Here is a 144,179-nt window from a genome sequence, read left to right on the forward strand (position 1 = left end):
TTTGCTTTAATGGAATAAATTAAGCAGCATATATTTCATATAGGTTTTTAAAATCATATTTCTATTTCCAGATACGTGTTGCAGCAAATATGACCTTCAAAGAGGGATCCCCCACTTTTCTCAGTACAGACTGAATGCTGTATTTGTGGCAGTGCTTGCCGTCTGCACCTTTTGGAGTAAAGTTAATTGTAAAAAATCAAAATCTGCAGCCTGATTAGTTATAATGCACTCTTTTACCCATCTAATTGCTAGTGGTGGTAGCAAGCACTAGCAAATCACAGTTGACTTATTTTGAGGTTTTCAAGGCAAGAGACAGTGTTTTTGCCATTACCTGCCTCTGTGTCATGGCCCTGGTATTCTCGCCAGGACTGACCCTGCTTATCTGGATGTGATGAGATCAGGCTAGCCTGGGTTATCCAGGTCAGGGCATATCTAATTGATAAATGGTTTCAATATCACATTCCTAATTTTCATGTATAGTGCTAATGTAATTTGTACATATCTTGGATTTTATGATGATATAAAATTTAATGACAATGTAAAATGTGCACTTAGTCCATGTTCAGTTTTCCTGGAAGTATTTAGGGTCTGACCCTAATTATTGATTTGTGATAGCAAATCCCATTTAATTCTGTTACGCTTATTCCAAGGAGACAGTTTGGTGTAGTGGCTAAGAGCGGTATCCTCTAATCTGGAGAGCCAAGTTTGATTCCCCACTCCCCACATGCAGCCAGTTGGGTGATCCAGGGCTAGTCACAGTCCTGTTAGGGCTATTCTCACAGAGCAGTTCTGTCAGAACTTTCTCAGCCCCACCTACCTCAGGACATATCTCCTGTAGGTAGAGGAAGACAGAGCAAGTATGAGTCATTTTGAGAGGTGGAATATAAAAAAACAACTCTCCGCCTCAGAAAGTAACTCATTACTGTTTTTTTTTTTAATTCTCTTGCGGGAATGAAACTCCTTACTGCAGGTTTATTTATTCTCTTGCAGGAATGGCAGGATTAAAAACGTGCTAGAGGAAAAACTACACCGAGGACTCTTAGGGAACCGATGAGTCTGCTGCTTTTAGAACAGGAACAATCTTAACCAGACAAACCTTGGAAGATCCCAAAAAAAGAAGCAAACGCAGCAATGTTTATTTTCCTTCTCGGGTTTAGAGCCGGAGAGGGCTTCCCGCTATTTGCCCGAGAACGAGGACATTTCCCATTACGTTGCGCCCCTCCACACGAACTGCTGCCAATTTAACACCCTGTCCGCTTGACAAAAGCGCTGCACCAGCGCGGAGAGAATGCGCCCATCTGCAGCCTTTCTTCCTCTTTAGGGTTCCTTCCTCTCGGGCGCTTCTCTGATAACCCCGTCCCTGAGGGGAAGGGCGGGGGGAGAGAGAGAGACACACACACACACCCCGGCTCCAAAAACACAGCAAAGCGCCGCCGTCCTCCCACTCCGGCCCCCCGCAGCGGCGGCATCACGTGCTCGGCAGAGGACCCCAGCCCTTTGCAGCGCCTCTCCTCACGTGACCGCCTTGTGTGTCTCTCCTGTCTCTACCTCGGCCGGCTCCAGCTGCCTCCCATTCTGGGCTGCGAAAGCGGCGCGCGCCGGCGCCCCGCCCCGCCCCTTCGGCTGGGCCCTGGCGCGCGCTCGCTCTGCTTTCCGTCTCGCGCCGGCTCCGGCGAGCCTGGGGAAGGACTGCGGCGGGAAGGGCGCGAAGGGTGGTAAGTGGGGCTGCTGCTCTTCCTCCCCCCCCTTCCTCCTTTTCCACCGCAGGGGCTGGGAGGTCGGGGGAGTAACCCCGTTGCTTCCTTCAGTTGCTCCAGGGATTAAAAGCAGTTGTGCCCCCCCCCTTTCCCCTTTTATCTGTTGCAAACAATGCAGGACGGCTTTAGAGCGTTTTCTCTTTCCATCACGGCGGCGGGGAAGTCTCCAAGGAAACTGGAGGGCGGTGGAGCCCCGGAGGGGGAATCTTAAGGGGGGGGGGCTGCACGCGAAGGGTTAAACCAGGCGCTCTCCCGATTTTCCGCCACGCATAAGCCGCGGCGAGGAGCTTGGAAACACAGTTGCTATTCTGGGCCCGCGGGAAGGACGCGGACGGGAGACGAGGCAGGCGGAACAGCTGGTTCCTATTCGGCCCTCATTGTTCTGCAAGGCGGAGGTCGGGGTGCCTCTTGCAGCCCGCTCTTAGGCACGCTGAGCCCGCCGGCTGGCCTCTGCAGCGTGCCGAGGGGCTCGGTTGCATGCAGCCCTGGCGGCGGCATCTTGGCCCCTGAAGCCCCCGTCGCCCTCCCTTGTGCCGGGCGCCCGGCCTCCTTTGCCCTTGGGGCTGGGACTTGGCCTCGGCTGGAAGCGCAGCACAAAAAACCGCGGGCCGGTCAGGAAGCCGAACGGGGCGCATCTGGCCGGCCTGTGGGAACGGAGCCGAGGAAGTGTTGATGCGCTCCGGGCCCGGTCCGCTGGATCCAGCAAGCCGGGGAAGGCGCCTTTGACCGCCCGCTGGCTTCTCTCCTCGGACTGTGGCCACTGTCAACAGAGCTGTCTACGTGGAGGTCAAACGTGCAGGGGGAAAACGAAGCAGATGACCTTGTTTTAGGCTCCAGCCGTTCATGCTTGAAAGGAGGCCTTTAAGCCCAGAAAAGGGGTAGTCCAACTGCGGCCCTCCAGATGTCCGTGGACTACAATACCCACGAGCCCCTGCCAGCGAACGCTGGCAGGGGCTCATGGGAATTGTAGTCCACGGTCATCTGGAGGCCCGCAGTTGGACTACCCCTGGCCCAGAAGGACGGAGAAGAGGGCAACGAAGAAACATCCAGGAGGGTGGGAAAGCCTTTGAAATGAATGAGCTAAGCTATTAGGGTCGCTTCAGAAGCTCTCAGTCTATTCTGAGGAGTCAGGTTGCTGTCTTAAGAGGGGTGTGCGGGTGTATGTGTACGTGTGGAAGGGCTGCAAGGTAACAAGCGCAACACCCTCTTGCAAGCAGACGCTTCTCAAAGCAAGCTGCCCCAGATTTAGTGCACATGCTGTGGGAAAGCTGCTACCTTTTGACTCCAGCAGCTTTACATGGTTACTGCCTAGGTGTGGCTTCCGACTCTCCTTGGACTGTCCTTGCAAGGCCGTTAGTGGAAAAATTCCCTGACTGGAGGTGGAAGCCACAGGCTGTGGTGGCTTGCCGTCCTTCCCTAGGCACAACTCAAGATGCTGTTCTGTTCACCTCGAGGGCAGCCTTAAAGTTCTGAACTTACTGTGCCTTAAGGGGCCGTTTGGAGCAAGACCTGGAAAATGTGAGATGTAACCTGTCAGTCTGAGCTAGGCCAGGAAGTTTCACCTGAGCTACAGTTGTCTATTGCATGCTCGCCAGCTGTTGCTGGTGTTTTGGTTTGGCTTGTTTTCCTGTTACATTGTGCCAGTATGGAGCAGTATAAATAGGTCCTGAAAAGCTGTCTCCTTCCATATCGCTCATTGTGATCTTTAGACTAGTTTGCTTAAAGATGTCGACTGTCTGCCAAGGTTGTGCAACAACAGCCTGTGGTAGAGTATACAGCCAACAGCTAGAGAAAGGTTCCCAAGGAGCAAAGCCCTAAAAAGCCTCTTAAGGGAAGCCTACCTTTTAAGTGAAATGTTACAAGACTTCATTTTGAGCAGGGTTCAAGGGGGTTGGGGAAAAGGAGTGACTAGAGTGCTTTTACATTCACTGTAGTAGCTATGAGCATTTTACAGATGTTTCTCTGTAGGTCACTTGAGAGCCTGGCTGTCAGGATGGCTTGGGGAGAGGGGCTGCTTGGCATGCAGAAGGTCTCAGGTTCAATCCCTGGCATCTCCAGTTAAAAGGAGTAAGCAGTAGTTGATGTGACACATCTCTGTCTGACACAACTGCCCATCTGACAGGGACTCATGGGAATTGTAGTCCATGGACATCTGGAGGGCCTCAATTTGACTACCCCTGGAATAGAGGATACTGACCTAGATGTTCCAGTGATCTGATTCACTATGGCAACTTCATGTATCTGAATTCAAAACTGGAATAACTTCCAAATGTCATCACCGTGTGTATTTGTGAGACACACAGAAAATCGGCTTACATGTGAATGCATGAAGAAGAGCTGGAGTTTTTTTTTTAATATCCCAATTTTCACTACCCAAAGGAGTCACAAAGTGGCTTACCAACATCTTTCCCTTCTTCTCCCTACAGCAGACATCCTGTAAGGTAGGTGGGGCTGAGAGAGCTCTGTGAGAACAGCTTTAACAGGACTGTGACTTGCCCAGAGTCACCCAGCTGGCTGCATGTGGAGGAGTTTGGAACCAGCTGTTTCCAGTTAGAGTCTGCCACTCTTAACCACTACCCTACACTGGTCTCAAGCTGCATTATACAAAGTCAGGCCTATCTGAGACAGTATTGCCTGTTCTAACTTGCAGCAGTTCTCCAGGGTCTCAGGTGGAGGTCTTTCACAGCACCTACTTTAAAATCTTTTTAGCTGGAGGTGCTGGGGATTAAAAATGGGACCTTTTCTATGCAAAGCAGACAAGTTTCCACCTTAGCCTCTGCCTCCCCGCCAATTGTTAGTCTTTCCCATAAAATTCTTTTCTGTGTTCTTCCAACATTCTTATTGGATATTAATCAACATTTGTCTAGTGCTTAAAGTGGATGTTTGCTGTTGCTGTGAACAGAAATTGTATGCTTCTTAGCGCTACAACTTCCATTAAAAAAAAAGTACTCGGAAGATTCATATAAATAAGTTTGAGCACCTGATAAAGAGTTAAATTTTAAAGTGGAAAAAAAATTCTCCAAAAATGTGCCACACTCAAGGGCAAAACAGAAGACACCAAGTCACCGGTGAGATTAGAAATGAAACACTGGAGTTTTGACCTCCAGCTTCGAGCTCCAGCAGCTAATGGAGGCAGTAGCTTGCTGGCAGATCCCTTAATATGTGACTGGGTGGTGACCACATGCCGCTTTAATGAAATGTTTGAGAGTCTGCAGAAAGGAACGGTGGAAGCTGTTTCAATGAATGAACTTGACTCCAGATGGAGTCTGATAAGGCCCTGCCTTCCAATCATGTGTGTCTGGTGCAAATTATGCATAGCGGTGCTCTCAGCAAGCAGCCAATCGGAACTTGCTAATGAATGGGGATTCCAGCTACTTGGGTTTCCTGCAGACGTGGTAATGCCTGAGAATGCCGGGAGGGGGGCTGGGAATGTGATTGATTCCTTTCAGGGCACGCTTTCATCTAATGACAGTCTCTTTAAAGTGTGTTGGGGGGAGATAAATGGTTCTGTTTCTTTGGGAGGGAGTAGTCTTGCATGTTCTGAATTGTCGAGTACGTGGCAAGAGTCTGCCTGTGTGTTTGTGTTTCTATATATGGCGCTTGCTATAGAAACTCCACAAGTTGGAAACTGTGAACTTGTGCGTCACGCTGGGGAAGGAATTTTAAAATGCCACCGCTGCATTTCTTTTGCACTTATAACTTTTTAAAAGATGTGTTAGCTAAACATTAGAAAGCAGTAAGGCGAGGTTGTATTGGTGCAGATTAGGGAGAGCAAAACTTCCCCTTTTGAATATGATTGATAACTGCTCAAATTCAGTGATAACGCCCATCAATGCTGGTAAGGAACGTTTAGGATCTGACAGAAAAACCATTGTGCTGTCTGCAAAATAGGGGTGTGCATTCAGCCTCATACATTTTGGGTATTATTTCAGCAGATTACAGATCAAAGAATCTGTTCATTAGCCGCTATAGCTGAGCCTGAATAGAGCAGATTTTTTTTTTGGGGGGGGGGTGTTCAGGGATATTCAGCTATAACAGAGATCAACTGTAGCTGGATCCTCTTTTTATTTTTATTATTATTAGTATTATTAGTATTATTAGTATTATTAGTATTATTAGTATTATTAGTATTATTAGTATTATTAGTATTATTCGATTTATTGCCCGCCACTCCCTTGCGGCTCTCTTGCAGCTTGGTTTAAATAATAGAGGAGATGGTCAGTAAGGTCTCTTCCACATCCACGTTGGTTATAATGGTTGATGTTCAGGTTTATATTTGGTGCAGGACATTTCTAGAGTCAGTAAAGAAAGGGGATCTTTGCTTCAGTGAACATTCCCAGGAATGCTCACAGGCAGGGGTAGTCGGGCTCATGGGAATTGTAGTCCATGAACATCTGGATGACCACAGGTTGACTACCCCTGCTCACAGGCATTGTAAAGTTCCATCAAACTATAAAGCAGCGCAGTTACAGAATTTGCAAACAATTGTATGAAATAAATTGTTGAAGGCTTTCACAACTGGAGTCCACTGGTTGTTGTGGGTATGTTATGAGAGCCAGTTTGGTGTAGTGGTTAAGAGTGGTGGCCTCTAATCTGGAGAGCTGTGTTTGATTCCCCACTCCTCCACATGCAGCCCACTGGGTGACCTTGGGCTAGTCACAGTCCTGTTAGAGCTGTTCTCACAGAACATCTTCTCTCACAGCTCTCTCAGCCTCAACTGCGTCACAGGGTATCTGTTGTGGGAAGAAGAAAGGAAGGTGATTGTAAGCTGCTTTGAGTCTCCTTTGGGTAGTGAAATCCTTTAGGAAGATCAATTATTTCTTTAAGGCAATCATTGAAGAGGAAAATGTTAATTTGATCTGGGCCCGATTTCAGTTGACCCAGCCTTCTAGCTTGTCTTAAGAGTCTTCTTTGCTAGCAAAGTTTCATAGACGAAAGATTATAACCCTTGAATGGATTGCTATTTCCCGGATCTGACACAAGGACCTCTGAGCTCTATAGCAAGTTCATAATCTTCTGGCAGGGACAAGCGGCCTCTAAAATAGATTGGACAGAGGCTACTATGTCTGCCTCTTCTTAGTGTTCTCTGACCCCACACCGGGCAAATATCATTCTGACAGTTTCTACTTTTACGTCTAAGAGTCAGGAATTTAAAGCTGTTACCTCAGGTTGAAGTTGGATGGAAGCAGGCATAGAAACAGAAATTAGTCTTCTAGGTCTCAGATCATTGCTCTCAGCTGCATCATTCAGCTGCCTGCTTCTGAAGAGATTTCAGCTCAGTGAATTCAGATCTCATTAGGATTCTAGAATTCTGGAATCACGAGAAAGAATTAAAGCATAGCATACATATTCATGTGTCATATCAAGCGGCACAGAAATGACATAAACTAGGATTCTACTTACAAAAAGCTAAACACAGCAATAAAGACCACAGTCCTTAGTAATTTGTGTTAATCTGCTGTAGCCAACAAAATAGTCCTGTGACAACAAACTTACTGTGGCATTAGTCTTTGTGAGTCAGAGCTTGCTTTGTCAGTTGTATGAAGAAACAGACTCTGGCTGAGGAAAGCTTATTGCGTAAAAAAAAGGCATTTGAGAAGAAGAGCTAGTTTTTTGTATCCCATTTTTCACTACCCGAAGGAGTCCCATAGTGGCCTATAAACACCTTTCCCTTCCTCTCCCCACAACAGACACCCTATAAGGAAGTGAGGTTGAGAGAGCTCTGAGAGAACTGTGACTGACCCAAGGTCACCCTGCTGGCTGCATGTGGAGGAGTGGGGAATCACACCTGGTTCTCTGTCTTAGAGGTTGCCGCCCTTAACTACTACACAAAGCTGCCCTTTGTCCACATAATTCCACATATGAATGTATTTTATTTGTCTTTTAACTGTACAAGAGCCAGCTTGGTGTAATGGACAGTGTTGGCCCAGGATCATGAGAGAGCCAAGTTTGAATCTCCACTCTACCATGAAAATTTTCTGGGTGGCTTTGGCTAGTCACACTCTCTCAGCGCTGGACTAATTAACAGGGTTGTTAAAAAGATAAAATATAGGAGAGGAGAATGATGTAAATGGCCATACACAATTTGTGTTATTTTCTTATTACCTGCGTGTCTGTCCTTTACAGTTGAAGGCTGCAGTGTACTTCGTAATCTTATCTTTGTTTTCATGTGATTTTGTAAATGGGCCGCTGGTTTTAACCTGATTGTCGGTAATAGGAACATCCAGTTCCCATTGACAATGGTGGCAGAATACTCTAGCAAAGCACTACATCAGAATATTTTGAAATGTTACTGGGTGATAACAGGGGCATACTTGAATATGGGAGGACAATAGCAGAACTCCACTAGCGGACACCTACAGCTCTCAGCTCAAAACAGTTCATTGCATCGTCAGCAACTTTAGCAACCTCTACTGAATAATGACAGTTCTCTTTCACAAGTACTGCGGGGCAAACCTTTCCTTGCTGTCAGTCAACCTCCTGATCTCAAACTCCTTCTCACCCACAATAATATCTAATTTGAACATGGACATTGGTGCCAGAGCTTGCAATAAACTTAGATGCCAGTTTTGTTGCTACATACTCCCAGATGACCCTGTCACCACACCATCTCATGCTCATTCACTTGCTTATCTTCTAACCTTGTGTGTACCATTAAGTGCTAACAATGCCCTTCTGTTCTCTGCGTAGGGCAAACAGGTCAAAGCCAGCTTGGTGTAGTGGTTAGGAGTGTGGACTTCTAATCTGGCAACTGGGTTTGATTCGGTGCTCCCCCACATGCAGCCAGCTGGGTGACCTAGGGCTTGCCACAGCACTGATAAAGCTGTTCTGACCGAGCAGTAATCTCAGGGCTCTCTCAGCCTCATCCACCCCACAGGATGTCTGTTGAGGGGATAGGAAAGGGAAGGCGAATGTAAACCGCTTTGAGGCTCCTTTGGGTAGAGAAAAGTGGCATATAGGAACCAACTCCTCTTCTTCTTTCTACTGGATAAATGGACACAAATCTGACACCAAGGATCACAAAACTGAGAGACCTGTAGGAGAACATTTCATCCTCCCAAAGTACTCAGTAGGGGACCCCAAAGTAGCTGTTTTATTGCAAAGGAATTTCAGAAACAGTCTGGAACAGGAAATTGTTGAATTACAAGTTATTACAATACTCAGGACAGTGGAACCCCCCTGGGGTTCACAAAGATATCGGTTTCTTATCTCATTGCACAGGCTAAATCACTCAGTTCTCACTTATATCCAGAAACTGAACTTGTTGTCTTTTTCGGGTGGGAGGGGGGACCAATGGACTCAAACTAAGTCCTCACATCTGTTGTTTATTCCTTTATCACTTGCATGCCAATTTGCTGCTACTTGTATGTCTTACCAAATCTTAGCTGTGTTTATTGCGTGGTTACTTATGCACCTCTGCTCTAATTAGCTCCTGCTGGCAACTAATCCCTCCCATCTATATGTAGCATTTAATGAAAGCTGTTTTAATGTAACTGAAGAAGCATGCACCTGCACATGGGTCATGTCCCATTTCCTGCTGGTATCCAGAGTTGAACTTTGTTGAATTCAGGGCTGCCACTGAATTCAAACTTCTTCTCGTGTCTGTTTGTTGACTGCTATATTGGTATGCTTATTTATGGCCTTTCACAGATCTCTATAACTACCTTTATCCATCCAATCTCAGCAATAATTGCCCAGTTTTTTTATGCATCTTGACACTAGCTGACTCTTCCTAGCAATTATCCTCCCCTGCCTATATGTAATGGCTGAAGATATTATGTTTCACTGCATCTGACACAAGGTTGCGTGCACATAAAAGCTTATACTGTGAATAAAGTCTTAAAGGCGCCACTGGACTCATGGGAGAGTTTGTCAGTATGACAGTTCTGTATGAGTTACAGTGGTTAATCTATTTATTTTTGCCTTTTGTGTTCATCTGAAGGAAAAAGAGTACTTTTAAACATAGGGTGCTGAGATCTTCACCTCCTAAAAGTTCCATTGGAATCAGAAGATTCAAATAAATCTTTGTGGGGAGAGTTAGTGAACAAATATGAGAACTAGTTTGAGTCCAGTCCATAATGGGTAAATAGAGTAAATTGAATCTAGGTACTGTGCATTACTTAAAAATAACTTGTCCTGCAAGTATTTTGATAATACTGAAAGTCTAAAAACATGGCCCAGTGTTTGTTATTTACAAAGGAAAGATGATGGAGTTGATCAAACTATTTTGAAATCTGACCAGTCTTCTCCCAGTCATATAGTTTGGATTGTGTGAAAATTTAATCACAAAATACCAAACCATTTATTGTTCTAGTTGTTGGAGGATTTTACTCCATTATATTTTCCAGCCTTTTAAAAAAAGGCACAGTTTAGTTTATTTGAGCAAAAGTGTTCTTCCTTCACAAAGTAATAATTACAACTATTAGTGCTAAATACATTACATTCATTTATACTTCTCTTCTTAGTTGAAACCCAAAGTAGCTTAGAATATAGTCTTCCCTCTGTTTTTCTCATAACAACACAGCGAGGTAGGCCAGACTGAGAGTATGTGATAGGCCCAAGGTCACCCAGGGACCTTCTGTGATCAAAGTGGAGGATTCTAACCTGGGTCTCCCAAGATCCTAGTCAAACACTATCCATTATGCCAGTGGTCCCCAACCTTTATTAGGCTGGGGACCGGCAGGGCATTGGGCCGCGCCCACAGGGACCGCGCAGGCCACGCCCACGCTTCCGGCCGCGCCCGCGAGCCGCGCCCGGCCGCGCCCCGGGCCGCACCCGCGGATCGGGCCGCGCCCGGCCGCACCCGCGGGCCGCACCCGCGGATCGGGCCGCGCCCACGAGCCGCGCCCGGCCGCGCCCGCGGGCCGCACCCCGGCCCTGATTCCCTCTCCCCGCCCTCCCGCAGTAAGTAGCTTCCCGGGCTGCAAGCTTGCGGCCTGGGAAGTTTTTTACTGCGGGGGGGGAGGGGCGGGGAAGGGGAGCCGCGGCCCGGCGCCATGGCCTTCGGGCCGCGGCCCGCAGGTTGGGGACCACTGCATTATGCCACACTGAAGTAAACACTTTTTTCTCTCTGACAATGGGGAGCGGGAGAGACTGCTCACAAATTGTAAATGCTATTCTGAAACTGAAATGTGGTACATGAGACAAGCTTAAGAAAGATTTGAGACAGTGTTCAAGCTGTGAACTTCAGTGCAATTTAGGCAATATTTGTTCCGTCCAGCTGCTAGCATGCCATTACATTTGCTGGTCTGCCCAAGTTTTATAAACACAGTGGCCTTAACATAAGCAGTGCCTGCCAACATCTTAGCTATTTCTTAAGAGCTCTGTCCTGACCACCTCATGCTTCCTTAGCTTTGGCCTGCCCATGATTTTCTCTCCTTTCTCTCCCTTTCAGTTTTTCCAAGTTAGATTTGCAAAGTCTCGAATTTGATAAACAGGATTCTGGTCTCGTTTCTTACACAGCAGGACCGTGCAGCTTTCTGAGGGGGTGACCTGGACCTCCAAGCAACATGGCGGGCCTCTTGCGCACTGTTGTCACCAGCTGCTCCAGCCCTCTCTTCAACAACGCGATGTGTCACAAGGTGAAGACGGTCAAGACCCCGTGCATACGAACATTCCGCACCCACCAGATCCTCTGGTGCCAAGCCCCCGTGAAATCAGGTATGCATGCAGCTGCAATAAAGATGCATCAGTTCAGGCTCAGAGGACTGCTGCCCTCTCACCTGAAAGCAAGTCCCAGCAGTCCCAGGAAGAAATCTAGATTAGGGTGATGCAAACAAGATCGGGTTTGTCCTGGAGTTACCAGAAGACAGCAGAAAGCTTTGCAATACAGTCCTACAGTGCTTGCAATACTTCCTTGTGACTGTACAAATGACAGCACCCTTATTCTCCATTTGGGCGGCAAAGGCTTAAATGCATGGAGCCCCTCCCCTTCCCACTCCATCCAGGCCCATCATTGGCCATTGTGGGAGTAGAGTGGGGGGCAGGCTAACATGACAGGATTAGGCAGGGAGTTCTCTAGAGATCAGATGTTGATACTTATTGGTCCTCTTCCCTTCTTTGCACCTACTCAGCTTTTCTCACCTAGCTCCCTTTTTGTTCTTCCCTTGTCTCTCCTGACATCTCCATTTTTGTCCTTGGGGTTCTACCAAAGCTGGCCAGGCACAGCAGTTCCCCTCTTTTTTTTTGAGTCTGGTTTCTCTTTTAACCTCTTCCTTGCCTTACCAAGTCTCAGCTGATTTTGCAGAGGGCTCCCCTGTCCCCCCCTCCCTGCTTTCCCCCCTCCCTGCCCCTAGTTGCTGCCCTAGATTGGCAAACCACCTGTTTCTGCTGCTACTGTCTGGTGGGAGGGAGACTGCCCTACAGGTTGTGCACCCATATTCCTGCTGGGCCTATCAGGCTGATTTTCTCTCCTCACAAGGTGCCCTGCCTTGTCCTGGAGCAGCTGTGGCCTTTTGCCTTGTAGGTGGGGCCTCTTTTGGCCTCCACTTCTGTATTTATTTATTTATATTTGTACTTGTTGACCGCCACTCTCGGGTCTATCTGGCTCGTGGTGGTTTACATACAAATCTAAAAACTCCACATAAAACAATACATGACAATCCAAGATGGTGGCAAGAATCCTGATCTTCAGGACATTCCCCCTCCCTCTCCCCCAAACCCCTATTCATATAGCCTTCCAGGAGGGCAATTTCAAGCGATAACTGGCCGAACAGGCCTTATCAGGCCTGTATGGGTGGGAGCTTCTCTTTCTAGCCCAGCCTTAACCCAACACCTGGTGGAAGATCTCAGTTCTACAGGCCCTGTGGAACTCTGACAACTCCATCAGGGCCCTCCACTCTTCTGGGAGCTACCTCCCCCTGTGCATCTCGCCTACTCTTTGTCAATATGACTTTTGTCCTACTGTCAGTTTTGATTGTCTATAAGGGTACAAAGTCCTCCGGGCGCACACTTCTTTGGCTTATACAGCTCATGTACAGTTAATGCACAGTGTGTTATAGTGTTATCTGGTCAAATGCTAGTGTGTTCAAGGTATACTAGAGCAAATTCTCCCAATTTGGGTGGCTGGGCACGTAATTACAGGGCTCATGCTGATGTTTAGAATCATAGAATAATAGAGTTGGAAGGGACCTCATGGGTCATCTAACGCAGTGGTCCCCAACCTTTTTATCACAGGGGACCGGTTAGCACTTGACAATATTACTGAGGCCTGGGGGGGGGGTAGTCTTTTACCAAGGGACGTCACTGCCACCGCCTGCTCCACTTGCTTTCCCGCCAGCGCCCCTGACTTCCCACCGCCCACTGGGGGGCACTGCCAGCAGCAGCTGTGCAGTGTCACGCCGAGGGGGAGCCCCAGCCATGCTGGCCATTGGAGAGCACTAAAGGTGAGCCGGCGGCAGAGTGGTAGGGCAGCCCCCGAGGCAGCAGCCGGGGAGGAGGACGAGGAGGAGCTGTGGCCCGGTACCGACTGATCTATGGACCGCTATCGGTCCCTGGACTGTGGGGGTTGGGGACCACTGATCTAGTCCAACCCCCTGCACTGTGCAGGACACGCACATCCCTATCTCTCATCTACTGTAACCTGCTTCAAAAAGGAGAGTCATGGTAGCCTTGATGAAAAAATAAAAAGGCTTCTTGTGACGCCTTGAAGACAATGTTTATTGAAGCACTGTTGCATTTAGGAATACAATGGGCGCTAAATTGGGGTGGGTGGAGTAGAAGAACTCTGTGGATTTCTTCTCCCTCCAGGACCTGGAAAGGGTACAGGCTGGAGGCCCCGGGGTTGGGAACTCACCATCAGAGACAGCTCTCATGCAGCAGGGATCTGCAGCCTCTGAGCCAAGGAGGGAGGGGTAGTCAGGGGGGGGGGGACAGAAGGTTGGGGCTGGCTGCTGGACAGATAAGCATGCTTGGTTGGAGGAGGAGACACCTGGGGGTGGGACAGCTGGTCTGAGTGGGTGTTAATAGCTGAGTGGTACTTAAGCCATGAGACACACTCCTCCTGCAAGGCCTTACCAGAAATATATTATGTGGAACAGACAGGCTTTTGTGGACTGGAGCCTGCTGCATAAGATGCATGAAATGAAACCCTAGGCAACAGAAATCTATACACAGCGGTGGGTAGAATTTGTGAGAAGTGAGCCCAGCAGCTGTAAAGCAGAAGAGGTATAGCTTCCCACAGTTCTGTGTACAAGCATGCAAGATAAAATTGCCATGTATTCTCCTCCGTATGTCTTTCCCTCTGCTGAATATATATTTATTCTTATTGAGGTTTCATTTTATCTGCCTGACACATCTGACAACATAGTGTAGCGAACTCTAATCTGGAGAATCAGGCTTGATCTCCCTCTCCTCCATATGAAGAAGAGCTTTTATACCCCACTTTTCACTACCCAAAGTAGTCCCAAAGTAGCTTACAATTGCCTTCCCTTCCTTTTCCCACAACAAACCCCATGTGAGGTAGGTGAGGTTCTGGGAATTGTGACTGGTCCAAGGTCACCCAGCTGGCTACAGGTGGAGGAGAAGCGGGGAATCTACCCAGTTCTCCAGATTACAGGCTACAGCTCTTAACCACTATACCATGCTGAAGCCTGCTGGGTGAGCTTACGCTTGTCACAGTTCTCTCTGAACTCTCTCAGTTCCACCCACCTCAAAAGATACCTGTTGTGGGGAGAGGGAGGGAAGGCGATTATAAGCTGCTTTTGGACTCTTTAGGGTAGAGATAAGTGAGATATAATAACCAGCTCTTCTCCATAAAGGCTCCTATGTCAACAAAACTGCTAATCTTTAAAGTGCCACAAGATTTTTCTGTGTTTTCTTCCTAACCAGAGAGCACTTCAATTGGAGTAAGTATTGGGAGCTTCTGGGGAGCAGTGTGTGTGAACAAAATTTCGGGGTACTTGCAGATTGTAAGCCAAATATGAGGAGAAGGTGTGATGTGGCGGTAAAGTGGGCTGTAGCAACAGAGGCATCACATCAAAATCGCAAGATGTCATAGCCCCATCTCTTGAGTAGAGCATTCCGCCACTAGCTATACAAGCTTCCTGCTTTTGGTTGTAATTCACAAGGTATAACCTGAAGGTGTCTGGTTCCGGCCCAGAGCACTTACATTTTTGTATTTTACTGGTGTGCTGTTGCAGGAGCTTTGCCCCTTAAGAGCTTGCCAGACCTCAGCTGGAGAGCAGCGCTCTAAAACTGGGAAAGTTTCTTGGCTGCTACAGCTACACCAGCTGACTGTTTGCTTTTTCCATGACGGAACAAGATTATAACTCAATAAAAACATGAAGGGCAAACATTTTGAACAAGGGGATGACAACTCTCCTCGGCGGTTTCCATTGCTTTTCCTCCACTTGTTCTAGCTTTGGGTATCTTAAAGTAAAGTAAGCTGAAAAATTGATTTCATTTTAAATAATGCTCTGCACACACACTAATTTTTGCTGTTTTATGTACAAAGCATCAAAAAAGTTTTCTGGGTTTTAAATGCCTTTTAATTGGCTTGTGGTAGGCAAACAATGACCTTCCAGTTGTCCATAGACTACAATTCCCATGATTCCCTGTGAGCATGTGTTCATAGGGGCTCATGGGAATTGTAGTCCATAGACATCTGGAGGACCACAAGTTGGCCACCCCCTGCTCTAATCAGTGGCTTGAATGTTTCCTCTGGTTGCAGTGATGCCATACCTCATTTTGGGCTGCCTGCCCAATTTTTGTCATGATAGACTTTTCCCCATTCTTTCCTTACTTGCCAAAGTCAAATCCTGGCTCAGTGAAGTGAACCCAGAAAAGAGGAAGAAAGAAAAATGTTTCCTTGAGCGCATGTCACCTGACTCTCATCCCTGGGGAAACTGCTTCCAGACATGTAGTGCTTGCGGCATTGGTTTCCACATGGTTTTGCATGCTCAAGATTATACCAGCAAACTGTTACGAAGTCGTAGCCAAGCATATAATCTGCATTCATTGCTGTGCCCGGATCTGTACTTGCTGCAGCATGAGATGATGAAAAGAACCGTATGAATTTAGACCGCTGGCAAAGGATGGCTTTTTTGGTTCCATGATTTGGTTCCAACATACTTCCCCTAAGTCCTCTTTGATAGGGGATTATAGGATATAAAATTCCCTGCTGATAGAACAGGGATTCCCAGCCAGGGTTCTGCAGAGCCCCAGGGGTCCCCAAGAGTTCTGGAGGGGATCCATAGGGTGCCTTAATGCAGTGGTCCCCAACCTTTTTATCACCAGGGACTGGTCAACGCTTGACAATTTTACTGAGGCCCGGGGGGGGGGGAGTCTTTTGCCGAGGGACGTCGATGCCGCCTGAGCCCCTGCTCCACTTGCTTTCCCGCTGGTGCTCCTGACTTCCCGCCGCCCGCTTGGGGGTGCTGCCAGCAGCAGCTTCGCAGTGCCATGCTGAGGGGGAGCCCCAGCCATGGCAGCCGCCGGAGAGCACCAAAGGTGAGCCGGCGGCAGAGTGGCAGGGCAGCCCCCGAGGCAGCAGTCAGGGAGGAGGACGAGCCGCAGCCCAATACCGGCTGATCTACGGATCGGTATCGGTCCCCGGACTGGGGGTTGGAGACCACTGCCTTAATGGACTTGGCCACAAACTAGGGAACTAGCTACTTCCATTCTCTCCCCCCCCCCCCCGCCTTCCTGAGCGGGAGTTCTCTCATGGTTCCTGTACCTAGGAGGGGCGGAGCCTGCATGCCTACTTTTTCTGCCTCCTGTCCCCCATCCTCCCTGAGCCTGCCTGTTAACGTCACATCACGTCCAGTGACATGTCATTTCTGGGGCCGTGGCAGAGAGGCATTGTCAACATATCACTTCTAGGGTTCCCCGAAGACTGAACAATCATTTCAGGGGTTCCTCCATAGTCAAAAGGTTGAAAAAAAGCCACAGTAGATAAATAGTGCACAAAGAGGCTCATTTTTTCCACTTTCTTCTAGCAAGTGTTTGTTTTAACGGTGGGGAGGAGAATTGAATAAAACAATATCTTTTCAGCAGTATGATGTTGCAGAGCACTCTAAAACCTCACGTTTACATCCATGCATAGTTTGCATTTTGCAGTAGGGTGAAGTTTTTGTAGCTATAGTAATAGCTTGTGTTGTGGGAGGCCCTCTGCTCTGTTCAGGAAATTGTGTTTTTTTCCCTTAAAGGGCCCTGAAGTCCCAACAGCCTGAGCAAAATAGGCAAGATTTTTCTGTGTTGAATCATGGCAAGGCATGTTTATACTTGTGCTGGGTATGTTTGCCGACAGCTTGGCACACAGGCAAGTGACAGAAGGGTGCCTCGGCATGACTAAGGTTTAGCTCAGTGAAAAGTCTGGATGAAATAGATTGTAGGCAGAAATTGGTGGCAGAGTAAATCTACTCAGGTAAGATTTCAAATCAAGATTGCTCTTGACTCGATTGCTCTTGACTCCACAAGAAAAGTTTGGTTAAAAAAATAAACCTTTCCTGAATTACTAGTGACACGTGATTTGGTTAATGTAGCCACCAAAAAATGTTTTACTTAGAACAGAATAGTGTAAATGATTTACTTAAATGGCACATACTTTGCTTAATAGACCCTTTTTTTGCGATTGGCTGGTTGACGGTTTTCTTCTGCAGGGATCTATGGCAATAAAACTGCATCCTCTATAAGCTTGTCCTCCTGATCTTAATTCTAGACTTGTTTCTGTTTCATTTTTCCCCCTTTGCTCCTTGTCCTGTGTTGCATAATCTCCCAGCCTTAACCCAGTTTCTCTCCTGTGCTGGCAACACAAAGAACCTGACTATCCAAAATATTTGCTTACTACAGTCCCTGTGTGTTTGCATGTTCATCTTTATTTAATAACCCGCCGCCAGAACTTTATAAGAGGAAGGGCTGGGAAGCTACAGGCAGGATTGCCAACTCTGGGTTGGGAAATACCTGGTGACTTTGGGGGTGGAGCTGGGAGTGGGAGGGATTTGGGGCAGGGAGGGGCCTCGGTGGAGTATAATGCGATGGAGTCCACCCTCCAAATCAGCCAGAGGAACTGATCTCTTTAGTCTGGAGACGAGCTATAATTCCAGGGGATTTCCAGCCCCATCTGGGAGCTGCTGTCCTTAGCTACAGCCGAAGATGAGTAGACAAGAAAAGTTAGTTTTCAAGCTGGCGATGGCAGAAACTTTATTAGAATCATAGAATCATAGAGTTGGAAGGGGCCATACAGGCCATCTAGTCCAACCGCCTGCTCAATGCAGGATCAGCCCAAAGCATCCTATTCAAACAATATGGACTGTTATAGGCAGAGCAAGTTCCTAGGTATAACAACCTTGTTTTTGTTTTTACTGCAACCTTAGCTACAGGGCAGAGCAGTTTATTTGTGTAAGATATTTTTAGTTTCTCCACTAAACTGCCAAGCATAAAAATAGAATACCGTTCTCTCAGCCGCACCTACCCCACAGGGTGTCTGTTGTGGGAAGAGGAAGGAAAGGTGGTTGGAAGCTGCTTTGAGATTTCCTCCTCCTCCTCTTCTTCCTTTAGAGGGAGGGGCCTGGTTCAGTGGAAGAGCCTCTGCTTTGTATACAGAGGGTTCTCGGTTCAATTCCTGGCATTTCCAGTTGGAAGTACTGGGTGCAACAAAATCAGAGTCCCGTGGCACCTTTAAGACCAATAAAGATTTATTCAAGTGAGCTTTCAAGTGCATGCTCTCTTCCGCAGACTAATGAACTTCCATCATTACAATGGAAATATAAAGCAAAAGCTAATTCTGTTAAATTAGTAAACTGTCACAACATCCAAATTCAGCCGTATGATGCCATATGATAACATTAATACTACTAGCTGATGATTGTAACAGTGGTAACAGTACAACAATACAAACAGGTCCAGGAGCAGAACGCATTGATGGATTTCACTACACCACACTGGGTCAGTGTGTCTAGTAATAGTTGAGACTGTGTGCTCACTGGCAGAGCACGTGTGTGCCATGCTCCAGACTGGCACTGCCTTTCCTTGTGAACATGTTCTTGCTTGCTTCTGGAGTTCATTCAGGGATTCACCTGCTGGGTGGGAATGCTGAAAGCACCTGGGGAATGTAGTATTCGTCCTCCCCACGAAGAGAATTGTGTGCCTCAGGTTTTATCTGGGATGGATATGTTGGCTTTGAAAGAGTAGAGCAAATGAGAACGTTCTTAGCAGCGCTAAGAAGGGAGAAGGTTTGGCCACAGCCATGACTTTACTGTACTGCTAACCTGAGTGGAAGATGGGAACCATTCAGAGTGATGTGGCCTGATTGTATGTTGTCTTCAAGACTTGCTTACCCTTGCGAACCACTGCTGACCCTTCTTCGGTAGAAGAAAGGCCGTTACCTGAGCCATCTTCTCTTGTACCTTTATGCAGGCAGAGAATGAGGAATGTTGCATAGCCATTAGTAGATAATCTCGCAGCATGGAAGGCCTGAAACCTGCCTCTTTGGAAGGTAGCTGTATGCCCCTGAACGCAAGTTTCTAGGGAAGAGTTCACAAACTACTATGTTTGTCAGTGCAGTTACGGTTATACGAATGTATCCAGACTTCCAGCCCAAACTCATGCATGGTTGCTCAGGAAGTAATTCAGCGATGGTTACACGCAAGTAAAGATTGGACACTTTAGGGGGATACTTTATTTTTTTAATTAATTTTTATTAATTTTTGTTCATTACTTGGTTGCACGCAAGTAAAGTTGGGTGGATTGGACACTTTAGGGAAATACTTCATTTTTTAATTAATTTTTAAACAAATTTTATATATAGATATAGAAAGAAACAAGGAAAGAAAACCTTTGTTTACAATATCACTCTTCCCTCTACCCTCCAAAGTACCCATTTGCTTGACGTTTCATTTTGCCGAATACTCCAGATAAAGATTCCACTGTTCTTAACATTCTTCAATTGGTTTTCTGCTGCCTGTGGATGTCAGTGTTACCTTTTTAAATAGTTCAACAATTTTAACTAATACTTCACCACATAAGAAAAACAGAACAACAAAAACGACTTTAACATGGCATTCACATTAAAAAATTGCCTCTGTTAGAAGAAGGGTTGATTTTTATACCCTGGTTTTCACTACCTGAAGGAGTCTCCAAGTGGCTTACAATCATCTTCCCTTCCTCTACTCACCATGGACACCCTGTGAGGTAGGCTGAGAGAGCTCTGGCAGAACTGGCCTGTGTAAATATCTCTATCAAGAATATGGCTAGCCCAAGATCACCTAGCTGGCTGCATGTGAAGGAGCGGGGAATCAAACCCTGCTCTCCAGATTAGAAACTAGCTCCTGTTGAAACCTGAGATGCAAGCCCCTTCTAACGTTTCCAGAAGGGCTCCATTCCAGAGGAGGTCATCACTTTTGGTGGAACATTTGAAGTAAGAATGAGACACAAATAATTGCCACCTGCTTCTCTCTGTTTACAGGCATCCCATACAAGCAGCTGACGGTGGGCGTTCCCAAGGAGATCTTCCAGAACGAGAAGAGAGTTGCCCTGTCACCTGCAGGAGTTCAGGCACTGGTTAAGCAAGGCTTTAACGTGGCCGTGGAATCGAGCGCAGGCGAAGAGTCCAAGTTCTCTGATGACCATTACAGAGACGCAGGGGCTCAGATCCAAGGGACCAAGCAAGTGCTGGCTTCCGATTTAGTTCTCAAAGTAATTATTATTCTTTTTATCCCACCAATATTGAACCCTGCTGGGTGACTGTAGCTTTTCAATAGAAGTGCTTTATGGTGCTCTCCCTTTCTCATTTAATAAAGATAAAGATAACTGTTATCCAAGGAGCCTCTGATGGGGCACCTGCTTTGCATATAGAAGGTCACAGGTTCAATCACATTTGGATCTGGTAATAGGAGATGTCAAAGACCTGTGCCCAAGACCCTGGCACAGGGGTGTGCAAACTGTGGCCCTCTAGATGTCCATGGACTACAATTCCCATGAGCCCCTGCCAGCATTCACATGGACATCTAGAGGGCCACAGTTTGCCCACCCCTGCCCTGGAGGGCTGATTGTAGATAGTACTCAGACAGCCTGTGTAGACAGTCATGTGGATTAGTGGCCCAATTTGAAGTAAGGCATCCTGAAGCCTTTTCTCTACAAATTCAGGACATTTTGTAACCTGAACAGCGTTCCTTTGGGCTTTGGTTTTTGGACCTAGAGCAACGGAAGAGGAAGACTAGTGTTTGCAATACGATCTCAGTTTTTAAAGAGAAAGTTTATTACTCCTCAAAAAGAGATCATTTCCTACCAGGCAACCAGGTTCTCAGGGTAGATAGTACACAGGAGGGCCTGTCGTGTGCAAGGATTAAGTCACGACAACATTAAAACTAGCAAATCAACTCACCTTGCAAGCAGGGATACAGAGAGATTTTTAGATTGGCCACGTTGAGCCAAAGCAAGATCCTAGAAAACGAAATACATCTAAGGCATTCTATTAGCTCTGTAATGTACAAAAGTGTGCAAGTTTTTGAATTCTCCAGAACTCTTCACCAGGCTGGTTGCATTAAAAAGAAGTGGTGGTGAAGAACAGCCAATGTTTCGGGTTCTGGGCTTTAGGTGTCTTCTTTGCATCCGACATAGAATACCAGGCAGTTCGTTGTAACTCAGTCGTTTGCCCTCCTTACCTCTTTAACACTGGACTGCTGGGCTGGCCTAAGGTAAACTCACTAGTCCATGCATTGTGGCTGCTTTATATCCCGGGAGCTGCATTATTTAGGGTGACTTGTCATGTTCCTTACCAGCACCTTATGGAGGGTTTCTCTGCACACGGGTCCTCATTCTGTAGCCATTCCTGTGTCTGTGACCATTGCAACCCCTATAGACCATCTCGAGTCTCCATATACTTTCCCCAAGAGGTGTGTGTCTATTTCTCTCAAATATTATTTGGTCAGCGGTTAGATACTCTTGTGTTCCCTCATAACAAAACTTGAGTCAGTTTTGCGAGCTGCATCCTATTAACTGATAGAATTTTGGGACAGAAAATAATATTGTTCGAACACAAGCAATGCTATAAATACTAAAGAGAGAGAGAGAGAGAGAGACAGAGAGAGAGAGAGACAGAGACAGACATGGTTTCTTTGACTCCAGGGCTGCAAAATGGAGCTCCTCCCCCAAACTTCAGGTCAAGGCCAATGAGTCAACTCCACCAACCAGAGCCCCCAAAGGACCCTCTCCCCTCCAGCTGCACCCTGCAGATGAAGTGCTGAACCACTCTGCAGTTAACAGCTACACATTTGTAAAGTTATAATGCTCAACTATCAAATATTATTCTACTATTAAAGGTTCCGCTGTTTACAAGTTCCACCATTAGAAATGTTATATATTAACAATCTTACTGCTTCCTTGTACTGTGCCGCGGATTTTCATTTAAAACCACCCTGAACCACAAGGGAGAGCGATATATATAAATATTTTCTTTTTTATCGTCAAGTTTGTTGTAATGTAAGGGTTTTTTAAATGGGGTATTGTGTTTTTTATGTGGGGTTTTAACGATGTGACCTGCCATGAGATGGCTTGCTGTGGGTGGCAGGATATAAATTGAATAATAATAATAATAATAATAATAATAATAAGAATAATAATAATAATAATTAATAATAATTAATAATAAATAATAAATAATAAATGTAACTTTTTAAATAATATGAATTTTTTTCTAATGCAAGAGCCTAGGAAGACAGTAAAAGCACAGCTGCTGGGCTGAAGTCCTTCTTTTCCGTCCAATCCTTTCCTTGTTCTAAACCAGGAAATGCACCAAATGGCAAACTTACTGCATGGGCAAGAACTCGGTTGGACATGATATAGCTTTACACCGCCCTAGAGCTCAGGGCAGTTTATCATAAGAACACATGGCATTTAATTTTCCTTGGCTTGCATATTTAATGATTACAGCCTTTAACTCCAGCATCTTGAAAAGTCCTCCTCTGACTAAGTAGAGCTTATTCATGGGGTGTCTGCTTTTATGCTCTGTTTTCAGGTGCGGGCCCCTATGTTTAATGCTGCACTTGGCATGCATGAAGCCGACCTCTTCAAGCCATCTGCCACCCTGATCAGCTTCATCTACCCAGCTCAAAACCCGGACCTTCTGAGCAAGCTGGCAGAAAGAAAGACGACTGTCTTGGCCATGGATCAGGTTCCGCGAGTGACCATCGCTCAGGGATACGATGCTCTCAGCTCCATGGCCAACATCGCTGGGTATGAAGCCACAAAAAAAATATTAAACAAATATTTTACTGCTCTTGCTTAATGCTCAGTGAGCAGCTTGGTAAGAAACAGAATGTGTACCCCCCTGAAAGTGTGCATTGTGTCTGTTTCCCTGAGTCAAATAGATTGTGATCTTGCTTTACTTTGGCACGATAGTTATGTGGTACCCTTTCATCTTCCTCTAAGCAAATCATGGTTGAAAATATCAGACTTTCCCCTATTTTATGCTCACAACAACCTTGGGAGGTAGGTTAGGCCGAGCCAAAGTGACTTGCCCCAAGATCATTCAGCCAGCTTTCATGGTTGAGTGGGAATTTGAACCTGGGTCTCCTGAGACCAAGTTTGGTGTGGTGGTTAGGAGTGCGGACTTCTAATCTGGCATGCCAGGTTCGATTCTGCACTCCCCCACATGCAACCAGCTGGGTGACCTTGGGCTCGCCACGGCACTGATAAAACTGTTCTGACCGAGCAGTGATATCAGCGTTCTCTCAGTCTCACCCACCCCACAGGGTGTCTGTTGTGGGGAGAGGAATGGGAAGGCGACTGTAAGCCGCTTTGAGTCTCCTTCGGGTAGGGAAAAGCGGCATATAAGAAACAACTCTTCTTCTTCTTCAAGACTGAGGCTGTAACTGCTATGCTAAACTGTAATCAAGGCCAGCTGCAATTTACAGGCAGTCTATTCAGGGAAGTTCCTGATAAGCCACGCCTATCAAATGATGGTCTTTCGGTATCTAAAGCCCAGTTGGCCCTTTCTAGAAGGGCAAAGGGAACTAAAGAAGCAACTCTTCTTCTTCTTCTTCTAAAGCACTCAAAAGAATCCAGGAGCCTTGTAGTAACAGTGAAATTCAGAACCCAGGGAAGCTGTGTTGGTCCTGACACTTCTGTTCTCTTTCCTCTCTTAGCTACAAGGCGGTTGTGCTAGCGGCCAATCATTTTGGCCGCTTTTTCACGGGTCAGATCACAGCAGCCGGCAAAGTCCCTCCCGCTAAGGTAAGGGGGAAGAATGTGGGATGACGGCAGTAAGTTGGCAGGTGCTATTGCTGGCTAATGAAATGTGTCTGAATGTTCTTTTGTGGCTTTTTCTAATTGCAATAGTGATTTGACTGGGTTACTGGCCTGCAAAGTTAGGGGCTGTCAGGTAGCCAAATGTAACTTTTTCTGATGGCCTCCTCAGGAGCACAAGTGATGCCAAGGGCCTTACTAACATCTAACAGGATGAACCTTTAGGTCATAAAATTGCAGACTTTCTTACAAAATTTGGCTCATTGCTCCATTATGCGGTGCATGTGAAGTGTTGGGCATGTGTTCACAACCGGCGTGTTGTACTCCGTGATCTTTGTGGCTCAGATCTTGCCCTCATGGGAAACATGGATCCAGACGGCTAGGATGTGCATGGCAATTGCATAAAATCTGGAACTGTGGATACTCTGGGCTACCCAGTCATTCTGGACCATGGAAAGCTGAACTGCATGACAATGTAAACATATCCAAGTAAAGCCAGCTTGCATATGTTTCCTCTGTTGGCATTGTTAATTCTGCTGCTTCTGGACCTGATGATGAAGAACAATCCTGTTGGGCTCTCCCTACACCTGCAAAGGTCTTAGTTAGCCTTGTGCCTGCTGGAAACCTGTTGCAAGTCTCTCTAAAGAAAGTTGGATTGCTAAGATACTCTATTTTATATCTGGTCATCCTGTAATGAATCACAGGAATTGATAGTCCTGCACATGAGAGGCGGTCATTTGTGGTCTCTGACCTTGTATTCTTTGGCAGAGTCCCTGATCCTCAATTTTAGCTGTCTCAGGGCCAAACCATGCAATACATATATTTTCAGTGCTGTGTCCAGGTTGGAGCTGCATATGGAGCACTCCCAGGACATGCAACTTCAAAGTTATGCAGGTAACTTCCCACTTGGGCTGATTTGCCTCTGGAACATGGTGAGGGTGGCAGGGAACCCTCCTCGTCCTGTGCTGTGGCTACAAGCTGAATTGGGTTCCCATGGGCTTTAAAAATGATTTTTCTGCAGCTGACTTGTGGCTATTGGGGAAAAAATCAGCCTGTTTTTTTGGCCCGTAGTGCCTTCAGATCCCAAAGGCACTTGTCTGTTTCCCTTTGTGATTTCCTTTCTTTCTGGTTTCCCCCACTCTCTGTGAAGGATTATAAGCAGGGGCCTACTTAGTTTTGCCCAAGTATCTCTGCAAGGTACCACTTTTCCTGGTGGAACTCTGAAAACAAGCCCAACTATCATCATTTATTATTTATTATCACCATTTATTGCTTTAGGATGCTTAGGGCTGATCCTGTGTAGAGCAGGGGGTTGGACTAGATGGCCTGTATGGCCCCTTCCAACTCTATGATTCTATGACCATCTCCACTTCCAGAAGTCCACAGGTGGGTCAAAACGCACAGCCTTGTGCACACCATAGGCTATACGGGCTGTGTGCCTCTTAGCTTTCTGCATCCCTCCAGAGAAAGGCTTGCCGTCATCTGATGATGAAGGACAGTTGGTAAAGATTCCAGAAATAGCAGATGGACAACACAGAGGCTAAACTAGTGCTGTCACCGGCTTGGATCTCTGATCTCAGTTTTTTACATGGTTTTGGGTCACAGCTACAGTCAACAGCTGATCCCTTTGGGAACACATTAAAAAATTTTTTTTGGAAAGGGTTTTCTCTTGGGCCTTCTTTCTGCATATCTGGGGATTCTCCCAAGCATTCAAAGACCCCTGTACCTTGTTTGTTCAACTTTTGTTATCCAGACTGTGTCCCGTTTACTATTGGTTTTGCCAACAATACTAGGAGCTGGCTGAAAGTTCAAGGGAGTGGAATGTAACCATATGCAGAACAAAACAGTCCTGGAATTTCATTCCACAGCAGTGCACAGGTCAGAGGGAAATGGCACTGTCATGGGTCTGGGTTGTTTCTCTAGAATGCAGGTCCCATGGAGAGAGAGTAAAGATGAAAAATATTAGGTTGGGCCCTTTGGAAGAGGAAACTTCCTTTTTTGCTTGTCCGAGTAGCAAAATCTTCTGACGCAATGAACTCAGCTTGATAAAACAGCTTTCTTGCTTGCCCTGTGAATGGAACAAGCCAACTACCAGTACACAGCATCAGCCAGTAACAAATAGAATGTCATGTCAATATTAAATTGGTGTTTTTTTACCTTAAATACTTTGTTCGTCTCCCACGTTAGTTCAACCAAGCCTGCATTTTTCAGTAAGGAAGAGTTGTTAATGCCTTGGGAATTCCTTTAGACATGTTGTTATCATAGAATCATAGAATCATAGAGTTGGAAGGGGCCATACAGGCCATCTAGTCCAACCCCCTGCTCAACGCAGGATTAGCCCTAAGCATCCTAAAGCATCCAAGAAAAGTGTGTATCCAACCTTTGCTTGAAGACTTCCAGTGAGGGGGCACTCACCACCTCCTTAGGCAGCCTATTCCACTGCTGAACGACTCTGACTGAGAAAAACTTTTTCCTGATATCTAGCCTATATCGTTGTACTTGAAGTTTAAACCCATTACTGCGTGTCCTTTCCTCTGCAGCCAGCAGAAACAGCATCCTGCCCTCCTCCAAGTGACAACCTTTCAAATACTTAAAGAGGGCTATCATGTCCCCTCTCAACCTCCTTTTCTCCAGGCTGAACATTCCCAAGTCCCTCAACCTATCTTCATAGGGCTTGGTCCCTTGGCCCCAGATCATCTTCGTCGCTCTCCTCTGTACCCTTTCAATTTTATCGATGTCCTTCTTGAAGTGAGGCCTCCAGAACTGCACACAGTACTCCAGGTGTGGTCTGACCAGTGCCGTATACAATGGGACTATGACATCTTGTGATTTTGATGTGATGCCTCTGTTGATACAGCCCAAAATGGCATTTGCCTTTTTTACCGCTGCATCACACTGCCTGCTCATGTTTAGTTTACAATCCACAAGTACCCCAAGGTCTCGTTCACACATGTATTTCCCATAGCTTACTTTAGAATCCCTATAGGGGAGATCTCAGGGAGGACAAAAATGAGAAAAAATATGGGTTCACCCCATTGATTGCTAATAGAAGAAAGGGAATTCAGGGATCCGTTTCTGCTTCAGGTGTGTGTGTGTCTAGTGTATTTTTCTGCCTCTTCCTTCAATGCCTGTTTCTTTCTAGATTGTGTGTTTTAATTTTTTTTCCAGGGAAGCACTTCTGTGTAGAACAGATTTAGATGTGCAAGCACACTTGACTGTAAAGATTGCCAGTTTCTAATGGAAAGTGTTTAGTCAAAGCCCTAAGTGACCATCTCTCCAAATATGTACTCTGCCAGTAAAAACAAGCTAGTGGCTTCTGGCCCCAAATAAATTTGCCTGCCCTTGACCAGACACAGGGCTGGGCTCGTGAGTGCTGAAAGGAGCCCCCAGGAAACATCAGGGCCCTGTTGGAGTTCACTGAGTTTTGCGGGGCCTGTAAAACAGAGTCTGTCTGTGCCAGAGTGTGGAGTGATGGTAGCGACAGTTCACACATTCCACATTTTGGCATGAAGAGATTCCTGTCTTGCTAGGTCCTACCTCTGAAGATGTTGGCCAGCGTTCTTGGTGAAACTACCAGACCACAGCCACACAGCTCGAAAAACCCACAACAATCAGTTGACTCTGGCCATGAAAGCCTTTGATGGTTCTTTCAAGTTTTACATCTTGCCAAACCCTTGGTTTCCGGTGCCATGGTTAGAGCCTTCTCCTAAGATAGCTGGTGTCCAAATCTGTTGACCTACCCAAAGTATTCTGCGTTTATTAAACAGATGTGTGTGGGGTTGACCTACCCAAAGTATTCTGCGTTTATTAAACAGACGTGTGTGGGTTTGCTGCTCAGTTATAACACCCAGTGTGCGTCTTTAGGTTCTGATCATTGGAGGTGGAGTGGCTGGATTAGCGTCGGCAGGAGCTGCCAAGTCGATGGGAGCGGTAGTTCGTGGGTTTGATACCAGGTAAGGGCATCGTGTTTAAATTATTACTTGCTACGCTGTTTTGATTTACATCCTGCCCTTTCTCAGACTGCCTACATAGGGGCTTCTCCATTATATCCTCCTGACTTCCTGGTGAAGTAGGTTAGGCTATTAATGTGGTCTGTAGATAAAAATGCAGCTCTGTGTTGGCCCTCTGACCTTTGTGAAGCATCTTCCGGAAGACGTAATGCTACTTTGGATTTCTCTGGGTTTTGCTCGGGTACTTCGTAAAGGATTTTGTTGTCATTGAGCAGTTTGTTCACTGTACTTTGTAGCAGGATCAGCGGCTGTTCTGCCCGGTTTATAATTGACCCCATATTGGCTTTTCTTCAGTTGCTGTGCCCAAAGGAATCCTAGCAGCACCCGTCTAAGCAGAGCTACACCCTTCTAAGTTCACTTAAGTCAGCATCTTTGGAAGGGTATAATTCCCTGCCCCTTTCCCTCTTTAAAAGATGCCTGACATTCAAACCCCTTCAAAAGTGCTGGCAAACAGCCAGGCCTTTGGCACACCTCCTGAAGATCTCCAAGGAGGGGGCTCTTCCTCATTTCTTCAGTGACCTCATTTCAGAGAGCCAGAGGCATGATGGGAAAGGCCTGGGCTCTAATCCCACTCTGAGTGGTGGGATAGCCAATAAGATGGCTGCCTAGCAATCATTGTTATCCTGTCATGACTTTACTTTCTGCTTTTGTCCTCTTATGGGTTCCTTACACTGTATTCCACCTTACAGAGCTGCAGCATTGGAGCAATTCAAGTCGCTTGGTGCCGAACCTTTGGAGGTGGACCTGAAGGAATCTGGCGAAGGACAGGGTGGTTATGCGAAAGAGATGTCCAAAGAGTTCATTGAGGCTGAAATGAAACTCTTTGCCAGGCAGTGCCAGGAAGTCGACATAATTATCACAACAGCACTCATACCTGGTAAGTCTCCCGGGGACCAGACTTGCTTTGCCCCTCAAGTGAAATAGAGTGTGTTCATAGAATCATAGAAAAATAGAGTTGGAAGGGACCTCCTGGGTCATCTAGTCCAACCCCATCCTCTACGTAGGACACTCACAACCCTTTCACTCATCTGCCATCCCCTTAAGCCTTCACAGAATCATCCTCTCCATCAGATGGCTAAACGTTTAAATATTTATAATTAAAACAATTATTAGCCACCTTTCTTCCTAACAGAGCTTAAGGTGGTTTACAATATAAATAAAATACATAAATTGGAAGGCATAAAGATGCACCCAATTCAGGACTTATTTAATCAGATGCAATCCTAAAATAAACACACATATGGCTTAAATGTCTATATTAATTTGTATATAAAAAGTTAGAGGAAAGCGTGACCATTGGTATTTCTCCAAGGGATTACAGTTTCTTGTTGGTGCTGTCATAATTTTTGTCTTTTTCCAGGTAAAAAAGCTCCTATCTTGTTTAGGAAAGATATGATTGAGTTGATGAAGGAAGGATCAGTTGTTGTAGATCTAGCTGCTGAAGCAGGGGGAAATATTGAAACTACCAAGCCAGGAGAGCTCTATATTCACAAGGTATGACTGCACCTTAGTTATACTGGCGCTTCCAGAGCGGATAGCATATAAATATAATTATGGACGTTATCTGTCTGCATTTCATCTTATTCTTATAGAATGTGTTCAACTTCAGCAGCAGCATGAGGGTTACAGGGTGCATGCTTATGCCTCCCATCAGGCCTTCTCTGCTGTTTTCATGCCAAGCTGTGGTTCTCCCTGGCAGGGGCTCATGGTAATTGTAGTCCATGGTCATCTGGAAAGCCACAGTTCGGCCAGCCCTTACCTAAATAGATGGCGTTGCTTTCCAGTAGTGTGCTTTGTCCTGTTTTCCGTGCTCTCGTCTCTGCTTCCTTGCTCCTAAATCCCTAACTTTGGTTTCCTGCAGGGAATTACCCACATTGGCTATACGGACCTGCCCAGCCGAATGGCTACCCAAGCCAGCTCGCTGTATTCCAACAACATCACCAAGCTGCTGAAGGCCATCAGTCCAGACAAAGAGAACTTCTACTTTGACCTGAAAGATGAATTTGATTATGGTACTTTGGACCATGTTGTTAGAGGCACAGTGGTAATGAAGGTGAGCGAGCATCCCGGGGTGGTAGGTGGTGGTCATCTTCATATAAAAATCCGACTTGCATGAGAATCTGGATGTTAAGAGATTCCCCCTGATGGAGAGCCTTCATGGGCTTGAAGCCTGACCCACCTTTCTGCTTTGTGATCGTACTTCATCCATTACCGGTTTATTTATCGTTTACGGTGTGTGTACTGTAGTCAGGAAATCCGAGGGTTGTCTGGCAGCCAAGCAAGGAGGTGCTTTGTGATTGGCTGCCGCCTCCTCATGACCCCTAGTGTTCCTTGGGGAAGTTACCACCCACATCCTTGGAGGGCTCCCATCCAAATACTAACTGCGGTCGGCCCCGCTCAGCTTCCGAAAACTGACAGGGTTGGGCTTGCCTGGGATATCCAGGTCAGGACATCAAGGTCAGATGGTGGCTTGTGCTGCTGACTCCATCTCTAGCGCTGGGCACTTTTCAGCTCATTGAAAGACGCTGGTCTTGCACGAGCAGCAGGGTGGCCAAAGCACTTCCTCTGCATGTATGCAGGTGAGAATGAGGCTCCGGGTCCAGGCCTTGGTATTTTGAAGTACATTTGCAAGGTTGGTTGCCTTTTCTTTTGCAGCTGCAGGTGGTTAATGTTGATTTGATTGTGCCTGCGTTGTGCCATTTAAGCTGGGGTAGTCGCATCAGTCTTGTCCTGTTGACTTTAGAAGGACCAAGCCAGTTTAGCTGAAAGGGATACAAAATTATTTAAGTGATTTTTAGCACTAATGCTAAGAGAAAACTCCTCCCCCCCTGCTCTGTGTATGCCACTGTTGTGAAACCTATATGATTTCTCCCTTTTCCAGGTCCTTTATTTCACTACATAATTTAGGAGGAAAGAATTTCACATCTATTAACCATTCTATTAACATCTATTAACCATTAACCTTTGACTGTTTTGCAAGGCATACCCAGGCGAGGGGGGAAAAATAATTGTCAATTTACTATGAAAAGAGAGCAGCCATGAATGGGTTCTTGTCATAGCAGCTTTGTAAACAGCACCCCCTAGTGTAAGCCCCAGTTAGCAAACTGAGAATCTGGATATTTGTCATTTTGCATTGCTGCCGGGTTACTGTTCTGCAGTCCCTTGCCCGTGGGATTATAGCCGTGACTCCATGTTTATATAGTTCTGTCTCTTTTCTGGTCCTGAAATTATCCAGTTTCGCACTGCATAAGATTCTACTTGTGTCTGCTCCCTGGGCTAATTATTACTTGATGCAATAGGACAATTTAAAAGAATTTTCAGCTAAACATCTGGAAGAAGTTCCTGACAGAGCAGTTCCTCAGTGGGACAGGCTTCCTCGGGAGGTGGTGGGTTCTCCTTCTTTCGAAGTTTCTAAGCAGAGTCTAGATAGTCATCTGACAGACTGATTTTATGAACTTAGGCAGATTGTGAGTGGGTGGGCAGGAAGGGATGTGTTCTCTCCAAAAACTGCCAAGGGGCCTCTAGTTCACTTTCTGTATCTAAGGTTGGAGGGAGGTTGTGGTGGAGTGTTGAGATTTTGTCTGCGAAGTGGCTCACAAATGCTTCACAGCTGTTATCCCATTGGCTAGTATCTGGGCACCCTTCTTCCAGAGCGGTGAGAGATCGAATGATTCTCAATAATTATGCTGGGCCTGGAGGTCCCTTCCAACTCTATGATTCTGTGGAAGACTGCTTCTTTCTGGACGCTGATGCTGCAGAAATTATCTTTAATATTCTGCTCTGTCTCCTCATCCCCCACAAGGTGTTCTTTTTCTCTTCCTTCTGACAGCAAGGCAAATGGCCTGAATAAATGGCCCCTGCTCACCTTGTCTGCTCCATTTCCCTCCATCCCTTGCAAGGCATGCAAGCTCCTTGAGAGCCAGTGTGGTGTAATGGCTAAGGCTGTCAGCTTCTAATCCGAAGAACTGGGTTTGATTTCCCATTTATCCTCCACATGCAGCCAGCGGGGTGACCTTGGGCTAGTCACAGCCCTGATAGTGCTGTTTTTGACCCAGCAGTCCTGTCAGAGCTTTCTCACAGGACATCTTTTGGGGTAGGCGATTGTCAGCCACTTTGAGATTCCTTCATGTAATGAAAAGTAAAGTATATAAGCCCAGCTCGTCTTCTTCCTTGACATAAAGTTCAAGCTCAAAATTAGCCTTCCACTTTGGATTTAATCTTCTTTCCCTTAAAAGTAACTCTAATATTGGCTCCATTCCATTCAAGCATCTTCAGTGAAAACACTGAGCATTTGTAAACCCCCTCCTTGTGGGTTAGCTGAGGCATTTTTCCTAGGCTTAATATTCCTGGGAGGGTCCTGATTTGGCTCACGGCCAGCCGTTGCTGATCCCTGCTGTAAACAACTTCTTTTGCAGGATGGAAAGGCAATTTTCCCAGCACCGCCTCCAAAGAAGATTCCTGAGGCAGCACCTGTGAAGCGGAAGACGGTGGCGGAACTGGAAGCGGAAAAAGCAGCTACCGTTACACCTTTCCGGAAAACCTTGACTTCTGCATCCATGTACACAGCAGGTGAGAAGCCAGGTGCAAAGATTCAGGCCCTCTATAGCAAGGGTAGTCAACCTGCGGTCCTCCAGATGTCCATGGACTACAATTCCCATGAGCCCCTGCCAGCAAACGCTGGCAGGGGCTCCGGGAATTGTAGTCCATGGACATCTGGAGGACCGCAGGTTGACTACCACTGCTCTATAGATCCTGTGCCCCAAACCCTCCATGTCTCTCATAATAGCAAGCCAGTCAGGGAGAAAAGTCCTGCTTTAGAAAACATTAGAGAAACTGTAAGAGCCCAGGGAGTTTTCTGATTGCAACTTGTTTGTTTTAATACATATATACATACATACCAGCCTTTGCTTATGTGCAATGTAGAGTATTCCTTTTATATTGCATACAGTCAATGTGTTACAGTGGTTAGAGCAGCGATTTGCAACGAGCGTTTGGGGAACCCAAGATTTACGCGGCCTTTCCCACAAGTTTGGATGGCTGCTAACATCACTAGATATCACTGGAGCCCACTTCCTCTGTTGCTCTACAGGCCCAATCTCTTTCTCCACAGTGGAAACGGTAAATAATCAATTGATTTATTGGCGGGCTCCCACATCTTACTTCTGAGCCCACTTCTCTGAAGGGTCAGGTCACCCCTTCCAGGGTTTCTTGGCTCCTGAGAAAATATTTCAGGGGTTCTTCTGTGATCAAAAGGTTTTACTGAGTTAGAGTAACCAAATAGAACGGAGAAGAAGAGAATGATGTAAGCAGCTTTGGGTCCCCATTCAGGTGGTGTATAAAGGAGGTACATAAATAATTGACTGCTCATGGCTGCGTACCAGAGGATGAAAAAGGGGCAACTGGCTCAGTTGCAATCCAGGTGGAACTATCAGTATTTAATGGATTTACTTTGCTTTCCTCATTGAGACGTAAAGAGCATTACACAGTGCAAACAGATGGTAATCCAGACAAAGATATTTAGCAAGCACAGTGTAGGTGTATTCAGTCAGTGTGAGGAGACATCATAAGAGGAAGAAGAGTTGGTTCTTATATGCCGCTTTTCTCTACCTGAAGGAGTCTCAAAGCAGCTTACAGTCGCCTTCCCTTTCCTCTCCCCACAACAGACAGCCTGTGGGGTGGGTGGGGCTGAGAGAGCCCTGATATCACTGCTCAGTCAGAACAGCTTTATCAGTGCTGTGGCGAGCCCAAGGTCACCCAGCTGGCTGCATGTTGGGGAGCGGCTTACAAGCACCTTCCCTTCCTCTCCCCACAACAGACACCCTGTGAGGTAGGGGAGGCTGAGAGACTCCTGACAGGACTGCTGCCAGAAGAGCACGAGCAGGGCTGTAATGAGCCCAAAGTCACGCAGCTGGCTGCATCTGGAGGAGTGATTAGAAGCTGTGACTCTTAACCACAGGGGTAGTCAACCTGTAGTCCTCCAGATGATCATGGACTACAATTCCCATGAGCCCCTGCCAGAAAACACTGTCAGGGGCTCATGGGAATTGTAGTCCATGGACATCTGGAGGACCACAGGTTGACTACCCCTGATATAGGGAGAAATCGTAGGTCTCTCTGTCTTACTCTGTAGTCATGTGCTCTCCAAGGCTTTAATGGTGGGGTTGCCTTGCAGGTCTTGGCAGTGTTCTCGGGTTGGGCCTCGCTGCTCCCAATTCTGCTTTCACTCAGATGGTGACCACGTTTGGCTTGGCTGGGATCGTCGGGTACCACACTGTGTGGGGCGTGACCCCTGCGCTCCACTCTCCGCTCATGTCTGTGACCAACGCCATCTCAGGTAAGGCGACGGCCGCCCGTGTTTTCGGAGGTTGGTGTTTTCTGCATGAGCTTGTCATAGAATCATAGAGTTGAAAGGGACCTCCAGAGTCATCTAGCACAACCCCAATAGACTACAGGAAATGCACAACTACCTTCCCACTACAGTGAACTTATTCCATGCCCAGATGAGGGCCCCCCCTGCCAGAACCCACCCAATCATACTCCAGCAAAGATGACATTCTCTGTCTCTGTACCCATAAATTAGGTAGAATAGTTTAATATTTTGGGCCTTGACTATCAGTCATCCGTCTATCTGTCACCCGTCCATCATCTGTCTGTCTATCTGTCCGTCCCTCCCTCCCTCCCTATATATAAATTAGGTAGAATATAGTCTAATATTTGGGGGCCTGGCGGTTATGGTGAGTTGTGGGTCCATCCCCGAATCGCTTTGTAGGCCACAGCAAACCGCAGTACACTCTCTTACTTCATTTCTGTCCTCTTTCTCTTTTTTAATGAGCAGGGTTGACAGCGGTTGGGGGACTGGCCCTGATGGGGGGGAAATACCTCCCCGAAAATACGCCTCAAAGCCTTGCTGCTCTTGCTGCTTTTGTGTCGTCAATCAACATTGCAGGTACTGCCTGGCTTCCTTGTTGAGCTTCTCTTCATCAAGAAGAACTGAATTTTGGGTGTGGGAATCCGTCATGGCCGATTCAGATTTTTAAAGGGTGTGCGTTTGTGTAAGAGAGGTACCTTCCTCCAGAAGAGTAATATTCAGTGTGGATAGTCTGCCCTTTCCTTGGGAAATGATTGCAGGATTCAACATGCATTGAGATTGCACTGTGGGTTGCCATTGCAGCCCCTGTGGTTGCTCAGTGGCATGAAGGCACAAGAAGGGAATCTCCTTCGTCGCCTTCTTCGTAAACCCTCCTGCTCTCTGTAGAATCCGCTCCGGGGATATGGATGATGCCCCCAGCTGGATTTCAAGCTGCAACAATTCTGTTTTGCTTCCCTGTTTCAAAGGCGGCTTCCTGGTCACCCAGAGGATGCTGGATATGTTCAAGCGCCCCACCGATCCTCCGGAATACAATTATTTATATCTGTTGCCTGCGGGTGCATTTGTAGGAGGGTACGGAGCAGCTCTCCTAAGCGGGTATAATGTCGAACAGGTAAAAAAAAAGATCCCTCAACATTGTTGTGTTTCCGTACCGTGTGTAAAATTTTGATGTACAGAGGAATCTTGTTTAAAAACAAATTCGGGTGAACTTTTGAACTCCAGCATTGGTGCTGCCATGCTGCTTGCTGAAAGGCCGTGAGGATGGAATGTGAGATGGCTGGTATTCCTCCACAGCCAGCGTCAAGGGTGAGAACACAGTTAAACCTGGTTCATAGTTGGTTAACCACGGCTAGCGTCTCTACCTGCAGTGAAAAGCTGCCTACTACGCCATACTTTTGCTCCGTTACCTTAGCTTTGACTCTCCTGTCCTGAACGGCAGAGGCAATGCCATTTATAATTAGAAAACGTACAGTGGTGGTGGTCACATTTTTGTCTGAGTCATTTTCCACGTATAAGACAGGATTTTTTAAAATCTGCCATACAAACAGCAGTTATTTGGCATTGTGCTTAAAATGTTGGGCCAGGATTCAAATTCTGCTTGGCCATGGAGCTCACTGGTTCTGCTTAAAGGTAAAGGTAAAGGTATCCCCTGTACAAGCACTGAGTCATGTCTGACCCTTGGGGTGATGCCCTCTAGCGTTTTCATGGCAGACTCAATACGGGGTGGTTTGCCAGTGCCTTCCCCAGTCATTACCGTTTTACCCCCCAGCAAGCTGGGTACTCATTTTACTGACCTCGGAAGGATGGAAGGCTGAGTTGACCTTGAGCCGGCTGCTGAGATTGAACTCCCAGCCTCATGGGCAAAGCTTTCAGATGGCTGCCTTACCACTCTGCGCCACAAGAGGCCCTCTACTGGTTCTGCTTAAAGTACCTCGAAATATTGCTCTGCGGCTCATATGGAGGGCAGGGGGAAAGATGTTCATGGGCCTGTTAGAGAGAAGGCAAGATAAAGTGCACATGAGGCTATAGGTGCTGTGTGCTTGGGCTGCACATGGTATGTGTCGGCTGTGCAGATTTCTTGCCCCTCTTTAGGAATTCCTGGCAGCTGAGGTGTTGCTTCATTTTCCACTGGGGAAGCAGAATGATTTGCTTGCCATTAAAAATACATTTATATATAATCCTTATGTTATGAAGAGCCCCAGCTTTGAAAGGCCAGGAGCCAAGCTCTGAGCAAAGTGCTCATCCGCAGATCTGCCAAAATGGTCAAAATCCTGCTGCAGTTGCAATCAAATAACCTTCTTATCTGATGTAATTCTTGGAATGCATAAAGCTGCTTCATACTTAGTTTGTCGGTCCATTGAGAAAGTAGCGTCGCCTGCTCAGACTGACAAGCAGGGTCTTGGGCAGGACACTTCCTTATTACCCACTGCATTATTTCAACAGAGTGTGCCAGGGATTTCCCCTTCTGCATGCAAAACCGATGCTCTGCCACTGAGCCACAGTCCCTTCCCTGCGTCAATGTACAGAATGTGCTTCTTGGCTTAAAACGTGAGATGTTGCCTGCCTAGCGCTGCTTGCAGTGTGAATAAACGATGCACATCTCCTCTTCCATCTTTCCAACAGATGGTGTACCTGGGTTCAGGCTTGTGCTGCGTGGGGGCCTTAGCTGGGCTGTCCACTCAAGGGACTGCTCGCCTTGGCAATTCCCTGGGCATGGTGGGTGTGGCTGGAGGCCTGGCTGCTACCCTGGGAGGCCTGAATCCGTCTCCCGAGTTGCTCGCTCAGATGTCAGGCGCAATGGCCGTTGGAGGCACCATGGGTGAGTGTGGACCGTGTAAAGAGGAAACATTATCCTGGCGCAGGAGAAACTTAAGGGTCAATTGGGCTCTTCCAGTGGAAAAAGCTTTTACCAGTACCTTAAGGCAGGGGTAGTCGACCTGTGGTCCTCCAGATGTCCATGAAATACAATTCCCATAAGCCCCTGCATTTGCTGGCAGGGGCTCATGGGAATTGTAGTCCATGAACATCTGGAGGACCACAGGTTGACTACCCCTGCCTTAAGGTACACTGACTCTGAACTACTGGTTACTGCCCATGTGGTTAAACACAACATTTCAGTCTTCCCAATTGTTAGCCATTTTCTCATGTTCAGCATGCGTTGAAATATCCAGTTCATGCATTGTGGCGCTTCCCACATTGTCTTGGATGTCTCTCAGGAAGCCTTAGAAGAAAAGTTGGTTTTTATGCCCCCCACACACACTTCACTGACCAAAGGAATCTCAAAGCAGCTTATAATCACCTTCCCTTCCTCTTCCCACAAAAGACTCCTGGTGAGGTAGGTGAGGCTGAGAGAGCAGGTCTTCTGGGTCAGAACAGCACTATCAGAGCTGTGACTAGTCCAAGGTCACCTTGCTGGCTGCATGTGGAGGAGTGAGGAATCAAGCCTGGCTCCCCAGATTATGACTTACCATTCTTAACCACTACGCCAGGGGTAGTCAACCTGTGGTCCTCCAGATGTGCATGGACTACAATTCCCATTAGCCCCTGCCAGCGTTTGCTGGCAGGGGCTCATGGGAATTGTAGTCCACGAACATTTGGAGGACCACAGGTTGACTACCCATGCACTACACCATGCTGATTCCTTTAGGTCTTTAAATTTTTTCCCCCACGTGCATCCCTTCAAAATTTGACAGTTCATGCTCATTCTCCTTCATCAACTTTGCCCTTAATGCGCACGAGCCAGCCCTATAGTCCCCACTAGTCAGAAGCCTGATATTTTTTCCTCAAATGATGTCATTCTTGTGATCTTAACTGCCCTTGTCAACAAAATCAGCTATAGAATCTGGAAAGATCAGAGGAAATGGAGGCGAAATGGGTGAAAGGTACTTCCACCTCTCTCCGGATCTGTTTCAGAGTTCCCTGGCAGGTATAATTTGCTAAACCAGATCGGATTATAGTAAGCAGTTTGCTTATGTGGCAGTGTGTCTGCAACCCTGCCGTTTTCTCCCTTTCTGTCTAATCATTGACCGTACGATGTGAAGACCAACCTTGTGCTGTTCAGGACCCTGGCATCCCTAAAGAGGGGCCGTATCTCTCTTTGAAGGAAGAAAGAAATGTCACCGTTACAGTAAACCGCTTGTAACGTTTTGCTCCCATTTTGTCTCCACAGGCCTGACGATCGCTAAACGTATCCAGATTTCAGACTTACCCCAGTTAGTGGCTGCTTTTCACAGCTTGGTGGGGCTGGCCGCGGTCCTCACCTGCGTAGCGGAGTACATGATTGAGTATCCTCACTTTGCTACCAACGAAGCAGCAAACCTCACCAAGATCGTTGCTTATCTTGGCACATATATTGGAGGCGTCACCTTCAGCGGTTCACTTGTTGCTTATGGAAAGCTTCAGGGTAACGGGCTCTTGATTATCTCTGTCAGCCTTTCCCCCTTTGTATATATGTATGCACGTACCTACAAGATTTTCATGTCCTTTTCTCGAGCTCTCATTGAGGTGGTAAGCTCATACCTGGACCATAATACTGCCGAATTGTATGAATGCAGCTTCGATATATGCGTGTGCACATTCTTCTAGACCAGGGGTAGTCAACCTGTGGTCCTCCAGATGTCCATGGACTACAATTCCCATGAGCCCCTGCCAGCGGTAATTGTAGTCCATGGGCATCTGGAAGGCCGCAGTTTGACTACCCCTGGTCTAGACCAACAAAACTAGTGAGTTGGAGAGCAAGCGAAGTTTGGTGTCGTGGTTAGGAGTGCGGACTTCTAATCTGGCATGCCGGGTTCGATTCTGCACTCCCCCACATGCAACCAGCTGGATGACCTTGGGCTCGCCACGGCACTGATAAAACTGTTCTGACTGGGCAGTGATATCAGGGCTCTCTCAGCCTCACCCACCCCACAGGGTGTCTGTTAAGGGGAGAGGAATGGGAAGGCGACTGTAAGCCGCTTTGAGCCTCCTTCGGGTAGGGAAAAGCGGCATATAAGAGCCAACTCTTCTTCTTCTCTTCTTCTGTCTGGCTTCTAGTTTTCTAAGCAAAGGGTCTCTTTTGCGGGGAAGGATTTATAATTGAAACTATTGAGCCTTGATATAGGTTAACCGATTCAGTGGGAACTTAAATAAGGACATAAAAACTATTTGATAGGCTAGACCAGGGGTGGCTAGACTGTGGATCTCCAGGTGTCCCTGGACGTGCTAGCAGGGGCTCATGGGAATCGTAGTCCATGGACGATCTGGAGAGCCACAGACTGGCCATCCTCCAATTGACAGCAGCTTTTCAGGAGTCTAGTCTGGTATCTTCCCAGTACCTGCTACCTGAGATCTATTCCACTGGCTAGGCCAGGGATTTTATTTTATTAAGAGATATACCTGGGATCAAGCTTGGGACTCTTTGCCCATGACCTATCCCTGGCCTCTCACTCAAGGGATTCTTTGTTGTTGTTGTTGTTGTTTATTATTTGAATTTATTGCCTGCCACTCTCAGCAGAGCCGGCTCATGGTGGGTTACAAATAAAATAGGTAAATAAAATCCCCTAAAAATCCCCTTAAAACCAATAGTTAGATTGTTTTCTTGGTAGAATGTAATTTACCAGTATTGTTATCTGCATTTGAGTCAAACAAAAATCTCTCTCATTCAGATCAACCGTAGGGCTAATGATAGCATTTGGAGAATTCAGATCTTAATGAGAAAAAGATTAAACTCTGGAGAAGATCCTAATGCTAGGGGAAAGTTGATTTGACTCTATAAAGGAAGCCATGGCCCTCAGTTTGCACAACTTGAGCAAGGCTGCTAACAAGAGGGAATTTTGAAGGACATTTTTAATTTTAACAAGAGCAGATTTGTGGGGCCTGTGTTGAAAGGGGAAACTTCACCTCTCTAAATCTTCTGGCAGTTTAGAGCTGATGAAACAATGCCCTGGTGAGAAGGAGATACTTTGCATCAGCCCTAGGGAAACATCTCTGAGGCAATCCCAGGAAAGCACATTGAGCTAACAATGATATTGCCCGTGTTCCCTGTTGACACATCCCATAAAGAAAGGGGATGGCTGGAGCAGCAGTTGGGTTAGAGCTGAATCAGTAAGGAATGCTGTGCCAACCAAGCAGAGACCTCAGACAATTCTGCAGGGTAAAACAGAGCTGTTCTGCTGGGCTGATGGTTGAGGCCTAAAAGTTTCTAATCCACTGGCCCCTTCCCATTAGAATACACCAAATGACTCAAATGGCCATCTTTTTTTATTTCCCCCTTTCCCATGGTAGAAAGAGCAGGCAATTAGTTTAACTTTTGTTTTAATACTTCCAATTCATTTATTCTAAATATATGTCTATTTTTATATTACAATTTAAAATGTTTTTATCTCTACTGCAGTCTGCCATTAAAAAAATAAAATAAATGTGAGCCAGGACACAGATGGAGATGGAGAAGAGGCCTAATCTCCTCTCCTGCACACTCTGTTTAATATCTCTGTAATGGGCCATTTCTAGAACTTGAACAGCATGTTTTCTATATTTGCAGGTATCCTGAATTCTGCCCCGCTTCTGTTGCCGGGTCGACACTTAATGAATGCTGGTTTGCTAGCCGCAAGCATAGGGGGCATAGTTCCGTACATGATCGATCCGAGTTATGCTACAGGGTTGACTTGTTTAGGGTCCGTGTCGGCTCTGTCTGCTGTCATGGTAAGGATGTGTGCGTGCTACAACAGCAAAAATTGGTGAGCTGTAATTATGGGTGCAAATAGCTACATATTGATGTTTGGCATGCTTGATACCCAACTTCTAAGGCAGAGGTCCCCAACAAGGTGTCCAGCAAGGGCTTTTAGAAAGTAGGTGACTGTGTCTCATTAACTTTTGCCATTCCACCATGTTTCTGAAACACTCCCATCTAAATTGTCATTTAGCATCAAGTTCTCCGGCAACTCCATTCTAGCTTGGAGGCTTCTGGCATTGATATATAGGCAACCATAATACACTTACGTCTCCCAATAACCCTTATTTCCCTCAGCCCCTTGGTCTCCACTCCATGCATGGCTCTTTAGCCAACTTACTTTCATTCCCAAGTTCTATTGGGCGCAGAGTGGTAAGGCAGCAGAAATGTTGTCTGAAATCTCTGCCCATGAGGCTGGGAGTTCAATCCCAGTAGCCGGCTCAAGGTAGACTCAACCTTCCATCCTTCCGAGGTCGGTAAACTGAGTACCCAGCTTGCTGGGAGGTAAAATGGTAATGACTGGGGAAGGCACTGGCAAACCACCCCGTATTGAGTCTGCCATGAAAACGCTAGAGGGCGTCATCCCAAGGGTCAGACAGACATGACTTGGTGCTTGCACAGGGGATACCTTTACCTTTACCTTTTACTAGTGTTACCCTGAGCACTTGGGCTATCCCTTCTTAGGACTGAGTTGTCCAGAGCCAGCTGCTCCTTTGCTCCTGTTGTCTTTCCTCTTGGGTTTAAAAGATGCTCTGCCACCTTTTTGGTTTGAAGTGCCAGCAGTGTGATTTCTTTTTTGTGGTTCCCATCTGTTTTGTACTGCTTCGAAGTTTGCCAGTGCCTAACCAATCAAAGCCCTTCTTCTCAGCACCACTTCTCAGCCATGAGCCGGTCTCAGGAGTGGTGGGAAATAAATGTAATAATAATATATTGAGTCTTCTTATCTCTGCCTGTCTAGCTGGCCTAGGGCTTGTCACCCTTCTGCAAATACTACCTCTAGCAGACTGCCCAGGAAGCTAAAATGTTCCGCTAGGACCCCAGGACTGCAGCATCAGTGGTGCCAACGGTCATGTACTTCCAGAGAATGCAATGTACAAAGGAAAGTCGGGTGGTGGCTTTTTATTAGGCCATTTTCTGAGTTGTAAAGAGTGTGTGAAGTTTCTATTCTGAGTTTGTTGTGAAGATTTCCTTTTAGAGTGCTTTCAGAAATATCAGGAGTAGTCATGGTACAGTCCCACTTGATAGTGTACGGTGTGTGCAATTGCACAGATCATTACGCACTTGTGTAGTTGTGTGCCCCCCCCACCCCCCGGTTAGCAGGAGAAAAATTATTTTAAAGAGTAAGGAACTGTGTGTATAACCTACGCACAGATTTCAGAATGTAGATTTGCCTGGAGACAGAATTTGGTTTCCAAATGGAATATTATGGACAAAGACTCTTAGGAGCCTAGAGTTGGAAGGGGCCATACAGGCCTTCTAATCCAGCCACCTGCTCAGTGCAGGATCAGCCTCAAGCATCCAGGAGAAGTATCCCTCAGCTGCTCCTCGAAGACCCCCAGTGAGGGGGAGCTCAGTGGAAAATGCAAAAGTCTTGTTGCTTGCATGAAAAGGAAACCAGCCTGGCAGAGAGCTTGGACTTTCATAGAATCATAGAGTTGGAAGGGGCCATACAGGCCATCTAGTCCAACCCCCTGCTCAACGCAAGATCAGCCCTAAGCATCCTAAAGCACCCAAGAAAAGTGTGTATCCAACCTTTGCTTGAAGACTGCCAGTGAGGGGGACCTCACCACCTCCTTAGGCAGCCTATTCCACTGCTGAACTACTCTGACTGTGAAAAATCTTTTCCTGATATCTAGCCTATATCGTTGTACTTGAAGTTTAAACCCATTACTGCGTGTCCTCTCCTCTGCAGCCAAAGAAACAGCATCCTGCCCTCCTCCAAGTGACAACCTTTCAAATACTTAAAGAGGGCTATCATGTCCCCTCTCAACCTTCTTTTCTCCAGGCTGAACATTCCCAAGTCCCTGAACCTATCTTCATAGGGCTCGGTCCCTTTCAGCATCCTTCTCCTTTCCATTCTTTAGGGCGTGACTCTGACGGCAGCCATAGGAGGGGCGGACATGCCCGTCGTCATTACGGTGCTGAACAGCTATTCCGGATGGGCACTGTGTGCTGAAGGATTCCTGCTGAACAACAACTTGCTGACGATTGTGGGCGCTCTGATTGGCTCCTCCGGTGCCATCCTCTCCTACATCATGTGTGTGGTAAGAAGATCATCCAGGTGTGCCCTTCCCATTCTCTCTCCCATTTTATTCTTCTGTTTGTTCGTGTGGGGTAGAAGGGCTTCAGGTCTTATTCTACTTTTGAAAAAATCCATTTCATCTGCCAAATTTCTGCTCATGGGCTTTAAATTTTAAAGTGGGGTTTCCTATTTCGGTTGTGAAACCCATTGACCAAAAGGCAGGATACCCATTGTTTTTGGGACAACTTTCATTGAAGTCGCACCTTCTGTCCCTTTGCCACTTGAGCTGCTGTCCCGAGTAACTGAGTTGCCTTTTCCTGCTGGTCCTTTCCCACTCCATGGCCTTCCTCTGAAGGATGCAATGCAAAATAACAATGAAGTAGTACAAAAGTTTATACTTTGTTGGTCCTAAAAGTGCCACTGGACTCAAACTTCGTTCGGTTGCTTCTGACCAGCACGACGAATACGTACCTGAATCTTTGGTTCAGGGTGCAATTTTGGGATGGCCACCGGGTGGCAGCAAGTGTGCACAAATTCGCGGTTATAAAAACTCACCGGGTCTCCTTGTAGGGATCATCCTCATATTATTTGTGCAACAGTCTTTACCTCTATTTTTAAGAGAGAAGAAAAGGGAAGTCAATAAAGAACAAGTGCCAAACATTAGCAATTGGCATGGTATCCATTCCAGTTCCTCCTCCTCCTCTTCATTTTTTCCATAGTCCTTTTGCCACTTTCGCTCTTCTTATATGTTCCAGTGCAACGCCTTGTCTTCTGTCCCCTTTTAGCAAATCCACAATTGGGTATTGCCTAATTGTGTCTTCTTGAAGCTTCAACATTATAGCAAAACCCAAACTGATGGATGTTTTACTGATGTTTGATTTTGTAGTGGGTCGAGCAGTATGCAGACAATAAGTAAACAAACAAACCTGAGAATTAATGGGGGGAACCCCATTAGAAACAAACGTGGGAATGAATGGGGCGAACCCCATTAGAAACAAACCTGAGAATGAATGGGGGGAACCCCATTAGAAACAAATGTGGGAATGAATGGGGCGAACCCCATTAGGGAATGCTTCCAAAATAGCTGCCGTCTTTCTTTGTGGAACCGTATTTACTAAGTTAGGTTATTTATTTTTCTATTTTAAAAAACCCAAACCCTGGTTTATTGTTTTGTGTGTGTGATTTGTCAGGCAATGAATCGTTCCCTTGCTAATGTGATCCTGGGAGGGTATGGCACAACTTCAACCGCTGGCGGGAAGCCAATGGAAATCTCCGGCACGCACACGGAAGTGAATCTGGACAATGCCGTTGACATGATCAAGGAAGCCAATAACATCATCATCACCCCAGGTACCATGGGGAGAGGGGGGGACCCCTGAGGCTGCTAGATTTACTTGTTTACCGAATTTATATCCTGCCTTTCTGCCTTGGCAAGGGCCCACCAAGGCGTTAGCAAGTTAAGATGCTCGTCATAAAAATCACACTTGAAAACCATTAAAATCTACCCTCCCCGTACACAGAACTGAACAAATTACAAACAGAGTCTTGTTGCTGGGTTTTTATACGGAACATTTCACTATCAGAAGGAGTCTCACAGTGTCTTACTATTGCCTTTCCTTCCTCTCCCCTGTGAGATAGGTGGGGCTGAGAGAGCTCTGACAGGACTGCTTGGTTTGGAACAGCTCTAACAGGGCTATGACTAGCCCAAGGTCACCCGCTGGCTGTGCGTGGAGAATAAAATCCGGCTCTGTAGATTAGAGGCCGCCACTCTTTACCACTATACCAAACTGGCTCTTACAAAGACATAAAACATGGCAAAACATTGCTTGTGCCCTCTGTTCCCAAAAAGCCACATTCTGTGTTCTGTTTAGTATTTGTAAATTAAGAAATCTTACACTGTCAAGTAGGGTGATATTGCATTGCATATACAGAGGTGGAAATAGGAAAATAACAGCTATCCCAAATCCTTCAAATTGGGAATGGGAGAGATGTTGTCCAATTTCACTGTACATGTCAGCTTTTGTTTTCCTCCATAGGTTATGGTTTGTGTGCTGCAAAAGCACAGTACCCAATTGCTGATTTGGTCAAAATGCTGGCTGAAAAAGGCAAGAATGTGAGGTAAGTGCATAAGATACTGTTATGAGAAGATAAGACAGCCACTGTTCGTGTTGCAAAACTGTGCTAACATTCTGTTATCCTTTTCTGGACGGCTTGTTACTGTATTACCTGTTGTGTACATTTTTGTGGGCTTTTTAGAGCCTATGCGGACTGATCTGCACAGCTAACCAAACTTCCAGTGTCCAATCAGCAGCAAAAGTGCCATGTGGCCTCAGCCACTTTGTCAAAACACTTGGCGGGGACCAGGAATGGTATCAGCGGGAACCGTCTTGAGAATCTCAGACACTTCCCATTTGAGCTAGGAAATGCCTTTTGGCAGTTTGCTAGAATCAGTACAGACAACACAGGGCTCCATGAGGTGGGATCAACTAAATAACTTATTTATTTTTAAACATATACTTTGGTTCACACAGCAGAGAACATTGTAGGTTTACTGAAGTGGAAAAAATCTACTGGCGTGCCCCCTGAAACGGAAATGACTACAGATGTGATATCCGTTTGTCCTGCCCCAGGGAACACACCTGTAGGTGGGCAACAGTGGCTGGGCAGGGCCGGTGCTGTGCCCTGCTCGCTGTGCCGTCACTGCCACTGCCATCTTCCACAGCCAATCAGAAGTGTTGGGCTGGGTTTCCACATAATCTGCATCAATCTGATCTTGGATTTTTTTTTTTAAGTACTGGAAACCATAGAAATTGAGAATGGAAATCGCTTTCTTAAAATCTTTAAAATGGCTCCTTATTCTTAAAAGTTGGTATCCAAACTACGTTGTTGCTACTTTGGAATATATAATCTTAGGCCTTCTAGTAGGTCATACCAGCAGGTAGCCTAAATTAAAACCTTGGCAGAAGACAATCCCTTTCTAAGAACTCCAATGGGCTTGGCATGCCTACCCCTGAAGGCACAGAAAGGAAATCCACTACTGGAAATACAGTTATGTCCGTACATATGTTAATTATTTCCTTTTTACTGCATCCCACTATGCCAGGTCAAAGGTAGCAATGAACAATGTAATTAGCACGTAGACCATGTGCTATTTCAGTGAATAATATTTTCAGTAGCAGCTGGCAGCACAGAGTTGATTTTATTCTCTTGCATTCCTCTTCCCCAGTCTTTTTTTTTTTTACATTGCCCTTCTTCTCCCCTGCACTTAGGCTTGCATGTTGTGTGTAGTTGGCTCCGCCTCTTATGGCAGCCATTTTATGGTTGCACCCACCACCCTGTGTCAGAATTCCAGACTCAAAAAGGGTTCGGGGTGCCTGCCCTATTGTTCCACTGGAAACAAGAAATAATAAATACTGTTCCATGGGGAGGGGAGGGGTGGTGGCAGTCCAAGGTGTGTTGTCCCAAAGAATATCGCGACCATCCTATCATCGTGAGGGCAGAAAACAGAATGATGGCAGGCCAGATGTGAGCAGGTAGAGCAAAGACACAACTAATAACCACCATCAAAATTCTTATGCTGGAGATCAGGCATTGAACTTGGGATTTTGCACATACTAAAAAATCCCCCAAACTACCCCACACAGGACCTTTTATATGTGTCATGTATATCAGGGGTAGTCAACCAGTGGTCCTCCAGATGTCCATGGACTACAATTCCCATGAGCCCCTGGCAGCATTTGCTGGCAGGGGCTCATGGGAATTGTAGTCCCTGAACATCTGGTGGACCACAGGTTGACTACCCCTGATGTATATGATCACTCAGTGAGTCTATAGGCCTTTTGTGGCCTCATCTTGGTCCCCAGGTCTTTCTGGTTCGTTGGGCCTCACGTTCTCTTATTGAAAAGAGAAATGTGCAACTTCATGAGTGCATCCTGGACCCACTCAGTTTCATGCCGCTACCTCATAGGATTGTTTTGTTCTGAAAGTACAACACAGTTGAAACAGATCTTGGCTGTCCTTGGAGTGGCTTTCCTGATCAAAAGGCATTAAAACAAGATTACGGGCTTGTTTGGCTCTCCGGTAATTACTAGCCTGGTGCCGGTTACTTTGCCTTTTGTCCACATCATCTCGCTGCTCCCTCTCTGTGCTTGGCTTTCCCCTCCTGGCCTTCAAGTGCTGGAACAGCATGTTCTGTATTCTGCTTGCCATGGGGGCTGGGAGGAGGGGGTCCCAGTTCATGGCTTCTTGCTTCTGTCCACATGGACACGAATGGTCATTTCAGGTGCCAAGAACGGCTTGCGCTGTCCTTTTCGGGGCCTTGCAAATCCTGCTGGCTTTCACTGCTGCTGGGGAGGTATAAGTGCGAGTATTGCGGGAAAATCCAGGGGCGAGTGCCGCGTTTGGCCACGAATGATCCATGATCAGATTCCCAGGTGTGTAATTTAGCTGCTCAAAGCAGCTGCAGGTGTAAGTGCGTGATAATGGGACATGGCGGACTGGCCAGCAAGCTTAGCAGGAAAATTTCTCGATCGGCCGCTGCTTGTGCATTGCCAGCAATTCTGCTTGGCTGAAATCCTTCAGTGGCCATGCAGTTCAGTGTCAGTTCATTGATTGTTTCATTCTGTGCTGCTCTCTCTTGGTGGGAGGAGCAGCAGGTGAGCTGGTGCCCCCCGCTGGTGCCATTGTGCAGCACACTCCGTGGGATGCTGGCTTTTTGGCAAGCAGGGCTGCTCATCTAAGTTGGTTTCAAAGGAACTTCCAACTCATGCCGGTGGATGGAGATCTCAGCACATGCTATATAGCACTGGGGGAAGAGGGTTAAATTCATCTTCCCTTCCACCAGTCTTGTGTGCCCTGGCTCTCCCAGGCTGTTTGTAGCCTGGATATGTGGCAGGAGGAGACACACCCATATTATACCTACTCCCCTCCTTAATACTGGGACTAAAAAGTCACTGAGAAAGTGAGAGCCAGCATGGTGTAGTGGTTAAGAGAGGCGGACTCTAATCTGGGGGGCCAAGTTTGATTCCTCACTCATCCACGAGTCAGCTGGGTGACTTTGGGCCAGTCACAGTTCTCTCCTAGCTCTCCCAGCTCCTCCTGCCTTGCAGGGTGTCTGTTGTGGGGAAAGGAAGGGAAGGCCATTTTATGTCACTACCTTTGGGTAGTGAAAAGCGGGGTATAAAACCCAACTTTTCTTCCTCTTTCCAATTGAGGACAGCAGCACGAAAGCCAAGCAATATCTCCCCCATCCCCCTCTGTTTGGTCACCCACTCTATTGGCTGCATTTTGTGCTTAAACTGTGTATCTCTAGATCCAGGCTGTGATCCCCAGTACTATCATTTGGTTCTGTGTGAATATTTATCATATAAGAAGGCCCTTATGCCATCTGGGACATGCACATCTTAGGGTCCGCCTCACTGAGTACATCCCCCAAAGAGCACTTGACTTTGCTAGTGCCAACCTCCTAGCGATCCCCAAGCACAAAAAAGTGGGCCTGGGCTTGACCAGAGCCAGGGCCTTTTTGGCCCTGGCTGCATCCTGATGGAATGAGTTGCCAGCTGAGACCTGGGCCCTTTCAGAACTGTCAGAGTTCCGAAGAGCTTGTAAAAAGAAGCCAAGACTAAGCACCTATTATATTTATGTATTTCTTATATTTAGATACTGCCCTCCTCTGTGGCTCAGGGTGGTTTACATGGAACATGGGGGAAACGTGGAATAATGCAGTATATCTCAGTGACCCTGTCTCAATGAGTAACAACAGTAACAGTGAACAGTGTATAACAACTTCAACATATTAACAGTCCCATGGTTGGTCAGTTCAGGGTGTTTGTTTCATGGGGAGAGGTTCAGGAGGCCCAGTAGATGCTGTCAGTTTTGGTCAATCTCAAACCTCTGGCAGAAGAGCTCTCTTTTTGCAGGCCCTGTGGAATTGTTCTAAGTGTGCATCCAACCTTTGCTTGAAGACTGCCAGTGAGGGGGAGCTCACCACCTCCTTAGGCAGCCTATTCCACTGCCCTGGTTGAGCTTCCTTGGGAACAGGGATCACCAGCAAGTTTGAGATGTTGGAGCATAAGTTCTTTGAGAGATGTTGGCAGAGAGGCAGTTCCTTAGGTACACTGGGCCCAGACTGCTTATGGCCTTGGAATGGGCCCTTCCGCCACCCTGCCTGTTTTCCATCTAAGCCTGGAAGAAATCTTGTTCCATCTGTCCCCAGGTCTTAGTGATGGAGCATATTGGTTTGGTTTTATTGAAGACTATTAAAAAAAATAGAGCCTCTTGTGGTGCAGAGTGGTAAGCAGCAGACATGCTGTCTGAAGCTATGTCCATGAGGTTGGGAGTCCGATCCCAGCAGCTGGCTCAAGGTTGACTCAACCTTCCATCCTTCCAAGGTCAGTAAAATGAGTACCCAGCTTGCTTGCTGGTGGGTAAAGCGGTAATGACTGGGGAAGGCACTGGCAAACCACCCTGTATTGAGTCTGCCATGAAAACAAGGGTCAGACATGACCCAGTGCTTGTACAGGGGATACCTTTACCTTTATTAAAAATGGATAGTTAAATGATTTTATCTTGTATGAGATATTATTGTTGTGAGCCATTCCAAGATTGGTGTCAGTGAGGGGCAGCCTAGAAATAAACATATAATAATAATAGCAGAGCCTAGGAAGTAACTGTGCATGTTATTTACTCCAGGATTCCTCAGTTTTGTAACTAAATCAAGCGAGGGCTGCAGTGTTTGTGTGTGTGTGTTGTTATGTGGAATAGCTTCATTTCTTTTAAACACATCCAGACACAGCATTCAGGGGTTCTGGGGTTTCTGCATCTGTTTCACACAGAGGAACTGCCAGTGGAATAGTTTTGAAGTTGGCGGAGTAGATCTTACAGCTTCTTTCGGCAGGACTTTGCCACAATGGTCACCTAGATGACTCTTAATGAAATAATTCTGTATTTACCATCTGCATCGAGTTTGTTCTCTCACTGTTTTATGGCGTGCCCCTCTGATGCTCATTGAGTACAGATGCTCCCTCTCAGCTCCCTGTTGGCCCGGGGAGTGTCAGGACTCCAGTGCCACATTCTGCATCCAAATGTGACAAACTCGTCCATCTGCCACAGATCAATGCCAATCCGGACTTGATGGGTATCAGTTTATTGAACCCGTGCTGTGCCAAGAAAAGTTGCGTGTGTTGTACTGCCGTCCCGACAGCTCGCCTGATGTCTGGTTCGGAGGCTCTGTTTGTTCTTGAGAAACTTGCCTCTGGCCATAACATGCCCCTGAAGAGGTCACAGATGATGTAATGTGTCAGATTAATGCTTCTGCTGACATTTGAATGTGGGAGAACCTCGGCAAACCCAGCCTGAATAAATGTGTGGAATACAGTGTATTAACTTTGGCATTCGACATAAGGAAAATCTGAATTTGATCAACACCCTGAAGATTCAACCTGCTGTGCGGAAAATACCTACTATATTGCCTTATGACTGGCTTTGTGTGTGTGTGCGCACGTGTGCATGTGCGCATGCTGGTGTGGAAATGTAGGATTCAGTCAACAGAACTTGATGTGGCACATCTGGGAGGGCGGTATAAAAATCTAATAAATAATTTCCCTGAAATACCAAACCCTTGTGTAGGGCTGATTCACATCTAATATCCCATCACAAAATGGGCCAGAGTTGAAATTTGCACTAAAACAAGGAATGGAAGAGGTCAGAGATGAGGATATCCATCCCAGGATAGGTTCATTGTATAAATTATTAAGGTGGATTACCTGAGTTGGATCATAAGAAGTTAATATTTTCTCTCAAAATTCTTAATGGTCTGCCACCTGCTTTGGTCTTGTGGTCAGTGGCTACATGAAGCTGCTTTATACTGATTCTGACTGTTAGGCTGTAAAGGACTGCTATTGTCTACTCTGGCTGGCAGCAGCTGTCCTGGGTCTCAGTTGTGTCTTTTGTAGCATCTGTGTACTTGGTTTTATTGAAAACTGGGGAAGCTATGAATTGGACCTGGGAATTTGTGTATGCAAAGCAGGTTTTCTTACCAGACAGCAATGGTCCCTCCCCTAATGGACAAAGATTTGATTGACTGCGCTTACTTGCAAGTTCACAGTTGAGCCCACCCCTACATCAGTCTGGGAAAGGTGGCCTTATAAGGCAAGCATGTATTCAGAGTCAATCTTCTCTTTCCTCTTTAAAGTGGATTCAGGGACTGAGCCCTGCATGGGTAACAGTTTTTTGTTCCATTTTCTTTGCTCTTCTCTTCCCTCTCTCTCTGTTTGGGAGTTAAGTTGAGCAACAGTTAACAATCCTCCACAACTATCCTTCTGAGTGTATGGGTGTGAATCTAGGTCTCGGACACTCTATTAAATGGACCTTGAATTGGTTGTGTTGTCTTAATAGACTTAAATCCCTGACAGCTTTCTCAAGTTTTTGGTTTTCCTTCTGAGATGGATCTGTGTGTGTTTGTTTTGAGAACTCTGTGTAAACTACTCATGCTCATTTTAATGTCCTGCACAAAATGTTATATGGCTTGTTTGAAATGGAGAGATGTTCCAGTAATGCAAACTTAGAAATGCCACTTAAATTTAGAATTCATGTAGCAGTTGTGATATTACAGGGTCAAGTGTCCTCAATATTTTCCCTTGAGTGCTTAACTGTAGAATGTAAACATTTTAAAAAATAGGCCCCGCTCAACAAAGGCGTAAAGTAAACATCTCAAACCTTGCAAGTCAAAGGTTTAATGGCTTGCAGCCCCAGAACACAACATAATTAACAACTGTTTGTACCACTCCCTTTATTGCTAAGCCCCTGCACCCTAAAAATATGTATTTTTATTTGGACGCTGTAACACATTGCAAAAGTCAACTTCTAGGGCCATCACAGAGAGCTGGAAGAAACTGTAAATCCTTTTCCAATTTTCCTCTTTCCCTGTCTACATGTTGTATTCAAGATGTTGCAGAGTTCTGTTGTTTGGGTTAGAAGAAGGCCATCGCAAGGTTTTTATGTTCTGAAGTTCTGTAGCAAAAGAAGCTGGACTTTTCAACCTGCGTACATTTTGTGTGAGGAAAAAAAAAAGGAAAGGAAAGGAAAAAAGTAAGCTTGGATGGATTTGTTTGTTTAGCAGAATTTTACTTCATTTTGCATAGTGCCTGGGGTAGGGGAGAATCAGAAGCTCTGTATTATCACATCCAAGACTTCAAATGTCTTCAGCAGTTACTCTAATTCAGAGGAGATGGCTATGAAGGTGAAATTGCAAGACCTTGGCTCAGAGATAATGACCCCCAAGTTGTCTAGTCTGAGGAGGCACACTCTCGATCCAGGCAATTTTAGTTGTGGGATGGAGTGTGAGTGGTCAGTAAGGCAGTTTTTAATGACTAACAGTGCTTGCTGCTATAATAGGAGAAGCCTGAGGAGGTGGAACAAGGATCTGAGGTAATTTTCTTCTCCTTCCCGTTCCCCTTCTCACTCAGTGATTCACACCAACACCTTCCTTCCACAACACAGAAAGATAACTTTTGTTGTCTTTCCTTTAGGAAGGCTTATCAGTGTGTTGGATAAAATGAGGAATAACAATTTCTTGGTTATTTATAGCCAGGGATGGCAGAGCTCTGCTTTAAAACACCCTTTCACAAGCACCGTGTTGCTCATCTCTGCCAAAGAAGGAGACAGAAAATTATTTCTTTTTGAACTCCTCTTTAAACCCAAGAACCTCAGACTATCGAAGCAAGGTTTTTTGGGGGGTATTTTCCTCAATCTCCTCACAAGCCCTTAGCCAACTATTTCCCTAAGGGAACACAGATGTCCTGCTCCATCTCTGCCTCTTTATCAGTTCCTGAGCCCCATGTACCAGTCCTATCGAAGTTCTTTTCCTTTACCAGATGAAACCTGACTCCCTCAGTAGTCTCTTAGTTCAGGGGTAGTCAACCTGCGGTCCTCCAGATGTTCATGGACTACAATTCCCATGAGCCCCTGCCAGCGTTTGCTGGCAGGGGCTCATGGGAATTGTAGTCCACGAACATCTGGAGGACCACAGGTTGTCTACCCCTGTCTTAGTAGATTCAGGTGGGCCTGGAACAATAGAACGTAGTGGCACCAGACCTAAATTTTGCCCTGGTCTCTTGATAACTTTTCCTGGTTTTTCTATTGATTCTGCAAGCCCCGCCTGAAGCAATCACAGACTTTTCTTCCATTTACTCTCCTCCTCCCACTTAAAGAGGTTTTACAGCTTCTCATTAGCTTATGTTGCTTAGTAGCTGCCTATTCCTCCTGTAGGTAAGGATTAGCTGGGATGCCCTGGAGGGTGATACTAGAGCACTCCCTTTGCAGTTTTACTGCTTCATACGGCAGATCGGTGGTTCACATTTTGGAAATCTTTCATGCAGCCATTTACCTCCCTGAAAATAGGGAATCGCCATGGGCAAGAAGAACAGAAACAGAAGAAGAGTTCTCCTCAGATGGGGTCTTGTGGAACAAATTCGGACTCCATTGCCTGGTATCCAAAGTAGTGCCCTCTTTTCTACCGCTGCACTCTTTGGAATGTATGAACCAGTCTTTGAATGCCTTACAATGAGGGATCAGAACCCCCCACCTCCACCACAGTGGCAAGGGCCCTCATTCTTCTGGGTTCCCAACAGGGAAGGCTGTGTGGTGTTGGGGGCCCACCCTGTGCCTTCCTTTTAAATGAATGTTTAGTCACAGCTGCAGGTGAGAGCCCCTTGTGGCGCAGGGTGGTAAGGCAGCAGAAATGCTGTCTGAAGCTCTGCCCATGAGGCTGGGAGTTCAATCCCAGCAGCCAGCTCAAGGTTGACTCAGCCTTCCATCCTTCCGAGGTCGGTAAAATGAGTACCCAGCTTGCTGGGGGGTAAATGGTAATGACTGGGGAAGGCACTGGGAAACCACCCCGTATTGAGTCTGCCATGAAAACGCTAGAAACACCCCAGCTTTGCTAATTGGTGACTCATTGGAGTTCAGACCTATTTGGAAGGAACTACTGGGAGCTGTCCCAGGTCCTACTCTGCCTGAGTCAGTCAGTTACCTGGATACCTGTTGAACAAAGTTTGAGTCCAGTGGCACTATTAAGACCCACCTAGTTTTATTCAAGGTATAAGCTTTGGTGTGAATGCGCACTTTGTCTGACACACGTGAGTCAGCTTAGTGTAGTGATTAAGAGTGACAGTTTCTAATCTGGCAAGCCAGGTCTGATCCTGTGCTCCTCCACATGCAAAACCAAAAACCACAAAAGGGAATACAACCCAGCCTTAACAAATAGTCCACATGAGTTCCTCCTCCACATGCTCCCAGCTTGGTGACTTTGAGCTAGTCACAGTCCTGATACATCTGTTTTCACAGAGCAGTCCTGTCACAGCTCTCTCAGCCCCACCTACCTCATGGTGTCTCTGTTGTGGGGAGAGGAAGGGAAGGTGATTGTAAACCGCCTTGAGATTCCTTCGGATAGTGAAAAGTGGGGGTATGAAAATAAACTCTTCTTATATACCTTTAAATAAAACTTTGTTGGTCTAAAAGGTGCCACTGAACTCAAGCTTTGTTCTGCTGCTTTAGACCAACATGGCTACACACCTGAATCTATCTGGATACCTGTTGCTGGACTCCATGCCACATGTTCACATTTTTCTGTACTTCTCAGGCTTTCATCTTTGCTGGAATAGGTAACTGTATTGAGGCCATTCCTTCAACTGCTAGAAGTCCTCCTGAGCTTCTGCTGCTCTATTTCTTAAGATTTCAGCCAAGTGTTCAAACTTGGTGTCAACTGGAAAGGTTAGATGTTTGGTGACCAGCTTTAAAGTGGATATCCTGGTTCCCCAAGGCTGTGTTCAATACCATTTCTGTGCTTGCAAAATAAGCAGGTCCTTGCGGCAGTGATTTTAAGGAACCTTGGGACATATCTGCACAGGTTCTCTTGCTTGGGTGCATTGGGTCTACAAGCAGAGATGACAAGTCTCTTCCATCCCCAAAACCAGGGGTAGTCAACCTGCGGTCCTCCAGATGTCCATGGACTACAATTCCCACGAGCCCCTGCCAGCATTCACTGGCAGGGACTCATGGGAATTGTAGTCCATGGACATCTGGAGGACCACAGGTTGACTAGAAGAAGAAGAAGAGTTGGTTCTTATATGCCTACCCCTGCCCAAAACCACCAAAAAAGTAGTGTGCTTTGGTAATTGGTATTAACATGCAACATTCATCTTGCCCATCTTCACTCCTGTTTTTCTAAATGCTGTAAGCTGATATATTGTGATGCAAGTAACCAAACATCGGCAGACTCTTGGCAAACGCTAGCAGGGGCTCATGGGAATTGTAGTCCATGGACATCTGGAGGACCACAGGTTGACTACCCCTGATTTAAGGGACTTCCTTGCCAGGCTGCTGGGTTGGTAGTGTGCAGGCTGAATTTTTACTTCCAGAGCAGATCCCCAGTTTTAAGTATCGTGCACCTTTAGGGTAGTCAAACAGAGAGAGGTTGTGCTCATTGAACTAAGAAGTTAGGGCAGAGTGACTACACAAACGGATGCCTGGATTTGTCACAGAGGTGCTCACAAGAGAATACTCTCAGTTGCCTTCTCTTCTTCCTACTCTGTTACAAGTAGTAACAATATTAGAAGTGAAATCCTGCCCTTAACATCTCTTTTGGGTAAAGTCCAGACACTGAAACAAATTTATGTACATGTTTTAAGTACTTTGAGCCTAGCTGGGGAGAGCACAAAGTCCAAATTGGCATTGTAATAAGAACTGCTTAAATGTCATTTGTGTTAGAAACATAGGCAAATATTGTTCCTTACCCAAACTTTAGCATGGGCTTCAGCATATATGAGGTCTAATATCTTCTAAACACAGATGGCATTTCAGCAGGGCTTCTGGAAAGAACCAGATATGTTCACGAGGCTTAAGTTACTGAGTCACTGGCTGACTTTTGAAATCTTAAGCTTTGTTATATTGTTACCTATTTATTTTGCTATTCTGCATTGGGATTCTACAACTGGCCTTTGTTAGGATTGCAGTGAGGTCCCCTCTTGAGTATTCTTGGAACTGTTAATAGTTTCTAGATATGTTTTGCAAACAGAGAACTTAATATTTAGATTAGATTTCAGTGTAGCAGGAAGTTATTTGGATGCTTTTATGTCTTAAGCTCAGAGAGTTCATGCAAAATTCCCTCTAACTTACCATGACCTCTCCTCCTTTTGGGCCTTGGAAGCAGGGTTGCTTAATACTAACTGTAAGTTAGCTGCAAACCAGAATTTGCAACCAGGGTTAGAAGGTAGCATGTGCATCCTGCTTTGAAGCCACATTGGTTGGTCTTACTACCAGTGCAGAGTTCATGTTGCACCATGGTTGGCTCCAAAAAAGGAGGAGAGCATCTTTCCCCCGTCACCGAAATATTCGCTCTAAAGAACTTCCAAATCCTGGGTAGCAGATTTGCATAATCCAGATGGCCTGAGCTACAGAAACAGCGTGATTAAGAGATTATTTGGCAAGAGAAGTATGGACTCCACTCTGGAACTCCCTGCCCTTCAATATCTGTATTTATGTCTCATTACAGTTGCTTAACAATGGAAATGACTTATTTTGAGCTATTTTAGTTTCTCCTTGTATCTGTTCATTTTTCCTCTCTGTGTTGTCAAACCCAGATTTTGTATAGCTCTCAGGACCCAAGTAGTTCATAAGTTCCAATCTTACATAGTATTTATGGACACATTCTTACATAGTACTTATACTTCTTGAATTAAAGTTGAATTAATTAATGGAAAGGTTGGTCTGTCTTTTCCTTCCCCCTTCCCACTGGGATGGCTTTACTGATCTTTTGGCAATTACCAAAACTCGATCGGTTCACCTGTTGTGCATTTGAGAGTTGATTCAACGACAATGAAATCCTTACTCCTTGGGACAAAATTTGACATTTTTTAAAGCCCAAAACATTGTGTGTTTTTGAATTCTTTCAAAGAGACATTTCCTTATAATAAACTCTCAGGTGTTTTTGATTTCTGCAGAATGAACCTCAGCATAGGAGAAGGTGGGGTTCGTCTCTTAATCTCTGCAGGGACTTGTGCACTGTGTATAGGTCCCTGGGGCTGGAAAGTTGTGGTTGCTGGATTGTGTTTGTGACTGCTCCTGTGAGGTGTGAAAATATGGCTGTGCTTGGCTTGCAGTCCGTGACTCCAGAAACAAATGCAGCTTTTTTAAAAACAGAAAAACAATATGTTTAAATAAGCAGGCAGGGTGCTAGAATAGCTATTCTGTGAAGGAAATGGCAAGCAAAAATGCTTAAGAGACTAAAGAGTTTCTTAAGAGATGCATGCACCATGCTCCTGTGCATGTACTTATTACTGAGACACATTGCATGTGCTGCTTCCTAATAGCCATTCCTCCAGGGGTAGCTCTTTCAAGGTGGGAACCAGTGACCAACCACAAGCCCTGCCAGGCAAGGGTCTTGTCCATTTTCCTGAAACGGGTGGTGGTCATGGAAGTGGAAGTGCCACATTGGAAAATGATGCTCAGAGAGCCACAGGTGGTTCTTGTGTAACTGAATGAGTGCCACTTGAGCTATGGGGTTGGCCAAACGTGTCATTCTTTCCTGGTTATCGATCTCTACAGTAGCAATCCCCAACATGTGGGCCGCGGACCACATGTGGTCCGTTGACTAATTGGAGGTGGGCCACAAAGGACGCCTTCTCTCCCCCCCCCCGGCCCTTTACTTCATCCCCCCCAGCCCTTTACAACACATTTCGGGTGTCATTGTCTCCCATCACTCCCAGATGGGACTATCTCATTGCAGAGAAACAAGCTCAGGGTTCCCATTGATTTGTCATTGTCATGAGTTAAAATTTCCATGAAAATAAAATGTTCCTTATGTTCATTGTTGTGGCGTGTCTGTATCTTATTTTGAAGGGATGTTTAAACATTACCATAGCGATCAGAGAGCGTTAGGGCAGTGGTTGAGAGTAGAGGAGTAAACTACCCCCCCCCACCGGGCCTCAGTAAAATTGTCAAGCGTTGAGTGGTCCCCGGTGATAAAAAGGTTGGGGGCCACTGCTCTACAGTACTATCAATCGCTATGTTCATGTGATTTTAAAGCACCGTGTTCTCTGGGCGCAAACTTCTTGTCTTTTCTTCCTGCACCCTTAGATTCGGCATTCATCCTGTGGCTGGCCGTATGCCCGGGCAGCTAAACGTGCTCCTTGCAGAAGCTGGAGTCCCCTATGACATTGTCCTTGAAATGGATGAGATCAACCATGACTTTCCAGGTAAGAGAGCTGCATAGACTGCTGTTTTGTGCCCTAGCCCACTTGCCTTAAGTTTTGAACCCCTGAAGCTGCCTTATGCTGAATAAGTTCATAATTGTCTACTCAGACTGGCAGCAGCACTCCTGAATCTTAGTCTGAGGAATTGAACTTCTGTATACCAAGCAGGAATGGGGGACTGGGCTCCAAGATCACTTCAGATGGGGACTGCAGCAAAGAAATTAAAAGACGCTTGCTCCTGGGGAGGAAAGCTATGGCAAATCTAGACAGCATCCTAAAAAGCAGAGACATCACCCTGCCAACTAAAGTGCGTCTGGTCAAGGCAATCTAGTCTAGTCAATTGCAAGTCTTCCCAGTTGCAATGTATGGCTGTGAAAGTTGGACCATAAGGAAGGCCGAGCGTCAAAGAATTGAGGCTGGAGAAGACTCTTGTGAGTCCCTTGGACTGCAAGGTGAACAAACTGGTCAGTCCTAGAGGAGATCAGCCCTGACTGCTCCTTAGAAGGCCACATCCTGAAGATAAAACTGAAATATTTTGGCTACCTCATGAGAAGGAAGGACTCCCTAGAGAAGAGTCTAATGCTGGGAGCGATTGAGGGCAAAAGAAGAAGGGGATGACAGAGAATGAGGTGGATGGATGGAGTCACTGAAGCAGTAGGTGCAAACATAAATGGACTCCGGGGAATGGTAGAGGACAGGAAGGCCTGGGGGATCATTGTCCATGGGGTTGCGATGGGTCGGGCACAACTTTGCACCTTACAACAACAAATACTAATGTATCATAGAGCCACAGCTCCTACCCAAGTTTTCCTTAAATATTTGGTTGTGAATTGTCTTTTCCCCCTCCTTAATAAACAAGGAACTTTCGAGGCCAGAGGCGTCTCTGTCTCTTGCTTTGCTAAATGCTGGTGTTGGAGTTTTCCAGGCTGCTTCTCATTAGTTTTGATGCAGTTGCTTTCTAAGCTGCCAGGAAAAACAGCTAAACTGCTTTTAAGAATTAGTTTTAGGGAAGGGCCCCCCTTGCAAATGTATAGCCACGAAAAGGAATTAAGTAGGGTCTCTTGATACTGCCGCAGCCTAAATTGCTGCTAATGATTAGGATTTGAGTTCTGCTGCTTCTGAATTTTTTTAATCTTCCTTCTTTTTTTGCCATTTATTTATTTCTGTGCCTGCAGAAACAGACTTGGTCCTTGTTATTGGGGCCAATGACACAGTAAACTCAGCTGCCCAGGAAGATCCAAATTCTATCATTGCAGGGATGCCTGTTCTAGAAGTCTGGAAGGCAAAGCAGGTGGGTTCATACAATAGGCCAGCAGAACTTCTGTGTCTTCTCCGTTTGTGTTAAAACTTTTGAGAATAATATCCCCATATGTCTCTGAGTCGGCCTTTGACCAACTTCTCCTCCTGAACGGTTTTGCTTGGCGAAGAAAATCCAGATAGAAAACAGAGGGCATGCATTTCTAGATCTGCAGAACAGTCATGACTCCATAAAATCAGTGTCCAGTAGAGAATTGAGGACTGCTTGGTGAGAATAGCTCTAACAGAGCTATGACTAGCCCAAGATCACCCAGCTGGCTGCATGTGGAGGAATCAGGAATCAAACCCGGTTCTTCAGATTAGCAAGCACTCGAATAAATCTTTGTTGGTCTTAAAGGTGGTACTGGACTCTGATTTTATTGTGCTACTGCAGACCAACACGGCTACCCATTTGAATCGGTTGTGTCTCAGTTCAGGAGCCATCTGTGGCTTTTTGACATGCCATGCTTGGTGCTTCTCAGCCCTGCTCCCAAACATGACACCTTTACTTCCATATAGCCTCTGTGCTGGCACAGTTGACTTGTTCCTTCCACACTGTATATGGTGATTGGTGTTCATTAATGAGCAATAGATCTCAGAACCTAAGCAGGGTTGGCCCTGGTTACTGCTTGGATGAGATACTACCAAGGAAGCCCAGAATTCAAGGCAAGCCACCTCTTGGCTTGAAAATCATACAGGGTCTCACCATATGTTGATGGTGACTTGATGTCTGTCTGTCTTCTGTCTGTCTGTCTGTCTTTCTCATCCCTCATCCAAATGCAGAGAAATAGAACCTGTTGATCAGAGGTTTCATGCATTATTGTATAGTTTACTTATTGAGTACTTGTGTCTATGCATTATAGAACATGGCTGCTACTTCTACACTCTGTTTGTTGGCCTTCTATAGCAACAGGTTGGCCACTGAGCTGGACCATAACAGATTGCTGGACCATTGATCTGGCCAGGAGGACTTCAACTATGTTCTTAACTTTTCTCTTTGCAGGTTATTGTTATGAAGAGATCTCTGGGTGTTGGCTATGCTGCTGTAGACAATCCAATCTTTTACAAGCCCAATACTGCCATGCTTCTAGGGGACGCTAAGAAGACCTGTGACGCCCTGCAGGCCAAAGTGAGAGAGACCTTGTAGAACTTAATGCTTTCTGTTTTAAAGAAAAGCCTGTCCTTTGGCCAGTATGAACAAAAACTCTCCAAGTGTTGTTATACGTTGAGGTTTATAAGATAGTGAAATGAAAGTTCAGAGAGAAGCAAGGGTCCAGAAACAAAGTGAAAAATGTATGTAGTGCACGAGAAGCAACAAAATGGAAGGTCTCACTCTCTTAAGAAGCCACAACCTGGAATAATTCTATTTTTGAATGCAGTGCGTTTCAAAGGAATTCTTTCTTGGAAGCTGCATGTGTAACACAAGGACACTCAGGAATTTGAATGGGGGGGATCTGTCGGTTTAGCATGAAGTGAGACCTCAAAAAAGTTGCTGCCATTTCTTTAGAGTTCTTTGGCTCCTCTTCTTGCCATTGGTTTCAAGTAAACATTGAATCTAATTTGGCTGATTTTTTTTGATTGTCAGATCTTGGACCCCTGGCTGGATATTTAAATTTTGACTGTATTTGTGACCTCTTGAAACCCATCTTTTGGTGGAGAGGGAGGGGGGTGCTTTTAAAATGAGTTTTTATACATTTCATAATCAGTGCGTTAAAATGCTGGAAACGGGCACTTATTTATCGAACATACTTCAGATGCTGGAAAAAGGGATGCAATTTGAGAGTTAATCTGAAATGCTTTTGCAAATAAATCATGTGGACTCTATGGAAACCCAATACACTTTAAGAAAAGAGAAAGATTAATCGATTACTGGTCTTCCTTTTTAAACTGTTGAATATACATATTGGAAGTCTGCAGTTCAGTGGTAAATGGGTTCGCTTTACAGCTTCCAGGGCAGCCTTCTTTATGTTTAGTACACTCAAGTGGAATTCAAATGTTTGACTAATAAAATGAACTTGTCATGTTTTGCCTAATGATGTAGCAACCGTTTGGGGTGACACGGGCAAAACAAATAGCTGTGCTTGTGTTGGGAAGCTGTAACATCTGGGAAAGACAAGACTACTAGGACATGATTAAACTAAGCCCAATGTTTTAATCCCGACTTGACTGTTTGTTAAATCCTGATCCTTATCGGGGACTTTCTAATTTAGTAGCAGATGAAAACTGTCCTTTTAGCTACCTCCTGTTTCTCATATGGCAAGGATCCCATACATTCAAAATCCAGAAGTGGCGGTGGACTAAATCCAGCAATACCCTTCCAAGTCCACTGAACTTTCTCAGTTCCTGCTCATTTCGCCAGGACTTGCATAGAAGCAATGCCCTGATGCATTGTGCTTGGTGGCATGTATCCGACCGTCTGTGGACTTTGTGGGGCAGGATTTCCCCCCCTCCTCCTGCAACTCACTGAGCCCCATGAAGTTTTGTTCTAGGTAGAGGGCTACCAGCAGACCCTTGGGAGCAGCATAGGGCTCAAAGTGTGTGTGCATGTGTGTGTGTGTGTGTGTGGGGGGGGAATCAGCCTCCTCTTCCACAAACAGAAATGCTATCCCATTGGAGGAGCTGTGCAATTGGGTGCATACATGCGTTGAGAAGCCTTGCTGCAAAGGGGAAAGCGCCTAGCAGGTTCTTCCACTGCAAACGGATATTTGAGTCACAGTATTCTAATGTAAGACTTTGGGCAGCTATCTTTTAGTAGGACCTGCTTGGGACCTGAATGTGGTTGCGTGGGCACCATACATTTCTCTGCAGCCTGACTGTTAAATGTGGCCGAAAAGAGGAGCGCCAGCCAAGTTAGTCCTGGAATGCTGAAGGCTGCAGCGTCCAACTGGTTTTTTAAAATGGCTCTCTTTCTTTTTAGTTTGGAGATATCAAGTGGTTTGTAAGTGGACCAGAAGTACCATTGCTAACTGTAGAAATTGTGTTTATATTATGAAACTTGAGAGAATTATTAAAAAAAAATAAAGCTAACAAAATTTTGAAGTTGTCTCGCAGTATTCTTCTGGCTCTCGATTCCTCCCCCCCCCTTGTAAAGTGCAGATGTGGCTTCAGATTACATATTTTTGCATGCAGCTGTGTTACTCAGATCAGTCCCCCTTTGTCAGACCCATCGTATGGATAGTGTCCCATGCACAGGAAACTCTAAAACATGAGTCCAGGTGCAAGAAAGGACCTGAGTTGTACGGAAGGGTCCAAATCTGGTGCAATAAACTTGAGAAGGAAAGATGGGAGACAAGCCTTTACCCAGAAGGTAACTTCATTACCCTATCCAGGATAAGGTAGGGGTGAACTCTAGGAAATAAAGTACGAGACAGCAAGCAATTTCAATACTACCATAGCAGTTTATGCAAAGCGATCCAATAAAAACTGTTCACATATGCACAGTCCTACTTGTTTTGTTGCCTTTAATCTAAATGCTAAATTAAAGTCACCGTTCCTCTCGTGGCCAATCCAGAGCAGATAGAAAGACGTCAAGGGTTAGATTAGGGAAGGAGACTAGAATGGGAGAGAAGATACGTTTGGAAGGTCTGATGGGTTCATTGACATAGGTGCTGGCTCTGGCTGGGAACTTGATTATATGTATGGAGGTCTTGAAATACCTTTTCTGTGGACTCTTGGTGAAATTGCTTGCAGAGAGAATCTGCAACTGTCCTGGTTCAGGGGTGCAGCATCAAGCTTTGTGAAGTATGATGCATACACAGAAGAAGGTATGATGGGACAGCAGGAAGATCTAGCTGTGCAATTAATGGGTTACTTGAGTGCCAGATTCATTTATTTGATGAAGGCTGGGCAGTGGCTTGAAGGGCCTCCCCAGGTCCTGTCATTGGACTACTGGTATTGAGGAAGGCGCTCTGGGATCTTAGGTAACTGTCCTGCAAACCTGAGTCATCGCTTACATCTGTAGATGCAAGGTGCTCTAGAAGGCCGAACAAAAGGATCTTCTGTAGTGTTCAGCCAGTTAAGGTACTATTTTTTTTCAGGATCACCCTAGAGGAACATGGCCTAGAAGAGAGGTGGCCAAACGGTGGTTTTCCAAGTATCCGTGGACTACAATTCCCATGCTGGCAGGGGCTCATGGGAACTGTAGACCATGGACATCTGGAGAGCCGCAGTCTGGCCACCCCCGGCCCAGAACATCCCCCCTCGTTAGTCCATCCTAGCGAAGCAGTCTAGAATGCTCAAAAGGCTGTACACTGTTTCTTAAGTCCAAAAGTGCAGAATGATTTCCACCTGTGGAACACAGTGTTACCTTTCCACACTGCAGCTGCAAATTCCCACCTTAAATGTTCTCTGGGATCCCTGAGGTACAACATTTGGGAGTTGTACCTGGGGCTGGAACAGGAAGGGGGAGTCACAAAAGCTGCACTCTGCATATGGAAATACTGCTGACCATAAAAACGACCATGGTCAGTGTTACTTTTGATACTAATAAAAGATAACCATGAATCTTGATTTGCGTATTGTGAACCGCCCCAAGTCTGCATGCGGGGAGTAGCGGTATATTAACACTGAGTTCTGTCCTCGCCCCACCCCCACCAAAAAAGCTGAATTCTAGAGATTTTTGGTACGGCGGGGGGGGACACTTGGTCATGAAATTGGGGCTACTGTGGGTGGGTGTGAGTTCCTGCATTGTGCAGGGGATTGGACTAGAGCAGGGGTAGTCAACCTGTGGTCCTCCAGATGTTCATGGACTACACTTCCCATGAGCCCCTGCCAGCGTTTGTTGGCAGGGGCTCATGGGAATTGTAGTCCACGGACATCTGGAGGACCACAGGTTGACTACTCCTGGACTAGTGGATCCTGGAGTTCCCTTCCAACTCTACAATTGTTAGGTGTAAGTATTAATTTGCCTTTGGGCAGGAGGTGCTATGTAGGACAGAGCAACAATGGAAGCTAGCTGCTTTCCAATCCCTTGAATGCAAGCTACTGATGGAACAATTGAAATCCTTTCACTGCTACCATCTCTATGTGTTTGTGCATTGATCAGTTTTCTACGACATTCGGAAACTTATGCAGCAAGAATTTGAATGATGGGAACTTTGAGCTGCCCTCTCGTAGATACTGGCGGGGAGCTTAAACATTCGACTCCTGAGAGCTGCTAGTTTTTACTGGCTGTTGTTACAGCAACTGTGGACTGGCAGTAACTAAATTCTTCTGTTCCCAGGGCTGTGATTTGCATGATCCAGCTGGTCTGAAGTCACTTAGAAGAAACAAATAATTGTATTAATTAGAGCTTCAGTCTGCAGGCATGTGATTTGTGCTAAATGAGAGGGCCTTAGTGCCCTATCGCAGCTGGGTCTACAGCTAATAAGCGGTTGGTGTTTTACTACTACTTGTACCCACAAATAACTGAATTGCAAAACAGATTCTCGTAACTAAAATGCACTTTTAAAAGAGGATGGCTTTTCCTCTCGTGCCAACAATCACAAAACCTTTTCTAAAACAGCATATTTTCCTCCACGGGACGGATAATGATGAAGATAAAGGCTCTTAAAAAATAAGGAAAAGTAAACCGACCAATTATTTCTGCTAATTTGTCTCTACTCTTTCCATCCTCCCGTTAGAATTCCACTACAGTTATACCCTCCCAGCAGTCATTTTCTATCACTGGTATATTTCAGTTTCTAAGATATTTGCCCTTATTTGGATTAGCGCTCTGTGTGGGAAACTTTATATGCAGAAGTTTTTGTTAGGGCTTTGTAGATGCCTGGAGTACTTTGTATTCTCCTCTGAGAGAAGAATGGGGAGAATAGAAAGCCTTATAAATACTGTTGGGTTCTGCAGCTCAGAATCTGGTTTAGTGGGAGTCCCTAATGTAGAAGTTGGTGATATCTTAAAGACATTCTATACCTTATGGAGATTAAAGTGTTTGACCAGTGCTCTGAGAGTTTTGTGACTCTTTCAGGGGTAGTCAAACTACAGCCCTCCAGATGTCCATGGACTACAATTCCCATGAGCCCCTGCCAGCATTTGCTGGCAGGGGCTCATGGGAATTATCGTCCATGGACATCTGGAGGGCCACAGTTTGACTACCCCTGCTTCAGTTTCTTGTGTGTGTTTACCTTTGAATAGGTGATAAAACGTTCTTAACCGGTCCCTTATCTCTACCAAGGTAACTTCAAAGCTAGGCTACTGTAACATGCTGTCTGTGAGGCAGTCCTTGAAGGCTTCCTGGAAACTTCAGCTGGTACCGAATGCTACAGCACATCTGCTAGTAGGAACTAAATGGAATGTACATCTGCCAGTTCCAACAGCTGGCTTATTTGCTGCTGGATTCAGTTCAAAGTACTTCATCACCAGGGGCTCTCCTCTCTTCAAGACCACCTCTCTCCATACAACCCTGTGCAGCAACTCTGTTCTTTGAATCGACACCTATTTCAATCAGAGTTGTGTATGCAAAAAGGAGTATGATCTGCTTTGGCTAGAAGGTGTTTTTTTTTTTTTTAACCTGCGGTGGTGCTAACAATATGCATACAATGGCCATTCAGGGGATGTCAGACAGCCCCCCCCCCATCTGACACCACCTTAAAACCTTAACCCTCCTAGATGGCGAATACTAAAACCACACCTCACCCCTGCTCAACAACCTCCCCTGCCCCAGTACCTCAGAAGGATGTTATTTGGGACAATAGGCTACTGCCCTGGCTAAGCTGAGGAGGGGCTCCTGGTCTTAATACCTTGGCCTCAACCAAACACCTGGTGGAAGAGCTCCATCTTGGAGGCCTTGATAGGCTGATGTTCTGCTAAAGCAGCTTCATCAGTTCAATTTTCTGCAGAGTAATTCCCATCGAAGCCTACTGAGATCAGGTTTAGGTTGGAGTAACACTGTGTAGGATTATAATGTCAGAGTTACAATTAACTCTGCGGTACACTTCATGGTATTCCATGACCGTAAGTAGAATAGTTAAGAACAGTTCTATAAAGCTGTTCCATGGTAGAAATCAACCAACCAAATGCGATGATTATAGCTATCTTTCAAGTTCATATTAGAATAGTTTGGACTATTCTCCAAGGAAAAAGAAAGGATGAAAGAAAGAAAAAATACCAGCAACTTTAAAAGATCTGTTAGAACCAGTTTTTGCATACAATGAAGGTTTCCTGCTTTTGGGTCCCCTGTAGTCTTAGATTTTTCTCTTCCCCTTATGGCTACTTTCTTGTTCCTGCTTCTCATTAATTTGGACCTGATATTAATGACCCCAGGCCAAAACTGTGTCATGTGTTAACAATGAGAGGCAATCTTACACACCACTGGGAAAACTGGGTTCATGGTCTTAACGATGTACAACTACCACAGCATAAAACACGAGCCTAAGTTAATTTTGTTTTAATAGCCAAATGCATTTGGCCAGATTTGGGTAAATAATGCCCTACAGGATTCAGCACAAAGCTTACAAGGAAGTTTAGCGGCAATATGCAACCAGGTTATGGGTCTGCCTGTTTTAATTAGCCAAGTGAAAAGCAGTACGCTAGACGTACACACTTGTGGTCTGTGGAAATGTCATATTATGTATTCATTTTTCTCTCTGAGTATTCTGCAGCTGTCATGATGCCTTCTTTCCTTCACCCACAAAAATATACAAAATGAAGGTTAAATTAAGATGGAGTGTACAAGGCACACGCACAAAAAGAGACTAAAATTCTACATCCAGGCAATCCAAATGTAATAATAAACAAAACAAAGCTTTAATGCATAATTTGTCCTGTTTTGCATATCCTTTCCTTTGCATAAATTATTCGAATTTAGTTTGCATAAATTATTCTAATTTTACTAGTCATGGGAAGAATAATGAAACTGAAGCCCCACCTCAATTTCTGACATATATGTTTTACCCAAACACTTTAAATCTTGCCTTCACAGTCATAAGCACTAAAACTGCCTTTCTCAATTTTTTAACCATTGAGAATGCACTGAAACATTTTTCAGGCAATGAGAAACCCCTGAAGTGGAACAATGGCATAGAATCACCAGAGCCTATATGGTCATATAACCTGATAAATGTTTTAAAAATTGAAAAATATATAAAACATTAATTCCCACCTATTTGGGAAAACCCTTCTAGAGCCATTAAGAAACCCCAAGTTTTCACAAAACTCTGATTAGAAAAAGCCTGCAGTAGAAACTTGTCCTTTAAAAATGGTGCCTGAAGAAACTGAATTCATTCTGAAGTCCTGCAAAACTGTCAGATTATTTTTCTTACTGATGAATTGTTGAAAGTTCTCATGGCCAGAGTCAACTGGCTGTCATGGGTTTTCGAGGCTGTGTGGTTATAATCTGGCCATTTTAACAACCATAGCTACACAGCCTGGAAAAGCTGCAACAACCAGTATTTAAGGGGTAACTTAAGGAAGGACCTTCTCTGGTCACAACACCATAGAATCACAGAATCATTGAGTTGGACGGGGCCAAGCAGGCAATCTAGTCCAACTCCTTACTCCATGCAGAATCAGCCTAAAGCAGGGGTAGCCAACCTGTGGTCCTCCAGATGTCCATGGACTACAATTACCATGAGCCCCTGCCAGCGTTTGCTTCTTTAAGTAATTGAAAGGTTGTCACTTGGAGGAGGGCAGGATGCTGTTTCCGTTGGCTGCAGAGGAAAGGACGCGCAGTAAAGTGTTTAAACTACGATATAGGCTAGATATCAAGAAAAAAAATTTCACTGTCAGAGTACTTCAGCAGTGAAATAGGCTGCCTAAGGAGGTGGTGAGCTCCCCATCACTGGCAGTCTTCAAGCAAAGGTTGGATACACACTTTTCTTGGATGCTTTAGGACAGGGGTAGTCAACCTGTGGTCCTCCAGATGTCCATGGACTACAATTCCCATGAGCCCCTGACAGCAAATGCTGGCAGGGGCTCATGGGAATTGTAGTCCATGGACATCTGGAGAACCACAGGTTGACTACCCCTGGCCTAAAGCATCTCTGACAGTTTGTCCAGCTGCTGTGTGAGGATTGTCTGTGAGGGGAAGCTCACCACATCCCTAGGGAGCCAATTCACACCCCTACACACTCCCCACCTCCCGTTACAGCACTGGAAACCGCTCCACAAACCAACTGGGTAAAACTATATCTGTGGCCATTTGGGGGTTTGATTTGGTTGCCCAATTTTTTAATGGGATATATTTTACTGGTTAAAGATATTTATATTGTATTTTAATGTAATTTTATGTTTAATTTAATTATATTGTTAGCTGCCTAAGATTCTGGTGAAGGACGGGATACAAATATTATTATTATTATTATTATTATTATTATTATTATTAACAGCAACAACAATACTAGAACTGCTGAACTACTACTACTGTAAATCCCTCTCCCCAATATCTAGCCGGTAGCCTTCTATCCATAATTTAAACCCATTTTTGCTAGTTCTGACCTCTGCTGCCACCAGGAACTGCTTCCCGCCCTCCTCTGACATAATAAATAAAGAGCAATTGTACCTCCTCTTAAACTGTTCTTCTGCCCAATGAACACTCATTCCATTCTGTCCACATGCTTTTTGAGCAGAGACCTCTAGTACTACACACTATACTTCAGGTATGGCTTTACCGATGCAGTGCAATGCAGGACTATGACATCATGTCTCTCCCCTGAAAACTTGATAGGGAAGGTCTGGCCCTCACAGCTAGAAAGGCTTAAGAAGACAAAACTAATTCCACAAGTAATTCAGTTCACCTCTACATGGTATCATGTTTACCTTCAGAGGGGTCTTCATCCTCCTCAGATCCAGGATCTACCTTTAGCCACCTGCAGAAATCATTGGACCCAATGAGCTGCAAACACATGACAGTCATGGTAAGGTAATCAAGTGGTAGCTCAGCTCTTTGACAGAAATTCAGAGTCAAAGAATATCAGAGTCATGTGACAGGAAGAGGTGGGGGCAGAATTATATCTTCACTAACATCGAGGGCAGGACTAAAGGGACAGTGATAGGAAACACCAGGAGGAAAAGCTTCACTACCACTAGCAGGTATACAGTACATTGTGGAAATGGGGTTTGAATGGGCTGAGCTGAGAGGGGTAAACAGAGAGGAGACATGGAAGGCTATTAGAGCTGGCGGCTGCTGGTGGTGAATCTGCCTGTACCAAAAGAACAAGCCTCTGTCAAGGGTTTTTTGTAATCGGGGGTTTTAATTATGGGGGTTTCATTGTTGAGAGCATGTTAACCACCATGAGCCATTTTGGGAGTGGCAGTATAGAAACTGAAACACACAAATAAATAAACAAATGCATAAACACAAACAAACAAACAAAAAGAGGGTGAGCAAACTTTTGTACCATCTTGCTGCTTCTCACCCTGTGCTTGGCACCCTTGCTGTCTGCAGTTGTGCACTAGCAGTGGGCCAATCCAAACAGTAGCAAAATCAGTGGGGTCTGGTCTGCAGTACACCTGCTTTAGCAAACACTGGTGTCCATAAATTATTCCTTGTTATGAAGAAAGCTAAAGTGGTGGGCTTGTAGATGCTGTTGTGCAGCTGCAACGAGAGCGAAAAAACTCTTCCAGTGCTGATTTGAGAGGGCCTAAGGTTTCCCAGAGAGCCTCTTGTGGCGCAGAGTGGTAAGGCAGCAGTCTGAAAGCTCTGCCCATGAGGCTGGGAGTTCGATCCCAGCAGCCGGCTCAAGGTTGACTCTGCCTTCCATCCTTCCGAGGTCGGTAAAATGAGTACCCAGCTTGCTGGGGGGTAAACGGTAATGACTGGGGAAGGCACTGGCAAACCACCCCGTATTGAGTCTGCCGTGAAAACGCTAGAGGGCGTCACCCCAAGGGTCAGACATGACCCGGTGCTTGCACAGGGGATACCTTTAACTTTACCTTTAAGGTTTCCCAGGGGCAGTGCAGGTGTCTCTGTGCGTACAGAAGTGTGCTATATCCCCAGGGGCCGTTGCAATATTCAGACCTTCACTGCTCGTTTTTATGTGTCACCTAGACTCCTGCGAAGAAACAACAAAAGAGGAAACAAAGTAACCCAACCTGTGTGTTCAAATTAGGAACCTAAAAGGCTGAAGAGCAGCAGAATAGGTTCAAGTATAAAAAAATAAAATGTTAATAATTTTTTTAATATACTTATACTTATTCTGCTTGTACACACAGGTTGGGCTACTTTGTTCCCTCTTTTGTTGTTTCATTGCATTAATTGGGAATTGTGTAGAAGGCTTACAATGATAGCTTGTAACACTATAAATGTCTTTAACTATACTGATGAACATACTAGATACAGGCTAGATATCAGGAAAAAAATTTTCAGTCAGAGTAGTTCAGCAGTGGAATAGGCTGCCTAAGGAGGTGGTGAGCTCCCCTTCACTGGCAGTCTTCAAGCAAAGGTTGGATACACACTTTTCTTGGATGCCTTAGGATGCTTTGGGCTGATCCTGCGTTGAGCAGGGGTGGACTAGATGGCCTGTGTGACCCCTTCCAACTCTATGATTCTATGATTCTGTGATTCTGTACAGCCTCATTGTTGAATCACCCAGAATCCTGCAACGGCACTTGATGTGAAAACCGAGAAGGACCATTTGGATAGGCTGTTCCAGCCTCAGATGTGTTCATGCCATTCTTAAGGCACTGAGGGAAGGATGGAGGATTGTCTCAATACAAAGGGCTAAAAGAGAGAAAGAAAAGAAAGAAAGAAAAAACCCACCCTGACCACACATTCCATCACATTGAGCAATTTTGCTGACCCAGAAACTCCTCTGTTACAAAACCAGGAATGACTGCGTTTATTCTCACTTGATCTGACAACTAACCAAAGAAAGAGAAATGCTTGTTCTGCTCAGAAGAATAAAAATTTGCAAGAAACGGGAGAAAATAAGCTATGTTTCCTGTACTTAGTTGCTGAGAAAGGGACTTGAAGAGTTATTTTTGTCCAACCTGTTTTCTTGTTACCGACATTCAACACCATCAGTTACACAATGAACGTGGGGGCAGCCGAGGTTGAAAGTGTCAAGTGTGGATTTCAGAGGAAGAGGTGGATGTGCGTGCAGTAGAAAGTGAAAGAGAGTGTCCTAACCTTTCGAAAGGCCTGCTTGTTTTACTTCTAATTTTACAGAAGGGGGAGGAAGCAAACATTGTTTATGCATTTCCCCAGCATGTTTGCTCTGTTTATCTGCCAAGGGGGGGAAGGGGGGGGGGAGTCTTGCACCATAATCATTCCAGCTCCAGAAATAACTGGCCTCTTACACTATGTAAATATCCAAAGTTGACATGACTCCCTTCACCCCCAGGAAAGCTGAAGCAATGGTTGGTATCTCCTTCTCCCTTGTGATCAAATTCTAGCTATCTTGCTTGCTTTTCCCGAATGATCCAATAAAACTTAATGGGGGCGGACAGTGTCATGAAGTTACAACTGCCTTAGGGTGACTGTGATGGAAAGCTACTTCCCCACGCTGAGGTAAAATTTCCTGCCAAGATGAAATGGCGTTCCCTCACAGACTGAGTAGCATAGTTTCTTTATTTTATAAAATTAAGTTCACTGTTCCACCTGTGGCTGACAGATCTTTTTGGCTTTACTCAGGCCTGGAACTTTTGGGGAAGTTGTAAGAGCCCTCTTTAATCTTGATCAGAAATGGTGCCGAGGCTTCTTTAACAACAAACAAAAAGGATTTTATTTTACAGAGAAGAATAAGGTAGTTGGAATGAGGAATCGAGATTTTCTGTATAAGTCAGGTATAATTCAGTGAGGAGTTCTTAGTTAACAGGCTTTGAACTAGTTTATAGGCTTATTCTTCGATTTTAAGTTTTCTTTAAATGGAGAGGTTTTATTACTAGGTTTATCCTAGAACACATCTGGGGTTTTTTGTTGTTGTTCTTTGTGAGTTCTGCTGAACTCCTCTGGCTTTGACTCTTAAAAGCTTATAACCTGAGAATCAGATTGTCTCTAAGTTCGACTGGATTTGAATTTAGCTGACAGAAATGTGTAATGTAGAGTTGACCCATGTTTCTATTGAGGACAAGGCAGCTCATTGGCAAAATGCCTGTCATACTGACGTGTGGTCACTCCTGATAACAACCAAAACTACTGCCAGCAAACGCCTGGAGAGGCTCATGGGAATTGTAGTCCATTAACATCTGGAGGACCACAGGTTGACTACCCCTGCTCTAGACTAATGCAGTCTTCTACAACAGTGGTCCCCAACCTTTTTATCACTGGGGACTGGTCAATGCTTGACAATTTTACTGAGGCCTGGGGGGACTTTTGTCCCTGCTTCACTTGCTTTCCTGCTGGTGCCCCTGACTTCCCACCGCCCACTGGGGGGCTCTGCCAGCAGCAGCTGCACAGTGCCACGTTGAGGGGGAGCCCCAGCCACGGCAGCTACTGGAGAGCATCAAAGGTGAGCCAGCGGCAGAGTGTCAGGGCAGCCCCTGAGGCAGCAGCCAGGGAGGAGGATGAGGAGGAGCCGCGGCCCGGTACCGACTCATCCACGGACCGGTGCTGGTCCCCAGATCGGGGGTTGGGGACCACTGTATATTTGCTTTATTTCCAAATGTAAATTGGGCACCCCTATATAGAAGCAAGAGCCTCTTGTGGCGCAGAGTGGTAAGGCAGCAGACATGCAGTCTGAAAGCTCTGCCCATGAGGCTGGGAGTTTAATCCCAGCAGCCGGCTCAAGGTTGACTCAGCCTTCCATCCTTCCAAGGTCGGTAAAATGAGTACCCAGCCTGCTGGGGGGTAAAACGGTAATGACTGGGGAACACACTGGCAAGGCCACCCTGTATTGAGTCTGCCATGAAAACACTAGAGGGCGTCACCCCAAGGGTCAGACGTGACCCGGTGCTTGCACAGGGGATACCTTTACCTTTATATAGCAGCAAATGTGCTACCCAGCATGAGCTTCTCAGTTCCAGGTATTTATTATGAATTTCTTTTTCTTCGTTTCTGAATTTTTTTCTCTTGCAAGTGCAGTCTCTGGAAGTGCTTTACCAAGAAGGAAAGCTGTAGGAGAGAGGAAGAGGAGGCAGAGCCAGAAACATTAACCCTTTCTTCCTGTGTCATTTACTTGCTGGAAAAACATCCTCAAGCTGTTTTTACTTCTGCTGGGAAAATGTACAGGTGCCAGAATACTCCCCCCCCCCCAGCAGCTCAGAGATTTCCTTTTTCAGTGAAAAATGGCATGCTATCGAGGGTTAAAGTTCCCAGCTCCCCTCCACATGTTAATTTCCTCCTTCCTAAAAGATTTCTTCTGGCAGCTAAATGCTCACTACAGTATTCTTTGGAGGCCCTGCTTCAGGTGTCCCTCCCTTATGAAATTAGGCAGCTTGCAACATGTAAGAGGGCCTTCTGTTCCTGACACCTGAACTCTGAAACTCTCTTTCCAGGGAGATTTGTCTGACCTCCTCTATTGTTTTAATGATCTGTGTTGGGATGGGTGGAGGCTAAAGATGTGATTTTATTATGTATGCTTTAAGTTTTTAGCAGCTTTGGCAGCCCTTGTGAAGGCTGAACGGCAGGTTATAAATTTGGTAAAATACATACATAGATTTGCAGAAGAATCCTTGCTGAAATGGTTCAGCACATAGATCAGACACTACTAGGGTTACCAGGTCCCCTGGTCCAGGTGGGAATTCCCCATTTTCCAGATGCCCCCCCGCCCATTCCTCCAAATCCATCCCATACTGGAAGAACATTGCAAATTAATGCAACATCCTGCTGTCACCCAGTGATGCTGGCATATTACGGTTGTGTGTGTAAAGGGGGAGAAAGTGTTTGTTGGGCAAAACTCTATGGTTAGAAGGTACTTCGACCTTAGAGTTTTGCCCAAAAGCCGGAACATCACCCCCCAACATCCTCGACTTATGCTCAACTTATCAGGGTCACTTCTGGTTGATGTCAGCACATTGTATCATTCCTTCCTGCACCCGAAAAATGGCCCCCCATCCTCTCTTGGCAGTGCTGCCAGACCAGGCAACTCTGGGCACCACACACCCTACACTTCTTATCTCTTATAAACTGCTGTTTTCCAACTTTCTCACCCTAACGTTCTGTCAGTTCTTATTGGTTGCTCTTTGGGAGAGGTGGAAGCTATCCTGTCTGTCGCAGTGGCTGTTGCCAGTTTAAAGGATAGGCTGAGATGCCAATGTCCCCCCTCACATACACACTTTTCCATGAAATGCCTGCATCCCTCCCCCTTCTGTTTCAACATTTGAAAAAGTCCTGGGAGGGGGCGGGACAAGAGTGCCTGATCTGCTATACTGTGGGCCTAATCCCAATAGGGCCCTTGTGTGACCTTTTAAAATTCAAAATGGCAGCAGGATTCACCAATCAAGTCTGGCCCAGAAGGCTGTATGTGAAAAGATAGGGTCACAGTGGCCACATTCCATGGAACAAATGAATACAGCCTACTCACTTAGAAGGGCATGCAAAACTCTCTTTCTCTCTTTTTAAAAAAGTTTTATTATTTATTGTTATATAAAGCGTTTACAGAAAGGTAAAAAAGAAAAAAGCGACCAGCTAGTAAGTAATTATTAATACATATTATAGTATAGTCTGATATTATCTCAAGAAATATGTAGTCAGTTCCCATTGCATATTAACCCTAACCTAACAGTTACTGCTGTCTTCCTTAAGAAAGTCCAGGTAGTTGCTCCACTGTTTGTCATATTCTTCCGGTGTTTTCTTATTAACCATGTTAGTGAGTCTTGCCATTTTTGCTAAGTCCGCTAGTTTATCTAGGCATGTAGAAATAGTTGGGGCCTCAATCACCTTCCAGTGCTTCGCCCACACCAACCGCGCCGCCGTAGTTGCATGGAAGAAGAGGATTCTAGAGGAACTTGGTAAAGCACTTGGGTGAAAACTTAGCAACATAGATTCAAAATTCTCTTTCTCCATGCCGTTAGGAATCTTGCTGCTTTAGGGTGTGTGCTCACAGATGAATCATTGCTTTTAGCAGTTTGTAAAAAGACATTCCAACTCATTTGCACAGCTTGCCACCACAATCCCACTTTCCCCCCACCTGCATGCACAGTAAAACAAAACAAAAACTAAGAACATTGAAGAATGTAACCCTTGTGACTAAATTGGAAACTGACAGTGCCAATATTCTGTTTGTGAGCAACCTGGATGCCAGATTCTTTTCTTCCTTTGGGTAGCGTTTTATGTGTTCAGTAGTAAAGAGCAACGAGCGTTCACTGGTGGGTCTATCTTGCTGGATTTAGGCAACTTTGTTTTGGACTGAGTCATGGGCATCTAAATTTTACACCTCTAGCCAAGCAGCTATCATACTGTATATTCTAGGAGAGTATTAAAGAGCACACATCCACCAATAAGAAATGTCAGTTAGATATAAAGCAGAAGCAGTGGAGATCATAACACTGTACTCTCTCTTACAGAAAGCAGCATGGCCTGCTAAAAGCCCAATATTATTACTACCATAGGAGCGGGCAAGTCCTGGACCCCAGAGAAAAAGATCTGAATATAGTAGCTATACAGTGGATTTGCCGTGGTAAGTTTGTCTTCTGGTGCTTAATTCTTGCAGGAAAACATGACAGTTTTTTTTTTTAAAATGATGGTTTTAAAGGGTCAGCATACTGGCTTCGATGAAAACCTTTACATGCATAACCCAACCTGAGGCCCACCATTTGTCACTCTTCTCCAAGGGGATGACAAACCATTAACAATCACCCTTTGAGTGCAATCTGTCATCCAGTTATCGATCCACTTAACACATTTTACCAACTTGTCAACAAGCATATCATGTGGAACCTTATCAAAAACTTTACTGAAATCTAGATAAGCTATATCTACAGCATTCCCCACAGCATTTTGACAGTCCCACAGTGGCAAAGAGAACCTTCTACCAGAAAAGCATCTTACTGTCCACTTCTGATACACAGTTGATTTCCCTTCTCTCTGAAGAAAAGAAAAAACTCCCCAGGCCCAAGTCAGAACTCTCCTGAACAAAGTTTCTGAGCTACAAAATATTCCTAAAACATAGCCTAAGCAGCTGTGACAAACTGCACTTTTTAAAAGCTTAGAAGTCCTGTACAAACAGCTGAAGGACTATGGAGGCAGAATTCTTCACAGAAACAGAAAGCCTTGAGTGACAGGCTGCTGCAAGGAATTTGACTGGTCAGCATCAATTGAGCAGATAAAGACAGAGAGGGCATGTTGAAGACAGACTCAGAGAGATTTTTGCTTTGTCTGAGTTGAGTATGATTTCAGCTTTAGCTGAGAAGAGTCAAGTACTCTTTACGCACCGGGATCTTTGTAGCAAATTGGTCACTGAATGAAAAATCGCCATTTAAAATAGTGGAATTCGTCGTTATGCATACCTGCCTTTGTAGTGGAATCCAGTTGCGTTTTGTAGCGTTTCCCACAGGCTTCTGGTCTCGGCAGAAATCGCTAGAAAGGAAGCACTATTGCCGAGCTCGTCCCGCCCCTAGCCGTCAAGCAGCCAATGGGCAGCCGTTAGCATGCTCCCAAACAGCCCCTTTCCCTTTAAGAAAGGTTTTTAAAAAAAAAAAAAAAAACAGACCCATTGCAACGAATCTGTGTTAATTCGTTGCAACGGAGAGACCCATCCAGCTGCCTGGTGTGTTTGAGCTGTCGTTTGATCGTTGCCACGCTCCCTCCGAGTGAAAAAAAAAATCCCCCCCCTCTCACGGGCCCGATTTTCGGCTGAATGAATGTGTAAAAAATAAAGTGACTGCTTAGTAGTGTGCTTAGTGACTGAAGTGTGCTTAGTGACTGAAGGGGAGGGACTGAAGCCGGGGAAGCCTCTAAACTGAAAGAGGCTCGCTGGTGCGTTTATCCCCGCTCGCTCGGAGAAAAAAAAATGGCGATCGCTTCGCCGGAAGATCAGAGAAGAGAGCCAGGGGGAGGGACTTTGTAGAAACCGCAACAATGTTAACGCACAGGTCTTTTTCGCTAGTGTTGCAGATTGGTTGCAGGAGTGTATCGCTTTCCGGAGGGTGAATCCACTTTTGGGGATTTCCCTGAAAGCGCTACAAGGAAGCGCTTTTTGCAGATTGGTTTCAGGTGTGTGGCAGATTGTCGACGACATTGTGCAAAACAGCAAATCAGTAGCGTTTTCAATTGGCAACCATTGTGCTATTTTGAAGGCGTGCAAAAAGCCCCTCAGTTTTGGAATTAAGCCCTGAGTGAGAAGAGTTTAACATAGACAGGAGAACTGGGGAAAGTTGGTAAGGATGAGTGGGTATATAGATGGAGACCAAGGAAGAGAATAAATCTAAAGAGAGAAGAAAATTCCCTTACCAGCCAGAAAAGGAATTAGCTCTGAAGAGTGGTCTGGTGTGGTTAGAAACTGCCTTTAGAAACCTTAAGAGTCAGTTAAAAACTCAATATAAACACTGGTGTTTCAGGAAAAGAAGAGGAGAAGAAGAAGAGTTGGTTCTTATATGCTGCTTTTCTCTACCCAAGTCCCAAAGCGGCTTACAGTCACCTCCCCTTTCCTCTTCCCACAACAGACACCCTGTGAGGAGGGTGAGGCTGAGAGAGACCTGATATCACTGCTCAGTCAGAACAGTTTTCTCAGTGCTGTGGCAAGCCCAAGGTCACCCAGCTGGCTGCACATGGGGGAGTGCACTATCGAACCCGGCTCGCCAGATTAGAAATCCACACTCCTAACCACTACACCAAACTGTCTCTCTACAGAGTAGGGAATCGGGTACTGGAAAGATTTTACCAGCCTTCTGGAAGCCAAAAGAGTTGGAGAATATTCAAAGAAAATGTACTGAAGTTTTTTGGGGAAAACACTGGAACAAAAGCCTCTCAACATACAGATTTAAATGGACTAGCTTAAGTAACTCTCATTGGCCTGAAATACAAGAACTGCAATTTGCTCACACAGCAGTTTTACCTAGAGATGCCAGCCTCCTGGGACCTGAAATCCCCTGGAATTACACTTCCTCTCTAGAATACAGAAAAAAATGGTTGCTTTGGAGGATGGAGTCTATAGTATTATACCCCACTGAGATTCCTGTCTTCCCCTGGCACCATCACCAGATCTTCAGGCATTTCCCAACCAGGATCTGGCCACCCAACCCTCATCCCCCACCAGTGGCCAAAAGGGATTTGGCAACCTTAGTTTTAACTCAGAGTTATCTATACTGAGTTACCTCTGAAATTTCATCCCCTGATTTCACCTGACCTGTGTTGAATAAAATATTTTAATTTTGAACCCCAAATTTTGAACATCTCATGCCATTTTCAGTGGTTTAAGGCTTATTCCGACTCTTCTTTCAGGTTCTTGGGCTGAGCCAGTTGTAAAATATCATACTGACACAGGTAGGGCATCTACATTTCTTCAGGAGAGAAGGCAACAGACCACTCGGGCCATTCAGTTAGAAAGGGAAAGAAAAACGGAGGGGAAATGTTGCCTCCGAGGAAGGGAAGTAGAGGAGGCCGTCATAGTAACCTTGATGGATCCTCTTCAATGGCCTCATGTTCGGAAGGGCAGTTCCCTATTGAAAGAGGAGACAAATTCCAGAGCACCTGCTTGTAGTGCTCACATAGCCCACATTCCATCTGTAATTCATAACCTCTAGTACCAAGCAGCTATGAAAATACTGAGAAACGACTGACACAGGCATTCCCTCCCCCTCCCCCTCCCCCTCCCCCTCCCCACGGTTGCTGCTTCTGGGATTAGCACAGAGATATTTGGTTTATTGCGAGCATCAGTTTGAGTGTTCAGAGATGTCATTTCTAGAATCCTCGGTGAGGAATGCTGGTGATCATGTCAAGTGGAGGAAGGCTAGTGTTCACGACCAAACCAATGACACAGGCTGTTTGTCCTGTACTGTCATTGTTTTCCATAGGCCCTAGGATCTTAAATGGTTTTATAAATATCTGCCGTGTTGTCTTTTCAAAGAATCATGGGAGTTGTAGTTTGAGCAAGCTGCTGAGAAGTCCTTGTTGGAATCCTTGAAGCCTCTCACAGAACTGCAGATTCTAGGGTTCCCTAAGGCAGGGGTAGTCAACCTGTGGTCCTCCTGATGTCTATGGACTACAATTCCCATGAGCCCCTGCCAGCATTTGCTGGCAGGGGCTCATGGGAATTGTAGTCCATGGACATCTGGAGGACCACAGGTTGACTACCCTTGCCCTAAGGAACCGGAATGGTGGATAAACCAGTTGGGGGCTGACAGATAGATGTGTTCTCAGGAGAATCACAATGTCTCAGTCAATTTGTCCCTCTCAGTGTTCAAACCATCCTTGGCAAGTCATTCAGTTCTCATTCTGCAGTTCTATGGACAGTTTTTTTTTGGGGGGGAGGGGGAGGGGAGTAACAATTGCTGAAATCAACGGGACTTGAAATAAGTGGGTCAAAATATTTTATTTGAGACTGTTTGTATAAACTGGAGATGCTAAGAAGTGAAACGTTGGCCTATTATATGCAAAGCTCCATTTCTACCACTGAGCCAGGGCCCCTCCTTTCAAAGTGTTTGAATATTGTAAGACCCCTCTTATGAAAGCATCTGAAAGTTGTCATTTTTATTTGTCCTCTATGCAAGGCATTTGTCATTCCTGCCTCTCTTTGGCAGGGAATAGGGAGGAAGGTAGTATTTTTTAGTGCAGCAGCAGAACACAGCTGTCTACAATGGCTGGGAGTGGGACAACAAGCACATTCCCCTTTTGTCGAATCTGTGTAAATGTCAACACACTGTCTACGTTTTAACTATTCCCTCCCGCAGTAATTAATATGTCCCTAATTTTGCATTTGTTTTGTGAGTTTGTGTATATTTTCCCAGGCTTATTTGATGCCACAGGGAGTCATTAAAGGTCTCTGTAATACTGTATGCCATTATTAGACACCCCTCCCCCCAAAAAAATAGCTCCCTGAGGCAGCAAAAAGAATGTGGGAAAATATAAATTCAAACAGCTACAAATACCTGCAACACAGACAATAAGAATATATGACACCCTCCACCCACTATGTTTTCTATTTCAAACGCTGGGAACTTCTGTAGTTGTTAATAAGGACTTGCCAAATATCCTCAAAAGAAGCATTGTGGTGTCATGGCTCAGTGGTAGAGCATCTGCTTAGCATGCAGAAGGACTGTGGTTCAATCCACAGCATCTCCACTTAAAAGGATCAGGAAACAGGGGATTTATTTGTTTAAAATAGTTACATTCACAAACTCGATATGAATAACAGCCATGTACTAAAACCATCTACACAATATGGCTAAATCACAGCCCAAAGCATTTGTGTGCGTGTTAAGTGCCATTCAGTCACATTCAACTTATGTGAATTAATGACCTCCAAATCATCCTATGGTTAACAGCCTATTCAGGTCTTGCAAATTGAGGGCCGTGATTTCCTAGTTTGAGTCAATCCATCTCACTTGGATCTTTCTCTTTTCCTGCTGCCAGCAGTATTTTCTTTTCCAATGATTCTTGTCTTCTCATGATATGACCAAAGTACAACAGCCTCAGTTTAGCTTCTGGGGAGAGTTCAGGTTCAATTCAGTCTAGAACCCACTCATTATCTTCTGGGCAGTCCACAGTATCCATAAAACTCTCCTCCAACATCACATTTCAAAGGAATCGGCCATAAAGGGATTTAAAGCTGATAACCACTACTTTGATTTGGGCCTAGAAGCAGATGGACGACCAATGCAGTTGATGCAGCATGGCCATTATATGTTCAAAGCAACTGGCCTCAGACATGTTTCTCATTGCTGCATTTTGCATCAGTTCTCAGATGTCTTTAAAGGCAGTCCCATGCAATAGTCCAGTCCGGAGTTTATGAGATGAGACAGATCTCTGAGAACTTGGAGAGCTGCTTCCAGTCAGGGAAGACAATACTGAACTAGTTAGGCTCAATATGAAGCAGTTTCATGTATTCAGAAATTCATTGTTGTCGTTTTATCATTCAGGTAACATTCTTATATGATGCAACACTATAAAGGTAAAGGTATCCCCTGTGCAAGCACCGAGTCATGTCTGACCCTTGGGGTGATGCCCTCTAGCGTTTTCATGGCAGACTCAATACGGGGTGGTTTGCCAGTGCCTTCCCCAGTCATTACTGTTTACCCCCCCAGCAAGCTGGGTACTCATTTTACCAACCTCGGAAGGATGGAAGGCTGAGTCAATCTTGAGCTGGCTGCTGGGATTGAACTCCCAGCCTCATGGGCAGAGCTTTCAGACAACATTTCTGCTGCCTTACCACTCTGCGCCACAAGAGGCTCTTATATTTTCTGGAAATTCAAGATTTTAGTTTTATGGCACATTTGGCTGTAAGGGGACAAGGTAAGGGGTATCTGGCTTAAATCGACCTGTATCTTCCTCATAATGCCTAGTAAGAGAGACGCGACCTAACCAAATCCAGCATCCCACTGCCATGTGCCAGTGTTCCAGCTGCCTCTTGTGATGAGAGCATGGATACAATGAATGTAATGATGGGGCATCATGCCTTCCTTTTCTTATTGGGAAAGTCATGGAGGAGCAGATCAGGGGAAATGATCCATTTCTCTGAATGTCTATCTGGCCCTGTTTCAGGGCATTTTCATTTTATGAAGTGGCAAGAGTTCAATGCACTACTATTTCATTGGTCACAGATGGGCCCAAGATGTGCAGATCTTCTGTCCTGTAGATAAATTGAAAATCTGTTTATAGAAATTATAATGATGTGGTGCCAGACAAGAACCTTGATCAAATAGCCAAGTTCCAGATATCCGGGGCTGAACTGTAAATTAAGACCACCACACACACAAAATGGAAAGTATTTTATGAGGCATAATGTCATGATGAACAGGTCTGTATTTTATTTATTTGCTTCATTTATACCTGACCGTTTTTCCCAGCGGGGACCTGAAGCAGCTTCCAATACCGTTCTTGCCTCTTACATTTTTTTTCTAACAACAACCATGTGAGGTGGATCAGGTCAAGAGTGTCTGAGTAGCATGAGGTCACTCAGCAGACTGAGGATTTGAACCCGGCTCTCCTTGATCCTAGCTGAACACTATAACCCAGCCTTTCTCAATTTGTTTTTAATGTTGAGAGGCCTCCAAAACATTCTTCAGGCTTTGAGAAACCCCAGGAGTGATTGTGCAGAATATGGTTCTAAAGCATAGCTGCGTACGTGTTCACCAGGGACTCCTCCATTGGCCATCTGGGGATGGGTGGGTCGACATGATCATATACAGTTATAAATGTTGAACAAATTTTTTAAAAAAATGTAAACAATTGATTAACTCCTGCCTATTTGGGAAACCCTTTGACCGTTTATGCACTGGGAACTTCACTGCCTCAGCTTCCATGCAGGAACACAAATCGGGGGTGGATGAGGTACACCAGGCCAAATACTCCCCCGTGTGGGTGCAGGAAGAGGTGGGGCAACCTGCCACGGCTAAAACTCCAGCCTGCAGCCCAGCATGAAACCTTCAGTACATAAACAGTCTTCCAGGGCCATTAAGAAAGCCCAGGGTTTCATGAAGCCCTGGTTGAGAAAGCTAGCTCTAACCATTGAACCATACTGAATCTTTACTTGTTGGTGTCAGAGCACTAAGATTTTCTTCAGATGTTACATTATGCACTTATGTGAGAGACAGGGCAGTCTCACAGAAGCAGGAATGACCTACACATTGGACTACAGAGGTAGGAGGCGTTCAATCTTGGAAATTATAAAAGAAGTGTGGGCAACAGGAAGCTCAAACCACATGTGCCTCCAGTTCTCTACACCTGTTTTAAATGTTTAAACATTTTCATCTTCTCCAGTAGTCAGCTGGGCAAGTCGTCTCTGTGCTATGAGCCTTGCATATATGGCTGAAGAAACAAAATGTTGACAACCCAACTTTGGACAGGACAAAGAAGAGCAAGTCACATATACTTCTTATTCCTACTGTGTAATATAATGTCTGAAGATGTGCTTAAGCAGCAGGGGATAGAAGGAAGGGGTTTCAAGTGAATGGAATCCCAGGGAAAAGCTATCATCAACTCTACACTGGCGCAGTCATAACTGTTACAGGGCACATCTTAATCTTGATGCTGTCATCTTGGGCAGTAAGGGGATAAAACAGGGAATTCATAAATGTATAGAACGGCATATTGTGGTCTAGTTTGCCAAACACATTTGAAATTTGCAAAAGGGGGCTCAATCCATATTTAAATCTGTATGCTATACTGCTATATTTAATATAGCCTTATTGTGGATTCTCTCAATTATATTGCTAACCACAAAGTGTGTGTTTGCAGTCACATTGAATTAGAGCTGAACTGAATCGTGGCAAGAGCCCAATATCCAGAGGCATCCCGACTCAACATTGTGTGCCAAAAACTGATTTTCTATGCTTGCTGGTACTATCCGGTATCATACTACCTGTATCTCTCCCCAGGGCTATTTGTCTACCCTCTTCATTTATTGTCTTCTAACAGCTGGTGAATACTTTTTTGGGTTTCTCTGTCCTGTTCTAATGCTCCTTCTTACTTGTTTTTATGTGTACTGGTTCTAAACAATGTTTTTAAATGTCTTCTTAATTGTTTGCCCCCGTGAGAGCACTAATTGGGTGGAAAGATGATATACAAATGTTTTAAATACATTTTAAAAATGGTATGTATTACCAAATAGGTGGTTTCCTAATTAGGGGAAATTATCTTTAAAGGAGACAAAGTGAGAGGGGGTAACTGGGATTCTCCTCTAATGTTTATGGAGATTTTTCCCTTAAGAGAACTATTAAAATACACCAGGCAGATGTTCAACTAGAAATATTTTACTGAAAGAAAATAAAATGAGCAAGAAGCATATATGCATACTGAAATCACATACAAGGCTAGCAAAAAGGAAATCAGGAAGAAAAGGGGGAAAACGTTTTTTGGGAAGGCTATAATTACTGGTCTTGAAGAAAGGGGTCTGCAGAAACAACAGCAAATTAGTCAGCATTTCACAGAGAGGAGAGAGACCCAAGGGATTAGGGGTGCAAGTATGGATTCAAGAACATGATGTACTCCTGGGGAGCAGGCTCTCTTCTGATATAGGGCAAAATGTTCCTTAGCTCAACCCGAATTATTTGCCCCCAAACTTGATGAATTTTCCCAACGTGGACAATAATTTGGGAGAAGCTTAATGAGTTTTCCTGAGGTGAACTATAGTGTGAAGGGGCTTGATAACCCTGTAAGGACAGGATAGGAAAAGCGACTTGAATTAAATGATGCTTAATTAGGGTAAATGGGTGCAAGGAAGTGAGGTTGAGCATTGATGAAATTGGTCTAAAGTGAGTCAATAGGTTCTTGGGAGACCCGTTGTCCCAAATTATGCCTTTCTCCAGGGCATGGAGGAGGTTGTTGGCTAGCTAGCCAATCTTCTAAACTATATGTCTAGGCTAGTTTCTGTCTGGCATCCATTTTGTGTCCTTTTGGGCCAGGCAGTTTCTTGCACTTATGATTTTTGAGATGATATCAGTGAGAGAAGAAATCTCAATGAGAGAAGACGTTTGACTGCTAATGTATAGGCCAATAAAACACAATAAATATAGAGTTTATATAACTTGGTCTGAACGACTGTAATAATAAACTTTGAATACACAATAAATATAGACAATAAACATAATATATATGAAACCTAGTTTCAAATAACACACAATAAACCAGAAACTTAATTCTGCCAGTATTTCTCACAGGTTCCTCAGGACCTGTAAAACGGAGCTCTTCCACCAGGTCTACGGTTGGGGCTGGGTTAGCAAGATCAATGGTCCCCCTCAGGCTCTGCTATAATATCCAGAGTACCCTTGTTAGACAATTGCAGGAGGTAGGAGGGATTTTGCCTTCTCAGTACTTTTGAACTAATGCTGTTTTTAGGGTTGGGTTTTTGGGTTGGGTTTTATGGGGATATTTTTATATGTAATTTGCCTTGAGTCCTAGGGGAAGGCAGTTTATAAATATAACAAACAAACAAACAATGTTATATGAAACTTTGCAACATATATCACCGTATTCTCAATACAAATTGGATTCTTCCGGATCAGTATTGTAGGATGACTGGAAATAAAGATGACGGGGTGGGGGGAAACGCCCCAAAATAGAACATGGCAATGACTTTTCATCAGTTCATATCTTCACCCTCAGTTGAAACCTAAATGACTGTAACAAATTGGTATGTGTGTATTTGTGTCCCTAGACTCCTACTGGTGCTTTCCTGCCTAAATGCAGTACAGAAATCCAGATGTGAAGTAACCCTGCTAGCTACTTAGGTAATTAGTTAAGTATTATTTTTAGCAGAAGAGAAAGACAATGACTCTTTGAATTTTCTAATATCCGCAGCTAACCCAGACGTGTAAATTCCTAGAATATCATGATGTCACTTCTTGTTCCAATACAGGAAGTGATGTCCTGCAGTCTCTGCTCCAAGGGCTAGCAACTCTGATTTTTACAAGCCAAAATTAGACATTAGGACACTACACTTCTTCAAAAAAATTTATTATGTCTTGCAGCTTTCACAACTATCCAGAACAAGTTAAAATGCTGCCTTATTGTCTTCGGAAGGTGACACAGCACAACGTGTTCAGATGTAGCAGAAGACTTGATTATCAAACCAGGGGTTGCAATAAGAGCAACTCATCATACTGGATGTGGCTTCATAATGTAGGAATGGGCTTTAGATGACCTGTTCCCACATATCGACATTTATGGCACATTTTGTTTTGAGAGCAGGAGAGTTCCATCTTGGGAAAGTAAGCTGAGTATTCAGGCTAGGGATTTGAGGCCTTTGATGAGGATGCTGTGTTTGGTCTACATCTGCCTGTGGTAGGTTGCACACGCTACAGTTAGTACATTCATGGCAATCCTTATGCTCTGCTGGTTTTGTTTGACCAATTATTTTGTAAAAAAAAAAAATTCCTCAGGGATGAGAGGGCAGCATGCACACTGTACATTGCAAATTCCATAAATATTTTTCTTATTCATCATTCGCACAGAATTAGGCATGCATAGCAGCAGAAATGGGTCATGCGGCATCAAAAGAAGCTCTCAGCCCAATCTGAAAATACATGCAAGGTGGAAATCCCAGTCATTTCAATGTGTTTAAGCACTTGCTTAGCTCTCCCACTAGAATCCACAGGATAGGCCATTCCATGCTCTTTAAATGGAACCTCATCATTTATGGAGAGCCAGCATGGTGTAGTGGTTAAAGAGCATCGTACTTCTGCACCCATGTCTCTGAATAGGAATGTCACCACTATTGAGGTTCTTCAAAGACTGAAGATATTTTAGGGGTTCATCCATGGTCAAAAAGTTGAAAAAGGCTGCAAATGCAACAACTGGATGGGAGCAATTAAAAAACAGTGCAGTACAGCCAAGATATTATAATAAACAGTGTAACAAACTATAACCTCTTGATGAAAGTGTCTTCCTGACCACTCCAATTTACTACACCCCTTTCTCCCCTTGTAAAATATGCTTGCAATACATATCCCCCCTGCTACATACTTCACCTATCAAATGATGGGCAGCTTGGTGTAGTAGTTAGGAGCATGGACTTCTAATATGGCAAGCCATGTTTGATTCCCTGTTCCCCCACATGCAGCCAGCTGGGTGGCCTTGGGCTTGCCACGGCACTGATAAAACTGTTCTGACCGAGCAGTAATATCAGGGCTCTCTCAGCCTCACCCACCTCACAGGGAGTCTGTTGTGGGGAGAGGAAAGGGAAGGCGATTGTAACCTGCCTTGAGTCTCCTTCTCTTCTTCTTCTTCCTTATTAGCTAATAGTGAGAGGTCTGGATGTTCGATGCAGCTGGTACAAAATCCTCTATGAGTAAAAACAGGTCAAAGAGAGCAGATCACTGTGAGAAAGTATTGAGCACATGGATGAAGTGTTTAAGAGGGATAGACAATGAAATGTGGAGGTAAACAGTCAATGTTACACAACACATCTGTAAGTGTAAAGGGAAGACATGGAAGCAATCTGGACAAGTGATATAAATGTTGTGCTTGATATCTATCATCTATCTATCATCATCGTCTCTGGGTGATGATTCCTTCCAGATTATTCAATGCATTCTCTATTTGGGCTGCCACTTGGCAGAAACATCGGCGTAGTTGGGGAACTGCCCCAGCGGGAGTTGTTAACTGTAAATCAATGTTAGAGATTCCAGTGTTGTGTATGATGCATGGAGCTATTCTTTCAGTGCCAGTGGTATAAAAATGGTTTCTGAAATTCAGAGAACCTGCAAGGGCCATAGCTCAGTGGAAGAAAACAGAAGGGCATAAAAAGAGCCATTCTAGGATCAGACCAGTGGTCCATCTAGTGCATCAGCCTGTTTCATAGTCACCAACCAGTTGCCCTAGAGCAGGGGTAGTCAACCTGTGGTCCTCCAGATGTCCATGGACTACAATTCCCATGAGCCCCTGCCAGCAAACACTGGCAGGGGCTCATGGGAATTGTAGTCCACGGACATCTGGAGGATCACAGATTGACTACCCCTGCCCTAGAGGGTCAAGGAATAGCAAGCTCCAACTCTGCTTAACTTCTGAGATCAGACAGGATTAGGGCTTGCTTGGACTATTCAGGTCTGGTTGACCCGTGGCCTAATTCAGTGTAAGGCAGCTTTATGTGTCCAACCCTTTCCACTTAACTCATGGGCACTATAGAGCAGGGGTAGTCAAACTGCGGCCCTCTAGATGTCCATGGACTACAATTCCCATGAGCCACTGCCTGCTGCCAGGGGCTCATGGGAATTGTAGTCCATGGACATTTGGAGTGTTGCAGTTTGACTACCCCTGCTATATTCTAGGTCCTCTTCTCAGTCAGAGACTGAACTACAGTTTTCATGTTTGGTTTGGCCTTGAGGAATCTCTGATTTAGTTTGCAAGGATTCAGTTTCTTAACAACAACAACAACAAGCTTGGGTTGGGTAACATCAAATTGATAATACTACGATAATAAGTAACAAAGATAACACATTATAACAGTTAAAACAATTATAAATAACATCAAGACAACAACTTATAACAGATAAAACATGTTGCAGTTACTCCAATACATCTGCCAATAAATTTAAACACTGAGGGGGTATTTGTTCCATGAATGAGTGAATCTTCTTTCACTGTTCCAGCAGGTATTTCACTGGTGTTTCAGCAGGTATTTTAAAGCTGGTGGCTCAGAACTCTGCCACGTGCCAACGTATTCATATGCTTGGTCACAAACACATCAGATCTGAAGGATGCTAGCAGAGTACTACGTTATGAGTTGTGGGCGCCTGAGTCTCGAAGCCCCCTTCTCTCCTGACAACTCCTTAAAATTCCTGACAACTCCTTTGGACAGTTGCCTGAGCAACAGCCTGCTCCTCTCCCCAGACCCCTGGGGTCACTGGGAAGTGTATGAAGCAAGTGGAAACATGGGACAGGAAGAAGCATTGGCCAGGGTGAATGTGAAATGAAGGAAATGTGCATGCTGATGTGCCTGTATATGAAAGACATTTTCGGTGAGAGAGAAAGCAGGGTGGAGGGGAGGGGGTCATGAAAGAGGAAACAGGGGCTAGCACTGGGTGACTTTGTACTCCTACATCCATGGCAAAGAAACTATCTGGCAAAATACATTGACACCTTCCCTTATCAGATTTATTTTGAGGGAGTGAATTCTCTGCTAGGATGATATTGAGAAGTTCTGAAGTGGTGCTATCATTTTTAACACCTTGGAGACGCTTGGATAGTCTTTTGCTGAGCTGACAAAAAGGCCCGTTAAGTCCGGGAACTGCAATTTTTAGTCAGAAACATATACATCTTAGCAGATCTTTCCTCCCCCCTTTAATAATCATATCCATGAATCAATTATCAAAGGTAATTATAGGGTTCTTCCTAAAGTGAGTTTTCAGAGTGATAGCAGAAGAGCCAGGTGGTACCAACATGACTTCAGTTGTTAGAGTGGTAAGTGACCTAGGTTCAAATCTTCACAGGTCTTACCAACTGTTTTAATCCAATCTTAGCCATATTTATTGCTCAGTTATTTATGCTTATTGACTCTAACTAGCTCTTTTGGGCAACTAAACCCCCCATAGGTAAGGCTTGAAGAGGTCTGTTTCAATGTATCTGAAGAAATGTGCAGGCACAGAAAAACTTATACCCCAAATTAAACTTTGTTGGTCTTTAAGCTGCCACTGGACGCAATCTTTGTTCCACCAAATGTCCACGTAAGCTCTTATGCTTACCTGATCTCCAAAGAGAAGGTCTTGTCCTTGAGATCCTCACCTCCAATTATGGTGACACCCAGAGCCGGGCATCCAAAGAAAATTTCAATAATTAGGGACTGTTTTTCCCCTTTGTTACAGGAGTGGACAACTAGCAGATGGGTTAACAATTAGGAACACAGGAAGCAGCTTTCTACTGAGTCAAAACATTGTTCTATTAAAGTCAATGTTGTCTACTTGACTGGCTCTCTGGTGTTTCAGGTCTTTCAGTTTAGCTGATCCTTTTCAACTGGAGAGACTAGGGACTGAACTTGGGACCTTCTGCATGCAAAGCAAATGCTCTACCGCTGAGCCACAGGCCTGCCTCTTTGTTGAAAGGATAAGAAGGCTGAGTTATCTGACATCTCAGAGATGTCTGAATCAATCGGCTTCTCTGTTTGTGGGCATCTAGGATGGCTACTTGTGAATTGTACCGTAGCTGTGGGAACCAGTAGCACTACGTGATCAGCCTTTTCCTGATGCATTATCAGAGAGTTCTATGCCTACCAGCCTGAATTGTCTGGTGGAGGATGAGACCTCCACATTTACATTTAAAAAGATCTCAGGTCAGTTTCACATCAAAAGCAGCACATAAGAATCAGACCCACGAGAATTCAATCCAGCATCCTTTTTCACACGGTGACCAACCAGTTGTGACTTCTGAGCCTTGGAATACAGAGAATTACTTCCTCTCAGTATGAAAGTTCTACTTAGTCATCTTGGCTAATAGTCATGGATGGACCCGTCCTGTCTGAATTTGTCTAATGCTATTATCTGCCATGAACACATGAAGCTGCTTTAAACCGAATCAGACCACTGGCCCATCAAAGTCAATACTGGTCACCGACAGACACCTTTCACATAATCTACTACCTCATCTTCTAAACTGGGGATGCCGGGGATTGAACCTGGGGCCTTTTGCATGCCGAGCAGTTGCTCTACCACTGAGCCATGGCACCTTCCTACTGGTATAAGTTCATTCCTCTTGGGAGTGAAGATGCACTTCTGTTTGCCTGACCTGAAGACAAATTCAAAACAATCTATTTTTAAATGGCCCCCTAAGTTTAATTCTTTCAGACCAAGGTCATGCAACTAAAAATAAAAATGAATATTATAATTCCAAGCAAGCGAGAATTCATGTAATGAGCCTATTTTGTTTTTGGACTTCACAATATCCCTTACAGTTTAAAGTAAAAAACAAAACCAAACCATGATTTCCCATGATCTTTTCTTGTAAAGAATAAAAAGGAGGGGGAGGAAGTATCCTTTTCCCCCACCTGGAATCTCTCTTAAAGTTCAGCCAGTAAATTAACTTACATGTTTCCTGTCACAAATCTCTTTTTACCGGTTTTTTGATATAGAGAAAGAAGCCAATAAACTTCCCTCCTGGCCATCTTTGGCTCTAAAAGTTCTGCAGTCTTCAACAGAAGGGATGTACATTTTCTCCCCCACTCCATATTTTTCTGCCGTTTGCGTTGTCATGTGCTATATACAGTATGACACAGTATTTACTTCACGGTGCATGGGAACTTGGTGCGGCTTCTGTGCTCCAGGAATTTCAAAAATAAATCACTGGCGACTCCGAAAGTTTCATTCCCACCTTTAATTTTTGTTTTCTGGTGTTGCAGTGCTGGGTCCTGCTTTGCCAAGAGCCAGCTGAGGGTGTGCAGAGCAGCACATTAAATGCGGAGTGTGATTAAATTAAGATGTTCAGTGCCCTCAGCCAACCTTGCACCAAGCTGTGCTTCGATGAACAGACAAGCAAGGGAATTCCTAACTAATGAAGAACAGAGTGGAAAAGGGAACCAAAGTCTGGGGGTGTTAGGCCTGCTCCCATGATGGGATTGTCGACCCGGCCAAAGCATTTCTGTATTTCCCTCTTGCGAATGCAACTGGATGCTCAAGAGGAAGTATACATGCGTTTGTCAGCTAAGGGGCTCAACACACCCGCAACCTGTATGTGAGGCGTTATTTCACTCCAGCGTGGTGTAGTGGTTAAGAGCGGTGGCCTCTGATCTGGAGAACCAGGTTTGATTCCCCACTCCTCCACATGCAGACAGCCACTTGGGCCAGTTATAGTTCTCTCAGAGCTCTCTCACCCCACCTACCTCACAGGGAGTCCGTTGCAGGGAGAGGAAAAGGAGGCGATTGTAAGCCACTCCGAGACTCCTTCAGATAGCGAAAAGTGAGTATAAAAACCAATTCTTCTTCTTCTTCTTCTTCTTCTTCTTCTTCTTCTTCTTCTTCTTCTTCTTCTTCTTCTTCTTCTTCTTCTTCTTCCCCCCACTGCCCCGATTTCCTCTGTTCTCCCACTCAACCTACTGTCCGCTACTCCTGTAATTTGTTTGTCTCCCCTGTCCATGTGTCGCCTGTAGCATCTATTCATTCCGATTCTTCTTCACTGCTGGCATTGATCTTTCAAGCTTTGTACCTACCCAATCACTATGGCCCACTTCAGAGCCTCTGCTTTGGGTGTTTCTGCTGTTTGAGGATTGAGTGGGGGGACAACCTGAGAATGAGCTTTCTCAGCCATAGTGCCAGAATTATGGGATTCCCTCGCTAGGGAGATTTTTTTGCCCCCTTCTATCACTGCCTTTTGCCGGTGGAGAAGACTTGTCTGCTTTGTTTAGTGTTCGGTCAGTGACTCGCCTTGCCTTTTATGTCCGTGTGTTCTTGTATTTGCAGTTTGGCTGAATTGCTTCATTGCTTTATATGTAGGCATTATAACATTTAGTTTAGTGTTTTGACTGATCACCGCTTTGGGGACTTCTGGGTCTCTGCCCTGCTGCTCACCTGACCTAACTGCTCCTGTTCTGGGTCTCCCAAAAAGAAGAGAAAGCAGAAGAGCTGGTTTTTATAGCTTGCTATCCTCTTGTGGCGCAGAGTGGTAAGTGGCAGAAATGCTGTCTGAGGCTTCCTGTCCATGAGGTTGGGAGTTCGATCCCAGCAGCCGGCTCAAGGTTGACTCAGCCTTCCATCCTTCCGAGGTCGGTAAAATGAGTACCCAGCTTGCTGCTGGGGGGTAAACGGTAATGACTGGGGAAGGCACTGGCAAAGCACCCCGTATTGAGTCTGCCATGAAAACGCTGGAGGGCATCACCCCAAGGGTCAGACATGACTCGGTACTTGCACAGGAGATACCTTTACCTTTACCTTTATCCACATACCATTTTTCATGGATCCACCATAAACCAGCCATTCTCAACAGGGGCCATATGTTCCCCTGGGGGGGCCCTGGCACAATTAAAGGGGGGCACAGATGTGAGAAGGGTTTATGAGGGGCCCTGGTAACTGAACCAATGAATTACCCTTTTTGTCACATACGACTTCATTAATTGCTAGAAAGTTCAACCTTCATTAAGGGAAAGAAAAAGAAATAGTGTAATCCATTTCTTTGTATGTGCTTGAATTTTAATGCATTATTTATTTATTTATTTTATTTATTTAGATTTATATACCGCCCTCCTCGAAGGCTCAGGGCGGTTTACATTAAAACTAGTCAACGATACATGAAACAGTCTTCATTAAAACATACAGTAATTAATAACAGTGGTTGTAACCATATAACAGAATGTAACAGTATAACAATATAATAAAATAATATAACGATGGAACGGTGCAATACTCCCCAAAAAGGTTGAGAATGGTTCCTGTAAACCAGTGGTCCCCAACCTGCGGGCCGCGGCCTGGCGCCGGGCCGCAAAGGCCATGGCGCCGGGCCGCGGCTCCCTCTCCCCGCCCCCCCCGCAGTAAAAAACTTCCCAGGCCACAAGCTTGCGGCCCGGGAAGCTACTTACTGCAGGAGGGCGGGCAGGGAATCAGGGCTGGGCCGCGCCCGTGCAGGCCGCGCCCGCTCGGCCCGATCCGCGGGCGCGGCCCGGTGCGGCCCGTGGGCGCGGCCGGGCGTGGCTCGTGGGTGCGGCCCGCGGGCGCGGGCGGGCGCGGCTCGCGGGCGCGGCCCGAAGCATGGGCGTGGCCCGCGCGGGCACGGTCCCTGCGGGCGCGACCCAATGCCCTGCCGGTCCCCAGCCTAATAAAGGTTGGGGACCACTGCTGTAAACCATGGTATGGTTGGGTGTTTTCTTGGTTTATGTTTGTTGATTTTCTAAGTATTTTTCTTCAGTTCTCTTCCTTAGTGTCCCCCTGCCCCCCCCAAAAAAAACCCATTACATATTTTTAGATACTGAGTCACCTCTGAATGGCAGTATTGGTTTTTGAAAAAAATGCTATAAATCATTCTCAGATCAAAAAGATAGAAAGATATTTGACAAAATAAATAAAATAAATGCATATGAAATAAATATAATAAATGCATGAGCAAATAAATTGGTATAGTTACTCAGCTGAGGTATGGTAGTGTGACCATTCCCCCTCCAGTTTAATTTCGTAATTAATTTATTTCAGGGGCTCCTCCATGGTCCAAAGGTCAAAAAGGCTGGTTCAGCATGACAGGCCATTCTGTGATACTTTTGAAATGATTGGCACTGAGATACCCAGGACAGATAATTTTAGCAACTTAATTGTGACGCCCTTTGCCATGGATGGAAAATGTTTACGGAGTCATAGTTATGCAACTCTTGGATCTTCTTCCTGATTTAACTTGGCATGGCAAATGCTTCCAATTGTTCATTTGAAGAAATGTGATAAACCAGTATTGAGCTTTTTATGTTGCATTCTGATTCCTACTGTAGCTATTTGCAAACCTTGGCAACCAAATTTGTTGCAAAGAAGACACCAAATGGCTCATCTGAATTGATTCCACTAAGGGATCTCATATAGTTTGGCTTTCAACCAGTTCCTTGAGCACCTTCTGTTCTTATTAAGTATGTGGCATCGTACAACAATGTTTTGAAACAGTTTAATGCTATTAGTTTCAGTGCAATTGAGCACAGGAAAACACAAATGAGGCGAAGTGGATTAAAACCTGATCAAAGTCTTTTGGGAAAGAGATTAACGCATTATTGTTCATAACTGTTGAAGCAGAAGAAAGAGAGAGAAGATTCCTCTGGACAGCTAGATACTGAAAGCAAGTGAGTGAATTTCTACATATGCAATACAAATTACTGAGAAGTACTTATTTTATTCATATTCCATCTGGGTTTGGATGCTGGTCAGGTAACCTGCTGGCTCAAACACAACATTTTAATGGCAAAATTCTATCCCTAAATTTATGCTTGCAGGACAGGGTGGATTGATATTCACTATACCAGGGGTAATCAAACTGCGGCCCTCCAGATGTCCATGGATTACAATTCCCATGAGCCCTCTGCCAGCGAATGCTGGCAGGGGGCTCATGGGAATTGTAGTTCATGGACATCTGGAGGGCCGCAGTTTGACTACCCCTGCACTATACAGTGGTCCCCAACCTTTTTATCACTGGGGAACAGTCAACGCTTGACAATTTTACTGAGGCCTGGGGGGGTAGTCTTTTCCTGAGGGACGCCGCTGCCTGAGCCCCTGCTCCGCTTACTTTCCCGCCGGCACCCTTGACTTCCTGCCACCCACTGGGGGGCGCTGCCAGCAGCAGCTGCGCAGTGCCACACCAAGGGGGAGCCCCAGCCATGGCGGCCGCTAGAGAACACCAAAGGTGAGCCAGTGGCAGAGTGGCAGGGCAGCCCCCGAGGCAGCAGCCGGGAAGGAGGACGAGGAAGAGCCATGGGCCAGTACCAGCTGATCTACGGATCGTTACAGGTCCCCGGACCGGGGGTTGGGGACAGCTGCATTAGTATAATCAAATTTCTGCTTCTTACTCCTCCTACTAATAGCTGTCAGGCAGTTCTGCAGTTTGTAAGCAACTTGAACCTGTTAGCAGGTTACTTTCCAGATATTCAAATACACTGCAATCAGCTTCGATCATACAAATTCACACATAGCTCAGTGACTGTCTTGGTTCTTTCTCCCCCACATACCTATTCCTGCTGCATGCCAATTTGTAGTAAATCATGTAAATAAAAAGCAAGCAAATCAGTTAGTAAGCAATTGCAAATATATATTGTGTTTTTTTTTTAAGTCTTGCTCTTTGACATGTGCCTATATCCACTTTAACGGGGTGTTTTGTGCCTGCACAAAAACTTATGGGAGATGTAGGGCTCCTCCCCACATCTTTTTATGACCTCATTTGCTCATCTATGAGCTTGGGGGAGAGCTGATTTCACCTACTAGACAGAGGAAAAGCTGTTCAATAACTGTTTTGAGTTAGATGATGACAAGGCAAGGATACCCAAGCCTTGGCTCACAAGCTGTCATAGAATCATAGAATCATAGAGTTGGAAGGGACCTCCTGGGTCATCTAGTCCAACCCCCTGCACCATGCAGGACACCCACAATCCTATCACTGACACTGTAAGCTGCTACCCCCTTGAATCAACAGGCTCAAGTTGCATACAATAAGTTCTCAACCACCCTGAGCCCACTTACCAGGAGGGGCAGTTATATAAATCTAATTATAAATAAAATATATGAATTAAAATGGTATAGAGATGGGAGGGTGAGCTTCAGGAGCATATCGACTGTGGAAGATTCTGCTGGCTGCAGTGCTACTCTGTCCCTTGTTTCCACAAACCTTCTTGTGCTGTTGTTATTCTGTTCATACCTGCCCTGAGCCAACTGGGAAGGGTGGGCTATAAATTAAATAATTATATTATTATTGTTACTATTCCTATGTTACTGCTAGGATTGCCAGTCTCTCGGTGGTGGATAGCGATCTCCTGGAATTACAGTGGGTCTACAGCTTATAGCGTAGGAAAATGCAAGGGAAGAGAATTTCTGACTATTTAGGAGCAATCTGGACTAAATCACCTATAGGTATTTATTTATTATTTATTTATCATACTTATATACTGCCCTCCCCGGAGGCTCAGGGCAGTTTACATAAGAACAAGGAACAATACATAAAACGGTCTATAAAAACATGTGAATAACCTTATAATAACAACTAATAGTTGTAACCAGATAACAGTGTAACAGTACAATATAACAATACAACAATGTAACAGTACAAACAGGTCCAGGGCTTATTGGTGGTCCAGGGCTTATTTGATCAAAGCAGTTTGACTGAATCCAAATAGATTCAGTGCCATTGAAACCCCTTTTTGCTTTTTCCAGGCTCAGGGGTGTGTGTGTGTGTGTGTGGGGGGGGGGGGGTTTGAGGTAGATGCACCTAACATGCAGCATGGCTACAGGAGCCCCTCCTCAAAAGAACCTCCAAGCTGCAAAAAGACTGGACCATCCCTTTGGGGGCCCTCCTTCCAATCTCCATTATTTCCTGTGATGAGAAAAAAAAAGCCCAGATTTTCTGGTCTGTTTGTAAATTCTCACCATAGGAAATAATGGATCGATTCCACCATTAAAATGTATAGGAAAATGGCAATTCGGACTGGATTTGGCTGATTCGTGCCTGAATCAAGGCTGATTCAGGTACATTTTGGTTAATTTGAATCAAATTGCACATCCCTATTACAGCGATCAGTTGCTCTGGGGGAAATGGCTGCGTTGGAAGGAAGGCTCTATGGCAGGGGTAGTCAACCTGTGGTCCTCCAGATATCCATGGACTACAATTCCCATGAGCCCCTGCCAGCAAATGCTGGCAGGGGCTCATGGGAATTGTAGTCCATGGACATCTGGAGGACCACAGGTTGACTACCCCTGCTCTATGGCATTATACTTCACTGAGTTCCTTCCCCTCCTCAGACTCCCATCCTCTCCAGGCCCCACCCTCCAAATCTCCAGGAATTCCACATCTCTAGTTATTGCTGGGCTTGCTTCAGACTTTGGCTGTTGTGCCCACATCAGTCCTGGCATAGTGAGAAAGCATGGTTAGCTAGCCAGTTTATAACTTAAAGGGTGAGAAGGAAAAGCATGGTAATTGCCTTCACTTTTGCCAGCCCCCTAGCTGAAAACCTGCCCAGCTAGACAGCGAGTGTTCCCGTGCATGTGAAACGAGTGGGGTGGACTTGAGCCAGCAACCACAGCTGGCACTAATTGGCAATGTAGGCTGCCTCCACAGAAAAGCCAAAAAGCAGACTAGATGGCTCTCTCATCCGTACAGGTGGTCTATATGGTCTGAGATGAGAAATTTGGCAAAGGCGCATCGTCTTCACAGCTGCTGACCTGTTATTCTCCCACCCACCCCCCAGTCACTAAAATGACTAAATTCACATGTGTGGTGCTGACAGCCCGTCACGGATACAAAGTCTGGTACAAAACAACCATGGGAACTGTACCTGAAAAATGAGCCAAACCACCAGTTGCCTCAAAGATTTTATCCCCATTCACTTGAAAGAGTTTTATTCAATACAGGAATGATAAAGCACAATAATTAAATCCCAGATGAAACAAGATGCAATACACAATATGAGTGATACTCCTTTGGGATAGATTAAAATGTGTAGCCGTGTTGGTCTGAAGCAGCACAACAAAATCTGAGTCTAAGGGCACCTTTAAGACCAACAAAGATTTATTCAAGGCGTGAGCTTTCGTGTGCATGCACACCTTCTCAGATAATGGAACATGAATCATAAGAGTACAGGTATAAAGAGAAAGTAAATTAGTAGCTGATTAGTAAACAGCATCACAACATCCTAAGTATGCAGTATGATAATTACTTGCTAGAACAGCAAATCAGTCCTTTGGGTTCAATTGTCATTCACAAAAACATTGGGGGAATAAAACTGTTAAGGTTAGTGGTTAACGGCAGATGCTTTCCCAGTTATGAAAAGAAGTAATTGAAATAAAATTTAATTACCTACTTCTTTTCATAACTGGGAAAGTGTCTGCCATTAATCACTAACCTTAACGGTTTTATTCCCCCAATGTCTGAGTGAGTGTGCATGCACACGAAAGCTCATGCTTTGAATAAATCTTTGTTGATTTTAAAGGTGCCATTGCACTCAAACTCTTCTAGGAGTATTTGAAAGCAATCATTATTTTTACTGTTACTGTTTTTCCCAACTTGAAATACATGGACTCCATTAAGGAAGTCGCGGCCTTCAGTTTGCAAGATCTGGGAATGGCTGTTAACAATAAGATGTTTTGGAAACCATTAATTCATAGCTTTGTCATAAGCTGGAAGCGACATGAATGCATTCAATACGTACATCTGTCAACCAGGAAAGAACATTTGATGGAATGATGTAATGGGCACAAGAAGAGCCTTGCTGGATTAGATCAATAGTCCATCTAGTTCAGGTTCCTGTCCCCCATAGTGACCATAGTGACCAGATTTGAGAAGATAGATTAGAATATTTAATTTCTATATTGGCCCTCCCCATGTGGGCTCAGGGTGGTTCACAACAATACAAACACATTCAATAAAATCTTCTATTACAACAATAAAATTACAGTAAAATACAGTAAAACATTCTTTTTGACTGCTTTGATGTTGACTCTTCTTGCTGCTCCTGCTTCCTCCTTTCAACATTAACCATTGGGGTGACCTGACCAAAAGCAGGAAAAATGTAACGAGTGGGACAGTGTCCCTAAACTAGGAAGGATGTGTCGATATCACCAGACGTCAGGTGAATAAAATCCCATGGGTTGACACAGCAAAGTGACAATTTCCCAGGGAGGGTCAAAAATAGCCCAGATGGGAAGACTTGGGTGGCCACTATGAAAACATTTACCCCCAAAGGGGAATCAGCTTCTGCTTTGCTCGGTTAAAGCATGGTGTTTGGGATTCTTATCTATTTCCTTTTGCAAATGAGGGGCTTGAAAAATCAAACTTCTTTTGCACTCAAGGGAATCGTGCCATTCTGAACTGTACCTGGAAAACGCAAAGGTGGAAGTATTCCCCCTTTTTTGCAATAGTTAAAGCCTTTTATTTACCAAACAGCGTACAGCATGTTGAAAGTAAAACTTCCCCCTGTTTTCTAAAGGCCTGGTCCAGTTAATCTTCCAGGAGTGTTGAAAACTGGGCTTTAATTAGCAATTTCATTAGTTAACCCCAGTCACTCATCTCCAGGGTTTATCTGATACCATGTCAGTCCGGGCACTTTGAGACATCGGAGAAAGGCAGTCTTGTCGGCTGTGTCAGTGGAGAGGGCTTCTATGGGAGAAAAGGAGAAGGGGAGGGAGGAAACAGAGGACTCGGAAAATGGAGAGCATTAAATGGAACACGATACAAACCCAGAGGAATTATCTCACCAAAGTAACTGAGAAAAAAGAGAGGGTTCCTCTTCTGTTTCCCTCTAATCCTCTGAGGTATGTCACCCCACTGTAATAAAAAAGGAAGTCAATGGTTCCTTCCAGTGTGAAAAATAGGGCTTGGAACGAGCGGAGTTCCTTTGCCAAGGAAGTGCTGACGGAGCTGAAATTAAAACGTGAGCTTTCCCTGAAGCTGCGCTTCACAGCTAGGGCTGGTTTAGGCCGACGCGGGCACCGGGCCAAAGCATTCATTAAGCACTTCTCCCACCAGCTGCAGTGCCCAAGGAACAATGCGCACACCGTCTTTCATCTCACCCACTCCAAATTCTTTTGCCGTCTGGGAGGAAAGTGGTGCCTGGACATTCACCCCTCCTCCCGCTCCACCCCTGCTTGCTATTTTGCCTATTTCTGTTTCGGATCACAGAGAAGATGTCGGTGCTTCGCAGGTGTTAACCACAACGCCTGTTTCGGGGGGGGGGGTTGTTTTCCCTGCTCCTGCTGGATGCAAGGAGAGAAGAGCTGGGTTTTTTTTTTGTGCACTTACACTACTAAAGGTGTCTCAAAGCCACTTGCAAATACTTTTCCCTTCCTCTCCCATGACAGACACCCAAAGGGCCCAAGGGCCCCCAGCTGTCCCAAGGTCCCCCAAAGCGTGACTGTCCCAGGGATACCCAGTGGGCTACAGGTGGAGGAGCAGGGAATCAAACCCGGTTCTCCAGATTCAAGGCTGCCACTCTTAACCACTGCACCATGCTGACTCCTCTTTTTGCCAACCTGGATGCCAGTTTTAGAATTTGATTGGCATGGAAGTGGTTTGTTAGAAAATAGGAGCAAGATTCATTCTCACAGGCGGCAGGCTAGCCCTTTCTGTTCTGACCGAGCAGTAATATCAGGATTCTCTCAGCCTCACTCATCTCACAGGGTGTCTGTGGTGGGGAGAGGAATGGGAAGGCGACTGTAAGCCGCTTCGAGCCTCCTTCGGGTAGGGAAAAGCGGCATATAAGAACTAGCTTTCTTCCAGTTCTTTAGCATTGCCTGCCTTTTTTTTTCTTAGCATGCATAACATTGAATGAGCTCTTTATAATCAATACTCAACATATTTTCCCCATCAATCTCATGTTATTTTTTTTCCTCCCTGTCAAATTAACCTCTCATTTTCCTCGTAAAAATTCCACTATCAGCGTTGTAGGGCTGACAGTTTCAATTGAGCTTAGAAAATCTGTGAACATTCTGTGGCATCACAGAAAGTCAACCAATAATTTTTCATTATAGGTCAATGCCAGCTCACATTTCTATATGATTATATAAGAGATTATGTTTACTGCCATAAGAACATTTTCCTGGAAGTAAGCCCAATAGGAAAAACAATTGAATTTACTGCTGAGGATACCTACTAGGGTTGGTCTCTAAATTTTCTGATCCCTTTATGCTTGTAAAATGGAGATGTTTGGCAATTTGTTCAATCTATTTCTTCTTGCATCACCATGCCTGCTTTCCCCCACATATTATGTGCATTTTGCATGTTGTTTTGTCAGCTAGAAACCCTCTATCTCTTCTCATGGAAAGAAGGCAGCTTGGGGGTATGTAAACATGCATCTTCTCAAGATGAACCCATCAGCTGTGCAGCTGATGAGAAAGAGGCTCCATCGGGGATGGGATGACGAACCGGTGCCAAGAAGATATTTTATGCTTGCTCAAGCAGTTCTGATGAGTTGATAGCTGAAATGTTTATGCTTCTATTCACATAGATGGCATAGTTAAAAAATCTGTTTTCAAACAACAATTGGAGTAGGACATTTAGTTTATGATGTAATCCGGCTTGTACTCAAGGATTCCCAGGGTTTGACTCTGTTTCTCTGGTATTTGTTTTTAATTTTAAATGTCTTTAAAATGTGTACAGGGTCTAGCAACTGTCACATATGTGAACAAAAGAAAATTATGGTAGCATTTTTCACACCTATTAAAAAGCAACAATTATGCATTCAGAGGAAAGGACTATTGTTAATTTATTTTATTGCATTTTTATCTCAACTTTCCTTAGAGGAGAACTCATAGCAGTTATATGATTATCTCTCCCTTCCCCTTTTAAATTCACAGGAAACCTGTGCAGTAGATCCGGATGAGAGACATTGACTGCCCCAAAAACTGATCAATTAAGTTTCTTGGACTGTCTGAGGAATGTCTGTATCATTATGGGTGTGTGTATGTATGTGTGCATATATATGTATGTGTATATATGTAAGTGAAGAGGAACTAAACAGCCTGTTGATGTGGATGAAGGAGGAAAGTGCAAAAGTTGGCTTGAAACTCAACATCAAGAAAACGAAGACCATGGCATCCGGCCCTCTCAATTCCTGGCAAATAGATGGGGGAGAAATGGAGATAGTGACAGATTTTATTTTCCTGGGCTCCAAGATCACTGCAGATGGGGACTGCAGCAAAGAAATTGAAAGACGCTTGCTCCTGGGGAGGAAAGCTATGGCAAATCTAGACAGCATCCTAAAAAGCAAAGACATCACCCTGCCAACAAAAGTGCGTCTAGTCAAGGCTATGGTATTCCCAGTTGCAATGTATGGTTGTTAAAGTTGGACCATAAGGAAGGCCGAGCGTCAAGGAATTGAGGCTTTTGAACTCTGGTGCTGGAGAAGACTCTTGCGAGTCCCTTGGACTGCAAGGCGAGCAAACCAGTCAGTCCTAGAGGAGATCAGCCCTGCCTGCTCCTTAGAAGGCCAGATCCTGAAGATGAAACTCAAATACTTTGGCCACCTCATGAGAAGGAAGGACTCCCTGGAGAAGAGCCTAATGCTGGGAGCGATCGAGGGCAAAAGAAGAAGGGGCCACAGAGAATGAGGTGGCTGGATGGAGTCATTGAAGCAGTAGGTGCAAACTTAAATGGACTCCGGGGAATGGTAGAAGACAGGAAGGCCTGGAGGATCATTGTCCATGGGGTCGCGATGGGTCGGACACGACTTTGCACTTAACAACAACAAATATATGTAAGTATGTGTATGTATACATGTATGTATATTTGTGCCAGCGTGTGCAGGGTTTTGTTTTTTGTTGTTGCTCTTTTGCCATTCCCTCAGTAATCCTCCATGCGAACCAATGTTTTTACATTTTGAATGTTTTGTACATATTTTAACTCTGTTTTCTAATTATTTTAATGATGTGTTTTCAGGAGAGAGGTTGATTTCAATGTTTTCAAATTCTTAGCCACCCTGGTGGCTCTGGTAGGAGCAAAAATGTGAGATAAACATTTGTAAATAAATATATATACATGTTTTAAAAATGTCCTTTTTGGCACTGTGACTCAGAGCACCTGCTTTGGCTTACAGAAGATCACAGGTTCACTCTCCTGTTAAATGATCTCAGGTACCAGAAGCTGAAAAGGTCTTTCTCTGCTCAAGAACCTGGAGAGTGCTGCTAGTCAGAGTAGTTCAGTATGAAAGACAGCTGAACAGGCAAATGGCTTGATTTGTTATGGCACCTTCAAGTATTATAAAAGGTTGTAAATGGTCAGATGGGAGTGTAGGGTAAAAGTTCAGAAGGCTAAGTACTTTGGATTGGATAGAGCTCTTTGCAAAAATACCTGGTGTTACCAATGTATTTGAAGTGGCCCCAATTTGCTGAAATCAGATTCAGAAGACCTTTATTGGCATGCAATCTGCGGATATCTAAATCTGTGGATTGGGGCCACAATAATGTTAAACAGACTTTCCTGAAAACTTGAATCAGACTCACACAGCTCTGGAAGAGACCACAAAGGGCCATGCAGTCCAGTCCCCCATCCTCTTGAGGACATAAAAACCACACGTTCCTGACAGGCGCTTATCCAATCTCCTTTTAAAAACCTCCAACAAACGTGACTCCAGCACCCTCTGAGGCAGCATATTTCATTGATGAACAGCCCTCGCCATCAGAAAATGCTTTCTAATATTTAACTCTCTTTCCCATAAATGTAGTCCATTGCTCCTAGTCCTTGTCTTTAAAGCTGCAGTAAACAAGCTGGTCCCCTCTTCAACATGTCTGTGTTTTATATAAACGCAACTATCCTATCAGCCCTTGCTCTCATATACTCCAGGCTATATATACCCAACGCTCAGCCTTTCTGAAAGCAAAAATGAAACATATAGGTGGGTTTAAATCCCTCTTCAGTGCAGATCTACTATGCAGATGATGCCCTTAAAAAGCCACCATAACTAAGAGGTGGTGCCAGGTGCCGACAGCCACCTTTGTCCTGGCAACCACAGCAGAGGAGGACGGCAGCTGCTGCTGGGGCCTTGGATGCAGTTGTGGATGCTAGCAGACACTGCGGACCAAACTGCAAAGCTCTATGGTAGGTGGTGGGACTTGGAGTATCGCCAGGACCAGTGATAGGTGGGGACGCTAGTCCCTAGGTAGAACCTGGGGATTCTCCAGTCCTACGGCTCATCTCCACACAGCAGAGATCAGTCCCCCTGGATGAAATGGCTGCTTTGGAGGGTGGACTCCACAGCATTATACTCCACTGAGGTCCCTCCTTGCCCCCAATCCTGCCCACTCCCAGCTCCATCCTCAAAATCTCCAGGTATTTCCCAACCCAGAATTAGCAAGCCTAGTGATGTGGGGAGGATATGGGTTTTTAAATCCATGAAGTCTGTTTAGCATTATAATACTATGGGGGGGGGGGAATGGTTATGTTGTAGTTCCTAGGAAGAACCAGGAATTAGGCAAGCATCACATTGCCAGCCTCCCCATGGCACCTGGAGCTCTCCTGCTATTACAATTTATTTCCACCCAACCATGCATTCTATGGCATTCTACCCTGCTGAGGTCCCTTCCCAGGCTCTACCTCCTCCCCGAATCTCCAGGTATTGCCCAACCCAGAGCTGGCAACCCTAGGAAAGAGTAAGACCCACTTTCTGTTTCTCCTCAGTTGGGTCTGGGAAGAGTAAGACATGGCCCAAGCTGAGGAAGCTCTATAAAGAATGTACTCAAATAAAGTTGTATGTCTGTTCCAAGCCAGAATCTTTCTTGTGAAGGCAGAACACACTTCCAAACCAGTGCTATCATGGATGCCGAATTACCTGGGTGCAGAAACTGTGTGAGCTGGACACCAGCCTCAGCAAAAAAATATTGGCGTGTAACTCCTACATGGTATGCTTAGCAGATATGGTTATGGTGTTAATTTCTTACACCTCACCTATCAGTTTTTAGGAATTAAACTCTTGCTTTGTCATTCTTTATCTCCTTCCTTCTGTACAGAGTATAGCGGACAAGATATTTTAAACATCTAAGAGACACTCAAACAATTTGCTTAGGGAGTTGATCTTAATGCAATTTCCTAAGTCTACTGTTCAGATTAATATACCCCTCTTCATTTCCTGGCAAGGGATGAGCCATTCTCTCCCTATCTCTAGCATCCAGTTTGTCCGCGCTATCACTCACACACCTCATTATTAGTAGCTGATTCCATTTCCCCTCAGCTGAAATTTGCAGTGATTAGAACAGATAAACCAGTGATATACTGAACAGCCACGCAAGTGAAGTGGTATAATTTTTAACAGATGCAAAAGATCTAGTTACTCTTGGCAGGGTTTCCCCAGCAATGTTAATGGCCCTTGCACCATGTCGACAACGTTGTGAGACGTATTGTTGCATGGCTGCTGTAAGTGACCCACTGATGAAGGACAATGCAACGACATCCCTCCAGCCAAAGCTGTCTATGAGTTGTGTCTCGGTGTAGAGGTAGTGAGAACCTGGTGGGGAATGGCAATGGGAAGCCAATGAGATGGAAAGGGCCTTATGGGATATTGCAGAAGGGGAAATAATATTCTGGATACTGCATTTTTGCAGGGTTAGCTACATTTATAAGAAGAAGAGTTGGTTCTTATATGCCTCTTTTCTCTACTTGAAGGACTCTCAATGTGGCTTCCAATTGCTTTCCCTTTCCTCTCCCCACAACAGACACCCTGTGAGGGAGGTGAGGCTGAGTCAGCCCTGATATTACTGAAGAAGAGTTGGTTCTTATATACAGCTTTTCTCTACCCAAAAGTCTCAAAGCGGCTTACATTTGCCTTCCCTTCCTCTCCCCACAACAGACACCCTATGAGGTAAGTGTGAGGGCTGAGAGAGCCCTTATATCACTGCTCAGTCAGAACAGCTTTATCAGTGCCATGGTGAGCCCAAGGTCACCCAGCTGGCTGCATGTGGGGGAGTGGGGAATCAAACCCGGCTCGCCAGATTAGAAGTCCACACTCCTAACCACTACACCAAACTGGAATCTGCAAGTTCTTGGTGAAAAGGAGGTGGTGAGTAAAGTGATACAATCTTACTGCATTGCTTATTGTGTGTTTTATACAGTTCCTATTGTATTCTTTGCATTTTTAATCTGTATTTTGAGTCTCAGCAAGAAAGACAGACTACAGGTAAACATACTATTTCTTTATGAGATTTGGAAGTGTTGGCTGAATTTAAATATGCAAAGAGAGGTCAAGCTTCAGTTTGCTTAAACTAATAAAATAGTTTTAGTAAGAAGATAAATAACTTTGGGTGTGTTTGGGTGTGTTTGTATACATAGTCCTGTTCTGTTCATTCAACTTTTTCTGTTGAGGAGGCAATCAGGGAGCAAGTAGGCTTGAAGAAGCAGGAATTCTCCAATGAGCCAATCAGGACCCTGGAGGAGAGTATTTGAAAAATGCCAGCAAGTTCCTGATCTAAATATGGTAATTAATGTTATCAGCATTGGCAGAGTTTAAATATGCATAGAGGATCAGAGCAACAGTCTCATAAAATAATGTAATTGTGAAGAGATGTAACTTTGTATAGAAAAAGGAAAGGGCTACCTAACCATCTGTTCTTTAGACTACTTGTATTCCATATTGTTTAGTTACAACTGCAACTGCGAGAAGTATGGGAATTCCAATAAAATGTGTTAGTGGCCAGACCCCTCCTCACATTGATGGATAGTTTGCAGGTAGCATAAACATAAACACTCTTCCTCAACATCCCAAGATTTAATTAATTACAGGAGATCCTGTAGTTCCCTACCTCTCACTAAGCCTCCAAGTAAACTTGCTAATTTCTTCAACTAAATTCAAGAGGCCTCCAATTTGCATAACAAATGTACAAATTGGAACATATTGGCTCTAATCCTAAGGTCTTTTTTTTGGGGGGGGGGTATAAGCCCCACTGAATAACATGGGATGTATTTCTGAACAGACCTGAGATTGCTGCAATAAACATCTTTCATCTACCACTTTGTGCGATAAAAGGCTTTTGATTGCCAGAGGCAGTAGAACAAGCAGCTGGGCAGGGAGAAGGAGAAAGGGCCAGATCAGGAGCAACTGGTGAGTGTTGCTTCCTTTCTTACAGTGTGTCTGTGGGTATATAGGTTGTAGAAAAGTAGGGGCTGTTTGAGTGTTGTTGTTGGTTTTTTTTTTGGTCTGTTCCTTGCCTGGGTGGTGGGGGACTGCAGCTAATTTGCATTAGCTGATTTGCATTAGTTGGTAGTTTTACCTGGGGCTGAATGCAAGCTCCACCCTCTGCTGGGTGGGCCTCTGTGCTAGAAGAGGCTCTTGCTCACCAGAGAAGTGCACCAAGTACAAAAGCTAAAGGATTCTTAGCTTGTGGATCAAGCTGGAAGACTCTGAAAGTGATCCTAGACTCTGTGATTCTACTACCGTATTTGCCGGCGTATAAGACGACTGGGCGTATAAGACGACCCCCCAACATTTCCACTCAAAATACAGTACTATGGGCCACTATGAGATGCTATGTCTATCCCAACTGAAGTGCACCTGGTGTATAGGACGACCCCCCCATTTGGAGGCATGTTTTTCAGGGGGAAAAAGTAGTCTTATACGCCAGCAAATACTGTATGTGTCCACACTTTCCACGAACTGCTTAATTTGAAACCCACACTTTTAACCTCCCCGTTTGTAATTGTTATGCCCTTTTCTATATGGAACAGCAGAGAAACGCCACGGTTGTAATGAGAAAATGAGCCATGTTGTGAGTTTATAGAGAGTCAAATGTTACCTCATTCACAAAACACTAAAAATGCATAGCCACTCACGAGCTGGAGAAAACAGGGTTTTTTGGAGTGCAAAGCAGCAAAGATGGATCATATAGCACCCCAAATATGTGACACATCTGAACATAAAGATTGAGCCACTGCCAACAGCTCCTTCTGAAGCCTCCAGGGAAGAAAGTGCCATGACAAGAAAATGGGACTGCCTCCATTTCTGCATCTATGGGAATATGGTTTGAGATCGGTTATCTCGAAGGAGGTCAAGGGGAATGGTGCAGCCAAAGGAACTAATTCTTCACTCTCCCACCACATTCTCCCCCATTAGCACAAATGAGTAAAAATGTGTCCTGTGTGCCAGGTTTTCAGCTGGGTCTCCTTATCTGCAAGTAAACATTGCTGTGGGTGAAATCCTTGCCCTACAGAAGTCAATGGGAATTTTGCCATCGACAGCACAGGGAGCCAAGAATTTTGATTTCCTGCTGTGCCCCCTGCCAGGCAGAAATTGCAGAAGGGCTTAACAGATTTTAACAGACCTACAGAGAGGCCTTCATGTGGTACAGGGGCAAAGCTATGAAGAATTTTTCCTCTGTGTAAGAAATAAATGTTTTTCAATATCAAGAGTCCTAGAGTTGGGAGGTGTTTTAGAGGCCATCAAGTCTTAACCCCTGCCAGATGCATGGAAACCAGTGCTGGAATATTCCTAACAGGTGGATGCTCAGCCTTTGCTAGAACACCTGCAGTGAGATACAACTATCCCACCCTGGGGGCAGTTAGTTGCTCTATGAAATGGCTCTTGTCAATCTTAAGTTTTCCATTGGGTCTAATCTCTCCTCTTTGAGCAACAGGGAACGAGGCTCTGTATACAACAGGACTCTCCAACAGAGTGGCTTGACACTTCCTACACTCAAGTGGAAGGAATGTTAACAGTTGTGAACATTGCATGGTGAATACATGTGTCCATACATTTGACTGAAAAAATGGGTTGGATCCAGCCAGGTTTCCCCCCACTAAATAGCCCCTCTATAGCAGGGGTAGTCAACCTGTGGTCCTCCAGATGTTCATGGACTACAACTCCCATGAGCCCCTGCCAGCAAATGCTGGCAGGGGCTCATGGGAATTGTAGTCCACGGACATCTGGAGGACCACAGGTTGACTACCCCTGCTCTATAGTATAGCCACGATCCCAAATGGCTTTTGGGTACACTTTCAGTTATTCCCAACATAGTGTACAGGCTCTCTTTTCAGCAGTAGAAAAACTGTCTGGGTCTAACCCTCTGGAAAACAGAGGGTCTTTAAAGAGGGTGAGGTGCACCAGTAGGAACTGTGTGGTCATCACTGAACTATCCAGGTCAGGCTGATCAAGTAAGTGCTTCCATTTTGGAGAAATACCTGTTTTTTTTAAGATTATTATCATCATCATTATCATTGTTTTTTGGATTTATTACCCAGCACTTTTGGCCTAGACCAGCTTGTGGCCATTTACAGGAAAAAAAAACCCCACACCTAAAATACAATAAAACCCTTGATTTAAAATAAAAGTGGCAGAAATCATTCAGTTCACCCCTGCAACAACCACCCCAGCCCAATGATCCCCCTCTCCACCTGACAGGTGGCTCAAAATGTAAACAGTGTCTACGATATCTGAAAGACATCTGAAGAAGGGAGGGACCCAAGGATCGACCTGCCCTAGCCTTGAGCAAATGCCTAGTGGAAGAGCTTAATGGACCTGTGGAATTGTGTTCACGCCAACAGAGCCCTTAGTTTATTGCTATATAGGGCTAAATCAAGACACTGTGCAGCCCCTAGGTATTTGCATTCCCCCAATGGGAAAGAGCACACCTAATATACAGAATTTTTGGCATGCATGTTGTATTTTCAGAATAAAGAGGCTTTTTAACAAGTTGTTGTTATTGTTGTTAGGTGCGAAGTCATGTCAGACCCATCGCGACCCCATGGACAATGATACTCCAGGCCTTCCTGTCCTCTACCATCCCCCAGAGTCCATTTAAGCTCGCACGTACTGCTTCGGTGACTCCCCAGCCACCTCATTCTCTGTCGTCCCCTTCTTCCTTTGCCCTCAATCGCTCCCAGCATTAGGCTCTTCTCCAGGGAGCCCTTCCTTCTCATGAGGTGGCCAAAGTATTTGAGTTTCATCTTCAGGATCTGGCCTTCTAAGGAGCAGTCAGGGCTGATCTCCTCTAGGACTGACTGGTTTGTTCGCCTTGTAGATAGCCTTTAATCAGTTAGCCTTTCTCAACTTCTTTACTATTGAGAAGACTCTGAAAACCCAGAAGTGGTGCAACTGTACACCGAATACGATTGGGAAGCATAGCTGTGTACGCACCCACCTGAAGTCCCTCCCCCTCTCCCTCCCTCCCTTCCTGAAATGGGTTCAAAACGGAGACCTCCTTGCCTAACAAGCTGAAAGTAGTAAAACAGTTTATTTGTCTGTGGGTTCGGCAAGTCCCAGACTCCAAGTTCTTTGAAAAACAACAGCTCTTGATTCAATCAACACCAACTCCAACGTCCAACCGAGAAACCAGGCACACATACAACTTATATACATTCGGGCAGCCCACCGAGAGCTCTGATTGGCCTTTAATGGAGAAGGCTGATTGGCCCTTCATGGGGCCCCTGGATTGGTCTATTATTAAGGTCTAGTTAGATAGCAATTGGTTGGCTTTCAAGCCATCATTTGGATACTGTGCAGAATGTCCACATACATACCATGCCGAGCCCCCAATCATATAATTTTCTCAGTTTCTGAGTCAATTTTGTAACCATTTCCTACAGCCTATCCATTGGCTTAATGGTGCATCTTGTTTCTCAATCAAAAGCCCAGGCTTCTTCTAAGTCTGATAATTCAAATCTGAATCACTCCTGCATACTGCATACAGAATTAAACCACTACCATTTTATGTCTGTAGATCAGTCCCAAATCATTTGCAAATACGACAACAGTAAATACACGGCTTTACCCTCAATAGAAGCCACGTTGTTTCCCCCTGCATGAGCAGAAAAGCACGGATATGCATGCCTCCTATTGCACATGCCTTATTTCTTATTCTTCTCCTTTAGAAATCTTTTCGAAACACTTCAGCATTGAACTGAATAGGGATTTGTGTGAGCAAAACAGTCACAAAAGGCACCTTATCTATGTGTAAGCCTCCCGCATTTTCCCCTTTAGCTCCGTAATCCACAAGAAATATACAACAAATATATCTTTTCGCTGTGTTCCATTCATTCCTAGGTTGATCAAAGAGGGGGGTTCCCATAATTTGCCAGGTAAAAAAAACTACGCGGCAAGAAGAGAGAAATCTCCCCGCTAATGCTCAGCTGGGCTGTTTTAGAAAAGCGAGTCGTAATATTTCAATAAAAAGGTCCTCTGCTTTGTGTGCTCCAAAGCACGAAGGGTATCTTTACAAGGGGTGTGGAAGGGAAAGAGTAGTAGTTGACAATTCAAAGACATACCTCATCTGAATAGTGTTATTGTCAAGAGAATGGAGTGGGAGACAAAGGACGGGGATAGCAGGAATGGGAATCGGATATCACCGGTCCGGGGCAAGAATGGCTAATAGAATTGTGGGGCGAAAGGCTCAAAGCGTGAGTGACAGCTCAAAGACAAGATGGGATTTCATACCTTTCCCAAACATGGCTTCTGTGCTTCCTTCAAAGAAACTTTCAAATCCCAGCTGGGTTTCTTAATGAAATAATAAAGCACATTCTCATGGGAAGATGAAAGTGGGGAAAAAGAAGGTAGCGGGTTATATCTATTTTTTTTTTCCAAACACAAAAAGGCCCACCTGGAATGAGAAGTCTTTTGAGCACAGAAAGAATACTCAGGGATGTATGTGGGTCGGTTTAGGTGTATATATTTAACAGATCCATGCTGTACAGGCTTTTGGCTATCTAAAGGAAGGAGGTCTTCATCATGTAAAACAGGTTATGCATGAATTTATTTGGATTCATGGCAGGTAATAATATTTTTAAGGAGCCTCTTGTGGCACAGAATGGTAAGCATCAGACATGCTGTCTGAAGCTATGTCCATGAGGCTGGGAGTTTGACCCCAGCAGCTGGCTCAAGGTTGACTCAGCCTTCCAACCTTCCGAGGTCAGTCAAATGAGTACCCAGCTTGCTGCTGGGGGGTAAAATGGTAATGACTGGGGAAGGCACTGGCAAAACCACCCTGTATTGAGTCTGGCAAGAAAATTCTGGAGGGCGTCACCCTAAGGGTCAGACATGACCCAGGGCTAGCACACGGGATATCTTTACCTTTAATTATATTTTTATTTTAAAAATTATTGAATCTTAGAGTTGGAAGGGGCCATCTAGTCCAACCCCCTGCTCAATGCAGGATCAGCCTAAAGTAGCCATGATAAGTATCTGTCCAGTCGCTGCTTGAAGACCACCAGTGAGGGGGAGCTCACCACCTCTTTAGGTGCATATTACACTGCTGAAGTACTCTGACCGTGAAATTTTTTTTGCCTGATATCGATCATTACTGTTCTACACATAATTTAAACCCATTGCTTCACTGTCAACAGGAACTGCTCTCTGCCGTTCCCTAAGTGACAACCTTTCAGAAACTTAAAGACAGCAATCATGCCCTGTCTCAACCTTCTCTTTACCAGGCTGAACATTCCCAAATCCCTCAGCCTTTCCTCACAGGGCTTGGTCCCCATACCCTCGGATCATCCTCGTTGCTCTCCTCTGCACCCTCTCAATTTTGTCCATGTCCTTTTTGAAATGAGGTCTTCAGAACTGCACACAGTACTTCAGATGCGGTCTGACCATTGTGGTATACAGCAGGGCTATGACATCTTGTGTTTTTTGATGATGTCTCTGTTGATACAGTTCAAGATTGCATTCACCTTCTTTACTGCCAGATCACACTGTCCGCTCAAATTTACCTTAAGGTCCACAGGTACTCCAAGATCTTGTTTGCACAGACTGCTACCTGTGGTGTATCTCCCAACTGAGATTTCCCAGATGTAGAACTCTGCACTTCTCCTTATTGAATGGCATCTTGTTCTTGTTTGCCCACTTTTCCAGCATGTTCAGATCTCATGGAACTCTCTGTTTTCTGGGGTATTCGCCAAGGCTCCCAATGTGGTGTCACCTGAGTCCCTCCACTGCCTCATCCAGATCACTGATAGCAACCTCCTCATCCAATGAGGACAGTTGAAGGCTGCGTGGGTACGTGTCTTCCCCCATCCTCTTCAGCAGAGAAGACTTTTGCGGGCAGGGGCTTAGTTAGGGCTCATCCAGGACTGTAGAGAAATACCCTGCAGTTCTTCTTGCTGGCGTTTTTCTAAATTAAACAAACCAGCATGTAACAAGCCTTCTAGGAGCAGAATGAAACTGAAGAAAAGCAGACTGATAAATAGAAAAAAGTTAACCCCCAAAGTTAAGTGAAAGCATGGGGGTATTTAAAAAGACTTTGTTGGGATCTAAATCCCATTCATGAAGGTTCAAAAGTCTTTGGAGAGAGAATTCCAAAGAGAGGTGGTGCATCACTTCACCAGGGAGGTGGAGTTCAGAGAATGAATACAGAAGATCTCAGGGATTTAGCAAGTACTTGTGAATACAGAAGAGGTTCCAGTTACCCGCAGATACCCTTTAAGGTTTTATAGGTGAACCCCAGCACTTTGACTTGCATTTGGGAGGCAGGGTAAATCCTGAAATATAAGTGGCAGATATTCACTAAGGCTTATCCCCTGCAAACCAACCTTCCTGCCTGCCTGCCTTCCTGCCTTCCTTCCTTCCTAGTGCAGGAGACCTAAAGTGGCTCATAACACAAAATAAAGTACAGTGGTACAGAAGAAACACACTGAAGAAGGGAAAGGGAAAGACTTCTAAATCCTGATCTCTCTCCTGCTGGCTCCAAGCTATGACTCTCAGCCTATGAGCGGAAGGCCAAGAGTCCTTTGGCTTTTTCCTTTTATCTCATGTTCAAAGGATCATGTTTCTGGCCATACCACATTTGATGTACTTGCAGTGAGTGTGTGAGAGAGAGAAAAACACTTATCCTAGATCTTATATGTCGTTGCAGAAACCTATCCCAGATATGTAGAAATCATGATTGTGGGAGTAACCGTGGCAAGGTCACCATTTATTAGTTGTACCTCTGACTGCGAATGCCAGGTTGTATCTCAGCTTGCCGTAATGGGAGTAAACATCAACAGCAACCGCAGTTGCTACGTGGTGGAGAAACACCAGAATTTGTCGGGGGGGGGGGAGGGGAAGAGGGAGAGGGAGAGTAACTACAGCCTCTCTCTCTCGTAACATGGGAACAGATGGAAGCAGCCTTGTCAATCCGTGCAAAAAACGTGGCATGTACAACGCATCCCATGTGTCCTTAGGGGAAGCTAAGCTGTACTATTGCTTGAATTTCTATATTATCTTTAGCCATGACCTTTAGGGCAGTAAGCAAAATATCAAAACACAATAAAACCCAACTCTCAGGCCATCTCCTTCACATAAAAGAAACTGCAAAACACCGAGGGCCGGGGGCTTCTATTAGTACCATCCATTTTGTTAGCATTTTTTCCAATTTATCTTGCGTTACTAACCCCTCGGAGTACTATGCCTATTGTAAATATTTAAGCATGACTGTTGACATAAAGATAATACTGACAAATTGAGTTAACATTTCTGGTGAGGATTGCTGACCATGTGCAGTGCCGAGCAACTTTTAACACCCACACCAAGCCCCTCGGCTCACGCCAAGCTCTGTTTAGTCTACCCTACGGCTGCGCTCCTCAAATGAATTTTCAGCTGTGATTTACACAAAACATGAAACAATCTTTCTTCGATCAATTAATTGTTTGACTTTCTTAATACATTTCCATTTTAACTAGATTAGGGCTGCATCAAAGGCAAGGTAATGGGTGAACAATGTCAGCGACCTCAGAAGCCGGGGGAGGGGGGGTGAACGGCGGACATAGACCTGACCAACCTGTGAGTTACCAAGCTGAGCATGGTCTCCCAGCCGTGCGCACAGACCACCAGGGGGTTGATAAATCAGCGGCTTATATTGTCAGCTTGGGATGCTGTAACGGTTGGGATATGCAAGATCTATAGCGTGCATGATTTAATGGCATAAATAGCATATCCCCCAGGGGGCATAAGAGAAGATAGTAAGTAATTTATTTCATGTATTTGTATTTTGATTTCTAGGTCACCCCACCCTTCAAGAGGGCTCAGGGCAGCTTACAACATATAATCAACATTGAAACCATGTTAAAATCATGAAAGAATTTTTAAATTTAACATTCTTCACCGATTCTGCAGCCCTCTCCCCCATGTCTCTTCACTTGTTCGGTCTGTAGCCATGGTTGATTCCACAGGCAAGGGGGAAAACAAGAATGGCAGGTGGAAAAGGAAGGAAAAATAACATGGGGAAGGGGCAGGGGCAGTGGAGGGAGGAACCTGGCTGTATTTCAATGGCCCTCTTCTCAATCATAGGCCTGGTGGGAGGGTTTCATTTTGCAGATCATGCAGAACTTAGCTATTTAGCATATTTAGCTTAGGAACATCCTGGTATTTTTCAAATAATTGTTTCTTATGTCCTGATTGGCTCAATTGGAGACTTCTGCTTCTTTGAGCACACTTCCTGCCTGTTTTCCCCTCCTGAACAGCCTTTCTCAACTTTTTTTACCATTGAGAACCCCCTGAGATATTCTTCAGGCTTCGAGAAACCCCAGAGGTTGCACAATCGTACAGAATATGGTTGGAAAGCAGAGCTGTGGACACGCCCACCTGGGGAACCTCCCCTCCCCACCTCCTCCAAGCCCATCATTGGCATTTTTGGGAGGGCGGAACGGGTTGACAGGACTCTATATGATCATATCTCCCGATAAATGTTTTAAAATTATATATGTATAAAACTAACTCCCACCCACTCGGGAAACCCTTCTAGGGCCTTTAAGAAATCCCAGGGTTTCACAAAATTCTAGTTGAGAAAGCCTGATCCAGACGAACAACAGTTAAACTGTTAGGACTCTCTCTTTACAAAGTTCTCTTTCTTCTCAACAAAGCTTTAGGTAGCCAGTGGTCTGATCCTCTTTTTCATATTTAAACTCTCCCAACAATAATAAGGGTCTCTCCAGCACTTGGCAGGACACTCTTCCATCACTGGTGAGAACAACTTGGCTTAGTATGCCATAACTTGTGCAGGCTTGAATTGGTGCATGTATCGGCTGACATTCCTCTGTCTTCCTATAAACATTCTGGTAGCTTCAGTTTTCTGTTGTTAATGCTGAGAGTGTCCTTCCATTGCCTGACCTCTTTACACATGAAATGACCGTGGGTGGTTTCCCCATACTTTCCCATGCAGTGCTTTGTTTTGTATAAGGCTGCAGAGAATGTGTGTGTGTAGAATGGGATCAAGTTTCAGATGATTTACGGTGACCCCAGCAAAGGGCTTTCAAGGCAAGAGGTGGCTTGCCATTGCCTGTCTCTGTAGAGTCTTCCTTGTTGGTCATCCTTCCAAGTACTTAGCTTTCAAGGTCTGATGAGAACAGGCTATACCCTGCTGCCTTCTGTCCCCTTCATTACGGATACTTGCTTCCAGAGTGGCCCATTTCATGCAAATTGTATCTTTGAGAGGGGGGGAATTCAACTCATACTGTGTCTTTGTTGATTGGATTCTGTTTGGAATACATTTCTTCCTTTAACTGGTCTTTCTTTTTGGGTTCATTGCTCTTATTTTTTCTTTTCTCTCACTGTCCTTGATCTCACTGGCACATGGTTGGTCAGGTTTCCTAGGTTGTGGAGTGGACTCGTCCTCACTAGAGACCCTCAAGCACCACTGTCAGCAGTAGAAACCTTTAAAGTCCTGCAGCTAGGACATCTTGGAGGAGGGACGCATGATGGACAGGCTGGGTTCTGCCTTCCTCTAAGAGCAACCCATGAGAGCAGACAGAATGTTGAGAAAAGGAATCTTGAAAGACAGTGGTTGAGAAACAACCATCAGGAGAGGTTAGCAGGTGAGATCTTAAGGGCAGAGGTGAAAGGGGGCTTTCTGACTGAGAGGAACTCTGTAGGAGAGCTGCTTGGAGAAGGCTGAAAATAGTAAATTTGTAACTAAAGGATACCAGTTGAAGGCGTAGGGCCTCAGGGCAAAAGTTCCATGGAATTGAAATGTTTCTTAGACTTTACTTTCCTCAGTGTTTTGTTCTTATAAATAAAAGTTTCTTGGTATGATTAACCCTGTGGGCTGCGTGCCTAAGGTGCAGAAGTGTGTGTCTTTGCGCGCACACACGAGTTAATATCTTGGTCTAGATACCTGTATTGTAGGATATGAATGAATGGTGTCAGTGAGTGATTGGAGCAGTGTTTAAACCCCAACGCCAATAGCTCTGAGGGAGGGCTGATTATAAAAGGGGCTGTCTGTGCATAACTCTGGGAGTGAGACTGAGGACCTGAGGTGTGAGGTGGTTATGACTTTCTGTAGATTTTAAAAGAGAGAAGAAGGGTAGTGAATGTGATGTCCTGACCTATGTATACTCCATAACCTGAAGAAGAGAGGTTGTAGAGGGGGGTAAGCACTCTGTGTGAGGGGGAAGGGATGGGGACTCACCCCTGCTAGTGGCCTTCAAACCATGGTTTGACCACCATCTGTTGAGAATGCTTTAGCTATGGATCTCCTGAAGTTTTTCAAGGGATTGGCCTAAATGGCCTAGAAGCCTTTTTGACTCTAGGCTCTTATGATTGCATTGCATCTTTAACTCATTGGTGACATGCAAAAGGTGTGCGCTAATATCTCCTTATGGCAAGGGAATGTGGGTCCCTGCAGATGTGTCTGGACATAGCGATTAAATGATTTTTTAACTGTTTCCGGCTTTAACATCAGATTTATGTCCATTTACTCTTTTGCGTAGGGACTGATCTGTTGGTCTGATGTAGAGGGTGGAAGGACGTTGCTGAGATTTATTGGTATTTATAACACTGGACAGTGTAGTGAGATAAGAATCCTGTGGGGGTCCATTGTTCTGAACTTCTGAATGAATTCATGCTGAACTTGACTTCATTTTTAATGTCCTTTTTAATTTGGCTTACTACCGAAACATTGCTCTGTATGTTGTTGGTTGGTTGAAAACAAGAAGAAGCCAGTTTTAAATGAACTTCCAGACATGATCTACAAGGGTGACTCAAAGAAAGACTGTCAACTTTGTACAACTTACCCCCCCCCCCCCAAAGGTATTATTATTCATGATCCCTTGGTGACGACAGCAGCTAGAAACCAGTTTGCTGTTTCTTGAAGGTCATGGCAGCATCAAGCATGAGTTAAGACTCCAGTTATTTCCTCTTTCCCAATATACTGACTATCAATGGAAACAACCACCAAGACCTGGTTTGTGATAAGTTTTAAGGCTGATGAAATGTTTTGCCCATGAAAGGAGAGAAGTTGGCGATCTCTGCAAATATTTCAGAAGTTCATTTTGAATGTGTTTAATAGAATCAATGTCCATGTTATGTTTGAGAAAGGGTGAGGATGGAGGATCCAGAGCAAGGGGAACAAGAACAGTGGATGCAACCAAGGCTGTGACCTAATTAAAGACATCTTGATTAATAGTATGAGTCGGTCAATCATAGAATCATAGAGTTGGAAGGGACCTCCTGGGTCATCTAGTCCAACCCCCTGCACTATGCAGGACACCCACATCCCAATCGCTCATCTACTGTAACCTGCCACCCCCTTGAATCTTCACAGAATCAGCTTCTCAGTCAGATGGCTGTCCAGCCAATATTTAAAAATTTCCAATGATGGAGACCTACCACCTCCCAAGGAAAGATGGCGAACCCAGCACCTCTCGAGGATTAGTTCCTGAATTCTGAAGACAGTTGCGTAAGTGTTCGGGATTTTTAAAATATAAAATCATATTTGGGTTTGAGATAATATACACATATCATTTGACTGGTTTAGATCCAGCAGGGGATTTCTGTGAATTTTGTCAGTGTCCTTCCTGGGCAAATCTCTGACTCCTATCCCTTTCAGGGGATTTCAGGGGGCATTTTGGGTCGTAGAAAGTCCAGCAACAGGGCACAGCACACTAGGTCTTCCTCTGATGGTGCCTCCTAGCATTGGTATTTAGAGGTTTACTGTGTCTGAACATGGAGGTTCCCTATAGTCACCATGGCTAAGAGTTGTTGATAGACCTATCCTCAAACAACCTCAGCCCCTTTTAAAGCCATTTATGCTTGTGACTGTCACAACTCCATCTGGCAATGAATCCCACAGTTTAATTACTTGTTGAGAAAAGAAGATTTTCTTTCCACTCTAAATCTACTGTCCATCAATTTTATTGGGTTCCCTCAAGTTCTAGTATTTCAGGAGAGGGAGAAAATGTTTTCTGTCCCTAGAACTCTTTCATGTCTCCCCCCTCCCCCTCCCAATCAGCTCTCTTCCAAATGGAAAAGCTCCAGACTCTTCAGCCTTTCCTTAGAAGAAAGTTGCTCTAAACCAGGGGTAGTCAACCTGTGGACCTCCAGATGTCCATGGACTACAATTCCCATGAGCCCCTGCCAGCATTTGCTGGAAGGGGCTCATGGGAATTGTAGTCCATGGACATCTGGAGGACCACAGGTTGACTACCCCTGCTCTAAACCCTTAATCACTCCCCTCTAGAGGTAGGGATGAGTAGGGGGTAGTATTCTGCCATGTTCTCTGTTCTAATGTGATTTTATGTCTTGGGTTTTGTGTCCTTTTAATGGGGTTTTAAATGGAATTTTATCGGACATCTGTAACCCGCCACGAGCCAGCTCTGGGAGTGGTGGGGAATAAATAAATAAATAAATAAATAAATAAATAAATAAATAAATAAATAAATAAATAAATAAATAAATAAATAAAATCTGGCAAGCCAGGTTTGATTCCCCACTCCTCCACATGCAGCCAGCTGGGTGACCTTGGGCTCGCCAAGGCACCAATAAAGGTATTCTGACCGAGCAGTAATATCAGGCCTCTCTCAGCCTCACCCACCTCACAGGGTGTCTATAAGTGGGGAGAGGTAGGGAAGGCGATTGTAAGCCACTTTGAGACTCCTTCAGGAAGGGTATAAAAACCATCTCTTCTTATTCTTCTTACTTACTTTTGGAGCTGCTTATATTTGGAGGAGTTGGGAATCAAACTTGGCTCTTCTAGATGAGAGGCCTCTGCTCTTAACTAAGCTGACTCCTGCAGGCATTCTGCATTGGTATCACCTCCAGCATGTCTGGAATTCAGTTACATCATGTCCTCTCCTTGACCACTACACTGAATTCTGATTCAGAGATGGCTCCTTGTGGTTTATAGTTAGAGGGGGATGTCATCGTCATGATGACAAAGCCCAGTCCCAATGCAATAGATGATCTCACTCAAAGGCTTTGTATAGAAACTGAATAGGCCAAATGACAAAACTGAAGCTTCCTGGTCCCCAGGTAATGATGCAATGGCAACAGTTCCTGGGTCAGCACCTCCCTGGGTCCTTCCGGACACTGCTAATCTATATTTAATACCTCCCTTATCACATTCGTTTGCCTTGCTATATTTGCGGTTGAGCCATTTCCAAACTTAGTCATTAGGTGAAGCCATAAGGGACAGCTCATTTTCCAGCCCGGTCTTGTAAAATCTTCACCTAATCTACCATGCTAATGTTATTGTTTTAAGATGTTCTCAGTGATCCCTGAGGACTTATTCATCTTCCTGTAATTTTACTTCGTGTTGCTAAAATGGGTAGGATCACGCTTGGTGTCCTTTCCCGCAGTGAACGCAGTTGAGATACGAAATACGTTCTCTAGCAGATGCTTTAATTAGACTTTATGAGAACATGTTATGCTGGAAAGTGGGAAGATGCTGATTCTGATATGCTCCTTTGGGGCGGGCAGAAGAGGGAAGTGCGCATAAAGCAAAGAGACAGAGTGGCGTTCACTGATCCCACAGCCATCCTGAAGCCATGGCCCTATCACAGCTTGATTAATACTTTAAAATAATCTTTTAGTCTCCCCCTCTTGAATGCACACCTTATCACAGTGAGGGGGTTCTCTGTGTGTCAGCAAAGCTGAGAGCAATCTTATAAGGAGTTTAGCTTCTGTCAAGAAGCTAAGTCACTCCAGGTTAGCTGGGACACCAGGAGAGAATGGTTCTGCCTGGTTTGGGAATCAATGGCTGCCAATGCAGAAGAAAATAGACAATCAAGTGGCAATGAGAGCAGAGGAATCCTTCAAGGGCAGTGCTTGGGCAGCAGTCCAAGTAGTGGAATTTACATTTATGGAAGATTTGTCCTAGCCAATGGCGGTACAGCTTCAGCTAACCCTAGAATCATAGAATCATAGAGTTGGAAGGGGCCATTCAGGCCATCTAGTCCAACGCCCTGCTCTATGCAGGATCAGCCCTAAGCATCCTAAAGCATCTAAGAAAAGTGTGCACCCAACCTTTGCTTGAAGACTGCCAGTGAGGGGGAGATCACCACCTCCTTAGGCAGCCTATTCCACTGCCGAACTACTGTGAAACCCTGGTTAGTGGTGCGCAGAAGAACAGCAATGGTCAGCCCGTTCTGATATCTTCTCACTTCGAAAACCCTGTGGTGAGACAAATTGAAATGAAAGACATAATGCTGGAAGATGAAACTCCCAAGCTGGAAACTCCCTCTGTCAGCTACTAGGGAAGAGCCGAGGAGGACTATGAATAGTGCTTTTCTTAATGATGCAACTGGACTAAAGCAGAAAGGATGGTCAGTTGTTGATATAAGCGGGTGCCAAAGGAAAGCGCAAAGCTCTTCGACCTGAGCAAGGCTGTTAACCACAGGACGTTTTGGAGGTCATTCATTCATAAGGTTGCTATGAGTCTGGAAACCATTATCTTAGGCTGGCAGTGGTCTGTTTTTATGGCCTATGTTTTTATGCTAAGATGGGTTTTTGAATTCTGGATTTTAATTAATACCTTTGAATGTTTTGCTTTTTTTTTTTAAAAAAAATTATTTGGTAAAACACCTCAGGAAGGTACCTGGGGAGGTGGCATAAAAGTTTTGTCAACCAATTTATCCACAAATATTACCTTCGTTGCAAGCTGCTAAGAGTACATGTGAAACGAGTGACATCTAAATGCAGCTCTACTCACAGACATCCAAATAGAGCTCTACTGGCTTGGTGATACAGCTGTGAATGGATTTAAAAGAAAGAAACAACTTTAATCTCATGGCTTTTGAGAGCCACTTAATAGGCAAGAGCTGTGGTACGCAAACAGTTCTTAGATACGCGCGTTTGCGGCAGTCCGCGCATGCCCGTTTGCGCTGGGGCTGCCACGCGTGCGGCAACCGGAAGGTTGCGGACCACTGAGCTAAACGAAATGGACTCGTCTATGCTGTTAATATCCTGATAAAGGGGAAAGATGAGTGCTCATCTTTTCCCCCCTTTTAAATGGCTAATAAATGGGCAGAGGGCAGTTTCCTTTAATAAAATTTCACGGGGTGGAAACATTTAACCCCCTCTTCCTTCCCAACCAGGCACTAATCTGATTGTGGGATCTGCTGCCTTTAGATGGCTATTTTTAAAACTGTTGGGAGGATCCGATTATGGATTAAGCAGTTTCTTGGGAAGGCCAGAGAAACTGAGCTATTGTGGTGTAGCTGCTGGCAGGCTGGACTAAGGCTGAGGAGATACGGGTTCTCTGCCAAAGAAGCTCACTGTGTGAATTTAGACTGCTGTGCATTTAGACCGGTTGCTATCTCTCAGCCTGGCCTAGCTGAAAGGATTTTTTTAGAGGTAGGAGAACCACACGCATCACCCTGAACTCCTCAGAGGGAGGCTGGATTTTAAAAAATCAAGTAGTAGAAGAAGAGTTGCATTTTATACCCCACTTTTCTCTACCAGAAGGAGTCTCAAAGCGGCTTGCAATCACCTTCCCTTCCTCTCCCCACAACAGGCAAAGCCAAAACACACCCACTCTCTGTTATGCAAGTGTATATATGTTCATGCAGATACATATGTTCATGTATCTGAACTTGTGCCGGGACCTGACTCCTAGGTCCCCAGCCCAGTTCTCTTTGGCTGATTCTGCACGGATGGAAAAGGCAGAGAGGGAGGTCATATGGAAGCGGGGCAAATCCATATGGGAATGTGGGAGAATCCATGGTCCCTTTGCTTGCTACAGGGGGCCAATAGGGTCTGTCCTGCAGCATGCCCATGTGGATAGGGAAGAGCTGGACCTTCCAGGCCTAGCTCCTCCCTGCCTTACAGTGGCCCAGAGGGGTCAAGAAATGCCCCGTTCAGCTTTGCAGCACTTCACCGCACCATGGGGCAGACTGGGACATTGTCTTTATTTTGTAGTGTAAGGTGGAATTGCACTCATTGGGTCCCTCTGGTTGATGCCACCTATCTTCAGCTGCCACACCTGTGGCAATGGAATGCAGCCCTTCATGCGCCAGCTCATCCAAAGCTTCTGAAATGCATTAAAGAGCCACAAGAAGCTCCGGTTGTTGCACCTAGATAGCTTCATAGAATCCTAGAGTTGGAAGGGGCCATACAGGCCATCTAGTCCAACCCCCTGCTCAACGCAGAATCAGCCCAAAGCTTGCAATATCTTTATGTGTTCTGCAAAACCTCTTGTGCATATTGAGCAAAGGGTGGTTGGTTAGGTGATGAGGAGGGGCTGTGGATCAGGGTCAGTGGTAAAATATCTCAGGCACTACATTTTATGGCACATAGCCTGGTCTGACAAAGTGACATTTATTGTCAGATCTGGCCTTGGTAACAAATGGGTTCAACACCTTTGCAGTATAATGGCACACATAGTCTGCACACATAGGATAATGCACTTTCAATGTGCTTTGGCAGCTGGATTTTCCTGTGCAGAACAGGAAAATCTACTTCTAAAATGCATTGAAAGTGCATTATCTATTGTGTGCAGACTAAGCCCAGGTCACAATGGAAGAGTCTGTCCTTTAGATAGAAATAGAAGAAGAAGAGTTGGCTCTTATATGCCGCTTTTCTCTACCCGAAGGAGTTTCAAGGCGGCTTACAGTCGCCTCCCCTTTCCTCTCCCCACAACAGACACCCTGTGGGGTGGGTGAGGCTGAGAGAGCCCTGATATCACTGCTCGGTCAGAACAGCTTTATCAGTGCTGTGGGGAGCCCAAGGTCACCCAGCGGGCTGCATGTGGGGGAGCAGGGAATCAAACCCGGCTTGCCAGATTAGAAGTCCACACACCTAACCACTACACCAAACTGGCTCTCTAGATTCAGTCCATTTCTCAACTGTCCTGAGAACTAGCTCCTTGTCTCCCAATGCATGTTTTTTGAATTGTAAGTCAGTATTTCTTCTCTCAACAAAAAGCACTTATTTGTGCTCCCTCAGATTACTGCTACCAACCCCCCTTGCCATCCCATGTATTTCTTCCTTCATTGTATTCCCCCCCACCAGGCATAGAGATATTAATTGTGGATTTTCCGGCTGTGTGGGTGTGGTCTGGTAGTTTTAGTCCCAGATGTTTCACCAGTAATGGTGGCTTTCTTCTTCTGTGGTAGGATATGGGAAGACGGGAATCTCTTTGTGCCAAGATGCTGTGTCCTATCTCTGAAGATGCCCCAGACCGCATCCTGGAAAACCCACAACAATCAATATATCTCTACGCCCATGGATAACCCACAACAATCCACAATAACCAGTTGACTCCAGCCATGAAGCCAACAACAATTCACAGAGATATTGTAGCTTTGGAAATGTTATCCTCCGTTTCAGCTCCAGTAAACTGGGATGTCCCAAACATCAGTAGGTCTTCCCCAGAGTCCTTGTGTTATAGATGCCTCAAAGGCCGTTCCTCTTTGAACTGAAGGACTGTCTGTGAGGACAGGCTATCTGTAATACTCAGGAGAGCCTGGAGCTTAGTGGCAGTGTACATGTTTGGCATCCACAGGCTTTTGGAAAAGACAATATTGGGATTTGTCGGCACTAAGTAAAGGCCAGATTCTTATATCCCTGCTAAAGTATCTTACCATAATACGACAACAGTCTCCTGGCAAAAGACCACAATATACAACCTCGGGTCATCTTAAAGGCTAATGGACAGCTATTTCCAGTCACTGCGGCTGAGGCGGTTTTCTAATGATTTTGTCCTGAATAAACAAGGCGAGGTAATCTTTGCAACACATCTTGGCCCAACATCAAGGTTTACTGTAGTCAGCTTCAACAGTGAACGTAAAGAAAATTGTGGTCGACGAAATATTTAGAGTCTAATGTTTCTTCAGGGTTTAAAAAAAAAACAAATCGGCATCCACTAAATGGAACAAACCTGTCCTCTTTGCTGTCTTTCTGTAGCCCGGCTGCCTCCTCTTATCTCTGTGTTCATCTCGTTCAGGACGTTTATGTCCCTAACAAGCACACAAGCAGAGGCTCAGAACCAAATAGAAACAATCGCTGCCATCCTAATGCAAGGAAAATATGTACTATATTTCTCCCAAGTTTCTTCTGCCATTAACAAAAGGGGAGGGGGAAACAATTGAGGTTACAAGAAGCATAAACCTGGTATTTATGTAGCCAACATCATTGGGGTGGTAGGAAGCTAAGTGAAGTTTCATAAGGTGGTTGGAGTAAGACTCCTGGTTTCAAGAGTCTTTAATAAGAAAAAGAAATCATGGAAGGCCAGAGGGAATCTTATTTTGTTTGGAATTATGAAATTTAACAGCTTATATCATGATCAGCATGAGGTTGGACCCTAAAACTGCCAATGAAACCTTAAAATAATGTTAGGTGGGTAGCCGTGTGGGTCTGTAGGAGAAGAGCGAGAATTGAGTCCAGCAATAGACGAACTAGATTCCCAGGGGAGAAGCCAGCCTTTTCCAACTTTTTTGCCATTGAGAAACTCCTGAAACATTCTCCAGGCTTTGAGAAACCCCAGAAGTGGCATGATTGTGCAGAATATGGTTGGGAAACATAGCTGTGGGCACAGCCACCAGGGGGCCCCTTCACTCCCCACCCCCTCTGGACCCATCATTGGCCATTGGGGGGGCAGGTTGACTTAATCATATAAATATTTAACATTATATATATATATATATATATATAATATAAATGAATTAACTTCCACCCAGGGCCGTAAAGAAATCCCAGGGTTTCACAAAACCGTGATTAAGAAAGCCTGGTATAAGCTTTCAAGAGTCAAAGCTTCCTTCACCAGGTATCATAAGAAATCTCTCTTAGTAAAGTGCATCCCAAGAGAGTACCACCTCAAAAAGATGAAGAAACTAGGCATCTTGTCTTAAGACTTCAGAGGATCACCTCATACACAGTCTGCGCCCATTCAGCACACATTGGATAATGGACTTTCAATGCACTTTAGAAGTAGATTTTCCTGTTTCACACAGAAAATCCAACTGCAAAAGCACATTGAAACCACATTATCCACCACATTACCCAGTGAAAACATCTCTCTTTTCAGGCTTTTGGCTGAGACAGCTTTTGATTCAGCCAGTCAATCAAGTTTAGTGTACCTAGCCATTGGCTGTCACAAGTAAGACAGTAAAACAATAACAATTCTATAAATAAATACCGTTGCAAACAAATTTTAAACATGATGTGAAAAGTACTATTAGAACTGCAATCAAAACAATTAATTACTTCAGGATCCTTTTGCTCTATTTACTTTGATTTCGCAATACTGACTTCCCTTTAAATAATTTTAAGGCTTGCGAGTTTACTGATTTTATGGATAGATGATTTTATGGGTTTTGTAATGTTTATTATTTCTAAATATGTTGGTTTTAATTATGTCAGAAGCAGGGAATTTCAGTTCCTGAAAGCATAGCCTATCAATAGTAAAACAAACACATTACGCTGAATTGAGTCCAGCAGTACTTTAAAGCAGTGATCCCCAACCTTTCTGAGGTTGGGGACCGGCAGGGCATCGGGGCGCGGCCCGTGGCCTGTGCGGGCCACGCCCACGCATCGGGCCGCACCCGTGGGCCACACCCCGCGCATCGGGCCACACTCGTGGGCCACGCCCACGCATCGGGCCGCGCCCGCATGGGCGCGACCGGCCCTGATTCCCTCTCCCCGCCCTCCCGCAGTAAGAAGCTTCCCGGGCCGCAAGCTTGCGGCCTGGGAAGTTTTTTTACTGCGGGGGGGGGGCGGGGAGAGGGAGCCGCGGCCCGGCGTGGCCCGCAGGTTGGGGACCACTGCTTTAAAGTACTGGCCTGTCTTTAGGAGGCTTGATGCGGAAATTACAACTGGTGCAAAATGCAGTTGCTAGGGTCCTTACAGGAACATCGTGGAGGGCCCATATCCAGCCGGTGCTGAGGCAGCTGCACTGGTTGCCAGTAGTCATCCGGATTCGGTTCAAGGTTTTTGTTTTGACTTTTAAGGCCATACAGGATCTGGGGCCCGCATATCTGAGGGACCGCCTGTCACCTTATGCCCCCCGCAGGGCCTTGCGCTCTGCGGGTTCTAATCTATTGGTCATTCCTGCCCCGGGGAAGCATGCCTAGCCTCAACTAGGGCCAGGACCTTTTTGATGCTGGCCCTGACCTGGTGGAATGAACTCCCGGAGGAGCTGCGGCCCTGTGGGAGCTTTCAGCATTCCGCAGGGGTCTGCAAAATGGAGCTCTTCTGCCAGGTCTATGGTTGAGGCTGGGTGGCAAAGACGATCATGGCCCCTCTATAGGAGCGGTGGCTTGCGAGTCCCATCTGTCCCCTCCTCACCCTTCCCCCCCCCCACAGAGGTATTGCTGCGGATGTTAGGGATGGGAAGGTTTTTCCGCCTATCTTTATACTGTTCATATTGTTGTATTTTATGCTTTTTATGTCAGGGGTTTTAATGGGATTATTTAGATTATATCTGAGATTTGTAACCCGCCATGAGCCTTTGGGGAGTGGTGGGAAATAAATCACAAAATAAGTAAATATAAACAAACAAATAAATAAATAAGGGCAAATGGGTGCAGCTTTGAAATAATGCAGCTGTATAACAACAACAACAACAACAACAACAACAACAAAATATTACCCCAAGTGAGAGGCGCTTTTCAACATTTATGAAAACCATAAAAAGAGGTAAGTAAATTTGTCTTAGTTGAATACATAATTCCAGTTAGGTTTGTGCCTTTTAAACTTAAGCCTATAGCAAAGAGGAGAGGCCCAAAGCATACTACGATGAACCATTATTTGACGCACAATTCTGAACAATGAGGATTTTAAAGTCTCTCTGTCTTGGATGTTAAGTCAACAGGACCAAACATTAAAGCGATCTGACAAGGTGAAATGTGATAAGCAGTTAATCTTTCTCTTTGGCCTAGCGTGGCTTGTTCAAATGTATAAACTTTGCAGCTTTAAGTTATACTGTACAGTGTGAAATATGTGTATAGTGTGAAATAGCAAAGGGTTAAGTTATTTAAAATGGGTGCTAATAATTCAAATAAGTCCTTGAACAGCAGATTGGTACCTTTTTACATGTGGTGGGAATATAATATTGTCAAGATATTTTGATATAGTTTATTGAAACATGTAGAATATTAGTTATAGAACGGCCTTTTCCAACTTTTTTACCCTTGAGAAACCACCGAAACATTCCTCAGGCTTTGAGAAACCCATGAAGTGGTGTGATTGGGCAGAATATAGTTGAGAAGCATACATGTATACATAACTAACCAGGGCCTCTACCATTTCTATCCCCTCCAGGCCAATCATTGGCCATTTTGGGAGGGATGGGCAGGTTGACATGGCCATATATAGTCATATCACCCAATAAATGTTTAACAACTTTAAAAATATATATTAAAATGAATTAACTACCACCCATTTGGGAATCCTTTCCAGGTCTGTCAAGAAATCCCAGGACTTCATGTAACCCTGATTGAGAAAGCATGGTATAGAAGTATATTGTCCATTAGTTTGTTTACTGGGGTCTAATAGCGATCAGCTTCCTAAAAACCAGCAGTATTTGATATGACTTTAGGCAGCCATGTCCAAATTCATTTTGGTGCCAAACCAGGGTTGCCAGCTCTGTGTTGGAAAATACCTGGAGTCTTTGGGGCAGGGAGGGACTTCAGTAGGGTTTAAGCAAATCCCAAATTAAAGGGACAGGAGAATCCCTCCCCCCTTCCTGCTGTTGGCCACCCTAAGTGAAGTAAGAGCCTGAAAAAATAATCTGGATTTGCCTGAATTAAATAAATAATAGCAGCAAATTCAAAGGATGCTGGACAAACCTTGGCAACCAGGTGGGTCACTTTCAACCAAACTCCTATGGCTCCATGTTTAAAAAATCTCTCAATACCTTTTTGTTGCTGCGTATTCCAGGCGATTACCCTCCCTCACACTTTCTCTTAAATTTCAGTGTTCAGATTTTGGACACTTGTTTTTTCTTTCTTTTCCCCCTCCCTCCCTCCTTCCCTTTAGCTGGAGCTGTTCACTTTAGTAATCTAGAAAACCCTAGAATGCTGAAAATGTTAGTCATTTCTTGGGGAAAATTCTGAATGATGGTTGTACTTACGGTTTCTGAAATGTTTATGTTCACTGCATCTGTATTGTTTATTGCTGTTGTTGACACTAACACTATACGGTCCAGATGACAGAGTAAGATATGCAGCTGAGGGTAGGTTGCGTAGTGTAAACTGAACTTCCAGATGTATTTCTCACTAATCAAAGACAGAAGATCTCCTTGGATTCCCAGGCTGGAGAAGCCAAGGTTAATAGACGTCTTTCATGCAACTTGTACAGGTCCAAGTTGAGAAATCGGACAGTTAGTGAGATATCTGCTGAAGCCCAACAATGGTTCGTGTCAATTTGGGTGTCGTAACCAGAGGTCAGCTCCTAGCTAACACTTCTTTGTGTCCTGCCTTCCAAAGAGCTGTTCATTTAACATTTTATGCTCATAATGATCCTGTGAGGTAGGTTAAGCTGAGTGAGCATGACTGCCCCACAGTCATCCAGCTTCATGACATAGTGGGGATTTGAACTCATGGGTTCCAGATCCTAGCCTGACATACTCCACTTGCGTCCAAGTTGTTTGTCTAATTAGCTAAGCAAAGGCTCACAATTTCAATGCATGAGGTAATTTCCTAGTTATTCCCAAACTGTGCTGCAAGAGTACTTTTAGCAGGTCACAAGATAGACATATTTATAGGGTTGATAGCTCTAGGTAGGGAAATTCCTGGAGATTTTGCGGATAGAGTCTGAGGAAGGGAAGGTTTGGTGATAGAAGGGACATCAGTGGGGCATAATGCCATTGAGCCCATCTACCAAAGTAGCCATTTTCTCCAGGGGAATTGATCTCTCTCACCTGAAAATCAGTTGAAATACCAGATCTCGAACCAGCATCTGGAGAATGAGGCCTATAGGTATGGTTGCCAGCTCTGGGCTGGGAAATACCTGGGGACTTTGGAGGTAGAGCCTGGAGTGAGTGGGATTTGGGGTAGAGTGGGACCTGAGGGGAGTACAAGGCTATGGATTTCACTCTCCAGAGCAGCCATTTTCCCCATGGAAAATGTGTGAACTTACCTACAGTGAATGGCTGTGGCTAAGGCAGAGAGCATTGCTTTGCACGCAGCAAATTGCAGATTCAGTCCTTAGCAATATTCAGCTAAATATCTGGAAGAAGTTCCTGATAGCTAGAGCGGTTTGTCAGTGGAACAGGCTTCCTCTGGTGGTGGTGGGCTCTCCTACCATGGATGTTTTTAAGCAGAGGCTAGATAGCCATCTGACATAGAGGCTGATTCTGTGAATTCAGGCAGACTGTAAATGTTTGGGCAGAAGGGATTGTGTCCATGCTTGGCTCTTGTGGCCCTTTCTTGATTGCCCAGGGAAATGCCAATCACAACTTTGGGGTTGGGAGGTGAATCCCCTCCAGGCTAGAATGGCCATGGATTTTGGTTTATTTTGGTGGTTGCATCAGCTGGACATGGAATTAGGGTCACTGTGGGTAGGCAGGTAGTTGTGAATTTCTTGCATTCAGCAGGGGATTGGACAAGATAACCTTGGAAGTCCCTTCCAGCTCTATGATTTTATGACCTGATGGCCCTCTTGAAGTATTTGAAAGGTTGTCAGTTTGTGGAGGGCAGGGAGTGGTTCCTGATAGCAGCAGAGGATAAAACCGTGGTAATGGGTTTAAACTATGTTCAGAATGGTATTGGCTAGAAGGGGTAGTCAAACTGCGGCCCTCCAGATGTCCATGGACATCTGGAGGGCCGCAGTTTGACTACCCCTGGGCTAGATAATAGGAAAAAAAAAGTTGTTCACAGTCAGCGTAGTTCAGCAGTGGAATGGGCTGCCTAAGTAGGTGATGAGCTCCCCTCATTGGTGGTCTTCAAGCAGCAGCTTGGACAGATACTTATCCTGGATGCTATAGGCTGATCCTGCATTGAGCAATGGGTTGCTGGCTGCTTCGGGCTGCAATGGCTGCTTCGGCGGCCAAAGCACCCAACCCTACTTCCAACCCTATGATATTTATTCATTTTAGTATACACTTCCAGCTTAAATGGCAAGACACTGTAATAAGTTCTCTTAGCAAAGTGATCTTAAGTGCATTTCGTTCTGTGAATTCTCTCCATTCTGGACCTCATTTTTGTATTGATTTTCAAATCTTGAGCTGAATAATGCAAAATATATTAACACTTTTTTAAAAAGAAAGATTATTTATGAAATAAACCAAACAATATATTTTAATATTCAGTTCATAGAATCATAGAATCATAGAGTTGAAAGGGGCCATACAGGCCATCTAGTCCAACCCCCTGCTCAACGCAGGATTAGCCCTAAGCATCCTAAAGAATCCAAGAAAAGTGTGTATCCAACCTTTGCTTGAAGACTGCCAGTTGATTTTCCCTTAATTATTAGTGTAGCCAGCTTTTGGTTGGGAAATACCTGGAGACTTTGGGTGGGAGTGGGCAAGATTTGGGGTGGAGAGGGACCCCAGTAGAGTAGAATGCTGTGGAGTTTACCCTCCAAAGTAGCTATTTTCTCCAGGGGAACTAATTTCTTTGGTCTGGAGATGGGCTATATTTCCAGGGGATCCCCAGATTCCACCTGGGGATTAGCATCCCCACTAATGAGTGAATTTTAGGTTTTATATTTCTTTTTCTCCTCTAATTCTACTTGCAATCCTAGTTAATGCAGCTATATAGGATAAACAAAAGTTTTTTTTAAAAAAATGAGAGAAGACTATTCTAATATGGGGCTGAATTTGTCAAGTTTGGTAGTACTACAGTCACTTTGCTTGTGATGTAATGCATATTTTTAAATAAACCATGTTGTTTTTCCAGTAAGTTACAAATGTGGTTTATGCAGAAATAAACCACAGCCTTAATTAACTACAAATGTAGAATCGCATGTGTTTTTGGTTTGGTTTCCATCATCATTATTATTACACTGTTGATGAACTTTTCGGAAGAATAAAAATATGAAGGCCCACCAATTACAGGGGTGCTTGGGAGAGATGAAAGAAGACATGCGTACCCTCATTTGGGAAAGGCATTTAATGTGCAGAGAGGAAACACCAGGCACTTGTGTGCAAAGCCTCCATTGGATTCCTGGGGTGGGGAGTGTGGGTGGTGGAAGAGAAGCATAACATAAACATTCTCCCTCCACTGCTGTGAAAAGATTGCTAAATGTTTATGCACCTGCCAGACAGTAAAACATACAGATCCTCTTGTGCTGCTGAATGCCGGGGATCCTGGATAAGGATCCTGGCCTGCCATATTTGGGATCCTAGCTGTTGTTTTTGATTTAAAATATCTATATACCTGCTGTTCTCCAGGACCAGAAGAATGTAACAAGAATGACAAAATAATTTGCTTAAACTTGCTTTTCTCAATCCTTTTGTCACTGAGAAACCCCTGAAACATTCTTCAGGTTTCAAGAAACCCCAGGAATGGCACAATCATGCAGAATATGGTTGAGAAGCATAGCTGTGGACACACCCACCCCAGGCCCCTCCTCTTCCCACCCCCTCCAGGCCCATCATCGGTCATTTGCAGGTGAGTGGGGGAGGTCGATATGACCATATATCCTTAACACTATTTTGCTCCCTTATATATTTGGGAAACAGCCTCCTGGGAGGAGACTGTCCAGGGCCCTGGCCATCCAGGTCCACCCTGATTGGCCCTCCTACTCCAGCTCCCACCCTCCCTCCTTGCCTCCTAGAAGCCATATGGCTGCGGCCTCCATTGTCTCTCACAAGGAGAGAGGTAGTGACAGGGCTTTGCGGCCCACATGTACGCTTCTGCTGGGAGAGAGCTGGGGGGGGGGAGGAGTTTGGAGCCTCCCTGCAGGCCGCAAAGCCCTGTTGCCACTGAAGGGGGGGGGACTTCCCACTCCCTTTAGCCCAGGAAGCAGTCTTGCTGCGGCGACTGCACTTCCTGGCCCAAAGGGAGCCTCCTGCAGCAGAGTTGCTGCTGCCGCGGGGGGGGGGGGAGCTTCCTACTCCCTTTAGCCCACTTTGTGGGCCAAAAGGAGCTGCAGCCACCCTCTCATGCCCTCCTGCCTGCCGCAAGTGTCTAGATGTGCTTATGTTGGATTAATTTCTAGTGTTCCTCCTGTTGGGTAGCCGGCTGGTGGCAGAGAGATGGGAGCTCAAAGCAGGAGACCCCACCGGGGGGGGGGGGAGTCTGGCATCTCACAGCTTGGGACCCCTAGGCATAAAGGAAGTGAGCAAACACAGCTGTCCAATATAGAGGATGGTTTGATTAGGACACAGAGATTTCCATGTATCCTTAATGTGTATATACTGGAATATGTTTCATCTTTTCAGCAGTCATTCTCCCTGAATGTTCAAGCTAGTTTTTAATTTTAAAAAACTTCTTCCACACTTAAAAGAGCCAATGAAAAGCAAACTGATAGAAAACCGTACATGAACTATGGCATGCAGTTTATATGCCTGGATCACAGCTATTCATTCCACATGGAAAAGAGCAAGAGGCCATTAGCACCTTAAAGGGTATCAAAAGGCAAGGTACCTGGAGAAGTGAGCAGCAACTCTGGAAAGCTCCTCCCCTGCCACAAATGTTGTCCATCTTTAAGGTGCTACTGGACTCCTGTTGTTTTCTAATGGTACAGACAGACTAACACAGCTACCCATCTTGATTCATTCCACGTGTTGAGGGCATTATGGTAGACAGATTTATTTAGTTTTAGGGGTTTTTAATTTCCTCATTTGGGTCATGTGTTTGTTTTTACCTCCACAGCGTTGACACAACGGTTGCTAACAGTTATGGTGACTGGGCCATGAGTCCTTTGAAGTTATATATTGTGAGGTTTTGGTGTAATTTGTATCACTCGACTTTGTAAATAAGCTTTAGGCTGCTCCAGAGCTACACATATTCTGAATTCAATTACACATCTTCCTTTTCTTTAATTTGTATCCTTTACCCATCTACCAACCACAGGGTGTACACACAATACCAGAGGGAATCCAACAGAACTAGGCCGAAATTCCTGTCACCATTGCACTTCTGCCATTCTCAAAAGCAAAGAGAATGGAAAGAGAGAGAAAAAAACTGGTTTGAAGTGTTGTTCCTTAGGAAAATGCCACAGTTTCGGTTGTCAGTAAGGCCAGCTGTTTACAAACTTACAATTTGTCATCGGTTAACATTTGGGTCACATGCTGAAGGACGGGCCCTTTCATTGGCTGACTTGCAATGGTGGAATTTCTGGATATTTTGGTTGTGGTTTGCTGATACAGAAGTAAACAAGTTAAATGAAAAGAAGGCAGAAAAAATTAGAGTGGATTAAATACTTGTGAATGACTTGTGGAGTTCTCAAGGGCTGGGCGAGCATTTGGATATTCATATAATGAGATCAGAATTTTCAGCTGTTAAAGTTTAATGGCAGAAAAACTTCAGCTTTACAACACTTTCTCAAAGGTTAATGAATGCTTTGTGGTGCTGAAGAAACAAAAAAGGAGAAAGCTTGCAGTATAGTTGGTTACACTAAGACCGTTGACGCACTGGAGGTTTCATGCCAGGCTGCAGGCTGGAGTTTTAGTCGTGGCAGGTTGCCCCACCTCTTCCTGCACCCACACAGGGGAGCATTTGGCCCAGTGCACCTCATCCGCTCGAGATTTGTGCTCCTGCATGGGAGCTGGGGCAGTGAAGTTCCCAGTGCATAAACGGTCTGATTGTGGTAATGGTTTAGAAACCTCTGAAACATTCTTCAGGCTTCAAAAAACCATTGAAGTGATTTAATTGTGCAGAATATGGTTGGAAAGCATAGCTGTGTACATGCCCTCCTGGGGCCCCTTCCTGTCCCACCCCCTCCAGGCCCATCATTGGCCATCTGGGGAGGGGAGGTCAATATGACTGTATATGGTTATATCAGCAGATAACTACTTAACAATTTTTTAAAATATATAAAAAATAATTAACTCCCACCCATTTGAGGAACTGTTCCGGGGCCATCAAGAAATCTCTTCTTTGAGAATCCTTTGGGTAGAGAAAACTGCACATAAGAACCAACTCTTCTTTGTCTTCTTAGTCTGTCTGTCTGTCTGTCTGTCTGTCTGTCTGTCTGTCTGTCCGTCTCTCTGTAGGGGTAAGTGCTACACAACACCCCGTCACTGTCCCAAGCAGGGGAAGTGACTTTTGTAGTCTGGAAAAGAACTTTAATTCTGGGGCTTTTCTAGGTCCCACCTGAGATTGGCATTCCTGAACAGTGGCAGCAATGCTAGCCTCCAGCTGGGCCCTGGAGATCCTACTTCTGGAATTTCTCAAAGCCTGAAGACTATTTCAGGGGTTTCTCAACCCCTGAAGTTGAGAAAAGATGACATAGAGGCAGTGATTTAGAAATCCTTTGTATATTCTTTGCTAACCAATGTTTTCATGTTTGATTGTAACATACAACTGTTTTTTTAATTTACTTTGATATTGAACTGAACTGAAGAATGTACAAACTGAAAGGTTTTAACTTCTTCAAGCAAATGTTGATATCAATTAAATATTTTCTTTGAAGGAAGAAACTGTGACAAGTTTATGAATTATTTGATGTTTATTGTTATTAGCAATTACTGCCACAGAACATTTCTCTTTGTTTCCCACCTGGAGCCTGGCATCCTTGCACCTCCCTGGGATCCAAAGCCAGAGAGTCCCCCCACCCAAGTAGCCCTTTTCTATATGGGGATTGATCTATGTTGCCTAGAAATGTCCTGCAATTCCAGCAAATCTCCAGGTCCCAAGTGGAGATTACCTTCCTGCAACCTCTCTAGGGCACGTTGCCACAGAGCTCCCCCCTCCCAAGCAAGCCCTTTCATCTCCAGGAGCCTGGAGATGAGTTGTCACTGCAGAGTCCCCCCTCCAAAACAGCCATTGTCCTCTGGGGAGCTGATCTCTGTGGTCTGCAGAAGACCTCCGATTCCAGGAGATTTCCAGGCCGCACCTGGAGATTGGTGACCTGTAGATCAGGAATGTTCCTTGAGGTTTGAAGGCAAGGATTCAAGGCTCCAAGGGTGGGCAGGAACTCTTGCCATGTAGCCAGCCCCCAGGAAGGCCACAGTGCAGGTCTGCATCCTAGTACCCATTGTTTCCCTGGGTGCAATGGGCTTTGCCTCTAGTATTCCAATAAAAGGGAGCCAGCTACTTAAAATTTCAGCAGTGATCAGTTCTTTCTTTCCCATGTTTGCTTTACAGTTTATAAGTATCTCCATTATAATTGCATGTCATACATTAAGTTGCTATTCCTCTCCCCACCGTCCCGTCCCCTCCCCTCCGCTCTTTGTTTCCATTGCTGAGCTATTGGTATCCTTGCTGCCATGGTCAAAATAAGAAACACATTGTGAGTCTACAAGAAAACGATGTTACTGTGTGTGTCAGAGCAGTAACCATGTGTCATAAGAATATGTTGTCCTTGTAATGTGCTCAAGTTGCTTTTTGCAATTATGGTGCATCTCTAATTGAAAAGGGAGACTTTACCACTGAAAGGAGGGACAGCTTCTTGAAATCTGGAACAGCTGGAAAGCCTGGAGTGAGGCCTTTGACACTGACAGGGCAACCCTAGGCAGAGATACTCCACGGATTTCCATAGGCTTAGGATCCTTTGACCCACACTGAATCATGCACTTCAGCAATTGCTTGCAAATGGATCTTGCCATTTCTCACTGTAAAACCCAGTTGCAAAATGCATTGAAAGTGGAAGGAAAGAGCACTATTCAGCATGGGTGAAAGTGCCCTTAGAGTCAGTAACTCTGCATAGGACTGTGTTCTTAAATCCTGGACCGGCACCTTATCTCAGCAATGGCTTCCTTCCCACTGGTTTTGTGCACCCTCTCATTCTCATGCTGTGGTTTTATCCTTACAGTTCCGACCTGATCAGTTACTGCATGCTTTACACGGTGCATTTATTAATGAGGATGGAAGGCTGCATGATATAGCCTGGCCTCATCAGATCTTGGAAGCTAAGCAGGAGGAATAGTTAGGGAGACCACCAAAAGAAGATCCTGCAGAGGAAGGCACTGGGAAGCTATCTCTGCTTCTCACTTGTCTTGAAAGCTGGGGTTACCGTAAGTCAGCTGTCATGGCATGGTGTTTGACACATGTTAAACCCCCCCTCTCCCCAAGGGTTAGGAGGACAGCAAGTAAGATGGGAATCTTTAATGAAAAGGTAATACAAAAAAACTATCAGTAGTTTAATCCCTGTTACTAGGTGGGAGGAGGTACAGCTAGAAGTAAAATAGTGCCAACTAACAATGGCACACATTTCCACTTTACCATTGCAGAACATTGGCTATTGTCCAGGAAAAATCTCTAATTCCAGACCGTAAATGCCTATGCAAATCTCTCTCTCTCTCTCTTTCTCCCTCTCTCTCGCTCTCTCTCATTTTTCCAAATCTGCCCAAATCCAGACCTGCCCATGCGGTCCAAATCTAGCCAAATTTCTTCTTCAAGGACAAACATTCACATTTCAATTTCATAATACTGATTGCTTAATGTTCTACACAGCAGTTGATAGTCGCAGGATAATTTTGCTGTCCAGCCCTACTTTACCACCCTCCTCCATCTCTGATTGGCCAATGCTGGGAATTTTGTCATAAGGCAAACAACAAACTGTGAATTTGTAAATTGTCTCCTCTCTGAACTTTTCTGTGAAAACCCCCTTCACGTTCTGTACTTCTAAAATCATCCCAGGCTTTTATGATGACTTCAGTTGGGTACTCATCAAAGCTCCGTGTCTTGCTCATTTTTTTTTCTGTTCTGGTAAAATTTAGATCAGTCATTGAATATTTTCCAGTTCTTAAACAATCTCTCTCTCTGTCTCTCTCTCTCTCTCTTTCTCACACATTCTCACAATCACACAACATGTGCATTTTGAATTTGGGAGAACTTTAACAATGTAAAACATGTCATGAGCTCTATGAGCTAATCTTTGTGGAGCAGAGCTACTTTGGAACCCACACAGTTTTCTTATTGTGACAGACAGTTAATCAATTAGGAATATAGTTTGGGCTAAGTCCCATTCTTCCAATTTGATGGGTTACTTAGATGCAATCTGAGAATGGAGTGCTTCAGACAATGTACAGCCACACAAAGCAGGGCAGACATGGTAAACTGGGCCTAGTGTACTCAAAGTATTTAAAACACGGACCAGACTTGGCTTTCTTTTAGGAAATCTATCTCCAACAGTCATCTTCAGAAGTCCAGGAAAATAAGCTGCCTTGAGACCCCTTTGGGTAGCAGAAAGATGGGTACAAAAAACCAGGTCTTCCTCACTTCCTTCAGCTGTGAATTCTACCTGTTAATTACTCTTTGTGTGAAGTACTTCTTTTTGTCTACTCTAAACCTACTACTCATTAATTTTATTGGATGACCATGAGTTCTTGTATTGTGAGAAAGGAATAATTAACTATCGTCTAAAGGACCATTCTCACAAGACATGTCCCGAGTCTCTTTGATTTCCAAGGAGAGGTCATTAGTGCTGTGGCTAGCATTGTCTCAGATAGTTCTGGAAGAATACTGGGGTCCTCTGGCTGAAGAGAACCATGCTTGGATGGGCTGTATAAGAATCCACCTCTGGTGCCCTAATTCAGGGGTAGTCAGGGGCTCATGGGAATTGTAGTCCATGGACATCTGGAGGACCACAGGTTGACTACCCCTGCCCTAATTCCCCAACTAACACATTGCTAGTGAGGACTTCAGGTTGCCTAGGCCAGGGGTAGTCAACCTGTGGTCCTCCAGATGTCCATGAACTACAATTCCCATGAGTCCCTGCCAGCAAATGCTGACCACAGGTTGACTACCCCTGGTCTAGGCAATGTTATGAGAGCACATATGAAGCCTTTTGACTGCAGTCCGTAGAAAACATCATAATCATTCCATACCCAAGATAACAGGAACTTTGTCAACCACTTGGAATTTCCAGAAGAGTTCCTGGCCCACACAGGATGACCTGGCTAAAGGCCTGCAAGGGATGACTACAGTCAGTATTATTTCTTCTGGATGGATTCTTGTTACTGAATGACTCAGCTGTGTACATTTTCCCCAGATCATTCTAATCACTAGATCATACTGGTACTGATATTGGTGCTGAGGAGAAATCCTTTGAATTCTTCACTTATGAATCAAAGAGCGTTATGTAGAATATGTAAAAAAAATCTGTGGATATTGGCTATATGGAGCTTTTCAATAGTTGTGGATACAGTCGCTATGTCTGTTCACACCCCATCACCAATAGCACAGCCCCCTGAAGCTGGTAACCTGTAGAAAACTCAGTGCTTACTGGGGGCTCTCTCCAGAGCGGTGGTGGTGGTGGGGCTCTCCATTGATATCCTGACATTGCTGGTAATACAGCTTAACCATAATATTCTGGAAAATGCTAGAGCTTTGCCCCTCTGCAGTGATGTTACTGTTCTGCTACTGTTCACATCACTGTATTGCTGGTAGCCACCATTTCCCCCGTGCTAGCCCACCAAGTGGGGGTAGAGGAAGAGGGCTGCCACTGGGATGTCTCCTGCCAACCTGGAAGACTTGGTAGGCTTATCCCCATAAGCAGACCAGAATTGGGTGCCTTCATCTTTAATCATTGCATCTAAGATGCTGTTAATATTTATTGTACCCCCTACATTCTCTTATTGCAAGCTAACATGGAGTCCTGTTGTTGGGACAAAAGGGTAGTATGCAAACAGATTAATACATCAATGGATAGATGTATAGATTAAAAATAAGGAAATCTAGGTGTATGTAAAGAAGAAAAAGAAGAGTAGGTTCTTATATGCCGCTTTTCTCTACCCGAAGGAGGCTCAAAGCGGCTTACAGTCGCCTTCCCATTCCTCTCCCCACAACAGACACCCTGTGAGGTGGGAGAGGCTGAGAGAGCCCTGATATCACTGCTCGGTCAGAACAGTTTTATCAATGCCGTGGCGAGCCCAAGGTCACCCAGCTGGTTGCATGTGGGGCAGTGCAGAATCAAACCCAGCATGCCAGATTAGAAGTCCACACTCCTAACCACTACGCCAAACTGGCCTACTTTTAATGCCAGCACATTGAGGGTACTTTTTGAGTTAAGAGTAGACTCCATCAGCTATGGTATTTACAGGAGTGAGCAAATGGATCAAAAGGGTTCTTTTAATGTTCTTCTGCAGTGCTTAGCCGTATAAAGAAGCTTTAGTTTAATTTAAATTGCAGAATGTGTAGCCTCTTCAGCATGTGATCACATACCTGCCAGATTTGGATTGGAAAAGCCTTAAAGTCCTATTTCATCTCAGCCATGGTATTTGTGGGGTGATATTAGGTCAATTGCTCTCTCTCAACTTCACAGGAAAGATGTGAAGAAAAATGGGGGGTCATCCCATGTACACTGCTGTGAACCTCTGAGAGGTTGGGGAGGATACAAATATAATACACAGTGATGGGCAGTATATAGATTGAATAAATAAATAATGCATTTCATCACATGTTTTAATGGTTAGAGCAAGTGCATGTAGGTGCCATAATACCTGCCAATGTGTTTCTAGTGCCAAAGTCAAGACTAATTTCTGGCTATCCTTCAGTTTGGAAGAGTTCAGAAGGCATCATGCTTGTGACACAGGGAAAGAAACATTTGGAAACTTCCGTCTTCAACATAGTGTTATGCTTAGCTTGCAACTGCCTAACATTTTGTGGAACCTGCCAACTTTTTGCAATTGGACCCATCCTTTCTGGCCACCATTTCGTTATGATGCTCATTATCTGACCTCCAAAAGTATCACGGGTTCAACAACATCCATCCATCCATCCATCCATCCATCCATCCATCCATCCATCTCCACCCATCCATCCATCCATCCATCCATCCATCCATCCATCCATCCATCCATCCATCCATCCATCCACTCCATGTGGTGACTTCCACCACTGGATCATGGCTGTAGCCTCTTTTCCTGTAACATTTTATCGTGTGAGGATGTCAGGATTGCAGTGCTGGAGGAGGAAGGAAGGTGGCCGCATTGCACAGACACAGCCCTAAGAAGGTGGAGTCAAGGGATCTGGCAAGGACTAAGAGCATGCCTGCATGAACGTACTCTTCACCACAGTGGGGAGAAAAAGCCTGCTGTGTATTCCTCCATCCTCCTCTGGTCCTTTCTTGCCTGCTGCCACCTCACCACCACTGCTGCTCCTTCCTCCATTCCCTGCACTCATATTGCCTCCACTACCTCCCCTCTTCTGCATGGGACCACAAGGGAGGCAGCAGCAGGTGAGTCTGAGGCCTCCTTGTCTCCATCCAACACCCTCTTGGCAAGTGAGCTTGACTGATGGAGCTCTTTAAGGACACTTAGAGTGGCACTGATTTCCAATGTGGGGGTGGGCTCCCGCCCAGTTTGGTTGCTCCCACCGTAGTTGTCCTCTGCTAGGGCCCCATGAATCCTTCAATTGGCTTTGGTGCTACGGGCCCTGTGAATCCTTAATCTCTCTCTCTTCCCTTCCTGTTTAATGATAAACCTTCCTGCATGAGGAAATGACATCACAAAAAACATACTACAATAGAATAACAATAAAAAACACTAAAAGACACAAAGCTCTAAAAGGATGTTATTCTAATCCTCACCCTATAGATCTCCTCAAATTAAACAGTGGCAGCTGTTACCCTGACCCGAAAGTACTAACCCTCCTAGAATCATAGAATAATAGAGTTGGAAGGGATCTCATGGGTCATCTAGTCCAACCCCCTGCACTCCCTCAAAGTATTAACCCGGTTGGTGTCATGGTAGGCCATGGTGGGAAAAGAGCATATTGAAAGTGAGTTGCTTAGCAACCAAAGCAAAATAGTATCAAATGTTTTCAACCTATGGGGAAAGTGGTTTTTTTTTTAAACAAACAACAGCCTTTGGCATCTGGGCAGCCCTGGCAGAACTGCTGACTGACAAAGATGATGACTGATTCTTTTAACTGCTGTTTGCCAGGCCCTTAAATATTGATGTTAATGGTTTTGCAGTGTAATTTTATCATCTAGGTTTTAGTTTGTTAGCTGCTTTGGCAGCTTTTGTGAGCACAGAAAGGCGGGATATAAATTTTGTGAAATAAACTATGAAAAAATATTCTGGCATGGCTGCAGATGTACTGGAGCTCCACAGAAGTCTGCTCCTGGATATTCAGGCTCTCTCTGTGATCGTTTTTATTCTTCTTGTTTACTTCTGGCTTGCTCTGCCCAGTTACTGGAGCAGAAGACTTACTGGCCTATCATCCCACTCTCTCTTTTTTGGACAGGCTGGGAGGAAGAGTTGGCTGCTAGAATATTAGAAGCAAGCATCAAATAGTTTCCTCACCAGAACAAACAAACACAGAGACTGATTATTTGGGTGCCAATATGTCTTCGGTGGAAGGAGGCCAAATTCTGAAGCTGTGTTCCCATTTGTAATTAGATAATAAATGTGAACAATTGGTCTGAGGCATCCTTCTTTTGTTTATGAGCATTAAATTAATTAGGGAGGCCAACTAGAGTTAGGCAATCCTCGTGCTTCCAAACCAAGAAACTTGATAAACTCATTCTTTTCAAAGCAGATTAAGGATGGATACAAAAGGTCATCGTATTGGTTGAACTAACTGAAATAATAGCACCCGTCCATATTTCAAATATGAAAGAAGGTTAATCGGAGGGCTCATACATTTCCCCCAGAGCTGAATGGTAGTAAGCTGCAGCTATGCCTGAATACCAACGCAAAAATTGGTCCGGGGTACATCTGATTTGGTCTTAAGTTATCTCCTGAACTGCAGAGCATGTTCTGACACCTTTGTGCATCTCAGTTCTGTTAGGGGTTGATTCTAAGGTTGCCAGATCCCCCATGGATACCAGTGAGGGATGAAAGGGGGGGGGGGCAAGTTTGCTGTATCTAGGTTGGGAGACTTCTGGAGATTTGGAGATGGATCCCGGGTTGGACAAAGACCTCAGTGGGGTACAATGTCACGGAGTCCGAGCCCAAAACATTCATGTTCTCCAGGGGAACTGATATCTGTAGATGGGTGATGAGCTGTAATTCCAGGGGGTCTCCAGGCCCCCCCTGGAGGCTGGCATCCTGATCATACCCTGCCTGATCTGCATAGCTGCAGCCTCCCTATAACTGAATCTCAACTTGGGATATCTGCCCATATTACATCATTGTATTACTACAATAGTACTTAAGCAATGTTGGGTATTTATTGATTAAAATAATTATAGCCTGCCTTTTTTTCTTTTTTGTAAATCAAATTGGGAGTGAAATAAAAAAAAAATTAAAAGCAGCAATTTCTGACATGAACATAAATTGTATTTTAAACAATAAAATAAAGCCCAAATAAAAAATCCCAAATAATTAAAAACATAAACCCCAGCAAAATAACCCACAAAAACATAACCATGACTACATATAATCATAGTTTTCTTCTCACCTACTGACTTTTTTCAAGCCTTAAGAGACCTTTCAAAAGGCAGCAAATGATTTCTTCATAAGTTGTGAAATATCAGCAAATTAGAAGCTCTTCTGGGTGGTTGTTCTATAGAATAGTGGCCATTGGCACTTATATATCCTGACTAGACCACAAGAAGCTGTTGGTTGGAGCTGGCCAAACCAGCTCTCTACATGAGTCCATATAAGAAGATGACCTCAGGTTTAGCCTTTGGAATCCAGTGACCTCAGGTTTAGCCTTTGGA

At 44.9% G+C, this 144,179-nt stretch overlaps 1 protein-coding gene and 1 long non-coding RNA gene across 3 annotated transcripts; both read left to right on the plus strand.

Moving 5' to 3' along the window:
- The first annotated feature begins 1,557 nt into the window (after nt 1-1,557).
- On the plus strand, nt 1,558-62,853 carry NNT (nicotinamide nucleotide transhydrogenase). Of its 2 annotated transcripts, none has more exons than XM_077347077.1 (22): nt 1,558-1,715; nt 11,220-11,417; nt 20,161-20,390; nt 22,711-22,928; nt 23,840-23,927; nt 27,804-27,892; nt 28,639-28,826; nt 29,310-29,443; nt 29,811-30,002; nt 32,365-32,518; nt 34,122-34,283; nt 34,785-34,895; nt 35,285-35,430; nt 36,942-37,137; nt 38,488-38,721; nt 40,840-41,000; nt 43,113-43,292; nt 44,461-44,620; nt 45,307-45,388; nt 58,403-58,521; nt 59,694-59,809; nt 60,818-62,853. In XM_077347077.1, the coding sequence occupies exons 2-22, from the start codon at nt 11,267-11,269 to the stop codon at nt 60,959-60,961; spliced, it is 3,255 nt and encodes a 1,084-aa protein (XP_077203192.1). In that variant the 5' UTR covers nt 1,558-1,715; nt 11,220-11,266; the 3' UTR covers nt 60,962-62,853. The 2 variants fall into 2 exon arrangements, with proteins under 2 accessions (XP_077203192.1, XP_077203193.1); XM_077347078.1 differs by having other exon boundaries at nt 1,561-1,715; nt 11,223-11,417.
- An 8,497-nt stretch (nt 62,854-71,350) lies between these two features.
- On the plus strand, nt 71,351-103,326 carry LOC143842211 (uncharacterized). Its single transcript, XR_013233021.1, has 3 exons — nt 71,351-71,839; nt 76,192-76,304; nt 102,217-103,326. It is a non-coding gene; the product is annotated as an uncharacterized LOC143842211 (long non-coding RNA).
- Nucleotides 103,327-144,179: the final 40,853 nt, after the last annotated feature.

This window comes from Paroedura picta, chromosome 7, assembly GCF_049243985.1.
Source record: "Paroedura picta isolate Pp20150507F chromosome 7, Ppicta_v3.0, whole genome shotgun sequence".
Classification (NCBI taxonomy): domain Eukaryota; kingdom Metazoa; phylum Chordata; class Lepidosauria; order Squamata; family Gekkonidae; genus Paroedura; species Paroedura picta.

Coding starts and splice junctions, on each gene's coding strand:
- NNT (XM_077347077.1), top strand. CDS start 11,267: ATGGCGGGCCTCTTGCGCACTGTTGTCACCAGCTGCTCCAGCCCTCTC. Junction 22,929..23,839: donor TCCATGGCCAACATCGCTGG/GTATGAAGCCAC, acceptor TTCCTCTCTTAG/CTACAAGGCGGTTGTGCTAG. Junction 45,389..58,402: donor GAAAAAGGCAAGAATGTGAG/GTAAGTGCATAA, acceptor CTGCACCCTTAG/ATTCGGCATTCATCCTGTGG.